Source organism: Ostrinia furnacalis, unplaced genomic scaffold (assembly GCF_004193835.3).
Source record: "Ostrinia furnacalis isolate ACB-3 unplaced genomic scaffold, ASM419383v2 OfSCF7367, whole genome shotgun sequence".
Lineage (NCBI taxonomy): Eukaryota > Metazoa > Arthropoda > Insecta > Lepidoptera > Crambidae > Ostrinia > Ostrinia furnacalis.
The window spans coordinates 996,171-1,140,349 of NW_021137606.1; the positions used below are offsets into that span (position 1 = coordinate 996,171).

General features: G+C 37.1%; 4 protein-coding genes and 1 non-coding gene across 7 annotated transcripts; 2 read left to right on the plus strand and 3 right to left on the minus strand.

Moving 5' to 3' along the window:
* Window positions 1-2,170: 2,170 nt before the first annotated feature.
* LOC114364234 (uncharacterized) lies at window positions 2,171-20,777 on the minus strand. Of its 2 annotated transcripts, none has more exons than XM_028320313.1 (3): window positions 20,624-20,777; window positions 3,996-4,156; window positions 2,171-3,078 (listed from the first exon to the last, which is right to left on the minus strand). In XM_028320313.1, exons 1-3 carry the CDS (start codon window positions 20,660-20,662, stop codon window positions 2,628-2,630), a joined length of 651 nt encoding a protein of 216 aa, XP_028176114.1. In that variant the 5' UTR covers window positions 20,663-20,777; the 3' UTR covers window positions 2,171-2,627. The 2 variants fall into 2 exon arrangements, with proteins under 2 accessions (XP_028176114.1, XP_028176113.1); XM_028320312.1 differs by lacking the exon at window positions 20,624-20,777 and adding an exon at window positions 18,557-18,678.
* A 2,785-nt stretch (window positions 20,778-23,562) lies between these two features.
* Window positions 23,563-24,760, plus strand: LOC114364230 (uncharacterized). The gene has a single exon (XM_028320305.1). The coding sequence runs from the start codon at window positions 23,587-23,589 to the stop codon at window positions 24,745-24,747; it is 1,161 nt and encodes a 386-aa protein (XP_028176106.1). The 5' UTR covers window positions 23,563-23,586; the 3' UTR covers window positions 24,748-24,760.
* A 2,023-nt stretch (window positions 24,761-26,783) lies between these two features.
* On the plus strand, window positions 26,784-59,505 carry LOC114364232 (protein takeout). 2 transcript variants are annotated; one of them, XM_028320310.1, is made up of 6 exons: window positions 26,784-26,867; window positions 55,176-55,268; window positions 55,779-55,926; window positions 57,290-57,432; window positions 58,067-58,232; window positions 59,244-59,505. In XM_028320310.1, the coding sequence occupies exons 1-6, from the start codon at window positions 26,804-26,806 to the stop codon at window positions 59,380-59,382; spliced, it is 753 nt and encodes a 250-aa protein (XP_028176111.1). In that variant the 5' UTR covers window positions 26,784-26,803; the 3' UTR covers window positions 59,383-59,505. The 2 variants fall into 2 exon arrangements, with proteins under 2 accessions (XP_028176111.1, XP_028176112.1); XM_028320311.1 differs by lacking the exon at window positions 26,784-26,867 and adding an exon at window positions 33,093-33,171.
* A 2,706-nt stretch (window positions 59,506-62,211) lies between these two features.
* On the minus strand, window positions 62,212-89,701 carry pigs (GAS2-like protein pickled eggs). The gene is made up of 4 exons (XM_028320336.1): window positions 89,066-89,701; window positions 85,786-86,467; window positions 75,896-76,479; window positions 62,212-64,506 (listed from the first exon to the last, which is right to left on the minus strand). Exons 1-4 carry the CDS (start codon window positions 89,699-89,701, stop codon window positions 64,177-64,179), a joined length of 2,232 nt encoding a protein of 743 aa, XP_028176137.1. The 3' UTR covers window positions 62,212-64,176.
* Window positions 89,702-106,710: 17,009 nt separating this feature from the next.
* TRNAG-UCC (transfer RNA glycine (anticodon UCC)) lies at window positions 106,711-106,782 on the minus strand. Its single transcript has one exon. It is a non-coding gene; the product is annotated as a tRNA-Gly (tRNA).
* Between the last annotated feature and the right edge of the window lie 37,397 nt (window positions 106,783-144,179).

Genomic DNA, 144,179 nt, shown 5'->3' on the forward strand with positions numbered 1-144,179 from the left:
GCATGAGAAAAAGTAATCGCAGGTGACAATTTTCAAAAAATCTTGAAAACGGTGATATTTTTACTGGGGTCAAAATTAGACGTTAGTTCTCGTTAGAGAGACCATGGCGAGGCCTATCGATGGTTACAAGGTTATCCATTGTTATTTATTTATTTATTTATTTATAGGTACAACAACAGAATACAATCTCAAACATTTTTATAGAATATAACATTAGTTTTTTTGCATTCAAATTGAATTCCTATAAATGTTGCACACAACGTTTACATAGAATAGATACAATAAAAAGAAAGGGGTATCGATGCAGAGATATTACAATTTAATCATCATTATGCACCTACCCACATCAATGCTAGGCTACAAAGTTAGGCTGTTTATAACCTTATGATATGAATATAAACTTTGATGAAATATATCCAAGCTTTTTACGTTTTTATTATAAATTCTGCACATCCGAAACAGAGGATCATTGAATGTTACATTATTAGTACAGTTATGTATATGGAACAGTTGTAATGTTCTTCTACTACCACTAATTTTAAAAGACAGATGGCTTAACAGATCCGCCGCATCCCACCGATTATTTAAGATTTTGTATAGTATTGATAGATCCTGAACCGAACGCCGGAACTGCAGTGTGCTTAAGCCAAAATACTCAAGCCTTGTTTCATACGTAGGTAACTTACGCCTCATTCCTAGCCTGGAGCTCAAATATCGCAAGAAGCGCCTTTGGACAGCCTCCAATCTATCAATGTGGTTATTGTATTGGGGACACCAAATAATAGAATTATACTCCAAAACACTTCTCACAAGGGCAAAATACAACAATAACACACTAGCTGACCCTCGAAAATGCTTTGTAGTCCTGAGTATGAAACCAATGGTCTTATTTACTTTTTCAATGATGCTATCATAATGGAATGAGTAACTCAATTTCGTATCCAACCATACGCCGAGATCTTTGACTAACCTTTGACGACTCAGTAAAACATTGTTGATAGTGTATAAATATTGAATGGGAAATTTCTTTTTTGTAAAAGTAATAATACAACACTTTGAGACGTTCAAAGACATACCATTAATTAGACACCAACTGTGTATCCTATTAATATCCTCCTGTAAGAACATAGCGTCTTCTATACGTGCTATTTCATGATATATTTTAATATCGTCAGCATATGCAATACATTTACACGCCATGGACACCAGCAGGTCATTAACGAACATTATGAACAAAAGTGGCCCCAAATTGGAGCCCTGTGGTATTCCCGATGCAGATTCATATGGAACTGAGTCAAAGCCATGTACCGCCACCAGTTGAGTTCTTCGAGAAAGGTAAGAAATTAGCCATCGAAGGAGTACCCCATGAATTCCAAGGTGGAGTGCCTTACAAATCAAAATGGAGTGGTCCACCCTATCGAAGGCCTTGGCAAAGTCAATGTAAACGGAATCCACTTGCAAATGCCCATCAAAAGCCATATTGAGTGTGAATTATGTGATATCAGTAAGTAGTTTTGGGGAGGATTGATTTACATGACATTTTCTTATAAGAACTTATTGAAGTTCTTTATTTTATGTAGTACCTACCTACGTCTTTTCAACCGACTTCAAAAAAGGAGGAGGTTCTCAATTCGACCCGTATGTTTTTTTTTTTTCTATGTTTGTTACGCGATAACTCCGCCAATTATGAACCGATTTGAACAAATCTTTTTTCGGCGTATAGGTAATACCTCAAGGGTGGTCCCATTTAAATTTAATAATAGAAAAACAACCCCCAAGGGTGGAAAATTGGGGATGAACTTTTTTATACGCAATATCTCCGCCGATTATAAATCAATTTGAACGATTATTTTTTTGTTGAATAGGTATTATCAAAAGGGTGGTTTCATGCGAATTTGAAGAAAATATTTCACCCCCAAGGGTGGAAAATTGGGGTTGAACTTTTTATTACGCAATATTTTTAATTTTTAGTTTTTTTTTGTGTTCACGCATTTGAAGTCGGTTTTATTTTTTTTTAAAGTTATTCAGAGCACTAACATCACATACTTAGTTGGTTGATGCTAAGGGGTTTTGAAAAAACACCTTACCTCTATTATTTTTTTCTCTATGTCTGACATTTATACATACCTACCTACGTACTCGTAGTTGAGATAACGTAAAAAAACAAAAAAAGGTTTTACTGCTTGTATTTATTACTAAATTAAAGAGTCTTCTTAACTTCTTACAAATTGTTTGCAAAAATTTATACATTAATCAACTTCGTTCATAATTTAATTATTACAATATAAATTACTAGATTCGATGGCACTTTATAATTTCATCAAACAATAATTTAAATTAATTTGTACAGTTATAGGTACATTTATATTTTAATTTTTGTCATGTTGATTTATCCCATATTTGGGTTTTGAACCAATCTCAAAAGTATATTTTATTTTATTTTTAAACTTTTTCCTTAATATGTAATTAGAAACTTGTGGATATTTGGATATCCACTAGGATTTATTTATTTATTTCCACACATTTACACTTTGTGTTGTTGTATCGGATTGCATATCCTTCGTATCCGAGTGACTATTGTTTAAACACTTAAGTAATACTTGCGAAATCTTAATAATACCTTAAAACTAATCCTCAGAACTAGATTTCGGCTTCAGCCACGAAGTAATGCCGCCCCATATGAGCTGAACTATACTCGCTAATACCTCTAGAATATAAGTAAAATAGTTTTCTCTGGGTTCGTCTTCACCCACGTCATCTAGCGTCAGTCCACCATCATCATCACTGCTCCTGTTGCTATCGACTTCGTTGACAGTATCATTGACGTCTAGGGTCTCTAGTTTTCCTAAAATTGGTAGATAGCTGTTGTAAAGGGTAATTTTTTCTGGTTTCTTATCAGCCTTCTTCAGGGCTTCGACGGACAGTTCTTCTACGTCTCTGTCCTTGGATATGTCGTTGTCAACAGGCAGGTAGTTCGGTTTGGTGACTTCTTCTGGAGTCTCGTCGAGGAGTTCGATCTTCTCCCAAGATTTCCTTGTGGCGTTCTTCTCGGAATTCGTCTTGTTGATGCCGAGGAATCTGGAAAAGTAGTTATAATCATTCATTAGGTAAAGTGTTTATGTAATGCTTTGTAACATAATAAATAAAATAACAGGCTTTATAAGAAAAACTTAAATCAATTAATTAGGTAGGTACTGGATAAATTTTTCTGTCTGAATTCTGTAACTACATATATTTTTAATTTCTAAAGACTAAAATCTTTTGGTTCCTAATTGGTTATCCTAAAAATCACCATCATACTGCTAGTGCATGACAGGATAACTGATATAATTAAAGCGACGATAGCCGAACGGTGAGGGTGTCGGTCTGGCCGATTCGTGATCCTAGGGACTTGGGTTCGATCCCAGCTGCCGCTCGACTATTCTTTACAATTACTATTATTCCAAACTATTCTAACAAATTGCTAAATATTCGTTAAACAAATAGAGTAAAAGTGTAATACCNTTACATAATAATCTTTCATTAGGTACCTTATACGTAAAGTATTTGTACAATTAATTTTTTTGGAATCGTAGCTAACGAATGTGTACGAGAAAAACTTATAGGAAGAATTTGTCTGTAGTGTTTATTATTATTCTGTGGTCTAACCCCTAAGGTGACCAATTTGAATTAGAGTCTTATTCCCGGTTTCACCATCAATCCCTAATTTTTAAGTGACCCCTATGGTAACACATAACAGGAATTTTGTTTTCATAAGGGCCACTTAAAAATTAGGAATTGATGGTGAAAATAGGCATTAGAAGTGCAGATTTCTTTTTTAAATATTGTTACAAAATTTCGACAAACCAATTCCAATGCATTAAAAGATTAAAATTATAGATTCAAGGTTTTCTCTTAAAATCTGTTAAATAACTTTATACCTATGGATTCGGGCTTCTGGCTTGGCCAAATTTATTCTTTATCTATCAAAGCAATAAGTAATTTTAAAGTAATACCTGTATATCGGCGAGGTGATCCTCTCAGCAATGTTGTTGGCTATCTGGTGGTAGACGTCGAGCGACGGGTGGGTTCCCGCGGTGGTGGGTAAGGTGGTATAGACTGACACCACCGAGTCCTCCCCTTCAGGCATGGAGCGACCATTGCAAGGCTGGTACGCCTGAAAAAAAAAACACGAGGGAATTGTTAGGCAATCAAAATAACAGTATGCTGGTACGCCTGGAAATGATAAGGGAGCGGTGTTAGTCTGCTATCATCATCGTGTCAGCCACAGGACGTCCACTGCTGAACATAGGCCTCCCCCAATGATTTCCACACCGTCCGGTTGGTAGCGGCCTGCATCCAGCGCCTTCCTGCTACCATAAAGAAGTCTGCTTTAAACAATACTAATTTTCTTCCGCCTTTTTTGTCGGCACTAGTCCTGAAGTGAGTGTAGGGCGAATGTATTTAGGATGCGTTTAGGTTCTTTGAAAAGGACCCACACATTATAAAGATTTTGTTCCAATAACAGATCGCAAAATGATGCACTAAGTTAACTTTACTTTTTATGTTACTACTTAGGTATATGGAATGAGTGATATTAACATTTTTTATTAAGGTGCAACTAAAATTACGTTTGTTAGGAAAGCATTGCAAAGAGAATGCCCTAAGGCGTTAAGTTCGCTATGTAGGTACCAATTCATAAGGATGGCTTTTGAATAACAAATCAATTATTTCTGAAAAATTGGCCAAGTGCGTGTCGTGCCACGCACAGTGTAGGTTTCTGTAGTTATCCGTCGTTACCAGAATATATTTCAGAAGTAAGCAATTACTTCATCTAAAGTTACTTAATATTTTCTTCTAAGGATTTTTTGTTAGGTATGAAATTTTATAATACCTACTTGAGTAAAACGTCTATTACTCTTGAACTAACTGCTAAAGCTAGATAGCTTAACCGTTGTAGTTTTCCTTGAAAGTTCATAAAAAGCACTATTATCATAAATTTTTCCAGATTTTTAAGCTAGCAGTTTAGTTTTTAAAGGGAGGGGGGGGGGTAAAAATTCTACCATTTTGTCGTCGTGATTAATATACATACCTCTACAAAATTACAGCTCCCTAGTAGCAATAGTTTCCAAGCAAAACCTCGGACAGACAGACATATTGAAACTATTAAGGGTTCCTTGTCAGGACTACGGAACCCTAAAAAGGTGCTTTATGTTTGGCGATTAACATTTTAAAATCATTATTGAATATTAAAACCCTTATAACACTTCAGCCAATAAACTTGTTTACTTTCTTTCACCATATTAGGCTCGTTCTCAGCCGCTGACATGCTGTCATTCAGCAATACTTCCATCTCTTCATCCATATTCCATACACGTAAAGTCTTTTTATTTCGCACATATTCGTCTCAGTGAGTGAACGAAGTGCATAGAAAGAGCCAAAGTTGAATTAGCAATTTCAATCATGAAGCAAAATAATTATTATGTATTTCTTTTCGTTTTTCGCTGCTACTTGTTAGCGCTGGTCCACATTATTAATCCTAAGCAATATTATGTAGGGGTTAATATTTTTGGGCCTTTTAATGACAATTTTTAAATCTACACTTAATATTATAAAGCTGAAGATTATGTTTCTTAGGGCGCGCTGATCTCAGGAACTTCCGGTCCGATTTGAAAAATATATTTTTGTGTTGAATAGCCCGTTTATTGAGACAGGTATAGGCTTTATAACATCACGCTACAACTTTTGAAACAGGGACATCAGCTTTTGAAACAGGGACGCACGCGATAAAGTTTTTCTGTGACAGACAAAATTCCACGGAAAGCTAGTTAAAAATATTGCGAAAACGGGGTAAAGTCGCGGGCACAGATAGTGAATTTATTTTGGCCAAATATTTTGTGTATTCAACGAATCACATCATGAATTTTTATGGCACAAACGCAGCGTTTTAAGCGTGCGTAAGGTGCCTATTGTGACCAGTCCCTAACGTCGAACGTACGTAGGTAAAGCCTGACCGATGTTCCTTTTATGCCTTTTCCGTTCACCCAAGCGACTCACTCTTTGATGGAACGTGTACAAATATACATAATATTATGTTATAATTTCTCCGAAAACACATTTCGTATTCAAGGGAAATACAGGTGAAGTGAGTATAATAATTTTTTATTTCGTGTAACGCGTCGATATTTGAGATACGCTGAAATTTCCCTGGGGTCGGTGGTAATAAAATAAAATATGTTATAAGATAAAAAATATAATAAGATTTATCTCACAGCTACAAGCTATTTTACTATAGTAGGTACTAGGTGTTTCTTAACAATGTATAGGTACGTCTAAGATTCAATTCTTAATCTAATTCTTCGTTTTCGTGTATGTAAAAAACTTCACTTCACTGGTCCTCATAAAAAAGCGAATCAAATAAGTATGTAATTTATTATTTTTCTTATCATTGCACAAGCTTATAATTTATAAATCTAGTTTTATAGTCTCCAATCTACATCATAGATCTGCATGAGATGCTATTATCACTTTAATGAAAACAAAATCTAAACAATGATTCTTGGAATATTGTGACAAAACAAATATTATTACTTATATTCATTATCTTATCAAACATCACGCATAATTTGCACAAACCTTAATACTTTCAACGCAACGACAAATACTTAAACAAAAGATTTCAATTTCTAGTAACTCGTTCTGTTGCAGATAGAGTAATAATTAAATGTAATTTCCACAACAACCTGCCCGGCGCTGCCCGTATCCAAGTACTTCCCGCGACCTTCACCAGATCGTCAGTCCACCTAGTGAGAACGCATTTATAGTAAAAGCTAAAATTTGAACTTGGTGATATTTTTCACAAATCAAATGTTGCTGTGTTTACTTTTTATTTGAGATTAATTTATGTTTTTCTTTTTTTCTAGGTAAGTCATTTGCTGTTAAATTTCATTGGAGTCACCGCGGGAATTCCTGTGAGTGTATTTATTTTTACTTTATTCTATGTATTGGATTTAGGCTATGTGTGTTTCAGGAGAAAGTTAAATGATGTTTTTTCCAGCCAATTGCTAGTAGTTTACCTAAGCCACAAAAACTAGGTTCGCCACATACTTCACAAGTTAACTAAAGAATAGACGTTTCCCAAATATGCTAATTTTCTTATGAAACTACTACATAGGAATAAAATTAAAACGGTAACAAAGGTTTGTTTATGAACACAGATCGTTATAAATAAGACAAGGCGGTATAAATAACAAAAACAGGGATTTTAAAATAAATCTTGCGTTGTTTATCTTTTGAAGTAAGGTAGGTGTAGGGTGAAGGAAATGAAGGAAAATTTTTGAGGAAATTCGGCAATTTTAGTTCGTTTTTGGAAGGCCAAATGTTTTAACGAGACAGATAGTGACCCTAAGATGTTATGTTGGATGTGATTATTGCAATTAAAAGTGTTTTTAATCACAACTTTTTAAACGACCGTTATGCCAGGATAAAAACGGTCCTGTTTTTCCCAGTACCTTATGCTACTTCTATATTAAAAAAAAACAGTTCAGTAGTTTTAAAAACAGACCTATTTTCACATTTATAATATTGGCATGAGTATATTAAAATTTAGCAGTAGTATTATGCCTCCATAACCCGTTTGGCCAGCGTAGGGAGTGTAGGCTAATTTATCCATTTGCCCCTGCTAAATACTGGGGTCATACTTTGGTAAATGACCTGATTATAAAAACATTCTTAACTTTGCAATAGAGAAACACACCTTAATTTCGAACTCCTCCTATGTTCTTCTGATTAATTTCGTTGCGGGTCCAATGACAGTTTAACTTTCCCCCGGGACAAACTTGACCTTCATTGGTTGGGTTTTTGTGGCGGTCAAGCTGTAGATCCTGGCTACACAGGAGTTGCAGTGGTGGGAACGAGAGGTGGGAATAGTCCCGTAATAGAGAAACACAGATTATTAAAGTTACTACGATATTGCTACGAATGTAGGTAACAAAGAACATGTATAAACCTAAGCGCATACTAATCCCCTCTTAACCCATTAACGCCCNACAGAGATAATCACAACTTTTTAAACGACCGTTATGCCGGGATAAAAACCCTATGCTACTTCTATATTTTTCATAAAAAAAGTTCAGTAGTTTTAGTGTGAGAAGGTGTCAAAAAAACAGAGCTATTTTCGCATTTATAGTATTGGCATGAGTAGGTATATTGTAGCAGGCAGTACTAGTATGCCTCCCTAACCCGTTTGGCCAGCGTACGGAGAGTAAGCTAACTCCTCCATTTGGCCCTGCAAAATACTGGGGTCGTACTTTGGTAAATGACCTGATTATAAAAACATTCTTAACTTTGCAATAGAGAAACACACCTTNTGGTAAAGTTCTATAGACTAGCCATCTGATCTACCCCATTGATCTTCTTATTATACTGGAGCTGGACACCCTGTGGTGCCTAACTCAACTTTTTTTTCTCAAGAGACCCCATATAATGACCTTTCCCAATGGTTATAAAGCATCAAAATTTGTTCCAATAGTACCCACATTATTATCTTTCAATCAATACTAATAAAATTATTTTTGCCTTGTCGAATCTGTCTCTAGGCTTTTTGTGAAAATCTTTATAAGTAATCAAAGGATACCGTTTGGTTCTGTTTTCACGTGTGGTTCCAAAAACTATGTAACTAAGTCTCTTTAGGTCGACAAACAGCTCGTAATTGGGAAAACAATATGTTTCTTTTTGTTGTCTGTAACCCCATAAATAAAGAGCCATGTTATCGAAAAAAGAAAACAATGATTACATATAAAAACTATGAAGAAACAAGTAAAAACTCTAATAATAATGCCGTTATTGTACTATTTTACGTAACATGTCAAGCGCCCATTGTACTAAACTTAGTACAGCATCACTTTGGGAGTTATAGCATGAAAAAAAATCTATAAAATGAACTTTTTTAGGTATTTTTTATTAGAATATGTTGTTAGCTAATACAAAAACAACATATTTGGTATTTTGTGTAACTTAAACCTTGCATAAAAAATTATCAAGTACCCACTAGAGGATACGAAAAAATCACTGAAACGAAATCGCAAAATACCCCCTTAAGATCGTATAATTATGGTCTGTTTCATCTCAGGATATAATGCATAGACCTTTGTTTACTGATTGGAATTATTTCCAGAGTAAAAATACCCACTAAATCAGATTTATCGTAACTTAAAGTTGTGTACTATTTATTGTACGGCGGGCGTTAATGGGTTAAACTAAGGCCGAGCCAAATCCGAACTACATCAACACATCAAACGAACCGCTCATACAGTATTCAAGCCCGTGACGTCTTGATCCTTGCGTCCAATGCCACGATGAATACGCCGAGCACGTATCTTGATACTTTGACAGCTCTAAAAGCGATCGTCAATGACACATTTACTTTTTATTGTCTTTATCCTGTAGATGTTTGGGCGCATCGAATTTGAGGCTGATTGTGACGAAAATTACAAACTCGAGGTATCTGGTCAAGTGGTTAATGAATTTGTGTATTCTTGAAGCATTCGGATGGAATTGGTACCTATACGAATTGGTTAAAAAAAACCCAGTCAAGTGCTAGTCTCTCTGAAGAAGGTTTCCATCCAAGGTACATCGTAAGATTGATAGGTTGTCTGGAAGAGATCGCTTTATGGCGATAAGACCGCCTAAATTGTACCTACTGTCCCTGTGTATTTCTTTTTTTGTGTGTGGTATACAACATGGTGTACAATATATTTCTTTATTCATATTTCTTTCTTAGTTTTAAATATTTTTCTTACAATGTAAATTACAAAAAAAATACAATATAAAAAAAAACTTAAAACTAGTTTATTCGCCGGCAGCGGAGCAAGGCCCAAGCTACCGATGGTCAGGGTCACAGGCTGAGGAACCTCCGGACAATGCGTGCCGTGCTGAGGATCACCGCCTTTTGCATCTGACCCTTGAGCCAACCATTATTATTATTATTGATCGTCAGACAGACACAGACAGCGTAGGTTTAATAAGTATCCCGTTGGCACCTTTTTAAACCCTTTTTGGCTGAGTATGGTCTGTAAAACTCGTGCAAACGATGGATGCGGGTTTGTACTGTTTGTTGTTGTTGACAAACGTTGTCACGAGCACGACCTTTGAAACCTACGTACCCCGGAAATTGGGACACGGACTATTTTATTTCTTTTATCAATTCACTTTTACATTAAGGGCTCTTTCCCACACAGTTCCCGTATCCCGTTTTTTGCAGGAACTATTTTTTGCAGGATTCCGTTTAGTCTACGTGTTGAAATAACATTTACTTTAACACCCCGTTAGCAATGTCCCGCAAAAAACTGATCCTTTCGAATTTTTAATTCAGATTTCAAAACACACATGTGTTTACAATCCCGGATTGCGGGATCCCGCAAAACTGGATACCCTTGGACAAGGGCCCCCTAATCCACAAATATTTTTCTTTCCTACTGATTTGACTTCACTTTCCTTTCGAACAAAATCAGTGTGACGAATGTGTTACACGCTCATTGTAACACAAAAATATTGTCTCTTAGGCCCAGAACACACGGTGAAACGCAACTGCAACGAAACTGCAAGTTCTATTTACTTTTGAGTTGCCTCTCAGTTTCTCCCAAAGCGTCCGTTGAAAGACCACACATGACGCGACCAGAACCAGTCCAGAAAAAGTAACTAGAAGTTGCAGTTTCGTTGCAGTTGCGTTTCACCGTGTATTCTGGGCCTTAGCAGACAGCAGAACGAAAACATCACTGAATTCCTAGCTGTTACATTTTGCATTAGTGTTGCAAGATTTAGCTCCAATCGAAATGTCGAATTTCGTAAAAAGGATTCTTGTAGATGAACGATTTCAATTAACATTATTACACAGTTTATGGTAATAGTAAAATGAGTCAATCAGTTCCAATCTTTTTAATTTGCTTAAAAAGATCGTAAAACCATTGCACTTATCTCTACACATCCGGAGAATCAAAATAGATGCCATTTTGGGCATAGATTATGAGGAAGTCATTGGGGAAGGCCTATGTTCAGCAGTGGACGTCCTGTGGCTGAAATGATGAGTGTTGCCTGAAAATCTCCAAATATACCTAAAGCTGCCTTCTACTTTGCAAATATATTGAAGTATCTTAGTTTCAGATAGGTATATTTGAATTCAATTCTCTGTCTGAATTCAATAATCAAGAGTAGATAGATTAAAGCAGTTTTAAAACCAGCCCAAAAGCTTTAAGTAAATCAGTCTTGAAGTTTAGTATGCTTGAACTTGAAGTTTTAACCGCACAAACAACTTAGTTTGCGAAAACGCATGTAGGTCAGTACTTACCATCTATTTATGAGATCTTAATTATTATGCCGTGGATATTGTGAAAGAAGGGAAATTACACTGACAAGGGACGCCTCTTAAATCAAGATGAAGCATCTAGCTCATCATTTAAAAACCGTTTAAGCATAAGGTCTACGTGCACTACACCGAAACACAGAACATTTTTTTTTTTAACTTTTATTTACTTTCTAGTCAGCTTTAAATCTATGTCCTAAATAGGTAATCCGAATTGGTAAATCAATAACACTTAGGCTGAGTTGCATCACCTTAACTTTAACCGTAACTATAACCTTACTGGTTAAGGTTTGACAGACTTTTGACGTTTGTTAAAGTTAAGGTAAGATGGTACAATATAGGATAAGTGATTTAAACTCGGGAATCGAGTCCAGGGCCTTTTGTCACTGGACCACCGATGCGGTAGTTTTTTTTATAAAAACTATGAAGTAATGTGCTACAATACCTAAACTATAAAGATTCGACCAGATATAATATCATGGGTATATTAAACAATACATAAGATGCTCGAACCAAACATGGAAAACAATAAATAATATCGAACCAACAGCAATATTAGGTACATGAATAGATTAAACGCTATTAAATCTATATTAATGACGTCAGTCCATCATTATTGGGCGTCCAGTTATATGTAAGGTTTTATTAGGTTTTGTATGTAAATAAATTACTTTTCGCTAAAGCGCACAGTGGCGCTAAATTTTCCGTAAGTACCTACACACATTGATTCTTTCGATTGGAAGGTTTTAAATGGTTTTTACATTGTTAACCGACTTCAAAATAAGGAGGAGGTTCTAAATTCGAGTGTATGTATTTTTTTTTGTATGTACGAGTATGTTAACGCAGAACTCCGTCAATTATAAACCGATTTCCAATTTTTTTTTTTGATAGGGTATTCTCTCCCGAGTTAGTCCAATTGTCACCAAGTTAGGGCCTGATGATGGGATCCTAGGGAAATCGAGGGCAACCCTCCAATTTTAGAGGCACGTATATCGTTTTTTGGTTAGTACGGGAATTTGTTAGGTACCGTAATTATCACTTTTGATTTACGTTTCATCATCATCATCTCAGCCACAGGATGACCACTGCTGAACATAGGCCTCCCTCCCCCAATGCTTTCCATGTTACCCGATTGGTAGCGGCTTGCGTCCAGCGCTTTCCTGCTACCTTTATGATGTCGTCTTACGAACGATATTAGCGTTTATTAACTGAAAATTAATCTACAAACTGATACAGAAAAAGAGTCGGAAAGAAAGTCGGACATCTCATCAAGTCTAACACCAAAGTTATTAAAGATAGTTAAAAAGTAACAAACAAACAACATTGTATCTTAACATCACGTGAGTGCGGAAAATTTAAAACAACGTGAAAGTTGTGTACTTTACTTTCTTCATAACACTTTATTATTAAACCTGTCGATATTTGTGTCAAAATATTACCTACTTTTATATAAAACAGCCTTTACTACCTTAGTTTAAAAACAGGTTTACCGATTTATGATTTATTATCAAATTTCTTTTTTCTAAACGCATAGATCATTCTATAAATAAAGTTAGTAAGGCACCAAGTTTAATGCTAAAACTTTCCTATTACATACTAAACATAAGAAGCGTTGTGGGAGTGTGATCTTTGGAAACATNTTCATTTTCTTTTTTGAATGTACGTAATGACTGGACTATATGTTCTTCTGATTAATTTCGTTGCGGGTCCAATGACAGTTTACCTTTCCCCCGGGACAAACTTAACCTTCATTGGTTGGGTTTTTGTGGCGGTCAAGCTGTAGATCCTGGCTACACAGGAGTTGCAGTGGTGGGAACGAGAGGTGGGAATAGTCCCGTAATAGAGAAACACAGATTATTAAAGTTACTCCGATATAGCTACGAATGTAGGTAACAAAGAACATCTATAAACCTAAGCGCATACTAATCCCCTCTTAAACTAAGGCCGAGCCAAATCCGAACTACATCAACACATCAAACGAACCGCTCATACAGTATTCAAGCCCGTGACGTCTTGATCCTTGCGTCCAATGCCACGATGAATACGCCGAGCACGTCGCTTGATACTTTGACAGCTCTAAAAGCGATCGTCAATGACACATTTACTTTTTATTGTCTTTATCCTGTAGATGTTTGGGCGCATCGAATTTGAGGCTGATTGTGACGAAAATTACAAACTCGAGGTATCTGGTCAAGTGGTTAATGAATTTGTGTATCTATTCTTAAACATTCGGATGTAATTGGTATACGAATTGGTTAAAAAAATCCAGTCAAGTGCGAGTCTGACTTTCTGACGACGATTTTCATCCAAGATTCCATCGTAAGATTGATAGGTTGTCTGGAATAGATCGCTTTATAGCGATAAGATTGCCTAAATTGTACTGTCCCTGTGTATTTCTTTTTTTGTGTGTGGTTGTACAATATGGTGTACAATATATTTCTTTATTCATATTTCTTTCTTAGTTTTAAATATTTTTCATTACAAAAAAAAATACAATATAAAAAAAAACTTAAAACTAGTTTATCCGCCGGCAGCGGAGCAGGGCCCAAGCTACCGATGGTCAGGGTCACAGGCTGAGGAACCTCCGGACAATGCGTGCCGTGCTGAGGATCACCGCCTTTTGCATCTGACCCTTGAGCCAATTATTATTATTATTATTGATCGTCAGACAGACACAGACAGCGTAGGCACAGGTTTAATAATAGTGTCCCGGTGGCACCTTTTTTAGCCTTTTTTGCTGAGTATATAGTCTCTAAAACTCGTACTAGAGATGGATGCGGTTTTGTACTGTTGTTGTTGACAAACGTTGTCACGACTTTTGAAACCTGAGACGTTCCGCGGAAACTGGGACACGGACTATTTTTTTTTATCAATTCCCTTTTACATTAAGGGCTCTTTCCCACACAGTTCCCATATCCCGTTTTTTGCAGGAACTGTTTTTTGCAGGATTCCGTTTAGTCTACGTGTTGAAATGTCATTTACTTGAACACCCCGTTAGCAATGTCCCGCAAAAAACTGATCCATTCGAATTTTTAATTCAGATTTCAAAACACACATGTGTTTACAATCCCGGATTGCGGGATCCTGCATTACTGGATTGCCGTGGGAAAGCCTCCTAATTCACAAACATTTACTTTCCACCTGATTTGACTTCACTTTCCTTTCGAACAAAATCAGTGTGACCAATGTGTTACACGCTCATTGTAACACAAAAATATTGTCTCTTAGGCCCAGAACACACGGTGAAACGCAATTGCAACGAAACTGCAACTTCTAGTTACTTTTGAGTTGCATCTCAGTTTCTGCCAAAGCGTCCGTTGAGAGACCACACATGACGCGACCAGAACCAGTCCAGAAAAAGTAACAAGAAGTTGCAGTTTCGTTGCAGTTGCGTTTCACCGTGTGTTCTGGGCCTTAGCAGGCAGCAGAACGAAAACATCACTAAATTCCTAGCTGTTACATTTTACATTAGTGTTGCAAGATTTAGCGCCAATCGAAATGTCGAGTTTCGTAAAAAGGATTCTTGTAGATGGAAGACTTCAATTAACATTATTACACAGTTTATGGTAATAGTAAAATGAGTCAATCAGTTTCAATCTTTTTAATTTTGCATAATAAGATAGTTTTTAGTTTGCGCACCAGTCTCCATAGTTGTCGAAATAAAGTGAGCTTTCCGCCCGCGGCTTCGCCCGCGTGGATATTTCTCTGTCACAGAAAACTTTATCGCGGGCGTCCCTGAAACCGGGATAAAAACTATCCTATGTCCTCTCCCGGGACTCAAACTATCTCTATGCCAAATTTCATCAATCAAAATCGGTTCAGTGGTTTAGGCGTGAAAGCAAGACAGACAGAGTTACTTTCGCATTTATAATATTAGTATAGATATATATTATTATGTAGATGTTACTGATATTATTTAAAGCTGCAAACATATTGATTTAATATTACTCTAATATTTTCAATCAACCTTCACTAATTATTCCAGTCATAAGTATCCGTAATTGTAACACAGCACTTCAGTCAAAATTAATAATCAAAAGAAAATAAGGATTAGAGTTTAAGCAGATTTTCAATAACTTTAAAGTAAACCTGAGTCTTGAAGTATGTTTGAACTTGAAGTTTTAACCGCCAAAACAACTTAGTTTGCGAAAACGCATGTAGGTCAGTCAGTACTTACCATCTATTTATGAGATCTTAATTATGCCGTGGATATTGTGATAGAAGGGAAATTACTCTGACAAGAGACGCCTCTTAGATCAAGATGAAGCATCTAGCTCATCATTTAAAAACCGTTTAGTTAACGTGCACAGACTGTAGCACAGAATCGTAATTCTTTTTACAAGCTTTTATTTACTTTTTGTCGGCTTTAAATCTATTTCCTAAATAATCCGAATTGGTAAATAAATAACACTTAGGCTGAGTTGCATCACCTTAACTTTAACCGTAACTATAACCTTAACCAGTGTTTATGTATGGCGTTTGACAGACTTTTGACGTTTGTTAAAGTTAAGGTAAGATGGTACAATCTAGGGTAAGTGATTTACACTCAATGTAACAAAATTCGGGAATCGAGTCCAGGACCTTTTGTCACTGGACCACGGATGCGTATGTATAAGGTATTTTTTTTTTATAAAAACTACGAAGTAATGTGCTACAATACCTAAACTATAAAGATTCGACTAGATATAATATCATGGGTATATTAAACAATACATGAGATGCTCGAACCAAACATGGAAAACAATAAATAATATCGAACCAACAGCAATATTAGGTACATGAATAGATTAAACGCTATTAAATCTATATTAATGACGTCACTCTATCATTATTGGGCGTCCAGTTATATGTAAGGTTTTATTGGGTTTTGTATGTAAATAAATTACTTGTCGCTAAAGCGCACAGTGGCGCCAAATTTTCCGTAAGTACAGGCATTGATTCTTTCGGTTGGAGGGGTTTAAATGGTTTTTTACTTTGTTCGGTTAGTAACTGCAGGTCTAAATTAATCAGATTTATGAAGAACGGGACTTAGTTACCGTAACTGTCATGATTAATTTAGTTGCGGGTCTAATGACAGTTTAACTTTCCCCCGGGACAAACTTGACCATCACTGGTTGGGTTTTTATTGGCGGTCAAGCTGTAGATCCTGGCTATACAGGAGTTGCAGCGGTGGGAACGAGGGGTGGGAATATTCCCATACTGTAATTGAAACTTTTGATTGAGGTTTATTAACTGAAAATTAATGTACAAACTGATACAGAAAAGAGTTTAAAGAATCGGAAAGAAAGTCGGACATCTCATCAAGTAACACTAATGTTACTAAAGATAGTTAAAAGTAACAAACAAGCAACATTGTATCTTAAAATCACGTGAGTGCGGAAAATTTAAAACAACGTGAAAGTTGTGTACTTTACTTTCTTCATAACACTTTATTATTAAACCTGTCGATATTTGTGTCAAAATATTACCTACTTTTATATAAAAAAGCCTTTACTACCAGTTTAAAAACAGGTTACCGATTTATGATTTATTATCAAATTTCTTTTTTCTAAACGCATAGATCTATAAATAACGTTAGTAAGGCACCACCGTTAAAATATGCTAAAAACTTTCCTGTACCTAAAATTAAGAGTCAAAAAAATTTACCAACCTGCTAGCTTAAGAAAACCATGAATGATACTTGACACCCTTTATACGAGTACTAGCTGTGCCCGCGACTTCGTACGCGTGAAAACCCGTTTTCGCAACATTTTTCATTGTTGCTCTGCTCTTATTGAGCGTAGCGTGATGTTGTATAGCCTATAGCCTTCCTCGATAAATGGGCTATCTAACAGATTACAGTATTTCCAGAAATTAGCGCGTTCAAGTAAACAAACAAACAAACAAACTCTTCAGCTTTATAATATTTTTATAGATTATATATTAGTCTCTCAACTCGACCTGTGGTTGACTGGCAGAGAATGCCACCTGGCATTAAGTCCGCCACTGTACAGTTTTTTTTTTGTGCAAAAGTATAAATAAATAAATATACCTACTATTTATATTACACCAGAGTGCCATTTAGGCTATTATAATTTGTGCACTAAGTACACAAATTTTAGTTTATGCCGATATCTTTTCCACATATTTTGTTACTCTATCTGTGGACAACGGGGCTGATTATGCTTTTACCTTAATATGTGTTCTAAGTCTATGTTTTATACTTAATTTATAAGTGTAATTGTTTGTTGTTCCAAAATAAACTATAAAAAAAAAATATATACATGTTACAGTGGCTAAATTGCTAGACAAAAACCTATGCTCGTTTTCACCATCAATCCCTATTTTTTAAGTGACCCCTATGGTGACATATAACAGAAATTTTGTTTTCATAGGGGTTACTTAAAAATTAGGGATTGATGGTGAAAACGGGCATTTGGCTGAGTCGTACCACCTTATTTTTACCATAACTAACTCTAACCTTAACCAATGTTTTTTGTATGGAGTTTGACAGATATAAAGCCTTAAATGTAACTAAACATTCCACTTAATAGATGATCCAACCCTTTGACGGTTATTAATGGATAGATAAAAAGTGCAAGTGATTCCGCCGTGAAGAATATTCGCTGAAGGTCAATGCCACTGACCGCATTACCAAACCAGCGGATCTGAATCGGTTGCCGATTGTTATGTCAATAGTAATTACAGTCAAATCAATTTTATTAAGGAAATCTTGAAAAGTGTAAATTTATAATAAAGTATTTGTTTAGAATTCCAAGTTTTTTGGTTATATTAGTTTGTTGAAACTTCTCTCGTGAGATGATGAACTGGATTTATTGGCTAAAATCTATCATGTCGTATTTTATTCAATGTAGTAATAAACATTATCTACATACCGCACTGACTAGCCAAACAATATTTTAATTCAATTATTTTACAAACATCAATATTTTGAGATTAACGCAAAGACCTCTTATGAACAAAACACTTCATATTTTCTTCATAAGTTTTTGTTTAACATTTTCCCAAACAATTAGTTGAATTTTTTTTTTTAATTCAATAATCCAAAATCTATATGTTCGAATATGTGTAAAAAAAGTATTTAAGTATGTTTATACCCCAGTCTAGTACCCATACTACATACAAGCTTTTCTTAGTTTGGGACTAGAGGCGCAGTGTAAAGTGTCCATGTAGGTATATTAATTTAATTAGGTACAATAAATTATTATAAAAACTCACCAGCACAGCACATAGCACTATCAAAGCCCTCATCGCCATAGCTTCCTCAAGAACTTGAACTTCTTGTTACCACTGCGCTTGAGTCGCCACAGTCTAAAGAGACGCGATGCGCGCGCGCACATCTGAACAACTGAAGAGCTGTGGCGGTGGATAGGGTGTGCGTGCTTCTGGGGGAACGAGGATAATGAGTGTAGGGTGTACATGTTTGGTTTAAACGAGGAGATACTAGGTTTTGTTGGCGACTTTTCACGTTTTCGATGAAACGCAGCCTAACTTGCGGTAGTGACGTTTTTTGTCTGACTCAGACCCAGGGGATTGGGATTGGTTTCCAGTGTGGACAAAATTTACTGCTCGGTTTGGTTGGTGGTAGAGCTTTTTCTAAATCCGCCTAGCTAACTACCAATATCTTATAGCTCGATTGCACCTTCGATTTTCACTAGCCCTTAGGCAAGATGCCGGTTAAGAGCTTCCTCGTTGTGGACAAGTTATATACTCCTGATGAAAAAAGCTATAACTAATTTTTTAAAACATCATGTTAATAGGTATGTCCAGTAGTTTCTGCCTTTCAGCTACAACTACTTGAACCCAATTTTGTAGACATAATATCTACGAATAATTTTAACTTCTTTTATTGTGTGGATAGTAAATCCTCAAGGCTTTTGTAATCTTGGTAGTAGATAATAGATTTTATGAGCTGTTTGGCGCCTGGAATGTTTTATTTCAGTCGGTTTGACTTTTCAGGGAATATAAGTCTAGTTATTTATTATTAATTTTTTTTAAAAAAGATTATTAGCAATTTGTATTGCCCAAATTACTAATAGTCCCATTAGCCCCTCGTGTTAAGCTAAATGAGCTTGTGTTACCAGTGGGCACCACAATAGTCGAGCGGCGGTGGGACTCGAACCCGCATTCCTCGGATCTCGACCTCGATCGGCCACTCCGACCCCTTTACCGTTCGGCTATCGTGGCTATAAAAACATAAATTTGTCGGCGCCGGACACAGATGCTNAACATAAGAAAAGCATGGATGATAGAGATTTATTTTGTTACATTTAAAATTTCCTATACATTTTATTGAAATAAGGTTCTCTTAAAAAAACTGAAATAAACAATCAATTAGTGTTGCGCACATTTCAGGAGCATTTTTAAGTCATAATATTCTTTCGCTATTTTTAAGTAGGCATTTAAAAGAAACATACCTACCTACATAAAATTAAATAACATACTTAATACTCTAAGGTTGAGCTGCACCATCTAACTTTGACCGTGACTATAACGATAACCAGTGCTTTTTGTATGGAGTTTGACAAGTTTTTGACGTTTGTAAAAGTTAAGTAAAATAGTGCAACCCAGTCTAATTGTATCATCATTAATACAACCCTTTGAACGTTGTTAATGGATAGATAAAAAGTGCAAGTGATTCCGCCGTGAAGAATATTCGCTGAAGGTCAATGCCACTGACCGCATTACCAAATCAACGGATCTGAATCGGTTGCCGATTGTTATGTCAATAAAAGTTACAGTCAAATCAATTTTATCAAGGAAATCTTGAAAAGTGTGAATAATAATATTTGTTTAGGATTCTAAGAGATTTTTGGCTATATTATATTTTGTTGAAACTTTGCTCGTGAGATGATGGACTAGATTTATTGGCTAAAATCTATCATGTCGTATTTTATTCAATGTAGTAATAAACATTATCTACATACCGCACTGACTAGCCAAACAATATTTTAATTCAATTATTTTACAAACATCAATATTTTGAGATTACCGTAAAGACCTCTTATGAATAACACTTCATATTTTCTTCATAAGTTTTTGTTTAAAATTTACCCAAACAATTTATTGAAATTCTCAAATAAATACGAATTTTTAAATCATATTACCCAAAATCTATAATATGTTCGAATATGTTTTTAAAAAAGTATTTAAGTATGTTTATATCTCAGTCGTACAGTACCCATACTACATACAAGCTTTGCTTAGTTTGGGACTAGAGGCGCAGTGTAAAGTGTCCATGTAGGTTAATTTAATTAGGTACAATAAATTATTATAAAAACTTACCAGCACAGCACATAGCACTATCAAAGCCCTCATCGCCATAGCTTCCTCAAGAACTTGAACTTCTTGTTGCCACTGCGCTTGAGTCGCCACAGTCTAAACAGACGCGATGCGCGCGCGCACATCTGAACAACTGAAGAGCTGTGGCGGTGGATAGGGTGTGCGTGGTTCTGGGGGAACGAGGATAATGAGTGTAGGGTGTACATGTTTGGTTTATACGAGGAGATACTAGGTTTTGTTGGCGACTTTTCACGTAAATTTCGATGAAACGCAGCCTGACTTACGGGAGTGATGTTTTTTGTCTGACTCAGACCCAGGGGATCGGGATTGGTTTCCAGTGTGGACAAAATTTACTGCTCGGTTTGGTTGGTGGTAGAGCTTATTCTAAATCGGCCTAGCTAACTAACAATAATATCTTACTATCTCAATTTCACCTTCGATTTTCACTAGCCCTAAGGCAAGATGCCGGTTAAGAGCTTCCTCCTTGTGGACAAAAATATATGTATACTCCTGATGAAAAAAGCTGAAACTAATTTTGTAAAACATCATGTTAATAGGTATGTCCAGTGGTTTCTGCCATTCAGCTACAACTACTTGAACCCAATTTTGTAGACATAATATCTACGAATAATTTTAACTTCTTCTATTGTGTGGATAGTAAATAAATAATAAATAAATAAAAGTTTATTTAACAACTAACATATTACATTGCATTGTACATACTTTTCCTAAACCCGTTTAATTAAATCCTCAAGGCTTTTGTAATCTTGGTAGTAGATAGGTAATAGATATGAGCTGCTTGGCGCCTGGAATGTTTTATTTCAGTCGGTTTGTCTTTCAGGGAATATAAGTCTAGTTATTTAATTTAAACGTTTAGTTCATAACAAACAAACTGATGGCCACTCTAGCTGCGCGACCTCTGCGCAGACGCACGCTGCGTGCGCTGCTGCTCAATGAACTATACAGAGTGAACCAACACGTCTCTGGAGGTTTCCTACATTTAAATAAAATAATAAATTAATTTTAACGATCTCTCAATCAAAATAATACTTATTCGAACAAAAAGTTTTGTTGAACTCTTTCATTTTGGTAATCATTACTTTCAAAAGTATACTGAAAATGGGGTTAGTAGTAGTTTCGCACGATTTTTCTTCGCACGAATGTGCGAAACGTCCCTTTTCAATAACATTTTTTTTAGTAAGCATTTCGCCCGGATGTATTAAAAGTATTTAAAATCAAGTGCGAATCGACTCTTTTTTGAACTAGTAGTATGCGATTACTAGTTCTCAAAGGGGTTGATTTGCACCCGTTTTTAATACTTTTGATACATCCGGGCGAAACGCCTACCAAAAAAAAATTATTATTGAAAGGGGACGTTTCGTGATTTCAAAGGAAAATCGTGCAAAACTACTACTAACCCCGAAAATGTTTACCTATTTCTTAAATAGGTACATTTTAAGCATTGTAATTGGATTAAGGAAGGGGAACATTTTTTGGTACTGCATTTTTTTGGTGCTTAAAAACTATGGTTTTCAAGGGGACAAACTCTTGAAATCAACCTGTATAATTATTGCGTAAACTTAACCTACAGAAAATTTACCCAACTTTCTTCGTAATTCAGGAAGGACTCATGACTCACATCGAAATGGTGATGGAAACTCCAAATAACAATAATAATCTGGGGGCACGGCAGTGCCCCCACCAAGTCGAGCAAGAAAGCGGCACGGCCGTACCATCCTTTTCTCGAAGCAATTCAGGCCATTTTCGACCGCCTGTAACTTCGTTGTGGATAAAACTAGAAGGCTGAATTTTCATTAGCTATGCGGGCATTGTAAAGACACGGTATATTTCAAATTTCATTCAATTTGAACCAGTAGTTTAAAAAAAAGAATTATAACGGGTCAAAGTTTCTCAATTTTGTCACTCACTGACTGACTCACCGATCATCAAAATTCTAAGGCACTTCTAGCAGACCTAGAAGCCTCAAATTTGGAATATAAGTAGTGTTTGGTGTATGAATCAAGGAAAATCTAAAATATTTGGGGGCACGGTAGTGCAACCGCCAAGTCGAGTAAAATTTTTCAATTTCGGTCCAGTTTTCTATATACATAACTACTGTCTACAAAATACAAAAAGAAATGAGATCCCATCAAAAACAATACTTGTCAAAAAAACCAAGTCTCGCAACTCAGTTGTTCTACGGTAAAAAGTTGTGAGATCCATGTAATGTAGCTCATACCAAGTCCAGGCCAGGACATCTTTAACATTTTACATAAATTATTGACTTGGCCATCGCACTAAATAATTTAATTTACACGTGTTTTACCGTAGAACAACTGAGTTGCGAGACTTGGTTTTTTTGACAAGTATTGTTTTTGATGGGATTAAATATTTCACCTAAACAAAATAACCTAAAGCATTATCTGTAATACTTTCTGAAGCTAAAAAAGTGAAGTTTATCTAATGGTAGGTTACTCTATTTAATTTATGTACTTAAGATTGCCTGAATAAAATTATTTAAAGACCGAATTTATTCTGAAATTATGCAGTATAACAAATCTTAGACTTTTCTTAGAAAGAGACATCTACATTTTATAAATAACACCACAATACGGGCTCGTACGTGGCTTGTATTTAGCAACGGCGCTATCTCGTAGTTATAAAATTCAGCGCTAGATGGCGTGATCATAAGTAATCCTATGCTAAACGTGGAATAGAAATAAAATATTTTTGTAATTTTAACATGTAGGTATTTTCTAAACGCGAAGCAGTTTTTTTATTATAAATAATTTTATAATTGAGACATAAAAAACGCGTCATATTGACAACAGTTGACAACGATGCTCTATAGATTTATGTCTATGCCTGCCAATTTCATTTCTATGGCAACGGTTTGTTATGGGTTTTGTTGTTTTCTTCATACGTTGTCCTAAAAGCGGAAAATACTTTTTCTATGATCTTTAAAAATGTCTTATAAATATATCAAAGCATGCGATCGCTCTACAAAAACGAACTCTGCAACTACTGCCAAAAACTTCAAGCGGGTGACTCCAAAGAGAGTGGTTTTGTCAAGGAAACTCGGTGATGGTTCAGAGAAGAGCTGTTCTACTGGCATCATAATGACAGGCTGGAATACCAGCTCTAAGCCAAGAAAAACTACCAAGTCTGATGTGAGTATGTCGACAAAATTCACTGGAAGACATTCTTTGGATTATTGTAAGAAGTGCGGAGACGCTGTCTCGACCAACGGCAGTAATGGACATTCCACTCGCCATATGAATTCAGTGAACAGCTTTAAAGAAGCCCAAGAAACCTCTTCGAAATCCCAAGATAACGGCAGCAGGAAGAGCAGGACAAAAACCAGAGAAAATGGTAAAGCTAGCTCAGTAAAACAGTATTACAAGAATGAAAACTTCCAATCGACTGAATCTCTGCACGAGACTGAGAATGATTTTAAGAAAATGTCTTTGGACACGATCAAAGAGGTTCCCGAGACTGATAAGTTTAGATCAATCGATGATAACGTTTTTGAGATATATTCAGATTCAGAAGAAATGGGGTTTTTGGATACAAACGACGCTGAAAATATTGCTACACTGAAGAATTTTAGAGAAGACAATTATTTCGAGTGCCATTCAGCGAAATCGAGAATAAACAGCAAAGGAAGTGCGACCAGCCTTCGAGATCACAAATGCGTGTATCGTTTTTACCTAAACGATCGGCTCTTCCCTGTCCCTCTTAGTTCTGATCACCATAACAACGTGAGGTGTGTAGAATGCCATCTCCCCATGAATTTGAAAGAAGAATTGGATGGTTCTGGTAAAGCCAATGGGACAATACAAGCCAAGGTAAAGATTAACTCAGAAAATGAAGTCCAAGATATGATTTTGTTTCTGCCTGTGAAGGATTCCCTCATCATCAAAGAGAGAAGGAAACAAATAAAGAACGAGGAAGAAGTAATGTACTTCGGCGTTATAAAACTGGATACTTATGGACATTCTGTATTTAAATCGACTTTGCCTACTGATTCTTTAGCTTTGAAGTACCAGAAGGGGTACAAAGAGTATGATGTCAATAAATCTTATAAATATAAAGGAATAGAGCAAGACGACGTCATTGTGATATAATTTTGATTATGAAAATAAATGATACTACTAAGACTTTGGTTTCATGTATCTGAAAGAAACCATGATGGTCCATGACTCCCCTTAAAAAGTACTTCGGTTCATCCACCTTCCGGGAATCAAACCCGTAACCACAGAAGAAGATAGCGTTGTTGTAGTCCTCAAGGCTACAACCATCAGGTCGCTTCTTTACTTATTTTATTACCTAAAAGCTTCATTACTCAACCCTCAATAAGGCTAGCAAGTGTTAATTGTTTATTGCTTTTAGACCTCGAGCAGTGGTTATATTAATAGTCCCATTCCCATAAGGATCAAGAGCCCTATTAATTGAAGACTTGAGTTATTTTTAAGCTATCCGTATATCACCATATGCAACATTCAAGTAATGTTTTTACATTAAGTACCCATTTTAACAAAATAATAGTTTTACTTCCCTTCAGAAAATCACTACAAATTATGTCAATAGATACTACTACTTTGCCTGGCCCATTCCCATTTTATTTGGGGTCGACCCTCCGCGTCATGTCAATAGGTATATATTAAACATAAATTACTACACTTTAAAATAGCCATGAGGTTTTGTAATGTTACAGGTATTTGAAAATAATCATAGTGATGAGCTTTTAGAAAAAACGTAGTGCAACGACAGTCGCCAAACAGTACTACGAAATATTTCCATTTCATATATTGATGTGGTTACTACACATAGTTGGGAAACCGAGTATAAAATATCCACTGAGTCTGACTGGTTTTGTTTTGTTCTTGAATGTTTTAAGAGCCAACAACGAACAGTTTTTTCCAAGTTGGATGAGAATCTCCTGAAGGATGTGATCCCATTGAAAACTATCCTTATAGATGTACAAATTAGTCTTGTTTTAACTCAACTAGGTATCTTCGATCAGTTGCAATCGGCAAAATTACCCCACATCATGTGCGTACAAACATGATGTAAATAATATAGTATTCAGTAAGCTCGCTTTCTTCAACATTAGAGAAGTCACTTTCTCAAGAAGGCAATTTTAAAAAGAGCTCGGTACCTATCAGGAAAATTAAATGGATTTAAAAAATAAATAGTTGCTATTTGATGCTTTGCTTTGTGTTTTCAGGAACAGGCCAAGAGCTTCCTCGTTGTGGATAAAAAAAAAAAAAAAGAACACTTCATTTATGAAGGGATTCGGAATATGGATCTTTGAAAAGTTATTCCTACTGAAAGCAATAAAAAATCTATCGTAACCCTACCAGTGCGGATCAGTAGGATAGTATGGAGTAAGAGGTTCCACATTTCCAATCGGTATCTAAAATTGGAGAAAAAATAACTTTGATTTTTTTATGCAGAACATGGCAAGGAATAGGCTAGTTGCCTAAAAAAATTTTTTTAGTCCGTAATGTTTAATATCAAAAAATATTGGACACGTATATTTTTATTTGTCAATCTAACAAATAATTACATAGTTATGGTGCGTTGAAGTTGCGCACGACGTCACAACGTGCGGCATTTTTAAGCAAGCGTTGACGTCACGGGCCTCTTCTTATGAACTTTGGGGCGCTTTATCTCTTTAAATTTTCATTAGTTTGAAAAAGTGAAAAATACGTGTAGAGTATTTTTTGATAAGTTAACTGACGGACTAATTAAAACTCTTGCTTTTTGACCCAGGCAACATCCCCATTGACCGCAATCGCACTTGATGTGTGAGATGCATTTTAGGATGGTACATTTATCTGCCTTGTAAGTGCTTATTCACTCTCGCCCTGAAATGGCCCATATTATTGTATTTAGAAAAGTCCCTCGCTGTTCGTATTATAAAAGAGGTATCGAATCACTAGTGCGTGCTGGTGGAATATCGACAATGTAGAGATGATACGCTATGCGTTTATAGCGGATAATCCTCCATACAACATGTTTTGGACTCTGAAAAGGCAATATTTATAATGTGCATGATTCAGCATATTTCCACGCCCTCTTTACCTACCTCCATTGCGGTATAGACCCGCAATCGTAGGAGATAAATATGAGGCGCCGGCGCGCGGCTCTCAGTTTGCGCGCGCGCATCGTGTCGACATGATCTCCGCTTGTGTGTGTGTTTTGCTTGTGTGCGGGCTGGCCGCCGCGGATAACAGCTTGCGTAAGTCTATTTTGGTTTTAAAATGAGATTAAGGATGGTAAAAAATTGTAGCTAAAAGCTTTAGGACAATATCAGTATTTTTTAGAATAAGGAATTAGGGCTTGTTCCTGCGGCAATCCAGTTTTGCAGAATCCCGCAAAAAATCCTTTCGAATTTGTAATGAAAATTAAACGGATCAATTTTTTGCGGGACGGTGCAAACGGGCTGATAGCGTGAACGAAAATATTAAAGCACGTATACTAAACGGAATCCTGTAAAAAAACGGGATTTCACAGTTTCACAAGTCCGAGTATACTTGGTTTTTGAAACCTTGGCGGTTTATTCTTAGGGAAATGATATGGAAATATTTCATAAAGTGCTACGAATTTTTGACCTGCCTATTTAGAAATTCATAGCACAAATTGGGAAATTCCAAAAGGATAGGTAATATTAATTAAAATGAGTATTTACATGACAAAAGTGCATGAACTTAAAGCTCATACCTATATTATTTATAATTATATCTTGTGTATTGTATTTCTGTAAAAAAAAATTCAGCACCACTCTTTTCAAATTCAGTTCTCTATTTTCTCCAAGTGGTACCCAAGCTATATTCGGGACATGTGTGCCCTAAAAATCTCCTACATTCTAATAAACAATTTTTTTGATTGTTTATCTATTCTTGTATTATAATTGAAGATCTAGTCTAAGTTTGTAGTCTAGAAAACAAAGCTCAGATGCTAACAAACTTATTAGAACTAGCTAGACAGCTAGATAAACAGTAAGTGGAATTAAAAAAATACAAGTTAGGTAATTAATAATACTACCATCTTACCTCAGTCTGTCGCCATAACAACAATGTTAACAGCATTGTTGTGTTCCGGCAGTTAGAGGTAAGATAGCCAGTTCCTCCGTGGTTGAGGATTCCGGGTGAAGCTCGCTTCCACCTTCGGCCGGATCGTCACTTACCATCAGGTGAGATACAGGCCAAGAGCTTCCTCGTTGTGGATAAAAAAAAATCTGAATTTATAGGGACTATTTTGACTTTAAAATTTCAAAAGGACAAGGACAATTTGATGCGTAGTACCTTATGGTAATGAAGTTTTATGTACTCATGTAATAAGTAGGTATATAAGTTGTATTGGTTGTATATTTTAATAAGCACCTTTGTCTCGAATCACATAAGCACAAAGCAATGTCATTGTCAGCTATTTCTGCAAACTCATAAATAATTTGTAATGGACATCCAAACACAATAATAAATTATGAATATTAGTGCCCGTTTTCATCATCAACCCCTAATTTTTAAGTGACCCCTATGGGTAACACATAACAGGAATAAAATCCTGTTAAGTGTTACCTATAGGGGTCATATAAAAATTAGGGATTAATGGTAAAAACGGTCATAAATCTCTTGTAAAAGAGAGCCAATTGGCTGAAACGAAAAGGGAGCCTCTTTTAACTTTCTGGCTTGGGGAAGTTTTTTAGCAAATTACAGAAGGTCAAGGTCAAATTCAAATGGTTTATTGCATGTCATATAACAAATAATGGTGTTGTAATAAAATACAGGGTCATGCTGCAGATCATGAAAATGACAAGTTGATGATGAAAAGGGTTTTTTAAAATTAGCTTTAACATTTTTATGCAGAACAAGGCAGGTATTAGCCAACAATCGCAACCGATGTTTGGTGAGATGCAGTCTAGGATGGTACATAATTATCTGCCCTCTAAGTGCTTATTCACTCTGAAAAGTCCCGGATTATAGTGTTCGGCAAACAACAGCAGGCAACGAATGGCAGTCCCTAGTTGTTGGAATTATAAAAGAGGTATCTAATCGCTTAGTGCGAGCTGGTGGTTCTGGGTTACTATACAATGGTTACTGACAACTTAAACAATAAGTCCTTCAAACTGGTTTTATGCAGCATGTCCTTTGTCTCTTAAAATTTTCCTCGCAATTAAAGTTATTTATGTTCATTTAGGTGACCCTTAGGAGGAAGATTATTACAGATCAAGCGTAGGTATTTAATATTAGACATCATCTTTACTACCCTGAAATCTGACACCGTGAAGTCGTGATATCAGTATTATTTATTATTTATTACCTAAGAGATGAAATGTATAAGGGTGGTTTTAATATGAAGACTTAACAACTCACTTGGTAAAAGTTTTCATATTACTTTTCTGAAAACCATATCAAGTATTTTCTGAGGAATTTTTCAGGCAGAAGAAAGAGACAGAGTAGAGTAATCTGACAAGGATTCTGTTATTTCAAACGTTTTTGCAACAATAAACAAAAAAAATACGAAAAGTGTGAAAAACTTCAGTGCGACTTAAAGAACTAGATAGATACAAATAATTAATAATTAAGGCAGCCTTTTATTAAGACAACACTTAGTTCTAAGCAATTTTAGTTATAGTAATTCCATGTATGCGTGTTTGTCTTGTTGGTTGTCCTAATAAATAAAGTAAATAAAATGATTCCAGTATTACAAATTAAAATTTTACATATTGTTACTATCATGAGCATTGTTACACTGGGCTCACAATGCTAGTGTCACACTGGATCACCATAAGCAGCATCTGACATGCCATGTTACGTGCCCTCGGATAAACGAATTCCATATTATTGGTTTTTCCCCGTTCGTTCGTTCGTTTCAGCCAAAAGACTGTTTGGCTGCTGGACAAAGCCTTTCTCCAAGGATTTCCACAAAGACCGGTCCTGCGCCGCTCGCATCCAGGCACCTCCCGCGACCTTCACCAGATCGTCGGTCCACCTAGTGGGAGGAACTTTCCTGTCCCAGCGGCCATCAGCTCTGTGAGCTATGTGCCCGTAAACCCGTTTTCCCCGTAAACTGCTATAATGTTCTGATCCACGTAAGACCTGTATAATCAGCTATGTGATAGGACTCACAATAGATAAGAACGCAAACAGCAAACGAAGCGGATCGTTGGATAACCGATAACGGTATGCGGTAACGAACGCTAGGACTTCGTTATGAAGTCGTGACGTAACGTTACCTAAGATCGGTCTTTGTAGGGCTGCCACAAAACTGAGGATCCTTGCAATGGTATAAAGGAGAATCGTTCTTCAATGTCTCGAAGCGCTGGTAGGGCCCAAAAGATAAGAAGACATGTCATGTAAAGTGCCCCTTAAAGGGGGGGCTACCTTTTTTATTTATTTTTTACGTTCATAAGTGCAGTTGGTTTAATTAAATTGAGTAAAATATTTTTGATTTTGATTTTAAATTTGATTTTGAGATACATGTAGTGGTGGTGCCCTTTTCAGAGCATTAGAGCTTTTTAGAGCTTGCTCTACCACTACTTCGGGAAAGCGCTATGCTGAGCCTTGAGAAGAAGTGACGGAAGAAACTTAAGTTTCCTAGATAGACTTAATTAAAGCATTGGTCCTGAAGAAGATTCTACTAAAATATTTTTTACAAACAGTGCAACAGCTAGTTATTATGTCCCACTACTTAGGCTGAGTTGCACCATCTTACTTTAACTTTAACAGACGTCAAAAGTCTGTCAAATTCCATACAAAAAGCACCGGTTAATGTAATAGTTACTGTTAAAGTTAGGTGGAGCAACTCAGCCTCCTAACACCTCAAAAATAATAAACTAGTATAAAAATCATATTTTTAAAATAAAAAATACCAAAATTACTGAAATTATGTAACTCGAACACTGTATTAAATTGTAAAATATTAAACGTTAGCATCAAAACTACAGTGTTGTTAAAATAATAAAAGTCACTGTTGGCAGCCCTGGGCCCAGAATCCGAACTTCGGTAACTTTCCCTAACGCTGCCTTAATATTGTGCACATTATGTGCTTTTGTTACATATCTAGGCAATGTTACTTTGTAACCATTAATTGTAGTCCTAGTCGTTTTACATTTATATTGGTTTATTTAGGGAGACTATGTTTTGCGAAATGTTGAAATTAAAATAGTCGTACATCAGAGATGCATGAAGACCGACAATTCCGAAAGGTACTTATTAATAAACATCCTTCCTTCGTTTGTTTCAGCCAAATAAAGTCCACTGCTGGACCACGCTGGACTAAAGCCTCCCCCAATTAATAGACACGTTAATAATATTTTTTTATTAACATATTATAAACGTCCGTAACTCCAGGCATAAATCTCCGAACTACCATTTGCTCCCAGTGGGATTCGAACCCACTACCTTAGCTAGAATATTGTAGACCAGTATACAAACCACCAAGCAAAGGGTAGCTCATCTGTAGTACTCTTTTTATAGGGATAAAAACACTATTTTGCCGATCTCAAAAAGGTCTTACACGTTTCTTTATTTAAGTCACGCGTGTAACATGTAACAAGAATTCAAAAGACGCTACATAAACGACACGTTTCCGAAAACTATCGGATGTAGGTCCGTGGTTTGGCTGTAAGCGAATATAAAATAGTAGATATTTAAAAGGGTATAATGTAGGTAGGTATAGGTATTCATTGAATATTGTTTTGTAAAAATTATGTTATATTAAGTATTTCTGCTTTTTACACAGTTTCTTGACCCAATGCTGGATTAGCAGTGCTCTCAATCATCTTAGTGCTTTGAGTCCTGGGTTCAGTAAATAGGTAAAAATAATCATGATGTAATGCTTAAATTGGCAATCCTAGACCGTCACCGTTATATTTAAGGGGTGTTTTGTTTCATCAAAATATATAAATAATTTACCGAGATATTTACATTGTCAATCTATATCTATAAAAGCGAAAGGTCACTGACTGACTCACTCACTCATCATAGAATCTCAGAAAATACAAATGCTGAGGGTTCCTTTTAGAACGTAGGAGCTCTTCAATGCCTAAGGGGGTAAAACGGGATCCACGCGTATTTAATCGCGGGTGGCCGCTAGTCTTTCATAATCAATCTTCGTAAATTGTGACTGATCTTCTTTGCGCTTTTTAAAAGCCTATTTTCAGAAATTATGAGACTAATGCCCGTTTTCACCATCAATCCCTAATTTTTAAGTGACCTCTATGGTATTTTATTATTATTGGTTTTTGGGCCTTTATTTGCGCCAACTCGACCAGGTTTGATCTATTGTAGCAGCCCTTGTCTTTAGAGTTCACTGCTTAGTCCCGTTGAGTCTATAAATTTCCAGATTCTTTGGAGCGTGATATCTGCTATCTCATCCGGGTGCATGATGTGTCGCCCGAGATGGATACTTCTTTTGCTCATAAGCGGGAAGCATGAGCAAAGAACATGCATGGCCGTTTCTTCTTCTGTATNTAGATGTACAAATTAAGCTTGTTTTAACTCAACTAAGTATCTTCGATCAGTTGCAATCGGCAAAGTTACCCCACATCATGTGCGTACAAACATGATGTAAATGATATAACATTCAGTAAGCTCGCTTTCTTCAACATTAGAGAAGTCACTTTCTCAAGAAGGCAATTTTAAAAAGAGCTCGGTACCTATCAGGAAAATTAAATGGATTTAAAAAATAAATTGTTGCTATTTGTGCTTTGCTTTGTGTTTTCAGGAACACTTGATTTATGAAGGGATTCGGAATATGAATCTTTGAAAAGTTATTCCTACTGAAAGCAATAAAAAATCTATCGTAACCCTATCAGTGCGGATCAGTAGGAGAGTATGGAGTAAGAGGTTCCACATTTACAATCGGTATCTAAAATTGGAGAAAAAATAGCTTTGATTTTTTTATGCAGAACATGGCAACATTGACCCCAATCGCACCTAATATTAAGTGAGATGCAGTCTAGGATGGTACATTTATCTGCCCTATAAGTGCTTATTCACTCTCGCCCTGAAATGGCTCGGATTATTGTATTTGGGAAAATCCCTCGCTGTTCGAATTATAAAAGAGTTATCGAATCACTAGTCCGAACTGGTGAAATATCGAATATTTTTAATTAGCTTTCCGCCCGCGGCTTCGCCCGCGTGGAATTTTGTCTGTCACAGAAAAACTTTATTGCGCGCGTCCCTGTTTCAAAAACCGGGATAAAAACTATACTATGTCCTTTCCCGGGACTCAAACTATCTCTATGCCAAATTTCATCAAAATCGGTTCAGTGGTTTAGGCGTGAAACAGAGACAGACAGACAGACAGACAGAGTTACTTTCGCATTTATAATATTAAGTATAGATGTGCATGTTTCAGCATACCTCCACGCCCTCTTTACCTACCTCCATTGTGGTATAGACCCGCAATCGTAGGAGATAAATATGAGGCGCCGGCGCGCGGCTCTCAGTTTGCGCGCGCGCATCGTGTCGACATGATCTCCGCTTGTGTGTGTGTGTTGCTTGTGTGCGGGTTGGCTGCCGCGGAGAACAGCTTGCGTAAGTCGATTTTGGTTTTAAACTTAAATTAAGGATGGCAGAATATAAAAAACAACAAAGCTTTAGGACAAAAAGCAGTATTTTTTAGAAAAAGGAATTATGGATTGTTCCTACGGCAATCCAGTTTAGATCCCGCATAAAATCCGTGCGAATTTGTAATCGAAATTGAACGGATCGTTTTTTTGCGGGACACTGCAAACGGGCTGTTTGTGTGAACTATATTAAAGCACGTATAACTAAACAGAATCCTGTAAAAAAAATCAGTTCCTGAAAAAAAACGGGATTTCACAGTTTTACAAGTCCGAGTAAACTTGGTTTTCGAAACCTTGGCGGTTTATTCTTAGGGATATGTTATGGAAATGTTCCATTAAGTGCTAAGAACCATTGACCTGCCTATTTAGAAATTCATAGCACAAATTGGGAAATTCCAAAAGGATAGGTAATATTAATTAAAATGAGTATTTACATGACAAAAGTGCATGAACTTAAAGCTCATACCTAAATTATTTATAATTATATCTTGTGCATTGTATTTCTGTAAAAAAGAAAATTAAGCACCACTCTTTTCAAATTTAATTCTCTATTTTCTCCAAGTGGTACCCAAGCTATATTCGGGACATGTGTGCCCTAAAAATGTCCCAACATTCTAATAAACAATTTTTTGGTTGTTTAACTATTCTTGTATTATGATTGTAGATCTAGTCTAAGTTTGAAGTCTAGAAAACAAAGCTCAGATGCTAACAAACTTATTAGAACTACCTAGACAGCTAGTTAAACAGTAGTGGAATTAAAAAAAGACAAGAATTAATACCACCATCTTACATAAGTCTGTCGCCATAACAACAATGTTAACAGCATTGTTGTGTTCCGGCAGTTAGAGGTAAGATAGCCAGTTCCTCCGTGGTTGAGGATTGCTCGAAGCTCGCTTCCACCTTCGGCCTGATCGTCACTTACCATCGGGTGAGATAAAGGCCAAGAGCTTCCTCGTACTGAATCTATACTAATATTATAAAGAGTTAAAGTTTGTGGGTTTGTATATTTGTTAAATTGAAAGGGGTAATCTCGGGATCTACTAAACCGATTTAAAAAGTCTTTCACCAATAGAAAGCCACATTATTGCTGAGTATCATAGGTTTATAAAAAACCTAAAAATTCCACGCGGGCGAAGCCGCAGGCGGAAAGCTAGTTCTGAATATAAAGGGACTATTTTGACTTTTAAATTCCAAAGGGACAAGGACAATTTGATTCGTAGTACCTTATCTTATGGTAGGTAATGAAGTATTATGTACTCGTGTACATAAGTAGGTATATAAGTTGTGATTGTATATTTTAATAAGCACCTTTGTCTCGAAGCACATAATCACAAAGCAATGTCATTGTCAGCTATTTCTGCAAACTCATAAATAATTTGTAATGGACATCCAAACACAATAATATTTATAAATATGAATGCCCGTTATCACCATCCATCCCTAATTTTTAAGTGACCCCTATGGGCAACACATAACAATTGATTTCATTCCTGTTAAGTGTTACCCATAGGGGTCACATAAAAATTAGGGATTGATGGTGAAAACGGGCAGAAATCTCTTGTAAAAGGGAGCCATTTGGCTGAAACGAAAAGGGAGCCTTAACCTTCTGGCTAGTAGGGTTTTTTGGCAAATTATAGAAGGTCAAGGTCAAATTCAAATGGTTTATTGCATGTCATATTACAAATAGTGGAGTTATAATAAAATACAGGGCCATGCTGCAGGTAATGAAAATGACAAGTTGATGATGAAAAGGGTTTTTTTAAATTACTTAGCTTTAACATTTTTTTATGCAGAACAAGGCAGGTATTAGCCAACAATCGCAACCGATGTTTGGTGAGATGCAGTCTAGGATGGTACATAATTATCTGCCCTGTAAGTGCTTATTCACTCTCGCCTTGAAGAGGCCCGGATTATAGTGTTCGGGAAAGACAGCAGCAGGCAACGAATTCCAGTCCCTAGTTGTTCGCATTATAAAAGAGGTATCTAATCGCTTAGTGCGAGCTGGTGGTTCTGGGTTACTATACAATGGTTACTGACAACTTAAACAATAAGTCCTTAAAACTGGTTTTATGCAGCACGTCCTTTTGACCAATCGTACTAGGTCATCAAAGGTCTTTTAAAATATTCCTCGCAATTAAAGTTATTTATGTTCATTTAGGTGACCCTTAGGAGGAAGATTATTACAGATCAAGCGTAGGTATTTAATATTAGACATCATCTTTACTACCCTGAAATCTGACACCGTGAAGTCGTGATATCAGTATTATTTATTTATTTAGGCAAAACAACGCAGTAGGACCTAAGGGATGAAATGTATAAGGGTGGTTTTAATATGAAGACTTAACAACTCACTTGGTAAAAGTTTTCATATTACTTTTCTGAAAACCATATCAAGTATTTTCTGAGGAATTTTCCAGGCAGAAGAAAGAGTCAGAGTAGAGTGAGCTGACGAGGATTCTGTTATTTCAAACGTTTTCGCAACAATAAACAAAAAAGAATACGAAAAGTGTGAAAAACTTCAGTGCGACTTAAAGAACTAGATAGGTACAAATAATTAATTAATAATTAAGGCAGCCTTTAATTAAGACAACACTTAGTTCTAAGCAATTTTAGTTATAGTAATTCCATGTATGCGTGTTTGTCTTGTTGGTGGTCCTAATAAATAAAGTAAATAAAATGATTCCAGTATTTCAAATTAAAATTTTACATATTTTTACTATCATGAGCATTGTTACTCTGAGCTCACAATGCTGGTGTCACACTGAATCACCATAAGCATCTGACATGCCATGTTACGTGCCCTCGGAAAAACGGACCCATATTATTTACTTTTTCCCTATAAATTGCTATAATGTTTTGTTTCACGTAAGACCTGTATAATCAGCTATGTGATAGGACTCACAATAGATAAGAACGCAAACAGCAAACGAAGCGGATCGTTGGATAACCGATAACGGTATGCGGTAACGAACGCTAGGACTTCGTTATGAAGTCGTGACGTAACGTTACCTAAGATCGGTCTTTGTAGGGCTGCCACAAAACTGAGGATCCTTGCAATGGTATAAAGGAGGATCGTTCTTCAATGTCTCGAAGCGCTGGTAGGGCCCAAAAGAAGGAGTCATGCAAAGTGCCCCTTAAGGGTGGGCTACCTTTTCCTGTTATTTTTGACGTTAAAAAATGCCAAAATACTGGTTTAATTAAATTTAATAAAATATTTTTGATTTTAATTTTAATTTTTATTTTGAGATACATGTAGTGGTAGGTCCTTTTCAGAGCATTAGAGCATGTTAGAGCTTGCTCTACTACTACTTCGGGAAAGCAATGCTAATGCTGAGCCTTGAGAAGAAGTGACGGAAGAAACTTAAGTTTCCTAGATAGACTTAATTAAAGCATAGGTCTTGAATAAGATTCTACTAAAATGTTTTTTACAAACCGTGCAACAGCTAGTTATTATATCCCACTACTTAGGCTGAGTTGCACCATCTTACTTTAACTTTAACAAACGTCAAAAGTCTGTCAAATTCCATACAAAAAGCACCGGTTAATGTAATATGTAGTTACTTGTAAAGTTAGGTGGTGCAACTCAGCCTTCTAACACCTCAAAAATAAGAAACTAGTATAAAAATCATATTTTTAAAATAAAAATACCAAAATTACTGAAAATATGTAGCTCGAACACTGTATTAAATAAAATATTAAACGTTAACATGAAACCTACAGTGTTGTCAAAATAATAAAAGTCACTGTTGGCAGCCCTGGGCCCAGAATCCGAACTTTGGTAACTTTCCCTAACGCTGCCTCAATATTCAGTGCACATTATGTGCTTTTGTTACATATCTAGGCAATGTTACTTTGTAACCATTAATTGTAGTCCTAGTCGTTTTACATTTATATTGGTTTATTTAGGGAGACTATGTTTTGCGAAATGTTGAAATTAAAATAGTCGTACATCAGAGATGCATGAAGACCGACAATTCCTAAAGGTACTTATTAATAAACATCCTTCCTTCGTTTGTTTCAGCCAAATAAAGTCCACTGCTGGACCACGCTGGACTAAAGCCTCCCCCAACTAATAGACACGTTAATAATATTTTTTTATTAACATATTATAAACGTCCGTAACTCCAGGCATAAATCTCCGAACTACCATTTGCTCCCAGTGGGATTCGAACCCACTACCTTAGCTAGAATATTGTAGACCAGTATACAAACAAATCACCAAGCAAAGGGCAGCTCATCTGTAGTACTCTTTTTATAGGGATAAAAAAAAACACTATTTTGCCGATCTCAAAAAGGTCTTACACGTTTCTTTATTTAAGTCACGCGTGTAACATGTAACAAGAATTCAAAAGACGCTACATAAACGACACGTTTCCGAAAACTATCGGATGTAGGTCCGTGGTTTGGCTGTAAGCGAATATAAAATAGTAGATATTTAAAAGGGTATAATGTAGGTAGGTAGGTATAGGTATTCATTGAATATTGTTTTGTAAAAATTATGTTATATTAAGTATTTCTGCTTTTTACACAGTTTCTTGACCCAATGCTGGATTAGCAGTGCTCTCAATCATCTTAGTGCTTTGAGTCCTGTGTTCAGTAAATAGGTAAAAATAATCATGATGTAATGCTTAAATTGGCAATCCTAGACCGTCACCGTTATATTTAAGGGGTGTTTTGTTTCATCAAAATATAAATAATTTACGGGAATATTTACATTGTCAATCTATATCTGTAAAAGCGAAAGGTCACTGACTCACTCACTCATCATGGAATCTCATCTTACAAATGCTGGGGGTTCCTTTTAGAACGTAGGAGCTCACTAAGACGGGATTTTGCAAAATTCAACGTCTAAGGGGGTAGGATATAACGGGATCTACGCGTATGTAGTCGCGGGCGGCCGCTAGTCTTTCATAATCATTCTTTGTAAATGTTTGTGACTAATTTTTTTGCGCTTTTTGTAAGCCTATTTTCAGAAATTATTAGACTAATGCCCGTTTTCACCATCAATCCCTAATTTTTAAGTGACCTCTATGGTAACACATAACAGGAATTTTGATATCATAGGGGTCACTTAAAAATTAGGGATTGATGGTGAAAACGGGCATTAATCCATGTTCGATTTAACCGCTCATGTTCATACAATTTCCCCGCGCTCAGTCAAGCCGCGTCACCCACCAGGTCAAGGGCTGGCGACTTCGTGCGCGCATACCAACGCGCTTGATGCGCCGTTTGCATGCGCGCGCGCCGCCGAGTGGCCCCAGCCTGGTGGTCGCAAGGTGATTGACCATTGTGCAATATGCGAAAAGGCTCATCTTGGCATCTCTTCTGGTTTTTGCGGTGATTTTTAAAGAGTATCAGTTACAAGGGCTAGCACATATCTGAATCAGTGCCTGTGGTATGGGAGCAGCCATAGTCCGGTGGTCGGCAAGGTCATTGACCATTGTGTAATATTGCGAGGAAAAATCTCACTTCTTCTGGTTTTTCTGAGGTGATTTTATGGCGACCTCCCTTGGGTAGTTATCACCCAGATATGTGATAAATAGTGAATAGTGACTGAGTTTCTTGTGCTGCTTCTTCTCAGCACTGGCCCATTTATTGTCCCGAAGCAGTGGTAGGGTTAATACTGGGACGTGTAAAAGTGCTTTTTAAAAGCCTACTTGCAAAAATAAATGAGTTTTATGAACAACCATAAGTATTGTCAACATTGTGGGTATATGGTATAACGCTAAATATAATTCGAATTGAGCAGAAGAGAAAATTTGTGTCAAACAAGAGCAATCATGTCCAAAATCATTGAAGTTAATTGCAGTATTCAAAAAAATCTTTATCTTTATTTTAGGTCCTTTTCAGGGCACATTAACACGTTCCACGTATAGCTTACCGTACTACTACTTTGGGACAACATTATTGACACGTCTGTTGCTGGAAGTGGTGGAATAAACTTATGCCCGTTTTCACCATCAATCCCTAAAAGTGACCCCTATGAAAACAAAATTGCTGTTATGTATTACTAAGGGGTCACTTGAAAATTAGGGATTGATGGTAAAACGGGCGTTAGTCACCTTTGTCAGCCATAAATACAGGACTAAAGGACTACTAAGTATAGTCCAACGAACGCGAGGATCGAACTACCTACCAAACCCTGAATTGGTAGACTTTTCTTCTAGTTACTATGTTTATTTTCTTTTTCCAACTAGTGGTATCGTTTTATTGCGAAATTCTGCCACAGCACACTTCTGGGCGCTCACAGTTTGACAGTTACTTAGACACCGTGAAATTTTTAATTATTATATGCGATTACGCAATCCTTTGTCACGCTCTCTACATCGAAGAGAAAGGAGGACGGTGACGTATTGTACGGCTTTATTAAAATTAGTACACATCAGTAAATTATAAGTATTACCTTTTTAGGTAAAACTCCTTAATAAACTATCTGCGTAAAATTTTATTCACACCGTTATTCATTATTTACATTTTACCAATTTTCCAACTTCTATGTTCTTCTGATTAATTTCGTTGCGGGTCCAATGACAGTTTAACTTCCCCCCGGGACAAACTTGACCTTCATTGGTTGGGTTTTTGTGGCGGTCAAGCTGTAGATCCTGGCTACACAGGAGTTGCAGTGGTGGGAACGAGAGGTGGGAATAGTCCCGTTATTCATTATTTTTATTTATTTAATTTAATTACAAAGTTAGGCTTATAATCTTTGTTTCTTATGTCACTAAACATAAAAATGTTTGTTGTGAAACTCCTCACATCACTTCAGTCTACCAAGTTAATAATTATCTGCAGTCAGCAAACCAGTTCGTTCGTTCGTTTCAGCCAAATGACGTCCACTGCTGGACAAAAACCCAAGGCTTTCAATAATTAACGGTCCTGCGACCAAATACAGAACAGACCTATTTAGTTCCCTAATTTTTAGTGACCCCTATGGTAACACATAACATGAACTGTTTTCAAAGGGATCACTTAAAAATTGGGGATTGATGGTGAAAATGTAGTAGTTTTTCGTAGTATTTTATAGCATGGTATTTTTTTTCCTATAATATTCGTAGTAAATTATTCGTTTGTATGAAAGTTAGTTAGTTTTTCGCATTGAAATAATATTACTACGTATAGAACAGACATCGCGAACAAAATATGTACAGTGCGGGGTGCGGGGCGGGAATTTGACGGACAGCTGTCAGTCAAATCCATGACTATCAAGTTTCATAATTTATGGCGATAAAATCTGCACCAGAAAATGTCGTACTTCATTGATAGGATTGCACGAATAGTGACGTTCCTGCGGTCGCCTCATCATAGACATTGTGAAACGATTGTGAAAATAAACAAATCGGCTAAATTGTGTTAAATTTTCATGGTGCTCAATAGCAAAAAGGTTCAGCTACTTACATTATTCTCTTATTATTTTCTTTCTGTTTCTTTTTATGTGGTGTACAATAAAGAGTATTTATTATTATTATTATTTTCTTTTATTATATTGTGCGTTTCCTGTAATGTAATCTAAGCTCCCCTCCCTTAGACTAAAATTAGCCCTCCTAGACAAGTGACAAAACGTAGCAGTTGAAACATTCGAAATCACTTCGCTCTGCCGTTTTTTGGTGTTAGTTACTTCACTCTGTGATGCGATTTTAAAATTACAACTGGCGATTCCGAATTCACAACTGAGGGGACTGAGGCTAATCGTGTTACTTGTGCTACAAGTGCGTATGGGCTTCATACTGATGCTTAAGCCATTAATTATTTTTCTTCCCGATTAAAATCTAATGTAATCGATAATCGCCTTGAGAATCGTTAACTGGTATTTTCTAATTCGATAAAAAAATTACCCATCTCTAGTTTAAAACTGTCATCCAACAGCGCACGAAATATTATGAGTTATAGATAATGATACCATTACAGAGGCGACACTTCGTTTACGTTTAGTTTCTGCCTATTGAATTGGATACTGTAAGGAAACATCGTCATCATCATTTTAGCTACTGGACGTCCACTGCTGAACAAAGGCCTCCTCTAATGATTTCCACATCGCCCAGTTGATAGTGGCCTGCACCCAGCGTCTTCCTGCTATCTTCAGTCAGTCCATCTTGAGATTTTAGAAAAATTCCCACTCGTCACGGTAGGAACAAAGCTAGGGATGACCCACGCCTTCACTCCAGAACCAATAAAATAACTGAAAGTCAGAAACTTTCAGTTATTTTATTGTCTCTATTGTTAACTATCTCAGTGGTTGAGTACACGTATAATAGCTGTGAGGTAGAAGTTACGGGACTATTCCCACCTCTCCTTTTCACCGCTGCATCTCCTGTGTAGCTAGCACCTAGACTAGTTGATTTAAAGCCAAGGTATATCAGTTTTTAGGTAATGACTTAGTGCATCTAAAAATGTAAAACTTTCTAGTTTTTTGTAACATTGAAAAATCTAAAAAGAAGCATCATTTTTTTACCAAGTGTTTCTAAGAAATTTAAATGGAAGCTTTTGATGACAACGTATTGCTTACTTTTTCAGCTGTCGAACGAATCACTTTTATACTCATAGGTCCTGTACATCGGTAGATTTGGTAAATAAATGAATCCATCCGGACTCAGAAACTAAAAAAATTAAAATAGCTGTAATTTTTTAATACTGGATTTGTCGATTAAATTGATCATATTATTGCGCCCTAACGGGTCGGACACTGGTGACCAGACACACTGTACAATTATTATAATTTTAGCCTATCTCGTGAGCTAGGTGTCAATAATTAGGGTGATTTACTAACTAACCAGTCGCATACGAACAACAGCAGTGAGATTCAAACAAGTTTGATCCATGCTGCCGCACGACTATTGTGTGAGCCCACCCGTAACCTAAGCTTATTTAGCTTAACACAAGGAGCTGGACGGGACTATTAGTAATTTGTGCAATACAAAGTGCTTATAATCTTTAAAAAAATCTTTTTATTGCTGTATTTAACCTTCCTTTCGTATACTAATTTATGCGTCAGTGTCAGTTCTGCGATTTTTATTCTTTGAAATTTTCGTAAAATGGCTGCCGCCTTGTAATTAACAAATTAAAATTAAATTAGTGTTTTAAAGTGCATAAATGTACAACTTAATGGTAAAAAGTCATTCCTTGATTTTTACTTAATATGTATCTGGAGTTATTTGAACAGTATTTTCGTCTATAGGATGGCATATTTCAAAAAACAAAACTGCACTCAAGCGTGTTGTCACAGCAACCGCTGAGCACATACTAATTGAATTTCGGTCCGTGGACCTACATATATACGTGCCAGAAACAGTCTAGTTGACATGTCTTCTCTAGTACGTAGTACATTATAACTCAATGGTTTTTCGTAGTATTTTATAGCATGGTATTTTTTTCCTATAATATTCGTAGTAAATGTTCGTTTGTATGAAAAGACATCAACGCGCTCGAGCTACGAGCTACGTTAATTTTCGATGTATAAAAAATTGGACGAATATTAAGTTTGTAAAGTTCCATACATAGAATAAAACCATTAGCCATTAGCTTTGTCTGTTATATACTTACTTTCGTAAAGACTTTTGATAAACATATAATGTCGACTTTCACTTTTAATATTATTATTTTTGTTATTAGTAATAAAAATCACGTTTTCAATTATTTTATCAATAAATTATCATCCTTACAGTTTCCGAATACAGCCCGCCAACTTATAAATAGACAAATAAAAAGACGGACGAACGACTGAGGCTTAGTAATGGGTACCCAAATGGTGCTAATAATGCCCAAGGGGAAAAATATCCCCTTACAAGACCCAAAAAATATATTTTTCATGACTAGATATATTTTGTTATGTAGGTACCTATGTAACAATAACTTTATCACTCATTCGAAATCATTTTCCACCGGTTCCTCTTCCGCGAAAGTATAACCATCAGGTTCTTGAATTACATTGTAGGCACCGGCTATTATGCGTCCACGCATAATCATAAGACGCGCTTGGCAGCGCTTGACAGTGGTTGGCAGAACACTTTCTTGCCCTTAATTGGTTAATTAGCTATTTAACTTCAGCTACAAAATTAGTGCAAAACATAATGTCATTTTTAAGGCCGGAAGACGTAGTGTTGGTAGGTCTCCCACTAGGTGGACCGACGATCTGGTGAAGATGCCTAGATGCGGGCGGCGCAGGACCGGTCTTTGTTGAAATCCTTGGGGGAGGCCTTTGTCCAGCAGTGGACGTCATTCGGCTGAAACGACGATAGTTATTTGACATAATTAATTACCACTTGATCGAATCCCACCAGTCAGTCAATCGAAAGGCTTTTAAGGAAATATACCTTTTGTCGTCATTTGTTCGTAGATTGCACATTATTTGCAGATGAATGAGGACCGCGATATATACGGTGAACCGATGATCTGGTGAAGTTCGCGGAAAACTCCTGGAAGTGGGCAGTGAGAACCAGTGGTTGTGGGATGTCCTTTGTTCAGCAGTGGACGTCATTTGGGTGAAACGAGGCTAGGATTCGTGTATTACTTGTAATACGAGAATAAACATGTTCTCATTATACGGTCTCACGTCAGGTACATAATAACTGCTAATTAACTTTGATATCTGATATTTAAATAATGCTACAATACTCTTGCGCTAAATATGTCTACTGGCTATAATAACTAAAATTATTTACGGTCTTGACATTGTTATTGCAGGCACAGGCACTATGATTTAAATTACAAACTAGCCTTTGCCCGCGGCTTCACCCGCGTGAAATTTAGTGCCACAGATTCGCATAAAATATAGCCTATATTTTAATCTGGGTTACAAATAATAATACTGTAAAGTTTCAGCCAAATCTGTTCAGTAGTTTCTGCGTGAAAGAGTAACAAACATCCACACAAACTTTCACCTTTATAATATTAGTAGGATGTCCCCAGTTGTACACAAAAAGCTGGAAGAGCTTCTTTGGATATAACCAAACTCTTTGTTATCCGAGGTAACTGCCAAGATCTTGATTACCAACTAGTTGACTTTAGTATACAATAAACAAGTTAGTTTTCTTTCAAATTATCATCATTCGTTGTATCTTCGTTATTATGCCATTGTTACATTTGTTTATAAACTGACCTAAACGAGAACTCAACCGTAGACCGCTCAAGCATAGCCGGTAACACGCACCGCGATTACGCGGCTTTATGCAATGCGCAGGCGCCGGCCGCGGCGTAACCTTCACCGATCGTCCAGTTATTTGTAAATATTTACTTTTATTTCGATATTTATTGGGTAATAACCATGTTATTTTAGACGTTGACGCCAATTCTTGATTTATGCAAAATAAATATAAACTACATTGGCATTCGGTGACCGATATATTGATGAAAACATCGTAAATAATTAAAATATAGCCCAATGGTTTCGGCGTCTGACGGCCGATTCAATAATTTGCTAACTCACTCTACTCGGATTCAAGCATAATAGTAGTGTAATTTGTAATTCATTAGCATTATAAAAATGGATGCACATGCAAAGTCAGCTTTTCCCATACTTACTGAATCTCTATAGGATTTTTCCCAGATGGTGAAAGGTCATACTCGTAGGTTCGATTTGTACCTCAGTCCATCATCGCCTTTTACAAGTGACATACGAGTATTATGAAACCTGTGTTTTAAACACAGTGCTTTAAGGCGATTAGAGTCCTCAATGACCTTGGGCGTTTGACCTTCACGCCGCGAGCAACACCCGCGTACCCCGCACCAAAAACTCCGATTTGACACCGATCAAAAATACACGGGCATAGGTAGATACAGAATAGAAGCTCTTTCTTCATACATTACTGCCTATTATTTTATTTAGTTTTGGTTTTGTAGAACTCTAACTTAATATAATGGCAAGGGTCATTTAGGAAAGCCAATAGAGAAATAAAGATAGTGAGAACCTTCAAAATAAAGCACGTATTCATAGTTATTCCTTATGGGATTTTATGGTCTATTGTTGAGCCTGCAGACGAGTGATCATCCTTGATGTTCAAGATCATGCACATAATGTTCAGTTAACTGCTTGACGACTACTAGGTATAGATTTATTTAGCCAAGCTGTAGATCTTGAGAAGTTGCTCAGGTGGAAACGGGAGTAAGGATAAGTTTCAAATTGGTAGTTTGTGTGACTTCTGTAAATATGTAACTGAATAATTTACTGAATTACTCCTTTTTCATATCTGAGTAAACTAGGATCTGTAGTTTGGTGAAAAAGGCTCAATGCTTTATTTTTTCCGGGCCTTTTTAAGGCGAGAGTGAATAGGCATTTACAGGGCAGATAATAATATGTACCATCCTAAACTGCATCTCACTTAACACCAGGTGCGATTGCGGTCAAATACCTGCCTTGTCTTGCATATAAAAAATATTGTTGCTAGTTGTACCATAGCTATAAAAGTTTTAAAGGTCCCGTTTATTAATTTTATACAGGACACGAACGTTTCTCTGTATCTGAAGTCAAACTTCTGTGACAAGTTAATTTCTCAAAAGTACTTTCACAGATCCCTAGATGATGATGCGCCAACAGTTCTACAGGTACCTTTTAATCCATTTTGAGATCATTATCGTTTTACTAATTAAAGAGTGCAATGTGTTCTCCGATCCCATAGTAACTATACAGTATACAGCCTAACAAATCATCCGTGTCGCAACGAGCGTTACTAAAATAACTGACGCCGATGCGTTACAAGGCTGCGTTGCCAAAGAGGGCCTTAAGAGGGATGTACTCCGACGGCTTTTGTGGTAAACTCAAAAATATGGATTTACCATAAATTTTGTATTTATAGGATTTTCCTTTCTTCTTTTTTTCTATTCTGAAATTAAAAAAAATGAAAATATTTGTTGGCAGGATAACTAATACAATACATAAGGCTGACCTCCACACTAGGCATTACCTGTCCTGTGCATCGGAAGATTTTTGTTGTACGTGGATTTTTGTCAAAAACACTATAATCATTTCGTTAACTGGTTCTCGTTAGTACGACCATTATTAATTACCTATTTTTTTAATGCATGACAAGGTAGGTATTTGACCGCAAGTCCGCAATCGCAATTTATTTTTGTGTTTTTTTTTATGTTTTTATCCGTGATCATATTTATTTTCTTATTATATTTAATTGGTTCACCAGCAGTTAATGTATTAACTTATTACAGGTGTACCATCATAAAATAAACTTATGTGATTTTTTTTACAGAAACATAATACCTAGTTGTACCGAGTTTTATAGATCACAAAACAAGTATGTAGAGAATTTTATTGCTAAGCGAAAATTCTGTGAAATAAATGTGACAGATTTGCAAGTTCTTTTTCTCCTGAAAAAGTCGACTTCCTCAAGCGATCAGAAAATGGCACATCAAGGTAAACTCTTTGGCATCTTATTATAATTGAAATAAGTGCGATTTTTCAACAATAATGTATCTGTAGCCTACTGTGCTGGCTGCATCAACTACCCTTGTAAGCAAAATATGTGGATCACCCCATTTATTTCGATCGATCATAGGAACTAAAACAAAGCAGAAGGGGGTGATTCCATACTTCTGCTCATAGTATAGATCATGGAAAAATCCAAAGCAATCCTCCATCGTCTTTTGCAAGCATTGCGCTGGCAGGTTGCTTCACTTGTTAAGGCTGCAAGGTCGGTTGCCCAACATGCTCCAACTCCTGGATCCAGTCTTGAGTCTGGATCTAAGGCGAGATTCGTATCAGTCATTCAAGTGCAAAAAATGTAGGGGACTCTACTCCGTCATTATGCTATTTTTTTATTTCTATGGTAATAAGATTTTCGAAAAGTACAAAAATTTAGTCTAGCCAGGATTTTTGAAATTGATTACAATTTCATATTTTGTTGTATGAAAATTCGTAGGGCACACATAAACTTAAGGCATGTTAAAATTGGTATTCCAATTTATCTAGTGATTAAAAATCATGTGCTTTTGCATTTAAACTAGGTATAAGCCGCTACAGTTTTAGATCTTTATTATTATGAACGTTGTAATCGACATAATTTACTCAAGAAGCCTTTACATGTCTCATTATTTTTTGCCCTAGCAACGCTTGGCAGGTGCTGAGAAAAAGCGCCGCAATAAACTTAGTCACCTAATAATCAATCAAGGTGCCCTACGAAGTTTGAGTTGATACAAGTTTGCAAATATCTTGAGGCACTTCATCTCCATTGCAGAAGACAATTTTAGTTGCAAAACCCACTCATCTCGGCAATACGCACTAGATGTTTCGAGCTAGGTACACAAACAGTGGTAAAAGTAAAGAAATGCGAGCGCAAGGCCGCCCGGTGCCGGTCCCGCTGTTTCACAAACGGTATGTCTTCACGACGTCTGAGGGAACAGCCTCAAGAGTGTGCAATGAGTATATATTGATCCGTCTTCGGCATTACCAATCTGGTAGCTTAACTGGTATGGTAACTATAATTCTGAATCTCTTTTTTTTCAAAGTAGATTAGGATCCAGAAAAGGTAGATAGATATAGATATGAAATAGTGACTGAGTGGAAGTTGCTTCTTCTCAGCACTGGCCCATTTATGGTCCCGAAGCAGTGACACAGAATACGTAATAGTACCATATAGGGTTATTACTAGGACGTGCAAGTGCTTTCTAAAAGCCCCCTTGCAAAAATTTTTTAGTTTTATGAGATTAGTTTTTTCCAAACTCTTGACCTCTTGATAGTTTATACTTATAATAAATCTGTAGAGAGGTCAATTCTGTACATTAAATATATTTTCAAAATAACTATCAGGNTATTTTGTGCTTTTTCCACCTCAGCTTAAAAGCTGGAAAATTAAAGATCAGCTATATTATTATTATATTATCTGATAAATACTTTCGTAAAGACTTTTGTTATACATAATAATGTCTGCTAGTCCCTTCACTTTTAATCCTACTAATAATATTATAAATGCAAAAGTTTGTGTGGATGTCTGGATGTTTGTTACTCTTTCACGCAAAAACTACGGAACGGATTTTGATGAGACTTTGCAGTATTATTGTTTATAACCCAGAATAACATATAGGCTATAATTTAGGACATAATTAAAATTTATGACGATATGTGACAAACTAAATTTCACGCGGGTGAAGCCGCGGGCAAAAGCTAGTATTATTATTTTTGTAACTAGTAATAAAAATCACGTTTTTCAATTATTATCAATAAATTATCATCCTTACAGTTTCAGAATACAGCCCGCCAACTTATAAATAGAAAGACGGACGAACGACGGACGTGCTGATAATGCCCAAGGGGAAAAATATCCCCTTACAAGACCCAAAAAATATAATTTTCATGACTAGATATATTTTGTTATGTAGGTGCCTATGTAACAATGACCTTATCACTCATTCGAAATCATTTTCCACCGGTTCCTCTTCCGGGAAAGCATAACCATCAGGTTCTGCAATTACATTGTAGGCACCGCGTATTATGCGTCCGCGCATAATCATAAGACGCGCTTGGCAGCGCTTGGCAGTGGTTGGCAAAACACTTTCTTATCCTTAATTAGTAAATTAGCTATTTAACTCAACTGCAAAATTAGTGCAAAACATAATGACATTTTTAAGGCCGGAAGACGTAATATGGGCTGGCCTCCCACTAGGTGGACCGATGATCTGGTGGATCTGACCGAAGATGCGGGCGGCGCAAGACCGGTCTTTCTGGAAATCCTTGGGGGAGGCCTTTGTCCAGCAGTGGACGTCATTCGGCTAAAACGACGATAATTAATTATTTGACATAATTAATTACCACTGGATCGAATCCCAGCAGTCAGTCAATCGAAATGATTTTATGGAAAAGGAACATCCCGTTTACTATAATTGTACGTAGATTGCACATGTTATTTGCAGATGGTTGAGGACCGTGATATATACGGTGAACCGATGATCTGGTGAAGGTCGCAGAAAACTCCTGGAAGTGGGCAGTGAGAACCAGTAGTTGTGGGATGTCATTTGTCCAGCAGTGGACGTCATTTCGCTGAAACGAGGCTAGGATTCGTATCGTTCGTTCGTTTCAGCCAAATGACGTCCACAGCTGGACAAAGGCTTCCCCCAAGGTTTTCCACAATGAACGGTCCTGCGCTGCCCGCATCCAGGCTCTTCCCGCGACCTTTACCAGATCGTCGGTCCACCTAGTAGGAGGCCTGCCCGCGCTACGTCTTCCAGCCCGTGGTCGCCACTCGAGAACTTTCCTGCCCCAACGGCCATCGTCTCTACGAGCTATGTGCCCCGCCCACTGCCACTTGCGAGCTATGTCGGTTACTTTGGTTCTCCTGCGGATCTCCTCATTTCTGATTCGATCACGCAGGGAAACTCCGAGCATAGCTCGCTCCATCGCCCTTTGGGTGACCTTGAGCCTTCGTATCTTGAGGATTCGTATATTACTTGTAATACGAGTATATTTGAGCATGTTCTCATTATACAGTCTCACGTCAGGTACATAATAACTGCTAATTAACTTTGATATCTGATATTTAGATCAAATACTGCTACAATAATTCTTGCGCTAAATATGTCTACTGGCTAAATAACTAAAATTATTTACGGTCTTGACATTGTTATTGCAGGCACAGGCACTATGATTTAAATTACAAACTAGCTTTTGTGTGTTTTAATTTAGTGCCACAGATTCGCATAAATTATAGCATTATGTTAATCTGGGTTACAAATAATAATACTGTAAAGTTTCAGCCAAATCCGTTTAGTAGTTTCTGCGTTAAAGAGTAACAAACATCCACACAAACTTTCACCTTTATAAATTAGTAGGATGTCCCCAGTTGTACACAAAAAGCTGGAAGAGCTTCTTTGGATATAACCAAACTGTTTGTTGTCCGATGTAACTGCCAAGATCTTAGTTACCAATTTGTGGATTTTAGTATACGAGTACATTAAACAAGTTTGTTTTCTTTCAAATTATCATCGTTCGTTCTATCTTCGTTATTATGCCATTGTTACATTTGTTTATAAACTGACCTAAACGAGAACTCAACCGTAGACCGCTCAAGCATAGCCGGTAACACGCACCGCGATTACGCGGCTTTATGCAATGCGCAGGCGCCGGCCGCGGCGTAACCTTCACCGATCGTCCAGTTATTTGTAAATATTTACTTTTATTTCGATATTTATTGGGTAATAACCATGTTATTTTAGACGTTGACGCCAATTCTTGATTTATGCAAAATAAATATAAACTACATTGGTATTCGGTGACCGATATATTGATGAAAACATCGTAAATAATTTAATAAAGCCCAATAGTTTTGGCAATTGACTGCCGATTCAAGAATTTTTTTCTAACTCGCGGATTAAGCATAATAATAGTGAGATTTTTCATTATAAGTATGGAAGCACATGCAAAGCCAGCTTTTCCCATACTTCCTCCATCTTGGTATACATACATATAGGATATTTCCCAAATGTTGAAAGGTCACAGGTTCGATTTCTACCAAAGTCCCTCATCTTTTTCAATTGACATCATTATGAAACCTGCTTTTTTAAACACTGCTGTAAAAACTTTAGTTTTTTATAGATTTGGACTTACTCATTGCATGCATCATTTAGGAAAGCCAATAGAGAAATAAAGATAGTGAGAACCTTCAAAATAAAGCACGTATTCATAGTTATTTCTTATGGAACTTTATGGTCTATTGTTGAGCCTGCAGACGAGTGATCATCCTTGATGTTCAAGATCATGCACATAATAAGTTCAGTTAACTGCTTGACGACCACTAGGTAGAGATTTATTTAGTCAAGCTGTAAATCTTGAGAAGTTGCTCAGGTGGAAACGGGAGTAAGGATAAGTTTTAAATTGGTAGTTTGTGTGACTTTTGTAAATATGTAACTGAATAATTTACTGAATACTCCCATTTCATATATGAGTAAACTGGATCTGTGGTTTGCTGAAAAAGGCTCAATACTTTTTTTTTTCGGGCCTTTTCAAGGCGAGGGTGAATAGGCACTTACACGGCAGATATGTACCATCCTAGACTGCATCTCACTTAACACCAGGTGCGATTGCGGTCAAATACCTGCCTTGTGTTGCATAAAAAAAATGTTGCCAGTTGTACCATAACTATAAAAGTTTTAAAGGTCCCGTTAACTTATTTTTTTATACAGGACACCAAAGTTTCTCTGTATCTGAAGTTAAACTTCTGTGACAAGTTAATTTCTCAAAAGTACTTTCACAGAACCCTAGATGATGATGCGTCAACAGTTCTACAGGTACCTTTTAATCTATTTTGAGATCATCATCTTTCAATTAATTAACCAATTAAAGAGTGCAATATGTTCTCCGACCCCATAGTAACTGTACAGCCTAACAAATCATCCGTGTCGCAACGAGCGTTACTAAAATAACTGACGCCGATGCGTTACAAGGCTGCGTTGCCAAAGAGGGCCTTAAGAGGGATGTACTCCGACGCGACGGCTTTAGTGGTAAACTGAAAAATGTGGATTAACCATAATATTTGTGGGTAAGGTAGGTACGTGGATTTTTTTCAAAAACAGTATGAAATTATTGCTTTCACTACGTTAGGTACCTTGTTTCTTAGCCCTGTTTTTATAGGGTGCAACAGTTATAAATAAAACTCTCTTACGGACAGACTAACTACAAAGTAAGTTATAAGAAAGAGGAGATTGAAAGACAAATGGGAGATAGGGAGAAAGAAAGAGAGAGAGGGACGAAGGGGGAAATAGGAAGAAAGAAAGGGGAGAGAAACTGGTTACAATTTGTACGACAATTTCATTACCTATTTAGTTTTGTGTTTTTTATGTTTTTATCCATGATCATATTTATTTAACTTAAACAAGTATTTATTTTATTTTTATTTTATTTTATTTATTTAAAGGCACAATATGTAGAGAATTTTATTGTTAAGCGATAATTCTATGAAATAAATGTGACAGATTTGCAAGTCCATTTTCTCCTGAAAAAGTCGACTTCCTCAAGCGATCAGAAGATGGCACATCAAGGTTTACTCTTTGGCATCTTTTACTCTTGTATAAGTGCGATTTTTCAACAATAATGTATTTATAGCCTAATGTGCTGGCTGCATGAACTACCCTAGTAAGCAAAAATGTGGATCACCCCATTTATTTCGATCGATTCCATACTTTTGCTCATAAGTATCATAGATCATGGAAAAATCCACAGCAATCCTCCATCGTCTTTTGCAAGCATTGCGCTGGCAGGTTGCTTCACTTGTTAAGGCTGCAAGGTCGTGTTGCCCAACATGCTCCAACTCCTGGATCCAGTCTTGAGTCTGGATCTTAGGTGACATTCGTATCAAAGTCATTCATGTGCAAAAACGACCGACCGAAGGAGCGACCATTTACTCCACCATTATGCAAAAAAAGTAACATTTTCAGGAATTCTCATACTCAACTCAACTATGCATACTTACTGAAATCAACATGTGGAGGAAGACCTAGTTCTATGATATTGTCTGGTTATTGTTTTTTGTCTAAATCGTAGTATCAAACACTTGACACAATTGTTTTTTAATTATTTTACATACATGCAACAAAAAGGCACATTTTTTTTTGCATTTTGACATACATAAACCGCTGCAGTACTGACTTACCCTTATCAAACTTACCTATGACTCAAATGTACCCTCCTTTACTTCCGAAGCTTGATATTTTTCTGATCGTTCAATTACGTGGATACAAGTTTGCAAAATATCATCAGAAGAATTTCATCTGCCAATAGGTGATACTGCAATAGCAGACGACAATTTTACTTGCGAAACCCACTCATCTCAGCAACACGTGACTTTAGATGTTTCGGGCTAGCATGTAAGAACTTATAGAAACAATACATGTGATTTTGCATTTTTTTTTAATCCACAACGAGGAAGCTCTTGGCCTGTATCTCACCTGATGGTAAGTGACGATCAGGCCGAAGGTGGAAGCGAGCTTCACCCGGAATCCTCAACTACGGAGGGATTAACTTGAGTGAACTGATTCGATGATTCATGGTTGCAAATAAGCTTACAAATATGTGATCACTAGCGATCGCCCGCGACTTCGTACACGTGGATCCCGTTTTACCCCATTAGGGGTTGAATTTTTAAAAATTCTGTCTTAGTGCTCACTATATCAATAGGTGAGCACCTATGTTCTAAAAGTAACCATCATGTAAATTTTGAGACTCCTAGCATTTGTAGTTTCTGAGATTTTCTGATGAGTGAGTGAGGCAGTCAGTCAGTGACCTTTCGCTTTTATAGTATGTGATCATTTTGAAGAATTTCATCTAGTAAGAAGTTCTTCCGATTGCAGAAGACAATTTTACAATTTTAGTTGCGAAACCCACCCATCTCAGCAATACGCACTAGATGTTTCGAGCTAGGTATACAAACAGTGGTAAAAGTAAAGAAATGCGAGCGCAAGGCCGCCTGGTGCCGGTCCCGCTGTTTCACAAACGGTATGTCTTCACGACGTCTGAGGGAACTGCTCTCAAGAGTGTGCAATGGTGATCCAATATCCACTTTGAGAAGGTTACTTTAAGAACAGAACTGAGACTAGGTACTACATATAAGTAAAAGATAGATTAGAATTTTCCACTCTTAAGACTTTTCTGCAAATAATTTTAATGGTTTTAAATTCGGTAGCATTGTCTGAAATATTTTTTCAAAGGGGTTCCACTTCACTACTTGTATTAAATAATCTCCAAAACTTTTCAACTTTCACTGGGTGGGTTTCAGTTTCGTTTAAGCTGTAAATCTTGATTATTGCCATCATAAAAATATGGAATGTTGCAAATCTGCACTGCAAATTGCATGAAATTGGTGCAGGCTTCTTTCTCGACCACAGTTCCGGCTTCCGTTGTCGGAAGTCGTCAAAAACACGTTTGTATTTTTAGCCACACTATAATTTGGTGCAGATGGTTTGGCTATTTCTAAAACTAAAGCTGTGTGGTTGGTAGTGTAGAATAGAACCATCCCCTCTCTTTCCATGAATGTTGTAGGATGCGACTTAAAGATAAATAAGCGAACATCAGGCCTTCCCAACCCATCTGTCCAGTTGGTCAGATTCTCCATTTCTTTGGCAAATTAAATAAGGCTCTTGCAGTGGAGAATTTATAGCCTGATGATAAAAATGATGGTGTGTATCGAGTCGGGACAAAGACAAGCGACCGAGAAACGAAACCGTAACGAGAGACCGCGACCGCTACTTGATTTTAGGTTATGTGCGTGTTCGCGAGCGAGACAGAGGCCTAATGCCCGTTTTCACCATCAATCCCTAATTTTTAAGTGACCCCTATGGTAACACCCGGGTCTTAACGCGATCACGTCAAGCTGTAATGTAACTCATTAATAAACGTCGCGTTAAGACCCGTGTCTTACTATTTTAGGAATTTTGTTTTAATAGGGGTCACTCAAAAATTACGGATTGATGGTGAAAACGGGCAAAAGTCAAGTAACGGTCGCGGACTCCCATCTCGGTCTTTGTTTCTGTCGCGACGCGCACCGAAACCTTGAGGTTACTGAAGCTGCTTCCAGTATGTTCTTTCTCTCGCACATTCACCGCGTTATGCAACGTGTGACTCAAGCAGAAAGGTCAAGGATGGTTATAAATCGATTATCGGGGCGATTACGAACACGTTCATATCGAGACAAACACTGAAGCTTCTGGATTTGGCATATTTGGAGACTTCTATGAATAGCTTATTTATAGCCTACTTACTGACAAAAAAGAGTTGGTATTTATATCTGCAAAAATGCAAAGCTTGTCTCATAAACCTTAAATAAACAGAACCTGCTATCATGGTTTGTTTCCAAAACAGGTTTTTGCCTTTTGTAGGGCTGCGTAACTAATACATTTGTATTCTGTAAAATGGCTACATAACCAGCGCTGGCTGAAATTCAGCAATATCAGTGTGCCAGCTTATATTGAGCCAGATTCTATTTTCAATTAATTATTAATTTTGCGCTTAGAAAATAAAATATTTTATTTATTTATTACTGATTTCAGCGAAGGACTTCCACAAATGTCGGACGAAGGACACGAAGCTGAATGAATGTCTGCGGGCGGCGGTTCCTGACGCGCTACGGAAGATGAGAGATGGTAAGTCACCGCCTTTCAACAAACTAAAGCCTCAACTACACCAACGCAGTGTGAACAAGTGCAGATCGCCATCGCCGACGCAATCATAGGCCACATGACAGTCCGCGCGATCTGTCATTGGCCTGTCGATGCGATCCTCGGATCGGCCTCGGATCGCCGGCGATGGCGATTTGCACGCGTTGTTGTGGTTGAACAGATTTTTGAAACTTGAGACACTTGGGAGCATATATGTAAAAAGCTATCTTGATAACACTTTACAAATAGGAACATCACAAAATTTTATTGCATTGGCATCAGATTTGGGGATCTGATCCAAATTAAGTCGCTAGATTTGATCTAAACATACTGCAAGTCAAAACAAAACGCAGATAATGTTATGACGTAGGCCTAGAAAGGGTTCCAAAATGAAACCAGTTTCTAAATTGTCCTAAAGTGGTGACAGGGCAAGTATAATACGAGTGAAGTCGCGGGCAAGAGCTAGTATATTGATGAGCTACCTTAAAATTCCAGGCATCCCTTCGCTATCAGTGCCGCGCATGGAGCCTCTCCACGTGGCCGCCATCAACATCGACTCCGGCGCAGGACCTGTTGTCATCACACAGAACTATAAGAACATCAAGCTGCATGGCCTCACCAACTCCAAGCTCACCACTTACAAGTAAGTTTGCTTCTTACCACTGTTGTTATAGAGGTTATTTTGCTGCCAGCATCAACGTCCACTCGAAAAGCATGAAGCTCTACGGTCTCACTAACTTCAAGCTCACCACCTACAAGTAAGTTTGCTTGGTATCCAGTTGTTATAAAGATAATTTTGCTGCGAGCATCAACATTCATTACGTCGTCATCACACAGAACTATTAAAACATCAAACTCCATGGCCTCACCAACTCCAGGTTTACCACCTACAAGTAAGTTTGCTTCTTACCCAGTTGTTATAGAGGTGATTTTGCTGTGGGCATCAATATCGACTCCGGCGCCGGGCCTGTCGTCATCACTCAGAACTATAAAAACATCAAGCTGCATGGACTCACCAACTCCAAGCTCTACAAGTAAGTTTGCTTCTTACCTATTTGATATAAAGTTTATTTTACAATTGTAAATGATATAAAGTTTATTTTACAATTGTAAAAAAAACTTATTGTTATCGTCAGCGAAGTAAAGCTGCCTACTGCTGGACATAGCTAAGCTTCCTCTAATACACTCCATTTTACCCTGTCAACAGCTTGTTGCATCCAGGATCAGTCGGCTGCTTTTCGCAAGCCACGCTCTACTTAGCTAAGCCCACTTGCCAACACAAAAACTGTTTTAAGTTCTGCCATATTATTATTCTGTGGTTCTGCGATAATTCATCATTCGAAAGAGTCCGTAATGTACTTGATGGCAAACATTTTTTTAAATATTGGAAATGGGGTCGGAATAGCAGTGGTTGTAAAATTTATAAGTGCTGAAGACAAAGGCTAATAAAATCTTATTACGAGTAAATGACCATAAAATACCCTGAGTTAGAATAAATTCCTGTATTATTATTATTGGTTTTTGGGCCTTTACTTGCGCCAACTCGACCAGGTTTGATCTATTGTGGCAGCCCTTGTCTTTAGAGTTCACTGCTTAGTCCCGTTGAGTCTATAAATTTCTGTAACTACCTTTTTTTTATGTGATAGGAGGCAAACGAGCAGACGGATCACCTGATGGTAAGCAATTGCCGTCGCCCATGTACACCCGCAACATCAGTGAAGTCACAAGTGCGCTGCCAACCTTTTAAATCCCATTCCCCCCCAATTGGGCCTCCGGTATCCTCACTCACTCGGCGAAACACAGCGCAAGCGCTGCTTCACGCCGGTTTTTTGTGAGGCCGTGGTATCACTCCGGTCGAGCCGGCCCATTCATGCCGAAGCGTGGCTCTCCCACCTCTTGAAAAAATCAAAATATTTATTTATAACACTACTTGTGTTACTACCTACTCTCGCCTTCACTTTCTCTACTACCAAGAACTCTTCTGATCCTCAACAAACTGTTTCCAGAGCCGACCTGAAGCAGTACCGGCTGCGGACGGACTCCATCACGCCGAAGATGGAGTTCATCGCGGACTACGTCATGAAGGGCAGGATCCTCGTGCTGCCCATTCAGGGGNTACAGGGGAAGGGAATCGCGAATATAACCATGAGTGAGTGTAATTATTTGCAATGACAAGGAGAATGACAAAGAGAACAAGATTGGAGCTTAAATTTCTTGGGAAATCCATCCACTATCAACGGTAAAAAAATATTGTCAAATTTTTTGAACGAAACGACTTCAAGAATAAAACTTTTAGAACAATAGACGGTCAACTTAAAAAAGGTATTTTGATTCTTGTAAAACATGAAGTAAGAAAATTGCTCATCATCAAGCAAATTCAATGAGGGTTTTCGCCATTTAAAAATCCGCCAGATGGCAATACGTAGACGCGAGGTCCAAATGCTGCATGATTGGTTATTTTTGACATGACATTGACAGATAATAATATGTCAAAATCCACCAATCACGCAGCATTTGGACCTCGCGTCTACGTATTGCCATCTGGCGGATTTTTAAATGGCGAAAACCCTCATTGGGGAGCAAGTTTTGGACACATAATAATATTTTAAATTAAATAATACAACTGTTGGCCCGCCATCCTGATGGTTTCAGATATCCTTTTCTTGAATATTTTCTCATCCTCTCCCTGGGTTGTCTGGAATATCTTCCACGGCTGGTCTTAGCAATAAGGCCCGGTTTCCTCTATCACCATAAATTCACCCATCTTACCCTGAATTTTTCAGTAAACCTAGTAGTCAAGCACGACCTGGTCGGCGAGCCGGTGGTGCGCGATGGACAGACGTACATGCACATCCGGGACTACAAGGTCAAGTTCATCCCTCAACGAGTGCTGCTCAATTTCTCCAACCTGTTCAACGGGGACAAGAGGCTGGGCGACCAGATGAACATGTGAGTATTGATAGAAAAGCACAGATTACATCTGTTTCTTTATGAGAGCGAATCAGAAATGAGATCCGTAAATGGACTAAATTCGCTGATATAGCCCGACGGATCGGCAAGCTGAAGTGGTGGTAATGGCACGTAGTACGCATAACAGACGGCCTATGGGGCAGCAAGGTTCTGAAGCGAAGGTCATACCGACGACACCATAAAGGTAGCAGAAAGGCGCTGGATAAGGTAGTGGGTAGTAGGTAGGCCGATACCGGGCAATATGGAGATCATTGGGGGAGGCCTATGTCCACTGTACCATCAAGGAACAGCCAAGGGTACACAGGAAAACAAGGGCTGTGGACGAATGAAGAAGATGATGATGAAAACAGAGGTCAGGCCGCGTGGCCTCTATTATTTGTGGCACCTAGCAGAAGTCGTGGATTTGAATCCCAGCTGCGTCAGTTACCCGATGCTCACAGTAGATTTCTTAATTTTGAGACTAGATGGCGCAGTGAAATATACAGGGTGGAATTTTGTAATGCCACCTGGAGGGTAAGTACTCTTAATACTGTAGATAGAAAATTTTACTCAAAGGAAACATTCGTTTATTTTTGAAAAGAAATAGAACTGCATTCAAAAATTTCTAAAAATTTGTTTGCCACACCCGGGAATCGAACCACTAAAATTTGTTAAAAATTACACCCTGTATTTTTATTGCATCGATCGTAAGGGGTTAAGTAAAAGGATGAATTCTCTCTAACAAACTTGATAAATCAAATGAAAGGAAAACCATGAAATCTTGAGTTATTTTCATTATGTACAGAAAATTGTATGGTATGGTAGGGAATTTTCTAAAATTTTTCAAAAATCTTTGAATGCAGTTCTCTTTCTTTTCAAAAATAAAGGAATGTTTTCTTTCAGTAAAATTTTCTATCTACAGTATTAAGAGTACTTTCCCTCCAGGTGGCATTACAAAATTCCACCCTGTATATTATGGTAGTGTCTACTGAATTCCTTTTATTTTCACAGCTTTTTGAACGAGAACTCGGAGCTTGTCTTCAACGAGCTGAAGGAATCCTACGAAAAAAGCCTTAGTTCAGTTTTCCAGGACGTGACGAATAAAATATTTGACAAAGTGCCCATGAACAAAATTTTCATTGAGGAATAAGTGTAAAACTATTTGTATTTTTAGTGTCCTGACTATTTATAAAATTAATTTAGGAATGATAAGCATAGGTTAATATTGCAACCTGCTTTAATTAGTATACGTAAGAAATAAATTTTGTACAAATCATTTGCATTTCGTTTTGATTTCACACGTGATTTTCTCTGTTTTGAGGTTTCAATCTGTTATAGTGACATCTGGTGGCGGCGATATACATCTTTAGTAGAACGATTAGCGCCATCTCTTATTGTGTTCTCGAACTTCTTGCTACTGAGGTTTACAAGTGGTTTATGCGAGACGGTATGGCGTCGCCTGTGCCATGGTTTCTTCGTGGTGCCCTGGTTATTGTCTTTGAAGGCCTTCTCTCATTCAGCTCGACATCTGGTGCTTCTTCATTTGCTATACGTCTAGCATTCTTCATACATATCGACTTGCAGAAGGCCTCGTTTATTATTATCACTGCAAAATGAATTTTATTTAGAAACGTTCAGTGTCTAATTTTTATTTTATTCTCAGACCAGCATTAGCTCACATATTTATTTTGATGTTTAATAAATTGAGTTATAGTGAAAATTAAGAAAGGTTACTATATTTTAATATGGTATTATTTTATTGTTGGGAACATTAGTAATAAAACAAAGTGAGGGTAGATGGATATTCTTTTTACATCTTGTCAACTGTTCAGTTGTGCTTTATTCTTACAAAAGCTTCATTTATTTCAGAAAAAGAGAGAATTTTCGCAAAATAAACAAGGGTCTTGGTAAAATTCATAATATGAAGGCAGTATGAAGAGTAAATAAGTGTGGAAGAATGTTGTGTGAAGTTGTGTGTTGTCAACACGTATCAAGGAAAAGTTGCACAAGATATAAGAAGGGCCAGGTAAGTGTCCTAACTTGACATAATAACAAGACTTGACATCATAAAGGCAGCAGGAGGTGCTGGACGTAGGCCGCTACCAACCGGTTAACATGGAAATCATTGGGGGAGGCCATGTTCAGCAGTGGACGTTCTATGGCTGAAATGATGATGATGATGATGACGCAGATCAAATCTGATTTATTGTTGAAACCGTGTGTGCCTAATAATACACATTTTCTCCTATTTTGCCCTTTAAAGTACGCAAATTTTTATCTGCCTTTATTACAATCATGATGAATGTAGGCTCTGTCTACTCAATAAGGATCACCACCAAGACCCACCACTTGAGCTAAGATCGAACCAGAACCTCCGCGAAAAGAGTTAAGAGACTACAACTTTTTAACCACAACACTTAACATCTAAAAATCTTAATAAATATGTAAAATAGTTAATATTATACTAACGTATGCCCACTAGAAGTAAATACAGGACTAGCCCCAATAGGATGGCATCCAGCTCCATAACTGGAACACAATAAAACATTATTAGAATACAATAAGATGTCATTCATTATTCATTTTGCATTTAACAAGTGTCATTTTTTATACATAGTTACTTTTGTGAAGCCTCAATGTAACCTTGTTGAATGTTGGTGTTCAAATAAATGCCTAAATGATAAGTATAATTTTTAAACATGTTACATTCAAAATGTATGTACGGGCAACGGAATATCAAGCTAACCCTTTAGCATTTTACCTAATATAGGGTGTTATTTCCAACAAAATTGGAAAGTCGCATTGGGTAGTTATTGACTGCCTGTCCACTAACTTTATAAAAAATTTAATGTGTAGGTATTATGCAGACCGCTAACAACCGGGCAACGTGGAAAGCATTGGGGGAGGCCTATGTTCAGCAGTGGACGGCTATAAGAATAGAGCTGAGATGATGATGATGATGATGATGATGATGACGAAGTATTAATATGCATGCTATTCACAATTTATTTACCAACGTAATTAGTGTAATACAAGTTTACTACCTATAAATAATGTAAAGTTTTCAGACAAATAAAAGAAGCGACAAGTGTACCAAGTGTACAAGAATCTATATTTTAATAATAGATGGCGCGAAAAAAACTGCAAATACACACTACCTTAGCAAGAACCACTTAATCCTACAAAACTGAGCTTGAATTTATCTCTATAATGGTCAAAAACTTACTCCTTCAACACCTCGACCCTCTCGTGGCCCTGATTAGCCCTCTGATGGACAAATAAGCGGCGAAGAGGATCAAGAGGAAAAACGCTGTCTCCCAGAAATGTGCTACGAGGACCCTGGTGCTCATCCTCCGGTGGACCTTCGGGGAAGGTGCATCAGGCACAGGTTACAATCAGGTCACGACTTGGTCATTAGGGTGGTTTTTGTTTGACAGCGTGACATTGACAGAAGGATGAACTTCTTTTTCTTGAAAAATGTCTTCAACGAAATAGGTCTGGCATAAATTGTGAGGTGATTATTGTTTTATTTATTTTTTGGTGTCATGTAAAATAACCAGAATGAACGCATAATAATTAATGATTACACTTTATTTTGATTACGAATTTAAGTAACTTAGTCAAAGTTTTACTTCACAAATATTGCAAGCAATGAATCTTATTTGAGCAAGTTTGCTTATATAAAAACTGAAGGCATTATCTATAACTATGCTATGTTCAACATTTGCAGGAGCCCTCTGTAACCTACTGGGGGGCCCTAGACATTTAAGGATCGAGGGCCGCCCAGTAGGTTACAGAGGGCCCTAGCAAATGTATCCTTTAAAAAAATACTGTAGAACTTTTCGACGATATTTCTACAAAAATATTATTTACAGGTTACTTGCCCAGAGTGTCCAATGGGAAAGAAGGGTCTGTCCTTAGATTTTGTTTAGGTTTTTATATCACATAGTATAAAAAGACAGGAAAAGAAATAACAAGAAATGTTTTATAGGTTTATTCAGTGAAATATAACAATTTCTATGGCATAGTCACTGGTAACATTATGTCGAAGAAACAGTAACTTAAACTAAGATCCACTTAGCCTCTAACTAATATTTTTATTTCATTGTCATTTTAAGAAAACAGATCCAAAATAGCTCCTTGGGGAGCTCCAACTGTTAGTTTTTTTAAATGACAATGTAATAAAGATATTTACCACGACAGCGAACACTGCTTTAGCTACTGACTGTCCTCAAATTACATTACTTATTTTAATTAACACATTTGAGAACATTCAAGCACCATTTAGCAAAATATAGCGGTCATTTGCCTTAGGGTAATAGAAAAACTATTTTATTTGCTTCAATTATGCACTAAAAACTTAAAACAAAGTTATGTGTTACGCCAAAATAAAGGCAAATGACCTAACATTAAAGTAAAAGGTAGAGCATTATAACTAACAGTAGAGATACAATATTTTTGAATAATTTTATACGTTAGACACTTAACATAGATGTTTGAAAGAGCGTCATCGCCTAAGATTTACAATGAGTACGCTTGACTCGAAAACTTCTATCATCAATTTAATTAAATCATTAAATTATCCATAGCAATGATTGAAGAATCGTACGTCCTACAACTATGCTAGCATCGGACGGTTATATGGCATTCATTGAGTCTAAAACTTTAAGCTTGTTAAAACTGCAAGTGAAAAAATATTTCTTCTTAATTTTAGTACTTCTACGTATACTAAAATGAGGTATAACGATGGATGTTTATTGTTCAAATTCATATGCCATATGACCTAGAATTTTGTTTATCCTATTTAGTTAAAATTTCAAAAACACTACGGATATTTTATAAGCTCTAACCTTATCACAACCTACAATCTGAAAATTAAAAATTGAGATTACTGTGCGTGTAACATTGCCAATTTCCCCGGCTCTATATTTATGGAATGGATCGATTTCTCAAATAAATGCATTAGAATGCGTCTCCGGTTTAAATTTTAGTGTTGAACCAGGCCGGGATAACTTAAAACTAAAACTTAAAACAAAACTAACTACAAAAAAATTCGTCAGCTCGGACATTATACATTAAAAACTAAAACTTGTCTTGTTATAAAACTTATCTACAGCGTATCATCTTCAATAAAATCAGCTGTAAATACAATAAATGATCTACAAATGGTTGATGATTTTCTATAGTCAGTCATAGATCATGTATTGTATTACTAGTATTTGCAAAACTTAGCAAATATCTATAAACATCGTAATCATTGTTACAATATAAAATAACTAACATAAACTAACTTTTCATCGCTTAGCACCATCTTTAGCTGAATTTTAGAGCGAAATAATAATCTTAACAACTCTTCATCCTACGTTTTCAAACCATCATAGTAATCAAACTACAGATGATGATGATCATTTATCATCAACTTACGATGGATTAGAAGTTGTAACAGTTAAGGTTAGTACAATTATCTAGTCAATAGATTAATTAGTACTAATACTAAGTTAGTTAAGACATTCGATTAACTACCGTTAAAGGTACTAAAATTCTGTCATTTATATCATTTTAAAAATGCCTAATCACATCTACATCTAATTCCACAAAGATATGATTATACTATTCAATATAGAAAGATAAATAGACCTTAATATAGTTTTAGGCAAACTTGATGTTTGTAGATTATATCATTAAAAATTGCCTCTAAATAATTTTAGACAGTTAAAAATCTCATAAGTATGCCACGAAACTTCGAATCCTGGACCATCACACATCGTCCACATACCCTAATTTTATTGCCAACCAATCGGAACTTCAGTTATCACTTTCAGGATTTCAAGAGTTTAACTTTGTGACACTACACAGTCGGTGAACACCAAATCACTGGACGTCACGCAGCTTAGTCTTTGGGTCACTTATCACTGACTTCCTCGCTATCCTCCGAGGTTCCTTGTCATTGGAACTGCGAGGTGGACGTAGACCTTCGGCAACCGATCGACACGGGCGCCGGTATCCGCGAAGTGCCGCCATTCCTTTGGTCTTTCCTAGGTGTAGCTAATTGTCTAGTGCTCATTGACCTTTCTAATTTCCCATCTGACATAACCCAGGCTGAGGTGAAGTCAGCATAATCAGAGTCTTTCGAGCTGGTCCTTGACAAGGAATCATTGTCTCCTTTAGAATAAGTCCTAATGATTTCCTTCATCTTCTCCAAGACCGCTGCGTCGTCTTTCGCATTTTCTGTGGATCTTAAGATCGTTTCTAGCAAAGGACTAAGCTGTTTCTGGTTTGGTGGTGATCTGAGAGTGGCGCTGCTAGCTCGGAGCGGAGAATTTCTCTTGAAGGCCTCTGATTGGATAACAGCTTTGACTCTGGCTTTAGGAGATTTGTTGGGATTCTCGAAGGTATCAGCTCCAATGGTAGGTCTGGCTTTAGCCTTAGCTTGGTTAGGAGCAGTGCGACCGCTCCAAGTGTTCCTAGCTGCAGGAGGGAGTTTAGGAGTCAGCTTGGGCGATGTCTGAGCAGGATTAGCTACGTGTTTGGGACTTGGTGTATTCCCACGGCTTGGGGTTCTGTTCCTGACTGGTGAATGGGGAATACGACTGGCTTGCCGACTTCTTATTGTCTTCGTGGGGGATTCTATCGCGTCCCTTGATGGTCTGAGGCTTTTGCTGGGGGAATCGTTATTCTCTGTGATTACGATTCTTTCAGGGCTACCTCTGTTGCTCTTGTCTTCGATAGAGCCGGGTTTCTTGCCCCCGTAGAATGTGTCGGAGAAGTCAGTCTTTCGGAGGCCGGTGGAGAGGCTCACGTAGACATCTACTCGTTCGTTTCTGTCCATGTGACAGCCATCATCTTGGTCGAGACGCTCTGAAATTAGAAAAGGGAAAATATTAATATGTTTACTTCATTTATTGATAAAACTAGTGGTCATGTTGTTGTCACACAAGAGCTATTGAATTTAAATCTGGGTATTATTTATTCTTCATAGAATTTTCTAATAATGGTTTATGATAAATAAACATAGTTTTGTCACTTCATCAAAGTATAATTCATTCACACCATAAAAGTATACAGCTATAAACTGCGATCTTAGCTTGATATTAAATTATACACGCCTAATAAATAAATGTCTTTGTAATTCCAATCCATACAAATTAAAATACCTGATACCCGCCACTTCCATTTTAGAAGTGTGGATAATAGCTCAGCTAGATTATTTGAGTTATTTAATTGCTGAAGTTGTCTTTCCGGGTGAGCCATAATGCACAAGCTAGTCTATCATTTATTGCCATAAAAGTACAGTGACTATTAAATCGAGACCTTCCCATAGTTATGAGGTTATGTCTAATAGGTTTGAAGTCTATTTTTGTAACAAACGACTACAATAACTTAGAAAAGTTTTACAGATGTATCGCGTCCAGAAATTTTGGGATCAAAGTAAAAGTAAGGGTGTTGCCTATTATTACAGCTTCGAAAATAAACAATTTGTTGTTCAGAATCGTCTATACTTAGAACAGATTTCTAGTTGTGGAGTGGAAACGTGGAACGCGGTCGATAAAAAGATTGGTGGTCTAGTCACACTTGATTACCTAGTTATTTTACCTATTTTTCGAGCTATCACAATAAAATTAGCCAGGGCCTGTACGTACCTATTTACTTTTAGCCTAAAGGAGCTGTCAGCTCTAAAATTATGTAGGTACTGAAAAAATGCAATTTTACATTGTTGACTTGACTTGCAAGCTTGCTCAATCCTTTCCAGGTCTACGATACATTTTGATAGTATACAGATCACATTCAGGGCCGCGATATAATGCATTCCGATATGTCATTGTACGTTTCACCATACATAGCCTCGTGGATCAAATTCGTCAGCGCGCGCGCAGCTATCGTTCGTTTTAATATCACACCATATTCGGCGTAGGTGTCGAACTAATTCAGGGCTGAGGCTGACCGATCTCTTAAGGTATTGGTTCAATTTTTTTCCATTAGTTTAATCATAAGGGCCTATACTATGACTAAGAGCTGTAGTTGGTCACGCTTCATGTAGAGTATTCTGAATTATAATGTGCCCCAGGAGGCACATACTTACTTACAGTAATCCAATTCAGAGCCATTGTTTTAAAAACTTTTGGTGCTTTTATCCAAAGAGTCATTGAAATGTAGACGATAGCCTATAGGTTTAAGTCTTGTTCAATCTCCGTCCACCGCAGGACTGGGCTATTGTAGTGAGTGAACGCATGTTATAACACAAACTTAGAGAAATTAATGGGAATGTCTTATTAGTAAGTACGAGAAGTATGTTTAAAAATGCTTCTTTTAGACACTTTGATCATGGTAAGTACCCTTGAGGTCTGGCGAAGCATGTTTACTCTAAGACATCAACGTTGAATTTTGGATGATAAACGAACTACACGGGACTATTCCCACGTCTCGTTCCCACCGTTGCAATTGCTGTGTAGCCAGGATCTACAGCTTGATCACCAATAAAAAACCAACCAGTAAAGGTCAAGTTTGTCCCAGGGAAAAGTTAAATTTTCATAATCACTCATGGTAAACAAATCTTTCCGTTGATACGCAAAGGGACGTCAATTATTATGATTTGCTTTTTCTCCTCAATTTTATAATTGCTCCATTATAATTTTACCAGCCCTACTTAGAGATGACTCGGTCACATTGTCAGCTATCGGCCGCACCATTTACGTCAGGAATGTGGTTGCTACTAAAAAGGAGAGCGAAGCCAGGCTGACCTGGCTAGCGAGGCGATCCCTTGCGACCTTCGGGCTTTGTCCTTCAAATTCTAATTCTTTATTAGTTACGTTCTAAGCGCACTAAAACACATCCTTATTTAGTTAGTCCTACCACTTTCGTGGCTACATGCATACCTAAAGGCTGGCGCTAAGAAGTGCCCAAAGAAATTAAGTTACCATCGTATTCGAGTGTTTTCTGCCTAAATCTAAACTATTTTTTTTTTAATGATTGCGCATAACTGCTGACGTTTCCATGTCTAAGCCAGTGAATCAATTTTGAGACCTACAGGAAGAATTAAAGTGATCTAAGAAGAAAGACATAAATATAGGTACTCGTATTTTTCTGCAAAAAATATCTGAAATGAATGTAATATGGCGATTCCCCATCAATTTCCCCATTGGGGTGAAATTGAATTGCGAACAAATGACATCGCATATTTTTATCCATGGGATGATTTCAAAATGCTGGATACATTTCGTGGACAACTATGCTTTCCAACTCAATTTATTTATTTACTTTACTTGTATTGCAAAACATAAATAACAACAAAACGTGAAGTGTTTTATCAACCTTCGCAACATTTATCTGAGCATCGAGTATGACAGAGCAATCAGGTTTTCACAATGCCTCACATCTTTAAAGTATTGCTGAAGACCACTCGAGAGTCATAACACTTGACATGCTCTTTGCCTTCGGTGCAAATAAAGAAAGGATTGATGCAGAGCCGGACTGCGCTCCCGTGGTGGTCCTAAATTACATTTTTATTACAAAATACTACGAGTAGGTATATGATGTTATACTATAACAGCTTACTTCTTTACTACATACAGTGTTTGATAAGCTAACAATACATCCACCTTCGTCCATAGATCTGTTAATTGGAGCTCTTTTCACCAACCATTCTATACTCCGATTTGATCTGAATCATATTTAACGTTTCATTCTGTTTCTATTGAATTCAAACACTTAATCTAGTAGTTACAAAATTAGATTATTTTAATCAGAGTTTGGATTCCAGTTCAATATTGAGTATCATCATTAGCGATTTGAATCAACCTTCCTTCTCTTTTCATAAGAGAGAACTAGTAGTTTTGCAGATAATTATAATATCTTGTTTAGAATACGTATACAACTAAATCCATTAGTGGCGCCAGTCAACGCACACCAGGCTCTAAATACGTCCCTGTGTACATTACTCCTAACAATGTGATCCTTGCACCATTTTAAGTGCACTTACTGTTCCACCACCGATCTTTCTCCAAACAACACATCTTATTCCCAACCACACATGGTTTAAAATTGTTCAGCAAATGAACATTGTGGTAATGGACGCAAATATGCAAAAGGACTATATGAACGACTGAGTCAGCGAATTTGATGAAATGCATATCACGTGTGGTACTATAGGACCATCTGCATTGAATTTATGCCATCGAAAGTGTATTGCATTCTTCCTGGACAGATATGGGTGGTTAATGAGTAATATGACGTTTTATAGAAGCTATTTGATGGTATCAATGAAAGTTTAGTGGTTATTGTATGGTTGAATGGAGCTTGGTACTTGACTATGAATTGTAAGTTAGATTCTAGCTAAAGGAACAGGGATGCTGGGTTCGGTCTCTAAAAGCTAAAGGTCACTGATTGACTGACTCACTCATCACGAAATCTCAGAAACTACAAGTGCTAGAAGTCTCAAATTTTGCATGGGTGTTCCTTTTAGCACGTAGGTGCTCACTGGAATTTTGCAAAATTCAATCCCTGAGGGGGTAAAACGGGATCCACGCGTACGAAGTCGCGGGCGGCCGCTAGTTTGTTATATTTGGCAGGTGGGGAATGACAGCACATCCATGTAAAGCAGCACCTTTATGTATTTGTTATAGGTGCCCTTTTCCAAAAAATATGTAGCCTGATGCCCTGTCGCCTGCAAATTGCTCACGCACGTATTCAGAAACACTGAAAGCGTTATTATGTTAGTTCTACACTTCTTCAGTCCAAAAACAATACTTGCTCTACATTCCAGAGCGGAATGTTTTCGCAAAATTCATCTACATAACACTATGCCCGCATTTTAGAAGATTTCGCGACATTTTTGTACCGGATAGTAATGTTGAAATGTCGATATCGATGTGTCGATAATGTCGATATTTTACTTGATTGTTCAAAAACATGGCCCTAATTCAAGCAATCATGTTCATGCATCAGTCAGCAAAAGTAATGAAGCTATTTTAACGATAATAAACCAAAGATTTAGAAATAATTTGCCAAACTGGCACAATTTATGGAAAAACCGTACATCAAAGTCAAAGTAATATTTAGTGACTGTGACATCTTTTGCAGTTTTACTAGAATCTATGTTTCATTAAATATGTAGGTATTATCCGATGTGTTGTCACCGTTGGTAGCTACATCACAAACATCGAGCATGACGTCTTTTACAGTATCTACCATGAAATGGGTCGACCATTACTCAGATTTTTATCGATATTTGCACAGCACTATCAGCTATTGTGCGGTCATGAGCCATATGTGCAAATATTGGCGCCGTTGGCCTGGTTCTATAGTAATCTCAGTGGGTGTGCATTAAGGTCAACAGTGACTTTGAGGTTCGATTGTTACCAATTTGTGATTGGCAAATCGTAATTGGCAAATGAGAGCTTGTAAAAGATAGTATTGATTGACAAACGCACCAGCCCTTAAGTTTCTTAGGAACTGTTTTATAGGATTTAATAACTGACTACTAATCTGGTCGAGTTAACTGCGCACCTGAAAGCCGTGACGTCACAACGACGAATGCGGTGAGGTGTAGAATAGGGATAGTCGCATTCCAGAAAGGTGCCATTCAGCTCGATCGGATTGTAGGTATATTGCTATCCAATAAAATAAAAGTTGCTCGCTACCGGTCACAATACCCATCTGCCTAATATCATATTCGATATCTGAGCAAAGTGTCTCAATTCTGGTACGTCACACGTATCTTTGGGCAAAACTAGCAACGGTTGGTGTGTCACTTTTCATGACGTTTTGAAAGAGACTACCATAATAGTGTCTGTCTGCGGGTGGTCTGTCCATTCCATGATGTGTTGAAGTAGACCACCATATTAAGAGTAGTAAAATTCTCACGCATCTTCATACAGAATGTTGAAATTATTTGCGAGTGTTTGTGTCGTCTTCAGACAATGGCGGCGAGTGTCAAAACAGACGTGGGAACTGGACACTCACAATAGGTGACAAATTGTGTTTGGCAATGAGGTTTTGTAATTGAGAACTAGCCCGATGGACGGACGACCTGATGATGAAGGCACTTGGATAAGCAAGCAGACCGAAATGGTTAACTAGGCAAGTGATATTTGGTGTAGCACCTGACTGAGGTAGTTAAGTTCACTGGTGGAGAATACTCATGCCAAACACAGATAAGGAAGTTAAGTGAGGACATAGAAAGTAATTGAAATATAGCAGCACCAGGACTATGTCTAGAAGACAAAAGATTGGTCTAAGATAATGATGATGATGATAATGAAGAAGGTAATCAACAGGCAAAAGCTTGAATTTGAAGTCTTCGACGAGAAGTATTTAGGTAGTTATTTCAGTTATTTATTCTAACGCCCGTATTCACAAACGATGCTTGCTTAAGTGAAGCAGCAAATCGAACGCACAGCGTTGAATAGAGCTCTGTGATTGGTTCGTCTGTGACTCTGTGCGTCCACGCGCACTATGAGAGCTCATGGTAATGTTTGTGAATACGGGCGTAAGTATCGTTCCTATCGAGATGTTACGCAGTACACAGTAGGGCTTTTATCAAATTTTGCCAATCATCAGCTACAATTTTAACAGCAACTCACTCCCATATCCAGCCTATTGCGAGTTCCGCTGAAAGCATGTCGGAACGATGCGCAGACGCACGCCTATTCATCCGCTTACAGGACAATTTAACGGTCCGCGCACAAACGACAACGTTGCAAAACTATCTTTGGGTTGGTCTGATGACGAGGTATAAGCGGATTTGCCAAAAAATAACATACCGTAAGTAAAAATGACGCTGATCTTTTTAAGTGATGTCCTTGTTAATTTCTATTTCAAAATACAGGTTACTATGGTAGTTTATGATTCCATCCCAAAAACTCCCAATTTAATTTTCAATTTGCATAGATCCCTAGAAGAACCCAAACCACTTGGGGTATCACTAATGTAGAGTCTGGGCACGGTGTCTGGGATACGCTGGCTAGAAATATTTTTTGTCGATTTCTCGCTCTTTTGCTTTATGTTTTTATGCAGCACAAAGTAGGTCTGCAATCACACCGGATGTTAAATGAGTACAATCTAGGATGGAACATACCTGCCCTCTAGTGCTTATTTACTCTCGCCTTGAAGAGGCGGATTTTAAAGCTCAGGAAAGACAGAAGCAGTTTTGGAGTTTGAATGGCTGTATATCTTTCTGGTGAAAACCTGTCGCTTAGACAGCACACTAACAATTTGCACACGACCGCTTAGCGGGGGCATTTCAATGTATTTCCTCGCTGAAACGCTAACTGCGACGACCTGCCTATTATCTAGCCCGGTTTAACGGATACTGCACGCAAATTGTTTACGCAACACCCAATATTTTGTGTTGTAAATTATTTGCATCACAGTCCATACATTGTTTGAGGACGTATTCTGTTGCAGCTACCTTAAAACGGAGGTGCTAATGCTAATTACTAAACTACGCGTCCAAACAGTCAGACGGTGACCTTAGTAAAACTTTGGAGTCAAAAAGTCATCGTTATTCATGATATCCTATGGGAGTTCTCAATTCAATAAAAGCGTATCTTAGTCTTCGTCGTTTAAGCCAAATGATGTCCACTGCCGGGCAAAGGCCTCCCCCAAGGATTTCTACAATAATTGATCCTGCGCTGCCCGCATTTAGGCAAACGCAAAGCGTATAAAAATAACCAAAAAATATTGAAAATCTACTTACCACTAAATTCAGCGTCCTCCATCGAATTCTGGCTGTGCATCGAGTATCTGTTCGTAGTTTTCGTCGAGGGCGATCCTTGCGTGGACCCGGCCACCACTCCCAAGCTCCTGTATCCCTCATCTGACACCTCCGACCCGTTGTCTGATGCAGACTCGGCTGCTGGTGCCGGTGACACCGGCCTTGGACTCTTATTCCTTCCCAGTGGAGTTGGAACCAGGTGATTCGAAGATACGACCACTTTGGATCTTCTATCGGGTGAGGAAGACTTTCTACCAGTGGAAGGACTGTGAGCTCTTGGAGTGATCTTTCTGTAAGGCGACACAGCTCTGTCCGTTTCTCCCATATAAGGAAGACTAGTTGGGGCATCGCTGAGCCTGTGATTCGACTGGTAATGCCCAGCTCTAGGGTCGTCATTATACAGTTTGTTGTACTGATACGTCTGGAGCGACATGGGCTCGTATTTCTCGTATTTTTCTGGTTTGTAGGTCAGAGAGGTGGGGCCGGGATCGGGGCGTTCGTAGGTGACCGTGGCTCCGGCCAGGTCGTGCTTGGGGCGTGCCAGGCGGGCAGACAGCGAGGTGCGGTGCTGTGCGCGACAGCGGCAGGGGTCGTGCTTGTCTAAGTAGTGGGCGAGGGTGTCCCAGCCACCTCCAACGCGGACCATCACGTGGGAGCGGAGGATCTGGAATAAAGAAGGAGTTATGAGTAATTTTGTCACGTTACATGATAAAGATGAAGGCAGTGAACTTTCTGGTAGATATTTCAAAATTTGGTTTTTGCTATTTGATTTAGTTTAAAATTTTCCTTTATAATGAACATTTTGTAATTAAAATATATTATTAAATCCTTCCAATTTCTAACATCAAAATTTCAAGTATATTCATCAACGAATTTCTGTGAAAATCGCATACACATTTATAGATCTCGTTTGGATTTACCTATCTGTTTTAAAAACTATCCTACTGCCTACTTGTGATCTTTTTCTTAAATAAGCAACTTCAGTCGTTATATTTTAGTAGCTTGCTCTATGATCAAAATGGTCCCGTTTCTCGATTTCTACAAATAAATTACAATGATCCGTTTCTCCAAATATCAAGATACCCGTTTAGGTTCGTATCCCTCCATCAAATCTGAGGCCATCAAACAAAGATCTGAATCCATTAAAGTCTGCGATGATTCATGCCCAGCGTTCGATTCCATGTTTGGGCAAATCGAACTAGTCTCATATCGCAAGAAAACATTAGGAATTCGACCTTATAAACAGCTATTATATCCTGGCACGTATTTTCGAACTCGTCATATACGGAGGCAGGTCAAATTATAATGGTCATTTCAACACGGCCAAATGAAGCTGGCTTCCAATTTCGAGTATTTGTTGGTGTTCGCGGGTCAGTTTAGATTGGTCGTGCGATTTGGTCAGCATCCTTTTAAGGGTGCCAGCAAGGTTTGAAGTACGGTGAATAGAGGTCAGCGTGTGTTTCTCTGTTTCTATCAATTGAATTGCCAAGGTCCGAGGCTTTCCCACGGGCCCCTAGCTGTATTGTGTTCTCAATATATTGGCAGGTTGCATTAACTTATCTGCCATCTTAAGCTGGTTGTAGCATGGCGGACAAAACAAACAAGGCTGCCAACTTGGCGCAATAAATACGTTTAATGATTTAAATCGTGTGTATTTACACTAAGTAACTAGTAATACCTACAATTTAGTAATGTACTTAAGTACTGTAACCAAGCTAGGACCTATAGCTACGCTAAAGGCTTGAAATTAAATTATTATGAAGTTAGTTTTTTAAGTTCATATTATAGCGTTTTGGACAAGTCAAATAGTTTTCTAACTTTATTATAGGTACGTCTAAATAACTATCCCAGACATACCTGCACCATAAAAAAAACTTCAAATTCAATGAAAAAACTTATCGTACATCCTTCGTATTTATTTCTGTACAAGTTGACCTTGAAGAAAAAGCAGATAAAATTTCACATTGCAGCATTATCAACAAATATAATACGACCTTTCAAGTTCGTTTACAAAATTTAAAGAAACACATTTTATAGTGCATAACGCGTAGTATAAAAAAACTATAATAAATTGTTCACGCGAAACTAAACTCTAAACTAGGGCACTATAGAGTCTAGCTAGGATTGTGAATAAATAAATAATTAAGTGATGATGTCACATAATTTTATAATGTCCATGATCTTCTCATCTTTGGATTTATCGCAATACAATAAGCGAACAACGACTAAATATCGTACAGAGAAGCAATTTCATTCATTTAGGTAATGGATTTGTACCTACCTACTCTATGAAAAGATCGATACTTTGAGCACTTTGGCTGTGATAATGATACCTTTGATGGTAACTGCGCATAGCCGTTTAACAAAGTGGGAAAAAATATGATTTGTGATTGTATGAACGGTGAAGCTAAGCTAAATAGAATGAATCAGTACCGTTTTTCAATAAGTCCATCCATTCATTCATTTTTTAGTTTTTGTGTCCTACTTCCTACCTATTGATTGGACCTAGGATCTCGATAGATTCTATCCCCACGAAATTAGGCAAGCTTTTCTTTAAACGAATAGGCATAGTATTCAAGGGCTATTTCTTAAGACATTCCTACGAGTTGCACCTCTGCACATTGCCTACTCTTTGCCACAGCTATGGCGTTAATTACCAGTAACACGGTAAGGTGATCAGGAAGCGGAGCCGTTTGCATGCATTACGGAGCCGCCTCAGAGCCGCCGGATACCTCACGCCCTCATTAATTGCTCGCAATTAAATAATTGTCATCGCTTCTGACTCAAACAGAAGCTGTTCTGAGAACGTATGATGTATTGTTTACGCTATTTTTATCTTTCCCATCGAAGACTCGATCAAGTAGGGTCAGTTCTATTTATAGATTCGTACAGTTGATGTCAATATCTTTACAAGTGCTCAAAATATCACAGTTGAAACAAAGAATTTTGAATTAATAAGATTATGTAAATATCTTTGAATATGCTAGCTACTCTTACGTATTTGGTAGACTTGTCTCGTTTCTAAAACTCTGGTGAGCTGGTCTTTATACTTTATGATTACTTTAAATTCATAAAAGAGGCTCTATTTTCTGACACAATCGCTTTTAAGTATCCTCATAAGTAATTATGAAAAATTCTGAATACTAAGGCTGAGTTTTACCACCTAACTTTAACGGTAACTATAACCATAACCGGTTTTTTTGTATGGAACTTGACAGAGTTTTGACGTTTGTCAATGTTAAAGTAAGATGATGCAACCCAGCTGCAAATGTTGATATACAGCACAGATATGGATAGATGCAGCATGTGTCAAAAATTGTATGAAGCCGAGCGTGCCACTTTTTAAACGTCATTAGTGTCATTTTAGTGATTGCCGCAACGTAAAAGTAATCGTATCATCGTACTGCATTTGCAAAGTCATCGAATGACATCGTGTGACTCGATTCGAAAATTAATTAATTCTGATAAAACTGATAATTTGTTAGATACAAAACCAAAAACATCTTTATTTACCTTTTTAAAATAAATTAATTCTTACAAATCGTCAAATCTCGTTATTTTATTTACCCATACCAGCGTTCCAAGACATAAATTTGTCAAGTGCATGAATACAATGCATCAGTGTGTGTCTTATTGTTATGAGTAAGTACGGTTCCTTGGGATCGGTATGAGTGCACCACATACAGGGACCATGGTTTTAACTCTTAAGAGTACATCGCAGGATATGTATTAAAAACAATGCTACTTTATACTTCTTCTACTGCTACTTTATTCTAATTAATTATTTGTTACTTGTGCTGTTAATTACAATCTCAATCCGTAAATAATTTCTTCTTTCTACCGTGTTCGTACTAATGTCCTCGTAAAATCATCGTAACCGATTGTTGTAATCGGATTACATGAACATCACTCGACCATGTATGTCCATTTGGACATATCGGAATGGCNTCTGGTTTGGTGGTGATCTGAGAGTGGCGCTGCTAGCTCGGAGCGGAGAATTTCTCTTGAAGGCCTCTGATTGGATAACAGCTTTGACTCTGGCTTTAGGAGATTTGTTGGGATTCTCGAAGGTATCAGCTCCAATGGTGGGTCTGGCTTTAGCCTTAGCTTGGTTGGGAGCAGTGCGACCGCTCCAAGTGTTCCTAGCTGCAGGAGGGAGTTTAGGAGTCAGCTTGGGCGATGTCTGAGCAGGATTAGCTACGTGTTTGGGACTTGGTGTATTCCCGCGACTCGGAGTTCTGTTCCTGACTGGTGAATGGGGAATACGACTGGCTTGCCGACTTCTTATAGTCTTCGTGGGGGATTCTATCGCGTCCCTTGATGGTCTGAGGCTTTTGCTGGGGGAATCGTTATTCTCTGTGATTACGATTCGTTCGGGGCTACCTCTGTTGCTCTTGTCTTCGATAGAGCCGGGTTTCTTGCCCCCGTAGAATGTGTCGGAGAAGTCAGTCTTTCGGAGGCCGGTGGAGAGGCTCACGTAGACATCTACTCGTTCGTTTCTGTCCATGTGACAGCCATCATCTTGGTCGAGACGCTCTGAAATTAGAAAAGGGAAAATATTAATATGTTTACTTCATTTATTGATAAAACTGGTAGTCATCCATGGTAGTCATGTTGTTGTCACACAAGACCTATTCAGTAATTGAATTTGAATCTTCATATAATTTTCTAATAATGGTTTATGATAAATAAACATAGTTTTGTCACTTCATCAAAGTATAATTCATTCACACCATAAAAGTATAAAGCTATAAACTGCGATCTTAGCTTGTTATTAAATTATACGACACACCTAATAAATAAATGTCTTTGTAATTCCAATCCATACAAATTAAAATACATGATACCCGCCACTACCATTTTAGAAGTGCGGATAATAGCTCAGCTAGATTATTTGAGTTATTTAATTGCTGAAGTGGTCTTTCCGGGTGAGCCATAATGCACAAGCTAGTCTAACATTTATTGCCTTAAAAGTACAGTGACTATTAAATCGAGACCTTCCCATAGTTATGAGGTTATGTCTAATAGCTTTGAAGTCTATTTTTGTAACAATACGACTACAATAACTTAGAAAAGTTTTACAGATGTGTCGCGTCCAGAATATTTGGGATCAAAGTAAAAGTAAGGGTGCCTAATTATAGCAGCTTCTAAAATAAACAATTTGTTGTTAGAATCGTCTATACTTAGAACAGATTTCTAACTGTGGAGTGGAAACGTGGAACGTGGTCGATAAAAAGATTGGTGGTCTAGTCACACATAATCTTTTGATTAGTAATTATTTTATCTATTCTTCGAGCTATCACAATAAAATTAGCCAGGGCGTGTACGTACTACGTACCTACTTACTTTTACCCTAAAGGAGCTATATTTCAGCTCTAAAATTATGTACTGAAAAAATGCAATTTTACATTGTTGACTTGACTTGCAAACTTGCTCAATCCTTTCCAGATCTATGATACATTTTGATAGGATACAGATCAAATTCAGGGCCGCGATATAATGCATTCCGATATGTCATTGTACGTTTCACCATACATAGCCTCGTGGATCAAATTCGTCAGCGCGCGCGCAGCTATCGTTCGTTTTAATATCACACCATATTCGGCGTAGGTGTCGAACGGATTCAGGGCTGAGTCTGACCGATCTCTTAAGGTATTGGTTCAAAATTTTTCCATTAGTTTAATTAAAAAGGAATATGCCATAGAGCTATGATCGTGAGCTTTGGTTTGCAATACGTAGCATAAATGAGTATAGTGAACAAGGAGGTATATTTACAGTACCTAATCCAATTCAGAGTCTTTGTTTTTCTAAATTAGTTACGAGTTTTTGGTGTCTTTATGACATTAAAATGCTGAAGATAGTCTATACATTAAAGTCTTGTTCAATTTCGGTCGACCGCTGGACTGTGTTATTGTAGTAATTTATAATGCTTAGCAATGGCAATTAGTATCCTTGAGGTCCGATGAAACATGCTTACTATACAATATAAGTAGGTACCTTTTTACTTTAAGACACCCGTATGCCCGCAAGCTTTATGATACATTTGATTGGTATGTCAGACGCCAAGAAATCCACTGTTATTTCGCATGGTAAATGAACTAGCAAATCCTTCCGTGTGTATCAAAGGGACGTCAATTGTGAATTGGTTTTACTCAATTTTATAATTGCTCCATTATAATTTTACCAGCCCTACTTAGAGATGACTCGGTCACATTGTCAGCTATCGGCCGCACCATTTACGTCAGGAATGTGGTTGCTACTAAAAAGGAGAGCGAAGCCGGGCGGACCTGGCTAGCGAGGCGGTCTCTTGCGACCTTCGGGCTTTGTCCTTCAAATTCTAATAATTCTCCGTCTTCTCATATCTTATTTATTTATTTATTTTATTGGGCTATCAACATGAGATACAGTACCTTCATACAACCTTATTTAGATATTTCTTCCTTACCTAACGTACTTATGTACTTCTAGAAGACATAGGTAAATTATTGGCTTTTTGACAAAAGACAACTAAGAGGAAGAAAAGGGAATGATGCCCGTATTCACAAACGACGCTCGCTTAAGTGAAGCAGCAAATCTACCGCACAGCGTTGAATAGAGCTCTGTGATTGACTGTGTCACCCTGTGCGTCCACGCGCACTGTGAGACTTCATAGTAATGTTTGTGAATACGGGCGTAAAAGTCTGTTTTATGTATTGGGATGCAATTTTTTTTATTATTGCAGAACATGACCGGTATTTGACCGCAATCGCATCTCATGTAAAGTGAGATGCAGTCTAGGATGGTACATATCTGCCCTGTAAGTGCCTATTTACTCTCGCCTTGAAAAGGCCCGGATTATAGTGTTCGGGAAAGATAGCTGGCAGTCAGCGAATTTTTTGCAGTGACATCATCACAAATTATAAATCTAGATATCCTGCATACTTGTCGAGGACAACTATCGATATTTTTATACACTTATTACTTATTAAACCTCAATTTGTATTGCTCAACATAAATAACAACAAAACGTGAAGTGTTTTATCAACCTTCGCAACATTTATCTGAGCATCGAGTATGACAGAGCAATCAGGTTTTCACAATGCCTCACATCTTTAAAGTATTGCTGAAGACCACTCGAGAGTCATAACACTTGACATGCTCTTTGCCTTCGGTGCAAATAAAGAAAGGATTGATGCAGGGCCGGACTACGCACCCGTGGTGGTCCTGAAATAGAGACGTTACCTACATTTTTGTTACAAAATACTACGAGTATGTTATACTAGCGGCCGCCCGCGACTTCTTACCACCTTAGGGGTGGAGTTTTGTAAAATCCAGTCAATCAATCCAAAACATCTACCTGCATGCCAAATTTCAGCCCGATCCGTCCAGTGGTTTGGGCTGTACGTTGATAAATCACTATCAGTCAGTCAGTCAGTCACCTTTGAGTTATAGATATTTAGACTATAACATCACTTCTTTACTACATAGTTACAGTGTTTGATTAGCTAACATGCACCTACGTCTATAGATAGTTATAGCCTGACCAGGAACATAAAAACCCTGGCATAGAGGCGCGTCAATTGCATTTGATAGTGCAACACTGAGTACAGTCGTACCTGTGTTAAATTAATAGGCTAACTTTATGTATCAGGATTCAGGATTACGGGCTAATTTGATATTTTCATAAATTAACGAAAAAATATTATTATAGGTAACCTGGTTTAAATAAATTAAAAACCATCAATCGAGCTAGTAGGATTTATTTTATTATTCATCAATAATCAAATTCAGAACTTGAATATTCAACTGCAATGTCTGCTCATGAACGCTTCAAACTCGGTACTTCTTTCCCAATTCCATAAAATTCAACACTTAGAAAGTGACAAAAAACTTTAAAATAGGGAGTTGAAACAAACCACAGCTAATTTACGATACGACTGTACTATACGATAAACATGTCAGTCAATTTGACACCCTTGTCGGAAAAATTATTCAATGTAAATATTGTCCGAACCCTTAGTATTTCTCTTCGACAAATACTTTAACACATTGTGAACCACTTTTCTTTCACGACTATAAAAAGATTTCAGCAATTTAATTCACAAAATCAATTGCGCACATTTAAAATAAAGTTTGTTTACACTTTGACAGCAATAGACTGACATGCAAGGTGACATGTCAATGAAGTTTTCAGTTACTGTTGCCATTAAAAGAAATTAGTACCATTAGTTTTCCGCAACATGGCGAGGGTTTTTATGTTCCTGGTCAGGCTATAACTGTTATTTGGAGCTCATTCACCAAAATTTTGAACTCCGATTTGATCTTAATAATATTTAACGTTTCATTCTGTTTCTATTGAATTCAAACACTTAATCTAGTAGTTACAAAATTAGATTATTTTAATCAGAGTTTGGATTCCAGTTCCCCATTGAGTATCATCATTATCGATTTGAATCAACTTTCCTTCTGTCTTTTCATAAGAGAGTACTAGTAGTTTTTCAGATATATCTTGTTCAGAATATGTATAAAACTAAATGCATTGGTGGCGCCAGTCAACTCACCAGGCTCTAAATACGTCCCTGTGTACATTACTCCTAACAATGTGATCCTTGCACCATTTTAAGTGCACTTACTGTTCTACCACCGATCTTTCTCCAAACAATATATCTTATTCCCAACCACACAGGGTTTAAAATTGTTCAGTAAAATTAACATTGTGATAATGGACGCAAATATGCAAAAGGACGATATGAACCACTGAGTCAGCGAATTTGATGAAATGCATATCACGTGTGGTACTATAGGACCATCTGCATTGAATTTATGCCATCGAAAGTGTATTGCATTCTTCCTGGACAGATATGGGTGGTTAATGAGTAATATGACGTTTTAAAGAAGCTATTGATGGTATCAATGAAAGTTTAGCGTTCACTGGATGGAAGGATCGAAGCATGGTACATGACCATGATTTGTTTGAGCTAGAGGAACAGGCTGCCGGATTCGGTCTCTAAACCGGAGACACATATTAGTCCAGTCATTACGTACATTCAAAAAAGAAAATGAATTTGCGCTTCTAATTTTTTAATATGTTGTAGGGGATGCCTAGAAAAGCTTAACTTGAGATTGTCGACCAAACTTTCCTAGGAGCTTTCGCCGCCATGTTGAAAAAAGGGGTAAAATTTGTTTTTCGGCAATAACTCGGCTATCCGATGAGACTCGAAAATTTTTGTAGGACACTTTTTGTAGCTTTCTTTGTGCTCTACAATAACGCCCGAACCATTTTTAGCGTATCATGCATCGTTATCGAGATATCGATCGATAAAGTCAAAAATTTTGGACACAAATTATTTCGGAATAATTAAATAATTAACGTCAGATACGTACAACATAACTTCGAAGGAAAGGTTGCAATCATATTCGACGGTTATCCGACTGATATGACACTCGCTGGAACGAAAACTTCGGAAAGAGTACGACGTTCGAGAAAAAACCAATCGCCGGAGTTCACATTCGATGAGACAACTACTCCAAAAGTTAGCCAGGAGAAGTTTCTCACAAGGGATCAAAACAAGAACCAACTAATACAAATGCTTTGCCGTTACTTAAAAAAAAGTAATTAAAAAGTAATTAAAAGTAATTAAATTTTACTTTTTACTTTTTTAATTAATAAACGGTCAAAATAATTATTTTCGTCTTTAAATTCAAGAAATCCACATTGAAAAACGATTGGGAAAAGGTTTTTACATTGCATAAGATAAATAATTTTTACCTGTAGGTGTTAAACGTGCTATTCACACATAAAGGAGCTATAAACACAAATTTCGCAAATCAGTCAGAGTAGAGTCAATGCACTAATTTAAGGAATTTGTGAAGTTGTTGTTATTATTTAAACAAGATTAGTATACCGTTTGAATGAGGATAGACTAGAGAAGTTTTGATAAAATCCGAAGATCGCTATCTCTTTTAAAAAAAAATTATACCCATGTAAACTTAAATGTTCAGTCCATTTTTAACTTTTCGGAAAACTTCAAAGCTGAATTTTAAAAAAACTAGATGATATTTGCCAATAAATTTAGATTTGATGCAACCCTACATTAATGCACGTCAAAACAAAATATTTACTTTAGGGCTGCGCCTAGTAGTTTTTTTTTAAATCGAAATTAAATGATGCGATTTGGGTATTTTGGTGAAATTACTAAAAAAAATAATTTAAAAGTAGCCGCCTGGTATGGAACGTGTTATGGGGGCTGAAAATATAGGAAATGACCCATTCTATCCACCAAATCATTTTGGCACACGATGCGCCAAACACCCTGTATATCACTCACTTTATCTATCTATCTGTCACTGATTGACAGACTCACTCATCACGAAATCTCAAAAACTACAAGTGCTAGGAGTCTCAAATTTTGCATGGGGGTTCCTTTTAGAACGTAAGTGCTCACTAAGATGGGATTTTGCAAAATTCAACTCCTAAGGCGATAAAACGGGATCCATGCGCACGAAGTCGCGGGCGGCCGCTAGTTTGTTATATTTGGCAGGTGGGGAATGACAGGCACATCCATGTAAAGCAGCACCTTTATGTATTTGTTATAGGTGCCCTTTTCCAAAAAAATATGTAGCCTGATGCGCTGTCGCCTGCAAATTGCTCACGCACGTATTCAGAAACACTGAAAGCGTCATAATGTTAGTTCTATGCTTCCTCAGTCAAAAAACAATACTTGCTCTACATTCCACAGCCGAATGTTTTTGCAAAACTTATCTACATAAATTTCGCGACATTTTTGTATCGGATAGAGATGTTGAAGTGTCGATATCTATATGTCGATATTTTACGGAATTGTTTAAAAGACATGGCCATAATTCAGGTATAAATCAATATTACTTCATTACATCATTACTGAAGCTATTTTCAACAATATTAATCGGTCGACTCTACAGGAAATAAATCAAAAATTTAGAAAATACTAAAGTTTGCCAAAATGGCTTAATTTACGGAAAATACAACATGTCAAACTAATACTGTAACATCTTTTGTAGTTGTACTAGGATCTATTTTGCAAAAAAAATAAGTACAATCTAATGTACTAAAATAGAAAGACACGGGTCTTAACGCGAAGTTTATTTGAAATGGAACGCTAAAGTTTAAAATCTTATAACCTAAAGTACTGTCAACCGTAGGGAGCTACAGTTGATAGTACGAAATATGAAGCATGACATCTTTTGCAGTACCATGAAATGGGTCGACCATTACTCAGATTTTTATCGATATTTGCACAGCACTATCAGCTATTGTGCGGTCATGAGCCATATGTGCAAATATTGGCGCCGTTGGCCTGGTTCTATAGTAATCTCAGTGGGTGTGCATTAAGGTCAACAGTGACTTTGAGGTTCAATTGTTACCAATTTGTTATTGGCAAATCGTAATTGGCAAATGAGAGCTTGTAAAAGATAGTATTGATTGACCAACGCACCAGCCCTTAAGTTTCTTAGGAACTGTTTTATTAGGACAGCTGATATACAACTTGGTCGAGTTAACTGCGCACCTGACAGCCGTGACGTCACATCGACGCTCTGGTACGGACGGGGCGAACGCGGGGAGGAATGCGGGTAAGTGGGAGGGAGAGTCGCATTCCAGCGTGGTGCGCAGTTAGCTCGATCAGATTGTAGGTATCGTTCGTTTCAGACAAATGACGTCCATTGCTGGATAAAGGCCTCCCCCAAGGCTTTCCATAATAACCGATCCTGCGCTGCCCGCATCCAGGTTCTTCCCGCGACCTTCACCAGATTGTAGGTATATTGCTATCCAACAAAGTAAAGGTCACTCGCTACTGGTCACAATACCCATCTGCCTAATATCATATTCGATACCTGTGCAATAAAATTGTCTCAATTCTGGTAACACGCAACTTTGGGCAAAACTAGCAGCGCGGCGGTTTGAGTGTCACTTTTCATGACGTTTTGAAAGACACTACCATAATAGTGTCTGTCCCCGGGTGGTCTGTCCATTTCCATGATGTGTTGAAGTAGACCACCATATAAAGTGTAGTAAAATTCTCACGAGTCTTCATACAGAATGTTGAAATTATTTGTAAGTGTTTGTGTCGTCTTCAGACAAAGGCGGCGAGTGTCAAAACAGACGTGGGAACTGGACACTCACAATAGGTGACAAATATTATGTTTGGCAATGGGATTTTGTAATTGAGAACTAGCCCGATGGACGGACGACCTGATGATGAGGGCCCATTTCATTTCATTTATTTATTCCAAAAACAAAATACATTGGATAAGCATGAAATGGTACTTTAACTGGGCTAGTGATATTTTCTAGAGAACCTGATTGTCGTAATAGTATAATGTTTAGTGCTATAAAATAAATACATACATGCCAAACACAGTGAACGAAGTGGCAACATAGAAAGTCATTGAAAAATAGTTGCACTAGAAACAATAATCTAGAAGTCAAAAGATGAAACGAAGATACAGATGATGAATGACAATCAACTTATAGGAAATTTGATTTTCTTGCTCTTGTAGGCTTAAAAATATAGCCGACGTGTTACCAGACAAATTAATGAATTTGAAGTACTCTTTCATTTAAATTCCTCATCATTCTTGCAGGTCTGTATTCAAAGTACAAGACATAATCAATTTGTGTTACTTTTCATCCAGCCCTTTACGCGAGGATTTAATTTTGTCAAATTTTCCCAATCAGCTACTTCAATTTTAGCAGCCACTCGAACCCATATCCAGCCTATTGCGAGTTCCGCTGAAAGCATGTCGGAACGATGCGCAGACGCACGCCTATTCATCCGCTAACAGGACAATTTAACGGTCCGTGCGCAAACGACAACGTTGCAAAACTGTCTTTGGGGTGGTCTGATGAAGAGGTATAAGCGGATTTGCCAAAAAATAACATACCGTAAGTAAAAATGACGCTGATCTTTTTAAGTGATGTCCTTGTTAATTTCTATTTCAAAATACAGGTTACTATGGTAGTTTATGATTCCATCCCAAAAACTCCCAATTTAATTTTCAATTTGCATAGATCCCTAGAAGAACCCAAACCACTTGGGGTATCACTAATGTAGAGTCTGGGCACGGTGTCTGGGATACGCTGGCTAGAAATATTTTTTGTCGATTTCTCGCTCTTTTGCTTTATGTTTTTATGCAGCACAAAGTAGGTCTGCAATCGCACCTAATCGATGTTAAATGAGTGCAATCTAAGATGGAACATACCTGCCCTATAGTGTTTATTCACTCTCGCCTTGAAGAGGCGGATTTTAAAGCTCAGGAAAGACAGAAGCAGTTTAGGAGTTTGAATGGTTTTCGATCTTTCTGGTGAAAACCTGTCGCTTAGACAGCACACTAACAATTTGCACACGAGCGCTTAGCGGGAGCATTTCAATGTATTTCCTCGCTGAAACGCTAACTGCGACGACCTGCCTATTATCTAGCCCGGTTTAACGGATACTGCACGCAAATTGTTTACGCAACACCCAATATTTTGTGTTGTAAATTATTTGCATCACAGTCCATACATTGTTTGAGGACATATTTTGTTGCAGCTACCTTAAAACGGAGGTGCTAATGCTAATTACTAAACTACGCGTCTAAACAGTCAGACGGTGACATTAGTAAAACTGGAGTCAAAAAGTCATCGTGATTCATGATATCATGGGAATTCTCGATTTAATAAAAGCGTATCTTCGTCTTCGTTATTCAGCTAAATGACGTCTACAGCTGCTGGACAAAGGCCTCCCCCAAATATTTCCACAACGACCGGTCCAGCGCTGGCCGCATTTAGGCAAACGCAAAGTGTATTTAAATAAAAATATCTAAAACATATTGAAAACTACTTACCACTAAATTCAGCATCTTCCATCGAATTCTGGCTGTGCATCGAGTATCTGTTCGTAGTTTTCGTCGAGGGCGATCCTTGCGTGGACCCGGCCACCACTCCCAAGCTCCTGTATCCCTCATCTGACACCTCCGACCCGTTGTCTGATGCAGACTCAGCTGCTGGTGCTGGTGACACCGGCCTTGGACTCTTATTCCTTCCCAGTGGAGTTGGAACCAGGTGATTCGAAGATACGACCACTTTAGATCTTCTGTCAGGTGAGGAAGACTTTCTGCCAGTGGAAGGACTGTGAGCTCTTGGAGTAATCTTTCTATAAGGCGACACAGCTCTATCCGTTTCTCCCATATAAGGAAGACTAGTTGGAGCATCGCTGAGCCTGTGATTCGACTGGTAATGCCCAGCTCTCGGATCGTCATTATACAGTTTGTTGTACTGATACGTCTGGAGCGACATGGGCTCGTATTTCTCGTATTTATCTGGTTTGTAGGTCAAGGAGGTGGAGCCGGGATCGGGGCGTTCGTAGGTGACCGTGGCTCCGGCCAGGTCGTGCTTGGGGCGTGCCAGGCGGGCAGACAGCGAGGTGCGGTGCTGTGCGCGGCAGCGGCAGGGGTCGTGCTTGTCTAAGTAGTGGGCGAGGGTGTCCCAGCCGCCTCCGACGCGGACCATCACGTGGGAGCGGAGAATCTGGAATAAATAAAGGGTTTTGAGTAATTTTGTAATGTTTCATGATAGACATGAAGGCAGAGAGGAAAGAGCGTCGAACTTTCTGGTAGATATTTCAAAATTAGTTTTTGCTATTTGATTCAGTTTAAAAATTAAACGTATCTTTCTTTCTTTCTAAAATTGCCCTTTATAATGAATTACAAAAATTACATAATCCTTCCAATTTCTAACATCAAAATTCCAAGTCTGTTCATCAAAGAATTTCTGTGAAAGTCGCATACACATTACAGATCTCATTTGGATTTATCTGTTTTAAAAGCTATATGTACTACCTACTTGTGATCTTAATTTCTTAAATAAGCAACTTTAGTCGTTATATTTTAGTAGCTTGCTCTATGATCAAAATGGTCCCGTTTCTCGATTTCTACAAATAAATTACAATGATCCGTTTCTCCAAATATCAAGATACCGGTTTAGGTTCGTATCCCTCCATCAAATCTGAGGCCATCAAACAAAGATCTGAATCCATTAAAGTCTGCGATGATTCATGCCCAGCGTTCGATTCCTTGTTTGGGCAAATCGAACTAGTCTCATATCGCAAGAAAACATTAGGAATTCGACCTTATAAACATCCATTATATCCTGGCACGTATTTTCGAACTCATCATATACGGAGGCAGGTCAAATTATAATGGTCAATTTCAACACGGCCAAATGAAGCTGGCTTCCAATTTCGAGTATTTGTTGATGTTCGCGGGTCAGTTTAGATTGGTCGTGCGATTTGGTCAGCATCCTTTTAAGGGTGCCAGCAAGGTTTGAAGTACGGTGAATAGAGGTCAGCGTGTGTTTCTCTGTTTCTATCAATTGAATTGCCAAGGTCCGAGGCTTTCCCACGGGCCCCTAGCTGTATTGTGTTCTCAATATATTGGCAGGTTGCATTAACTTATCTGCCATCTTAAGCTGGTAGTAGCTTGTGGCGGACAAAACAAACAAGGCTGCCAACTTGGCGCAATAAATACGTTTATGATTTAAATCGTATGTAGGTACACGTAAGTTGTAGCAAGTACCTATTACAACTTAACCAATGTAAATACTGTAACCAAACTAGGACCCATCGCTACGCTAGAGGCTTGAAATAAAATTATTATGAAGTTAGTTTTATTAAGTCATTATGAGCGTTTTGGGCAAGCATAATGTTTGACGATTTCATTACAATTACCAAACTCTAGTAAATAAAAACTATCCCAGACATACTACACATATAAAAAAAACTTCAATAAATTGAATGAAAAAACTTATCGTACATCCTTCGTATTTATTTCTGTACAAGTTGACCTTGAAAAAAAAGCAGATAAAATTTCACATTGCAGCATTATCAACAAATTAAACGACCTCTCAAGTTCTTTTACTAATAGTAAAGAAACATTTTATACTGCGTGACACATAGTATAAAAAAAACTTTATTAAATTGTTCACGCAAATCTAAATAAGTGATGATGTCACATAATTTTATAATGTCCATGATCTTCTCATCTTTGGATTTATCACAATACAATACGCGAACAACGACTAAATATCGTACAGAGAAGTACTTTCGTACTAACTTAGGTAATGGATTTGTACCTACCAACTCTATAAAAAGGTTGATACTTTGAGCTTTTGCTGTGATAATGATAGCTTTAATGGCAACTGCATTAGCCGTTTAACAAAGTTGGAAAAAATATTGCCGATGTAACAAAGTGGAAAAAATATGATGCGAATATTGACGGCGAAGCTAAGCTAAAAAGAATGAATCGGTTCCGCTTTTCAATAAGTCCTTACTTAGATCGTATGTACTGAAATTTGTAGTTGACGCTACAAGATTGGTGTGCCTGATTTTCGAATTTGTGTGTGTCCTGACTCCTGCTACCTACCTATGGATAGAACCCAGGATCTAATGGATTCTGTCCCCACAAAATTAGACAAACTTTTCTAGCGTATAGGCACAGTAGACCTGTACAAGGGCTGCTTCTTAAGACATTCCTGCATGCACCTCTGTACATTACCTACCCTATGCCACAGCTATGGCGTTAATTACCAGTAACACGGTAAGGTGATCAGGAAGCGGGGCCGTTTGCATGCATTACGGAGCCGCCTCGCAGCCGCCGGATACCTCACGCCCTCATTAATTGCTCGCAATTAAATAATTGTCATCGCTTCTGACTCAAACAGAAGCTGTTCTGAGAACGTATGTTGTATTGATTACGCTATTTTTATCTTTCCCATCGAAGACTCGATCGAGTAGGGTCAATTCTATTTATAGATTCGTACAGTTGATGTCAATATCTTTACAGTTAAAGTGCTCAAAATATCACAGTTGAAACAAATGATTTTCAATTAATAAGATTGTGTAAATATCTTTGAGCGAATGTTTAAATATGCTAGTTAACTCTTACGTATTTGGTAGACTTGTCTCGTTTCTAAAACTGGGGAGCTGGTCTTTATATTTTATGATTACTTTAAATTCATAATAGAGGCTATATTTTCTTAAACACTCGCCTTTAAGTATATTCGTAAGTATTTCGAAAAATTCTGAATACTAGTGTTGATAGATAGATACTAAATAAATATAATACTCACCCTAACGAAAATCAGGAGCTTCGTGTCACCAATCCTGTACTTTCCTTCCGAGACCCTCACCATGGGGAACTGAGTAGGGCATGAGCACCTTTCCACCAGATCCCTGACCCGCTCGTCCAGACTCCTCAAGTCATTTGTCACCAACTGAGGCTGAGGACCCAACGGCACCAGACCTAAGGCAGACTCGTCGGGCCTGATCTCCTCCCCTGCCAACTCCCTCTCTATTTGCTTCTCCATCTGTACTAATAACGGAGCAGGCATTCCTAGCACTGCTCCCTTTCTAGCCACTTCCAAAAGGCATAAGACCACGTGCTTTTCGTTCTTCCTCAAGCATAAATCATCAGTTTCGAAGAGCAGGCATTCTAAGATGCCCAGAGCTCGTCTGCACCATTCGATGAAGTTGGACAGGTTGTCTCTAGCGAAGAAGGTGCCGGCCTTGGCTGCTGGGAGCATATTGACGGGCGGTCTGGTGCGGAGCGCACGGGCCAGGGTCATGGCGTCTTCGGACTCTGGCGCTGGAGACTCGAGGATCAACCGGGCGGAGTCACGGACTGCGTTTGCGTGCTGGAACAAAGAGAAAGTGAGGTAAGTTTTGATGTTAACTCCACTTGATAAACCCAAAGAAATCAAGGGCATCTTATACTGTTCTCAAGTTGAGTTCAGAAAAAAAATTATGTTTCAAAGTAAGGCTGAATTGCACCACCTTACTTTAACCGTAACTATAACTTAACCGGTGTTTTTTGTAAGTTGGAGAGGGGAAAATGACGATGACAAATTCAGTTTGCGTGATAAAGGTAAGCAAATTTCTTCTCTCATTTACGTTACATTAATTTTCCTTGACTCTTTTAAGTTGTTTCTTATCTATGTAAATGTTTTCCAAAATGTTTTCAGTGTGTGTAGTTATACCTAACGTTGCATAAGTATTAGTTTCGCAATTTAATATCACCAGTTCCCTTCTAAGAAGTCTTGCAGCCTCCCCACGTGTTTCACAAAATTTGCGCCATGATAATCTCCATTATATGGACTTACAACATTTCAATAGCTACTTTGGCATAATGTCCTGCCATTTGACTGCGACGGCGATATGTTCAACATAATCTAAACGCCTTTTTCAATCTGCATAGTGATGTTGTGCTAGTGATGTCATCGTACTGGAAGCTCGATATCGATATCCAAAAGATTAATTTACGATGAAGGCGTACCGATATAACGGTAATAACAATATTTTAACAAATTAGTAACGCTATAATGCAATAAATTACAATACATAACAATATTTTAGTAAGAGATCTCGTTCAATGTTTTTCAAGATTCCTGAAAACTCCTGACTCCTAAAAACTTCTTTCAAGTTTAGAAAGAAAGAAAAAAAAAATGTTTATTTGGTTCAAACAAACGTTTTACACAATTTAAATTAAATACATAATTTATTGAACCAAAATGGCTCCTACTCAGTGTTTACCAATTTTTCTATAAATTTTAGGCCGCTAAACTATAACTTTGTACCTAATCTTGAGTCCATTCATTTCTCAAAGAATTGCTTTCAAAAGAAACACAGTCGTGTATATTTCCTTTTTAAAACCCTAAGCATGAAAATATTTTTAACTACTACTTGATATCGATATCGATGCTTACAGACATCACTACGAAACGCCTTTTTCCACTACCTGTGTTGCAATCTATTTATTAGCAAGTCTTTAAGTGTTAGGTTTCTATGCCGATTCTAATGCATTGGCAATATTGGCATACATTAGGTATAGCTTCGTTGCTAGGGTACGAAATGTTTTTAAGGGTTCCGTAGCCAAATGGCAAAAAACGGAACCCTTATAGATTCTTTGTTTGATGAATTGAAGAAGAAGGTAACTCCGATTTTTTTAAGGGAAATGGCACTGGATCGGCAAAAGATTCTCGTGCTCGTGAAGTTATAAAAATATCTGTAACATTCAACTTGATGATGACAGCTTTTTATTTCCTAGGACTTAGAAGATTCTTGCAATCTTTATATGAATCGGTCTAGCACTCGAATTAATCCTGTACCTCCGATTACTAAGAAACTCCTATAGCCTCCAAGATAGTTTAGGTACTTCTTCTTGTCATGTCGACAACAAACCTACACAGCGTCAGCCCAAAACTCCGCCACAAGAATGGCGTTGTCAGTAGCCTTCATTAAATCTTCCTGCGTGCAGTTGTTTGGGCACGCAGGGCACGACATCATTGCTTCATCAGAGTTAAGGTTTAAAGAATATTTGTTACAAGCTTTTTTTTTCTCATTAAACACTGTTCATTTTGTTTATGTATTTTGATACGTAAATGACTGTAACCTGTATGTGTACTTATTGAATAAAATAAAATAAATTAAAACCTGTACAAAACTGTCCAGTGAGTATTTATAAGGTATGTTAGAATAGTTCTGTAGTTGGTCAGATAGTTACATATTGGGCCAAACACTGTTCATACTATAGAATTTATGTGAGATACGTACGATAAGTTTAGTTACAATATCCTCTAATTTGACTTACTCGTATTGCTCAGTCAAATTAAAATCAACGCCAATCCACTGGTGTGATATCCGGCTCAATTATCCTTCTTAGTTTATGCTAAATAGTAATTACAGACGGCAGCACATCTATCTAAACATAGTACTTTATGTAGTTGTAATAGGTACGATTTTTCAACAACAATTAACTGTAAATGAGCTGTTGTCTACTTAGATACTTCTCATTCATAAAAGGCAATGTGAACACAACATAGAAAATAATAGTAACTTTACTTCAAAACAAAAAAGTGTCATCAAGTTCTGGTTGGTGAATGGCAGATCCGAATACAATGCTACGATTGCAAGTTCGACTCCTGCTGGAAACAAAATTTGAGATCAACTTGAGAATCTATAACTAGATAGACATTAATAGTGATAGATTTGCCTATTTTAGGAATGTTTATCAATATCTTAGTAGACCATAGTACAGTTCGACAGTTTTATCGGAAGCTCAGTGGTTAGACTAGCTACTCTAATAAATGAAGGGAAGTCTTAAATTAACTTCGAACTCCTCCTATGTTCTTCTGATTAATTTCGGGTCCAATGACAGTTTAACTTTCCCCCGGGGCAAACTTGACCTTCACTGGTTTTTATTGGCGGTCAAGCTGTAGATCCTGGCTACACAGGAATTGCAGGGTTGGGAACGAGAGGTAGGAATAGTCCCGTAATAGCTAGATCTTCTGTCCTCTTTTTATCTTATTATCAGAAGGGGGAGAATTGACTATGAGAAGGGACATGGAACAGATAAATTTGTAGGGAGTCAAGCAAAGCGCCCGGGGAAAGAGCCCAGAGCAAGTACCCGCGCGCTCTCCCGAGATTCGGTTCGTACGTCGTGAGGCAGGAAGAACCATGGGTGGTGGTGGGATTTGTCCTCTTTTTATTGTGTCCCAATTAAAACTAATGGTGTTGTAAAAATTATACCTTACAAAGTAGTTGTGAAATTATGATAATTTTCCCAGGCGCCACCGGCCATTACCTGGTAGTAATAGCGCATAGTAAACACCGTGTAATCGATCTATCGGCTTAATCACTGTGATTATCGATTTCATAGCGATTGTTTAGGTATGGAATAAATTGACGGTGAATACCTTGGGTTGCTTGAGTGAATAAGTTGGAGTGATATGAATCTTGTATTTAAATTTTGATATTGAACTATTGAAGCTGCAATACTGTTGACTCAGTTGACAGTTTCAGACATTTCAGTAGCACTTAAAACTAGTACATGACTGTACTTAATGATATGTTTACGAATAAAAACACAAAATAAATATACACAAAGAATTAATGATATGTAAACAAAAGATCATGTAAGTTAAAAATACAAAGACATTAAAATAGTGCTGTATGTCAAGGGTACTTTTATCGATATATCGATAATACCTGAATCATAATACTAGGTTCGGTAATAACTAGGACGATGCCGACCCACCACAGCGTGTAATTACATTAATACCACGTTATTTAATTTTCATGAACTTTAAGTAACCTTTATTAATTAATAACTTATTATCAAGTAGCAAATGATGACATATTTTGGCTAAACCAGCAGAGCATCAACATGCACCTTATCATTATTGATAACCTTTCATGGTACGAGAAATAAGTTTTTATAAAAATATTTAAATGTGTTTAACTACCTACTTAACTCTCCTGATTAATATTTATTACATCGAGCGATCTCAAAAACATTTTGCATCTCACTTAAATTTTATTAATAATGGCAGGGATATGACAATGATTTATTAATGTAAGGAACTACGAGTAATAATAAGGGTGTTTCAGTATTATTTGAATTCAGATGAACTTTAAATATTGACCGAAGGATAAAAACATTCTGTGAGAAATTGAAATCTACAGGCTTTCTTCCTATGATTGGTGTTAGTTAAGTAGTAAATCTCTCTATTAAATTATACAAGTTTTCCGTTTTTGTAACTAGGACCTAAACCTACCTTACTGATAGCCGACATTTTTCGATAAACTGTGTTTCCTTGTCTAGCAATGGACATATCGATAAATATGGTCTTCCTTTTCCCATCCCTACACAATAGTACCAATTCAAATTCAGCACCAGCTTATTACAAGTCGTATAGCTCCCAATAATGATCAGTTCATTGGAGTCATTCAAGCTCCACCAGTTTATGTCCTTAAATGTATGGTTCGGGGTTGGCTGATGAGATATTGCAATAATTGTCTTGAAAGCAATATTTTTGTTTGAACTTCAATTCAATTGAATGTCAGAGGAAAGAAGGAAAAAGAAATTTAAGATTAATAATCAAATATTTCTTCCAAAAGCCAGACCAGCTACAAACTTAAACTTAGTAGAGCTGTTTCTCTTTTGTAATAATAATGAAAATACTGAAAATAGTTTGATTTATTCTTTTACCCTTACCACAGAATAATTATAAGTATTCCTTTACTGATAAAAGCTACATACGCGTTGAGACATAGTATGGAAATGTCAATTTAAGCCACTGTTTAATGAGCGTGTAACTTTTTATTAGTAAGGGGGTTATGCCCGTTTTCACCATCAATCCCTAATTTTTAAGTGACCCCTATGGCAACACATAACAGGAATTTTGTTTTTAAAGGGGTCACTTAAAAATGGGATTGATGGTGAAAACGAGCATTAGTCTCGTAGTCATAGTTCGTAGAAGCTTTGCTTAGTTTGAAACTTAATGGCCTTTTGAAAATATTTACTTAATATGTATGACCAAAACCTTTTGCAACAACAACATAATTTTACTTAGATTAATAATCGTATTAAAAGGTCTAATAATTAGGCAATAATACCACAATCTATACTATATCTATTATCTATACTAATATTATAAAGCTGAAGAGTTTGTTTGTTTACTTGAACGCCCTAATCTCCGGAACAACTGGTCCGATTTGAAAATTCTTTCAGTGTTAGATAGCACATTTACCGAGGAAGGCTATAGGCTATACAACATCACGCTACGATCAATAGGAGCAGAGCAATAATGAAAAATGTTGCGAAAACGGATTTTCACGCGTACGAAGTCGCGGGCACAGCTAGTAGTCAATATTTAAGAAACTGATCGAGAGAAATTCGCAAGGCTTCTCCCACGTCGCTGCCCACAGGTGGTGCATCATTAATACAGCTAACGCGGGTGAATCATTGGATGCGCACGCGCCGGTCTACTACTGGTACTCGAACGGTAGACGATTTGTACTCGATTGTTGAACGACTCGATACAGCAAAGCGCTGGAGGTCTTAACATCGAGTGAAATATGGAATCAACATAGCGTCATTAGAAACACTAATAATAGTCAGCTTTGTATCTGACAAATAACGCTATCCAGCAAATAAATCCTGGCTGGGCACAGGCCACTCAGTTAGTTTCTGAAAAACCAAGAGTTGGTTTTATCTGTCAGGTACCTAAGTTCCATATAGTTTATCTACGAATTTATAAGCAAGTGGTGACTTTATAAAAGCACAAATCATTACACATCCGCATTATTATAATTACCTACATGAGTATTGTTTTTATAAAAAATAGTAATGAATTAATTTCCTCCGAAAACTTCAGGAACTAAAAGGAAAGGATGAATCTATTCCATCAGTCGCATAAACCTTCCCCTTTAAATAACATCCATTACAAAATGCACACTCTACTGTCTTTCCCGAACACTATAATCCGGGATTTTTCAAGGCAAGAGTGAATAGGCACTTACAGGGCAGATATGTACCATCCTAGACTGCATTTCACTTAACATCAGGTGCGATTGTGGTCAAATACCTGCCTTGTTCTGCATTAAGAAAACTCTTTTAACGTAATAAACCTACATTCATCCCGAAATATCCTTCAAGCCAGGATTGCAAGGCCGTTACGCGACCTACAATCGCCTAGGTCAACCTTCCAAACTTCGGGGTATCCTTGGCAGGCTCAAATTGGAGGTCAGCCTTGTACTCGGCCTCGTTGAGGACGAGGCCTCCAAAGCCAGGGTATAGCCTTGGGCAGGGATTGTAGAGGTCAGAGGAGGTTATTGGGTGAAGGACGAGGGTGAATCGCAGATTCGTAAGGGATAAGTTTAATGTTATTTCGTCTTGGATATTTGGGAAAGGATCGATAAATTGAGGCACAGACTACGAAACATCTTGTTGTTTGCTGAATAAAACATACCTACTTTAAATTAGGGAAGATGAAGAGCAGAAGGTTTTTAGACGACTTTCTACTTCCATTTTACGTAAATTAGAAACAAAAACTATTGATTCAATAACATCCTATTTTAAATATAGCAAGGGACTCCCCAAGGACCAATGTTGGTACCCATTCTTAAAATCAATGACATTTTATCGTCTAACATTTCTAAACACCTTAGTAGTGGTCCTCGCGTCAATTTAGTAACACTATTACGCCATGCGCCGGCGCCGTCTGAATCGACTAATCGATTGTGATTCGATTGTTCATACTGATTCGATTGTACTCGATACTTAGTTCCGAATCCATTAATTGGACCAAGGCCAAGCATTAGTTGCGGTTAGTTAAAAGATGTTTGTTTTTATTTACGGAATGTCAAAGCAATTTGTTTGTCATCAATATTCCTACTAGGAAGGTATTTCCTAGTACCATAATAATTAGCAAAACACAAAATGTTAAAAGACACGTCACAATAATTACAAAAATACTAAAAACCTAATATTAGTTTACTCCACTCACACGTTGACACAGAATTTTGAAGTGAAAAGATGTTGAATATAATAAATAGTCCAGTCAATGAATGCCTTAACGACGGTGTAGAGAGAAATCCATGGAACACAATTTCTGACCTCGGGACTTTATTTAGACTAGTTAGGACGTGAACATAGCAAAAGTCCCCGCCCTTAGCCCTTAAGCCGGCGGGGAGAGGGGGGTTCAAAGGTACCACTTTTAGGTTTTTCTCTTAATCCTCGGAAACTATGCGTCCTAGTGACATGACTACTATGAACCAAAAAAAGCTTATTCAATTTGCTACAGGTGAGATAGTCAAGTTTTTCTATATCTTGTATAGACATGCGGGAGCATGTTAAGCCTAGTTCCAGGGAGGGGACTGCACCGTGCGTATATTTAGACGAACCACTTGGAGCCACTTTTGACTCCTCATCACTAAAAAAGTACTGTGCATTAACACTTCAAATTTGGCTCATGTGTTGAGACTTGCAAGATAAACATCAGCTTCAAATTTCATAAATATACCTCAAACGGTTATTTAGGTATTGACGTTCAAAAATCGACATTTAGGGCACTAAAATCTATCTATCACCTGTGAAATATTAAAATTTACTGATTTTTTATTTTTTCCTTTGTATTTACACAACTACCTATCTGGATGCCAAATTTGAACCTTCAAGGTCATCTGGAAGTGGTTAGAATTTGGTCTTATAGGTCAGCCATGTAGATTTTTGGACGTCAATACCTAAAGAACCGTTTGAGGTATGTTTATGAAATTTGAAGCTGATGTTTATCTTGCAAGTCTGAACAGATGAGCCAAATTTGAAGTGTTAATGCACAGTACTTTTTGAGTGATGAGGAGTCAAAAGTGGCTCCAAGTGGTTCGTCTAAATATACGCACGGTGCAGTCCCCTCCCTGGAACTAGGCTTAGCATGCTCCCGCATGTCTAGAATATTAGCTCAATGTTGATTTAGTCGATTTTCTAATGATGGGAACATGTAAGACAAAAATAAAATTTCCAATATTACAGACCTTCTAGAGCAGATGCCGCGAAAACTATACAAGATATAGAAAAACTTGACTATCTCACCTGTAGAAAATTGAATAAGCTTTTTTTGGTTCATAGTAGTCATGTCACTAGGACGCATAGTTTCCGAGGATTAAGCGAAAAACCGAAAAGTGGTACCTTTAAACTCCCCTCTCTCCGGCGGCTCAAGGGCTAAGGGCGGGGACTTTTGCTATGTTCACCTCCTAACTAGTCTAAATAAAGTCCCGAAGTCAAAAATTGTGTTCCACGGATTTCCATCTATAATGCTTTATTGACTGGACTAAAAGAATATATTAGAAGTTGGGTAAAGTAACCTACGCAAAAAAAATTAAAATTTAACAGAATCTTCACAACTTTAAATACATAGAGGTAACTATACAATCTTGAGATACAAAGATAATAAACTTGTTAACCCTATCTTACTTAGGGTCAGTTTCAAACTATGTGTAAATAAACGCCGTCTATAAAATCAAAATCAAAATCAAAATCAAAAAATATTTATTCAGTTTAGACCACAAGTGGCACTTATGAACGTCAATAGAAAATAATAAAAAAAGAAAAAGGTAGCCCTTATGGGGCACTTTACATGTCTCCTTATCTTTTGGGCCCTATCACACTCTTTTTTTGTACATTGATACCGTTCAGACATTGTGTTCAAAGATTTCTTAAGATTACATAATTTATATTCTAGGTTTTCGACATCATGTTCATATTTCAGTACACTATTCTCTAACATTGTGGAACATATGTCAAGCTCATTCTTTAGACGCTGTCTCTCATTTATATAGTTTACTTTGTTGTATAAGCATTTTTGTTTTTTAATCAACTTATTTGTTTTTTTAATATAATTACTAATTTTTACATACTTTTTAAATTTATTTTTACTGCATCTGACAATCTTACCACATACAGGAGTATTGTTTAAAGTATTATCACAAGTTAGGTCTATGGTAATTAATTGTTTGTCAGATGCAGTTTGGGTCAGGCTGGGCGCACTACCGACTAACTCGTCAAACATGATTTGGGTTTTGGTGGCTGTGCAGGCTTCTCTTTCAGCTTCCATTAATTCGATATGGCTGTGAGCATCATAAAGGTCTTGTTTCATGATGGTCATACGTCTGAGGTTGTGTACGTACTCTTCATTGCACTCACCAAACCCGTCAATGATTAATTGTAGCCTATTCCGTTCCTCTACAATTGTCTCATAGTTGGTGTGCAGCTCAGCCATCTCTTTCTTTAAATGCTTGTTTTTATCCCACACATCCATCAGCTCCCTCTCATTGTCCTCTCTTTCCCTATTTAATTGCTCAATCAAGTCTTTGGCTGCCTTCAAATCTCTCAAAGCCAGTTGGAGTTGGGACTCCTCCCGGCGAGCAAAGGCTTTACGTGTAAGCATTGTTATTTTGGTAAATAATAAAGTATTAAAATGTAAATGCCAAAGGATCAATTGATCAATAATTGGAGGTTGACAAAAATGTAGGTAAATATAAAGCTGTCTACAGAATAAAGTTGCTGTTATTAAATCTTCCTCGCTTTACATTGTATCGGTGTTTAGTCGGCAGGTTAAGCTACACACTGTAACGTCTTATGCAATTGAAATAGAGACGAATTTGCAACAAAAATGTGAAACCTGATGTGCAAAGATAAACCAAATATTGGTATAATTGACCGCTACTAACATTAACAAGGTACTAAATTAATCTTAATTAAGGTTCTAGGAACGTCCAGCGATAATGCCACCGCATTCTCACGCGACGGTGAAATTAACCGATATTACTAATTAAACTCTCAATGCGAAGAGTATGAGGGGAAAATAAAAGAGCTTGTTGATGGGAAAAGGGCTCATTACACTGCGGGAAGAACTTGAAGCTAATATAAAGCGTCCTATGAAAGTTATTCAAAATCATGATTTTTAAGAGTCACATCAATGTAGGTATTATCTAACTAAACCAATGTAGAAAGCACTAGCACTATGTCGCTAAGATAACGGACAATGTATACGAAAAGTTACACGATATAGGTACCTTTACTAGACTTAAACACATTATTGTATAGTATAATATTTCCTAGAACTTCGTTCGTACTCAAAATTGTCTACCGTCGTCACTAATTTCTAGCAGAATTTACAATTGAAATAGATGAAAATATGGCAAAAGTTAACAATCAACAATCTGGCCATGGTTTTATATTAGATTCCTGATCAACATTCCAATGTAGAGCCAAAATGAGTCATCCGAAATCAATTAATTTAACCAAATAAACTCTTGATCCGAAGGGTTCCTGATGTTCCTCCAATAAAGTTGTGAATTTACGTCGCAAACTTATATTACCACAGTTCATTGTCACGAGAGGACGACCTCAAAATGGCGCCTACTGTTTGTTTTCGTAATTAAGCACGTGCATTAATTTGTATGATAATTTTGAATATTAATTGAGCGAAAAATTTGTAGTAGTAGTAGAACAAAATTAAAAAAACAATTGAATAATATCGATTAAAACCCAAACCGAGTACTTAGATGGAGTCAGAACCAAAGCAAAAAACTATTATTTGATAAGAATATCCAATGAGCACCTAAAAATCAAGAAAATTCTAATAAAATAAAAGTTTAATTACAATCCCAATAAAAATACTTCTGCTTTGCCAGCATTTCGAGAAAGCATTATAGCAAGTTCAAAAGAAGTTAAGAAGTACCTTAGTAGTCAAAGAATGATCCCTATAATGCAGCAATGGTGTGATTTAGATAGGATACCTATAGTTATTCAAAATAATAAAATTATGGCAAAATTAAACTCAGTAGAAATACTAAAAGTAGCTATAGCATCGCTTTTGTCTTCACCAACCCTAGCATACCCCGTATTTACAAAGCGCTACTATCTCTATCAGAAGTCGGCACAAAACGAATAGGTCGATCGTATCGAAATGCTGAGGATAGAGCAGCTGCATTATTATTGGAGGATGTTAATACAGCTTTATTTTTGCAACTACATTCCGATGGTGCCTCCCGATTTGAGTTCGAACGTTGTTTTATGTAAGCGGCCCGGTATTTTAAGCTAGGAAGATTCTTAGTTCATTTATTGCCTTGGTATGCTTGCTTGTGGAAGATTTATTACGATATTCAATAATTTTACCTTTGTTTTTTCAAGAGAACTTTTCAAAAGTCTGGGATGTATTAATAATCCTTTAAAGGTTCGGCCAAACCAACGCGATCAGCCGGCGTGCAGCGATGGCGATCAATGTATTTAGGTCTGGTCGCCATCGCTGCACGCCGGCTGATCGCGTTGTGATCGCGTTAGTTTGGCCGAACCCTTTAAGTCTGGGATGATAAGCACTATAAGCACTGTATGTACTATACTAAATGCAACATTCAATGATCATAATTTGATTGCATTCGATTATTAGTTCCGTTTTTCCGAAACATCTACTCTGAAATCTCAAACCTACCCCATTGCTTCAAGAATCGCCATCGCCACTACGTCATCAAGACAACAAAACGCCAAATACCACTTTCATCTCGATCGCATCTCGTCAACGAAAGTGAAAACTCGAATGCAAATGCGACCTTGAACTGCGCGGGCGCCGGCGTCGGACGGAGTTTATCGAACTCGAATCGAGTCAAGTGCGCGTGACTGATCGTGATGAGGTTTTGATAGTGCCGTATTCGATTTTTCTCAACGCCAAATTAGGGTAAATTCCGGTAACTGATGATCCTGCGTTAATGAACGGAGTAATTGATGGTGACGGGATTTTAAATGCTCTGCTGGATGATATAGTAAGTTTTAATGTCCTTTTTAAAGATCAGTTAATGTTGGACATTTCGGCTTCTGATACAATCTTTGAAATGTTTCATGAGTTGCTTTTTTCCAAGGTTTTGCCTGAACTGTAACATTATTTATTAAGGGTATGTGTGTGTGATAGATTTCCTGTATTTCTTATAGTTACTCTATTTCTCCTTTTTCAGATTTTTAGGCATGGTTTTGTTTTTCTTCAAGTCCAAACCTTATGAAAATTCTTCAAAATTGGAAAATCCATTTTAGTGAAACAAACAAAATTAATATAGCATTATTGCAAACTCAAATAATAAACCAGTAAACTGATTACCAACAGTTGTCGTAATAAATTAAATTAATGCACGCAGAAAATTATTCGTTGCGGATTTATTATTAAACATAAAATCACAATCCAATTTGTATTAACATTTAATAACAGTCACTATCGTTGCAAGTCGCAACTCAGATAAGTCGATATTAATTTAATAGAGCGCCTAATGCAAATCTTGAATTAAATCCATACTAATATTATAAATGCGAAAATAGCTCCGTCTGTCTATTAACTCTTCACAGTCAAACCACACCAAACCAGTTTTTAACTCAGTACTTGAAAGAGAAAGACTTGTAGTAAGGGCTCTCCCACAGAGACATGCCGTTTTTTGTAGGAACTGTTTTTTGCAGTATCCCGTTTAGTGTTTTAACGTTAACATTCATACGAATATCCCGTTTGCAGTGTCCCGCGAAAACCAATCAGTTCAAATCGGAAGTTCAAAGAAACAGACACTTAGTATGTGTTTACAAAACAATCCAATTTTACTGGATTCTGCATTACTGGATCCATAGATCCATAGAGACACGCACATGACAAAGTATTTCTCTGACAAAACGAAATTCACGCAAAGCCACACGCAAAAGCTAATGCTAAAGTAATTCAACCTAACAATGTGGGCACTTTCACAGTACCAATTCATGCCCATCTCATGATAAACCGAATGCCATTCCAGAAACATTACATCTGTCTGAAATGCCAACTATTAGCAACAAAGCAAATGGGCCATTCAATGAAGAACAATATATCATTATAATTCTAGATCACCGATAACACGAGTGCGGGCTTTGGCTATTGTTCGCAATAACTATTATTGATGAACGAGACAATGGGAGATGGCATTTTTCCCAATTATTGGGGAGGTTCGGAATGAAAACAAATATTGGTAATTTAACATAGTAATCATTGTCATTTTTGGACTGGAGTATCAATATACTTTAAGTGACTGGTTCCTACCTATTGAGTTCATTTAATAACATTAACACGTTTTGGAGAACAAACGGGTAACGGGTAGGAATCAATGACAACTCTGGAACAATTTTGACTGCTTAAGTGCAGTAAATTACTTTTAAAATTAACGAATTCTTTATTTTAGATTTAGCGAGTAATCAAAGAAAGAAAGTGAAATAAATGACCAAAAAATCATTCAAGTTTCACGTGCCAGAGATAGCTTATTGAATTCAACCACTCGTTTAAAAAGTAGTCCCAATTGGATAATGATAAAAAATGAACAACCAAGGTTCTTTAAATAGACTTCCTACAAACTTAATCAGTATTATCCAAACAAGATAAGTAAAAGTATTGATAAATTGAATCTGATAAAAATTAATAACACACTTACTGTTATAATAAAAACAACAGATGCAAAACATAAAGACTATCTCGAAGTTAAGTGTTAAATATATTCCTTGGCAGAAATACAGTGTGAGTCACGTTAAAGTGTACATATGAAAAAAGATGAAACTAGACCTATTTTTATCGACAAAAAAGAGGTCAAAAAATTTTTGAGATATTTTTTTAATTTTTTATAGATTTTTTTTTCTTCCAATTACTTGTTGTAAAGAAAACGTAATAACTTTTAAACTAAGCGGTATATCCTGATAAAATAATAGGGATAGAGACATGCGATTTTTGGTTTTACGAAGGTAATACGATAGAAAACAATAAAAAGTAATAAAAACCACCGGTTATAGGGGCATTTTTGGGAGAAATTTTTCAAATAANGAATTAACTAACTTTTTACTCCTGGTTTACTGTGTGTTTTCATTGTTTTGTAAAGTTTTTTGGGGTGCAATTAATTTATTTATTAAAAATATTGTTACAAGGGAGTCAAAGTGCTTTTTATGCTTTAATTTTGTAATAATGTATTATAAATTATTTGTTATCTGGAATATTTGGTCGGTTGTTAAGCGCTATTTAATCTCCATATTATTTGTTTGCCTTATTAATTAGATGGATAGTACACTGATGGTTTATTACCAAAATGTAAGAGGATTACGAACTAAGACAGATATCTTTTACCGTAACCTGATTCAATCGGATTATGATTTTGTATGTTTGAGTGAGACGTGGCTTTTGGAAGGTATACACGATGCTGAATTTTTTGATAGTAGGTATGGTGTTTACAGATGCGATCGTGACTACAAGTTGCGTGGAAACAAACTTGGTGGCGGAGTCTTGATAGCTGTGAATCGCAGATATTCAGTTAGCTCTTCGTCGCTGTTGCCCGTTAAAGCAGCTGCAGCTGAAGTTGTCAGGGTCTCTGTGCATTTGAACGCCGCTCACTTACTGCATGTTTACTGTTGTTACTTCCCGCATTGCCCACTACACTATGAAGTTCTCTGTGATATTTTCGAAAGTATATCAAACGACATTTGTTCTAGTCCTGACGACAAGTTTATGATTTTGGGTGACTTTAATGTGTCCAATGGTAATTGGACTGCGACAGATCTCGGTATGGATTTGATTGGTTTGAGTAATGGTGATGACCTCGTGGACTCGTTATATTCCTTTATGTGTTTTAATGACCTCTTACAATTTAACGCTATTCCTAACTTTAATGGAAGATATTTGGACCTTGTCATGTGCAATTTTGAATGTCTTGTCAATCGTTGTCCGACACCTCTTGTTGCGGAGGACCGGCACCACCCTGCTCTGTCGATTCGCACGTCTCATATTAAACCGCGAATTCTTCGACCAGCGCTGCGAGTTGTTCCGAATTTTCGTGCAGCTAATTATGATANAATTAAAAAAAAATCTCAAAAATTTTTTGACCTCTTTTTTGTCGATAAAAACAGGTCTAGTTTCATCTATTTTCATATGTACACTTTAACGTGACTCACACTGTATAAAATTCATTTAACAGTAATGTTGGCACATTAATTGAAACACGACGTGTAACATATAAATAATGTAAATATAAACGCTATAAATAGTGAAAAATGAGCTGTGAACATGATAAAAAGAACTAAGAAAATCTAGATTAACTTGACACGTAGACAAATAGAAACGAGAACAGTGATTATTTATAGAAATAGATTATAAAAACGGTTGCCCATAAAAGGAGCGCTATGGTTTCTCGGTCACCTAACGATCGGCTTCAAGGAGCTGCAGGATTCATAAATGGGCATAATATATACCTATCTGTTCCTCGTCCGCAAGGTTTGATCATAGATATTGTTATTGCAATATCACGTTTGATCCGGCTTTGGAAGTGGCCTCCGTCATATTTTCATAGTTAACTGTTTTCGAGATCTGTTCTGTCAGTTTTATTAGTGAGCCGTGAGCAATCACTTGGTTTGTTGATGCTAGGTTATCTTGGTGACCTTTTTTGATCGGAACAAGATATGTTTTCTAGAAAGTGTTTTATGAATGAATTTCTAGATGTTCGAGGAATAAAATTGATTTGTAAAATTAGCAACCGAATTTATTGAGAGTTAATAATGATCGGCTAAGTAGCTGTAGACTGTTATAAGTTTCAGCATTATACTCGTATTTTGGAGAATGATGTTGATGATTCCAAGCAGATTCATGTCTCGTTTTGACATTGATGCACTCTTCTTTTTCGAAGGCGTCAGATATTGCATAAATATATTTATATTCATGAATATTGTTTACATAATTTTCGGTTATAAATAGTCCAGCTGCACTGGCAATCCTCGGATGTATCTACACTTCCAGCAATGACATTCTACGGCATTCATTCATCAAAACTCAACGATCATCAGCATTAAATTTCTTCCGTATTTATACCTTTTTGGGTTATCAAAATCGTAAATCTCACTCCATAGTGTGAATTTTTATATGAGTCAGTCACCCCCGGCCGTATATGGAAGGCTCTTTTGACCTTCGCGGGCGCCTGGCCTCGACTGAGCGGGCCGGCGCGCGCTGGCCCTTATATGGGAGATTTCGCGCCTGCGCGGTGCGTTCTGCTTCCAGGTCACGTGGTCTCATCTAAATTTCGCGTTTATCGAATGTAGGAAATTGTTTACGCACTTTCAACGGCCTCGGCATTACATTGCAATGTTAGCTGATATGCAGGACGTGTTGAAATGCGTTCCGATGCTGCAATTGAGTTGCTTGATGTGTTTTTAATTATGGAGTATGTCCTTAGTCCTCGGTATGTAGAAGGAAACGTTTTAATGAACCGTGAATTCCGATAGCATGATGAATTCAGTGCTACAGAGTATGAACTGTGCGATTCGATGCCGAGCACTATAATATTATGGTGACAGCAGAGCAAATTGGCATTTGAGACAGTTTCTATTTCGTGATCGTTTTGATGTGTCTTTTATTACGAACTCTATCTCAAAAAGTTACTAAAGGCGGACAGTTCTAAGTACAATGTTACGTCCGATTAGTTCTTCTTAGGCTGGTCAATTTATATTCAATCTACACAACTGGCAAATAATATAGAATTTAAATTCTTTCTTTCTTAGCAACATTTCCTAAACTGGCTCTCACAGAGTAGGGAGAGCCTCCCACAAAAATCCATTGTGTAAGGGAAGAAGTTCATTACGTAGTCTCAAGTCTGTCGAATATTATATTTATTAATATTTATACGTAATTAATTCCAAAAGCACCTTGAATTCGCGGGAGCTGCCGAAACTTCTGCAAAAAGATGAAGTGATAAATAAGCTCCTTGCTGCATTATTATACAGCTAATGCCTCTTATAAAGTCGTAATAAGGTGTCGGAAGCGGCCGCTAAGCTTCTTACGGTCAATTATGCATGATTGATCTGTCGTAGTGAAAATAATTCCACTGTAATTATGTGGTTAGAGCCGAGGCTACACAGTCGTGAGAATCGGCTAAGTGTAGGTATACTTACCTAAGTATGTTATAGACAAACTGTATACATAAGTATGTTTTTAGACGCTGCACCAGTGTAGGAGTCGTGCCAAATGCCAATATACTGCTTTGATTTATTTATTTATTCTTTAAAGCCGCATAATTGGTATAATTATATGGAACTTAATACCATTGGGCATTCTCTGCCAGTATTCTCTTTGATTGATAATAGCTCTACCATCAAATAGTGAACACTCCCATAAAATTTGTATGGCTATTGATAGGGTATAAGTACTAAAATATTTTTATTCATTACATAAAATGTAAAGTAAGATTTTTACTCATAAGTAAACAAAAAATATTTTTAGAAAGGTTTATGTGGCTGAGCTACCAGAATTGGTCGAAAAAAGTCGAAACTTTTTAAAAGTACTATATTTTTACATAATATTGGGCATTAGATAAATATATAAAAGAACACAAAACTAAATAAAAATGCAAAAAGATCTGCGATGGCCGGGAATCGAACCCGGATCAACTGCTTGGAAGGCAACTATGCTGACCATTACACCACCATCGCAGCTGAGAGACGCGCCGAAATAGCGTGTCGCTTGACTTTAAAACAGTGACCTTTCATCTTTGAGTAGGCGTGATTTTATTGTTTTTTACCTGTTATTATTCAGTATTATTATTATTTTTGAAGCTGTAAAGAAAAATGTTACAAAAACGGGAAATATAATTCAAACTATTTTCACACGTACAAAGTCGCGGGCACAGCTAGTATGATTATTATCGTAAAGGTATTGAAACTACGATCTAAACTACTAATTAGATATTCAAGTAACTAACTTATATGACGGCATCTTTATTAATAAATAATGAATAATTATTATGTTTATATTTTCCAATAATATTGTGTAACGCAAATAGCGTGTGTTGGACGACCCCGGGCAAAGTCATTATGCTAATAAATCTATATAATTACACACTTACAACGTTATTATTTTGTTAGTGTCTTGCTGACTGTGTAATTATTGATAAATTAATTTCAACTCCTCCGCATAAATAATTCGATTGACGTTTAGCTATTATTTTTATTTAGCGACATTTACTACTACAGTGTTTTTACAATTATTAAAGTAAAAAAATACTTAAATTACTATGTACTGTAAGTATTTCTTTTTGTCACCAAAAATATCAGCAGGTATTGCTCAAATGACAAATTAAAAAATACTAATGTTTTTTTTTTACTTTAAATGTATCAATGGAAATAGGTATCTCAGTGGGTGAGTAGGTACAGTTTTAATATGTTTACGGGTGGATTCGACCAAACAAGAGTAAATATTAATCTCAGAATAAATAGTCAATTTTGACATATTTCCCATACTGAAACTATCAATGAGCCAGTTATACCAGGAGTTAGTCTCCGATAAAAGTTTGGTCGAATCGGGCCTACTTAAGTAGTAAAATACAGTCTGAATATTTATTACAGTTAAAATATTGTCGTAAAAATTAAACAAAAATTTTGTATTTCATCTCATTTCTAAAGGAAAAAAGGTTTTGCTTTAATAAAACACATCAGTACCAGAGGTGCGCACGCGCCTCTCACGCGCCTCAAAGATCGCCGCCGCTCGTGATCCGTCCAGATTACACGTTTATCAGTAATTGACTATTTGACCTTTATCTTGTGCACTAAGTTCCCTATGATATTAATATAGTTAGTTTGACAAAATATGGTAATAACAGAATAGTGGGATTTTGCAGTTGGTTAAATTCACAAGGTATTTTTATCTAAATGTAGGAGTGTAGATAAATACCAACTTACTGCAACTACTTAATACATAAATAATATTATTTAGTGCACACCAAAGACCACAAAAAACTGACAAATAAAACATTATCACAAGAAAGCGATATATTCCTGAAAACCCAGGAAAATTTCAATCAAAATTACCTTTATTTTACACGTAGATAAATTTCAACAATATTTTCAGAAAATTTGCATTTCAAAAGCTAAAAACCCTACAGCATTGTTCAGTCAAGATTCGGTTTCCATTCTCCAGTAAACGTATCCTATCAAGGTGCGGGCACATCGTTAGGGCTACAATGGCTGACCTTAGGGCTGCGCCCAAATTGGCGCGGGTCGCCAGTCGTGGGAGCGCCCGCCAATTACTGGCGGACACGACTTGTGACTGGCTAATCGCTTGTGGCCAACAGTTTTAGCATATTATTTTAACCCTTTAACAGACAATTTTATCAAATTTTTCATTGATTTTGGACGTTAATACAAGTGGATAAGGTTGATAATATAGTGGGAATAATATTCCTATTGCCTTATAACTTATTACTATACTGTATTGCTTGTATTAATATTTGGATAAAAATCTCTTGCAACTAAGCTTTTAAAAGAGTTTTATATTACACGTTTTATATTACTACTTCAAACTCTACCACTGCTTCAGGCCAATAATCTTAGCTAGTTTTGAGGGTAGTTTGATGGGGCGTATCTCCAACAGGGGACTGATGATCATTATAATGATAAATAACTTTAGTACCTAATGATGATTCAAAGTTTTCAAACCACGGCTTTCAAAATATGCCTTATAATGACTAAATTAATATAAGTTCGAATTCCAATGCGCAAAATTCTTGCTAAAACCATAAAACGCATTCCACCAATCACGATTATGCTGGAAATCCAAATTCCAACCAGAATTCCAGAGAACGGAATAAATAATCAGGACATTAAGGCTGGGTTGCACCATCTTACTTTAACTTTGACAGACGTCAAAAATCTGTCAAAATCCATACAAAAAACAACGGTTATCGTCAAAGTTACGGTCAAAGTTAGGTGGTGCAACTCAAGTCCCAGTTACAAAACATCGGCCAGCTCAGGTAGGTGTTAGTTTATTCAAATATCTTGATTCTAGACGTAAATACGGCTTTGGACACTTCCAGAGCATTTCTGCAACGGACTGACAAATATTCTAAAACCGACTGATTTATCGTTTGAGGTAATTCGAAGCTTTTATTTGTAAATGGCTGAGCGTGTCGCAATTACAGGTTGCAGTTTGAGTTATTATAAAGTTATTCACACGTTAAATGCTAAACGATAACCTATTTATCAGATAGAGACAAAAATGTTTTTATTTGTTTGGAATAAGTAAACAATTATTACTTTACTCTATTTAACTCACTGTTTAAATTGTAAATTCTTGTGTAACTAGTCAGTTTGTAAGTGTGCAAATAATTTAAATCGACAGGAATATCCGCGCAACTATTTTTTCTATGCCATATGCGGATCAGGCAAGATATCCAAAAGTTAGGTCGAAATCACAATACCTACAGATATCAAATTGGTGAATCATATTCGTAAAGGGTGTATAATGTATAAATTCTCATACTCTACTCGTCTTAAATCTCAGATGTCGTTATTTCATTCATTAACAGTTGCCCTAAACTCCAAGACATATCATATCATACATATCGTATTAAGACATAAACACAACATATCATTGGTGACAGTAGACAGTTTTGCGATCGCGTCACGAAGCAAGGTAAGTATGTAGGTATTTACTAAAGACATAACAAATTGAAACTTTATCAAGGGGGACTGATAGATACTAAATCTAGCCCTATAATTTTGATCCATTTAAGTCAAATCAGTGGTATAAACGAGCTTCAAACCAAAACCAGAAACTCTGCTCCGCTGTCAAGCGTCATATCAAGCTTTATACTTGCGCTAAATCTAAGGGCCATTATATTTGTTAACGTCGCCCGCTTGTGATGTCTCATAATTCAATATTGTTGGGAACATTAATAATAATATGGGGTTTACACATAACGACTTTGATATTGTGAATTTGTGACCAAAAGTAAATACCATTCTAATAGTATATTGAAAAGAGTTCTACTAATCGCGATTTTTTCGGGCATTTTACGGTGAGGCGATTCAATAAATTATTCACGACGATATTGGTACTTTCTCGCTGCGTATATGCCGAAACTCTCATAGCAGAATAATCTTGTGGAAAATCTCTTAGATTCAACACTTTATCTGCAGATAAGCAGATAGGTAAAATAAGAAATTCCGTTAACACCAAAATAGAAAATAATGTTAATCCGACGCCAGATAAGTTAAATTCGTGATACTAACAGAAAAATGCATTTTCTTCCAAAGTTTTTCCAGCCCTTCGGGCTGGTCTTAATACAATCAAAGTGTCATGTTAGAGTCGACAGCACATCAGACTCTACATTTTTGCTGCAAAATAGACCCTGTTACAACTAATATATAATTTATAGCCACGATAGCCGAACGGTGAAGGGGTCGGAGTGGCCGACTCGAGATAAGAGGAACGCGGGTTCGAATCCCACCGCCGCTCGACTATTGTGGTGAGCCCACTCGTAACATAAGCTTATTTAGCTTAACACGAGGGGCTAATGGGACTATTAGTAATTTGGGCAATACAAATTGGTAATAATCTTTAAAAAAAAAAATATCGGTGTTTACTTTGATGCGCTGTCGTCAGACTATGTTATCCAAGGCTAAAAGGAAGCATCAAACACCACGCAACACGAATCCCCAGGGACTTTTACACAATCGTCGGGTGTAAATCCCGAGGGCGATTGCCCAACGTCGGTATGCGCAGGATTGGCTGCCCGCGGCGTCGTACCGTTGTTTCGCTGCAAATTGGGTCCCAGTGTTTGTTGTTGTTGAATTAAAAGGACAATAGTGGAACATCGGACTGGGTCACTAGATAGACTATAGCACAGCGTACTAAACTGCTCTGTTGATTTTAAACCACAGCAATAAGAATCAGGATTACGTTTACGTGCATTGGTTTAAGTTTTCAGAGATGCGGAACATAAATAGTGGCTACAACTTGGCTTACAACGGCTTCGTTCGTTCGTTTCAGCCGTCTTCCAGCCCGTGGTCGTCACACTCGACAACTTAGGGGCGCTATACAATCCGTCATACCAATCAATCGAGCAATTCCAAGTGCGCCACTAAGCGCCATACAAATAATTATCTCCTAACGAAGCCATTGATTGATTCTGACAAGTGTAACGACCCTAAATCCGTATAATTATGGATTTATCAGATCGGATCCAGTTCGCGCCCACGCCGCTTGCAGCCTTGCGCAAACGCAGCAAGTCTGGGGCATGCACGAAAACATTGAAAAGGGTATATGATTATGACAAAGACGGTAAGTGAGACATGCCAGAAATGGGCAAGACTTTAAGTGAGACATGCAAGAAATGGGAAAGACATGCACGAAAAGGGCATTTGGGACAAAGAAATAAACGATTTTTTATTCCAAAAAACTCTATGGATTTGGTGAATTAGATACTGGACTGAGGTGTTGCTACTTCAGTTGTAGCTATTTTATTATGACAGAAAAATTGATGAAATTGCATACCCACAACTCACTAGTACTGGGTATGAGGGGCTCTCCCTACCAGAAGGGTAGGGCCTACCCACTATAAACCTGACTGTTTCCGCCATGAGCCATATGAGTGGAGAACGCGGGACATCGCCATTGGCTGTTGCCTGTAGCATTCGTCCGCATTCCATTATTGTAACTAACTTGATACTTCAACAATTGATTTAGTCAATTGCCAATGCTATGCGAATGCGATTAGCTGCTAGAGGAGGATGTGCTGTGAGAGCCTTGTTCAAAGTCATGTTCAATGAAAACAAAAATTTTCGAGAAAATACTAAAGGTATGAATGCAACTGAGTATAATGAAGAATTTAATTAATTGATACTTTGTCGCATTTAGGTTTTTATCTAATATTATCTTGCGCTCACTATTAAATTATTTTATTCAGTAGGTACCTACTTAGGTCCCTTCCAGGGCCCAAATAGCTTGCCCTGCCACTACTTCGGGACAACATTATGAGCTGGTGCTGAGCACAGAATAATGAATTAATGTGGAAGTACAAGACAAGTCTTATTGATAAATACCTAACAATATCTCGCAACCTGTACTTAATAATATTAAATCGCGAGTATAATAGCAAACAGGTTGCAATCACAGTGCGGTATGCGCATCTAATGAACAAAGTGTTCTAGCATTAATAATGGCGGAACTAATCGCAGATTAAAATGCGACTTGTAGTTTGAGTGTGGTCCAAGTAAGAGCGGGGAGCGTAGCGGTAGCGAGAGCGGAATGCTGGAGCATAGGTGATATTAAAAAGATTGTACCTAACTTAGCTTCGGTTACTAAACCTTTGTCACCTGTCATCCGCTTTGCAATGCAGGGAAGTCGAATCTTAACTTCGAACTCATATTCTTCTGATTAATATCGTTGCGGGCCCAATGACAGTTCAACTTTCTCACAGTAAAGACTTGACCTTCATTGGTTGGGTTTTTATTGGCGGTCAAGCTGTAGATCCTGGCTACACAGGAGTTGCAGCGGTGAGAACGAGAGGTGGGAATACTCCCGTGCTAAAGTACATTTATTGTGACTGTGTGATCTCTAGCTTCATTCTCAACTCCTGATCTTTCTGGCTACTCTGGGTCAAATGGTTTTGTTGTTGAGTTTTTAGGGGCGGTCAATCCTGGATTTGTTGGAGTTGCAGCTGTGAGAAAAAGATATAGGAATAGTCAATTGATACCTCTTAGTATTGTTCTGTGTAGTAGTCTTTTATACACATTTTGATACAGTAATTAGTAAGGGAAGAACACACCTTGAATGAGGATGAATTTGACGCCCAGTCTTCTGATGGCAAGTCCTTGATAACATCAGCGTTCTATTGGTTAAACATGATGACACTTCGATTACCTAATTAAGCCCAAATGTCTGTGTCAGACTAGCTGAATCCAGATCCGAGCAACGCGGGTTCGAACATCGTCGCTGCCAGAGTATTGTCCCACATATAAAAGCATATTTAGCTGCCACAAGGGGTTAACTGACTAACAGCACTTAAAGTAATTTTTATGTAGAAATTCTCTAAGGGCTGATGCAATTTCTATTCCTAAAAAGAAACTCCCCGCTCTCACACAAACCTCGCTCGTCCCTTGACCGCGCCCTACTTACTACCACGCTGTGACAGACGCACAAACGCAGGAAATGCATTGTGTGACAAGACGATGTCAACGATTGCATCTGTCATTGTTTTATTCATAGAACAAAGTGGGACGGACGGACTCGGGGGCTATTGTAGTCACAAAATGTTTTGGGCGCGGCTGAAATTGGACACGGTATAGGATTGTAGGTACGGCAGCAATCCAGCTCAACAATGTGATGTCTTGTAGTTTTAATAGGTGAGATTTTGAAGTAACAGTAGGTACTGGTTACTAAGAAGATAGGATCAAGAAAGTATTTTATAATAAAACTAGTCCCGCACCTTCGTCAATTTCAGTAGCTATGTCATAGAAAAACTGTAAAGTACACAAGTGTCCCTCTTTCTTAACCGGGATAAAAACTATTCTATGTTTTTATTTGGGTCTTAAACTATATCCATGCAAAATCTCATCTAAATCAGTCCAGTGGTTTAACATTGAAAAGATTTCAGAGTTAGGGCCCTTTCCTACGGAAATCCTGCAAAACTGACTGACGAGTGAACACACCTGTGTGTAGGTATTATGAACACACTATTCAAATTCCAAATTCGAAGGGATCAGTTTTTTGCGGGACACTGCAAACAGGATGTTCGTGTGAATGTTGGTGTAATATTGAAACGCGTATGACCAAACGGAATCCTGCAAAAAACAGGATCTTGCCGTGGGAAAGAGCTCTTACATGACTGTTTTGACAGTCTATTAGTAAATAGATTTAGTAAATATCCATCGATAAAGAATTATTCTCAAATGTATGTACTAAGTAACCACTCGAAGCATGCATGTTAAACTACCGCTAGGCTGTAGGTGTGAGGTCAAACGACCTCCAACAAGGCTGTAAAGGTCTGCGAACACTTAGGCCAGTAGGCGGGTACTGTTAGGCACCTGTCAAAGTGTTACTTTTAAGTGCCACCACAAATGGCCACATGCATTGTCGTGAAGCTCTCACCAAAGAAATTCAAGTTTATTGACTTCACTTTTGTAAGTGCATCTTATTATTTTGCTAATCTTATCCAACTATACATAAACAACGGATAAGTAACTAAATAATAAAACTAAATGATCCCTTCTTAGCGACAAGCCGCCTTAACTGTGCCGTTTTAATTTTGAACGTAATCCTTTATTTTTTCATTTATGCGGTGTGCTATAAAGAGTACATCTACCTATCTATCTATCTATGACATGGCTCTAGATTCTTGAGCACACTAATATTTGCCCCTAGAGGGAATCAATCAAACCCATACTCGCAACTGACCTTCTTTACTACGGAAACCACCAAGCCATGCGTCCCCCAATAACATTAAATCTAACGCATTCACAAACGATGCTTGCTTAAGTGAAGCAGCAAATCGAACTTTGTTGAATGGAGCTCTGTGATTGATTCGTGTGTCACCCTGTGCGTCCACGCGCACTGTGAGACCTCATAGCAATGTTTGTGAATACGGGTGTAAGTACAATTACTAAACCAGCAAGCCCAAGAGCATCTTTATCAAGACAAGTGTTTTACAACTGCAATGTCATCCGATGTTCAATTAAAAAGACAATTTATTACTATGTAAACAGATGGACCGAAGGCCGGAAGCGTTCTGACCTTTGGAGAGATACTGTTGAAGTGTAGACCAAATTCAAGGCTTATATCTTAGTGGCGGAACCGGTTTGGGAGCTGAGGACCCTTATCGGTTCGATTCCGAGGCTAAGCAATTGGTATTAGGACAGTTATAACGTCTATATGGCCCAGAGAACAACATACTATTCTAAACTGTAAATTGTACCGCCTTAGTTTCTCTGCTTGACTGGTAGAGAGTGCCACCCGGCATTAAGTCCGCCACTGTACATCACTTTTATGTGCAAAAACTTAAATAAATACTCTAGACTCGAAGGATCAGAGTTCGTGTCTCAGGTGAGACAACAAAAGTACCTACTGTGTATTAACGAGATTTCCCTTAAAAATAAAAGAAATTCCGTGCCTCAGATCATCAGATGGCATGTTAATCCGTGGAAATGGTTAAGAATTTTATCTTAGTTTGACAAATATTCTCTATTTTAATGTTATTTTAAGTTTTTGCAACGCCTTCACTGGGCGTCACATGTACAATATTATGTTCTTGTCAACCCTTACCCATGTGACATGCAATAAATAATTTGAATTTGAATTGAATTTGAATTAAATGAAAAAATAGACGCCTAGGGCAGTTTATGAAGTGTAATACGAGATTACAAGAAGAAACTGATCTTTGATGAGTCTACATGTCAAAGTCAAAATTTCTTTATTTGTTTAGACTAATAAACAGTACTTACAAATCGTCAAATATTTTGCTCTTAAGGAGCCTCTACATGTCTCATAATCTTTTTACCCTACCAGCGCTTCGAGACCAACATTTGGCAAGTGCTGAGAAGAAGCGCCGCAACAAACTCAGTCACACATGTAGAGTACCATCTATGCTTCCTTAGGGATCAGAGTGACTCAAGTCTGTACCGCTAGAGCCTTCAACTAGTCTTCTTAGAATCACGAAAACTTGGAATGTTTTTTTCGTATAAGTTTCGTTTATCCATCAGTAAATCGATGTCTAAAAACTTCTTAAAACAAATCCAAGAGCCAAAGACCAAAGTTTTTATTTAATCGCGCATGTAAATTAAATTCAAATGAGTCACACACACTGAGCGCAATTAGTCTTGCCATTGTGCATGCGCCTTAGGTGGCCTTTGTGGACGCCGCCTAAAGCGCTGTTTAGACGTCATTAGGGATTCAGTTAATTATGCCCGTATTCACAAAATATTACTAAGGCTGGGTTGCACCATCTTACTTTAACTTTGACAAACGTCAAAAATCTGTTAAACTCCATACAAAAAGCACCGGTTATCGTCAACTCAGCCTAAGTATGAGGTCTCACAGTGCGCGTGGACGCACACGGTGACACATAAACCAATTACAGAGCTCTATTCAGCGCTGTGCGTTTGATTTACTGCTTCACTTAAGCAAGTATCGTTTGTGAATACGGGCGTTAATTATTAACATTGTATAATCTTAGGCCTCTGACACACAGCCGGCGGAAGAGCGGGAATGAGTAGCTAGATAAAAACTATTGTAGATCACACAGGTAGAACAAGAAAAGAAACAAATACATAAAAAGACGGCACAATTTAGGCGGTCTTATCGCTATGAAGCGATCTCTTCCAGACAACCAAATTTAACTGTGGATAATATTGATTAAATTACGAACCAGTCTTTACATTCTAGTCTATAGTAAAGTTAGTCGTTTATAATCAGTGATTATAATTAGTGTTAGTATCGACTCGCACGTGTTCCCTATACGCCCACATAGGTAGATAGTATGAATTCAATGAGAGACCCTTCTGGTGCCGTCCGAGAGCCCGACGCTCCGACATATCGTTGAGGCTACGAACTTATATTTAGATACTAGCTTTTGCCTGCGGATTCGCTAAACTTTTTAGCGGGTCTGAACCCTCTTTTCATCCCTTTAGGGGGTGAATTTTAGAAAATCCTTTCTTAACGGACTATCTACGACATACCTATAATAATAACTACCTACGTGCTTTTCAGCATAATCTGTGTTCAGTAGTTTGAACTGTGTTGATAGATCATTCAGTAACGGTATCATAAATACAAAAAAAATATCACACAAATGTAGTAAATCATAATTTCAAGCTGCAAGTGTGGCCGTAGATTAAATAACATAATTTAACTTTATTGTTAAATTTGTTCCCCATAAGACAGTTAATAATAATTCTCGTTATCCCTCTTGGTTTTCTAAATCGTTGGTGAAAATTATCTCTGAAAAGTCGAAATATCATAAAAAATGGAAGAAGTATGGCAGGTTAAGCGATTATCACACCTTTGGCTTATTACGTGAGAGGCAAAAGCGTGTACAACTTGAATGTTACAATGCATACATTCGCTACTGTGAAGGTAGGATAAGACTCAACAGTAAATTCTTTTGGAGTTTTGTGAAATCCAAAAAATCGTCAAATGATATTCCTGATACAATGTTCTNTACTAATTGAATTATCGTGTCATTCATTATCGTTATTGGCCATAAAAGCTTATTTATCTGTGATACCTACTTAGTTTTTCTTTTCGTTTTAGTTAATTACTTTTATCGTTTTAATTAACTGAAGAAGAAATCAACGTTGTCTATCTACATTACGGAGAAAAGTGTTCCAAATAGCTGAAATTGGTGAAAAAAGCATTTCTTTGAATATTACCAAAACAGAACTTTTAATTTAGATTAGACCATTACTTCTAATTATCGCGTAACAAACATAGAAAAAAAACATACGGGTCGAATTGAGAACCTCCTCCTTTTTTTGAAGTCGGTTGAAAATGGAATGTACCATTACAAATACAGTTACCTCCACTCTTAAAAGTCGATAAGGTTCTTTATTAATTTCTCAATTATAAATCTATTTATAGACGTCCTTATGAACCAGGCCCCGAGCCTACGGGAGAGGTCTGGCGCGAGCGTGGGCGGCCGACGTCGCGCTTCACCGGCCGCCAAAAGATTACGCGCAGGGATGTTATGGATATCCGTAACCGTAACCGAAACTATCGGATATCCGAAATAAAAAAATATCCGAAACCGATTCAAGTTTCTGATAGTTTCGGATATAGGCAGTCTAAATCTTATTTTTTTAAAATATTTGTTACTTGTCTGGTATTCCCTGGCACCATCTGTAATCCCGCCTGTTTTACCTTCATCATATATGCCGTCATAGTACTTACATAAAGTAGCTATGTGTCGCGCGCGACTCGCACAGCATCTTGCTATATTTGAATTTTACATTTAAAAAATTTCTAATATCCTTAACCGAAATTATCCGAAACTTTCGTATAATCCGAAATGATTTCATATCCGTAGCCGTAACCGAAACCGGTATAATATTATTCTAATATCCGTAACCGTATCCATAACATCCCTGATTACGCGCTACCAGCGAGCCTGCTTTGTGGATCCGCGTAAATGGATTTCGATGGTTTATTCCCGTGAGCCGCGCAATCTCGCTTCCTAAGCAATAAACAAACGAAAACAGCGCGCCACCACAATACTCGGGAACACTGTGCGCACTGCTTTTGTTTATGCGCGCGCTTATTGTTCGAACGGCTTTGTTAAAGTTAAGTAGCTTGTGAAACTCACAATAGATAGACTTCTATTTTTCCTAGCGATTATTAATGCCAATATCAGATAATGTGCTATGCTGTAACAACTTAATCTTTCGTATACTTTCAGATTTTATTCATAATGTAGGTAATTAGATTTATAAAGAACATAAATTTTACTTCATAATGTTTCATTAAATCGTTATTTAAGCTCAGAGAATTCTTAAATATGGTAATGACTACGAAACCGCGTGACCGCCGTTCTGGCGAAGAAAAGACATCAACGAATCAGACGCTAACATAAAATTAAATTATAGTCACTATTTTTTTAATTAATTACTCACACTTTTTGATTACATGTAGTTTAATGTGACTGAGCAAATTAATGTGAATATATTTAGTTTAGTTATTTTGTTTAAATACGAAGATTTAGGAAAATATAACCAAATTGTTGCAAAATTATAACGTTAATGTCCCAACAACACATATTACCTATTTAATCTTGAGTGTGTTGTTATTTTCCAATTGTACCTTACTTATTGAACTACAAATGAGATCTTAATCATAGTTATTTGCCAATATAAAGCGGGCTCACGTGCCGTTGCTCAATGTGCCGCGACCAATAAGACACGTGTCCGCCTTCTATTACTACTAATTAAATTGTGCTAAGCCTTGGATTGTTTTACTGGCACCATTGCGGCGACCTTATAGACGCTCCGTAACGAGTTCATTATATTGTACTAAGAAAGTGCAGACAGTGCAGAGTAGGACGCTAGGGTTATCGGAGGATGTGAAGAGAAGAAACTTTGGAAATAATGTTGAAGTATTTAAATTTCAAAAAAATTTAAGCCCTGTGGTGACGGCAGAGTAGAATACATTTGTCACCAACCCCTACTCTTCCCGCGGGTGTCGTAAGAGGCGACTTAGGGACTACACATCAAACAGAGAATGGGCAGCAGCGCTCTCTGAAAAACATCAATCTTTTAAACTGCGAACTCTAACCCGCCTGCCAAGCGTGGAGATTATGGCAAAACCCTCCACTATAGTGGAGGAGGCTCATAGTCCAGCAGTGGACTGTAAAGGGCTGTTGATGATGATTTAAATTTCAAAGCCTTTCCATTTTGCGGCAAGGCGGAAGAGAAGAAAAAGTTAGTCTCCGACAAACTTATCCAAAATTTGATTTCCTGTTTAGTTCTAGAAATGGCGGAGACTTCTCTGAAAATGGGAGATGTTCTGTACAGTCATACAAGTGCAAAATGTTTGTTTTCTATTGCGTCACGCTATTTCCAGAAAGTTCAAAATAAAGCTCATTTATCAAAAACCTAATGAAAATTGAATAACCTTTGTGGTTAAATACAAATGATCACTTATTTCTGAATTTAATGTAAGTACCTAATGTGCTATGAAAAAATTGTTTCGATACAATTTTAAAATATAGCCATTAGCAGATGCTGAGTCATCTGATTTAATCAACTATTGTTGTTCGACAAAGTAAAGTGTTTGTTTCAGATATTGGCACAACCCTGGCCAGCTGCGAAAGGATAGGTTCGCCGTAAACACATAAAAGAGATACACTCTGCTTGTTATAGAGTACACTCCGTAAGTACATACAGATTTTCCGCTAATTATTATATATGTGAGGCCTAACATACAATCTCCGACCAACACTGTTTAGACTGGTATGTTTCGTAATATTTTACTTGGCCAATAATAGTAACTCATTGGACAAAATGTTCGTTTAATGCGTTTATTTTCTTACATTAAAGTAACTGCATTTTTCTTGACTTTTCGTGGCCGAAAAATAAATCCACACTATGCTATGGACACAAGCTATGATCTTGTTATGAAAACAATAACACTTTTTAAATTAATTTAATATGGGTATTATTGTCAATATCCAGTAAACTTACGTTCAGAAGAGTAATTGTATATGTAATGCTATTACCAGTATTTATTTAGATAATATGCTGGTTGGCACAGCATTAAAGATATTCTTTAGTAGCTAAATAATTTGTAGGATATGCGCTCGCTTTCGACAAACTTTAAAGGCGCTTTATTACAAGCCGAGCTGAATGTTACGTGCAACATATCCTTATCTTTTAAGTGAAATATATCTCCGTTGCCCCCGGCTTAGTGCCCGTAATAGGTGTCTTTTTGATGTGCCCCTTTGTAGGACTAATTATGCTTTCAACACCTTTCTGCCTCGCGCTTGCCGTTGCTACAACAAACAATTCCATGAATTAGACATACTTGGGTCTAATTTAAGTAAGTTTAAAAAACAAATCCGGGATTTGTCTTGTGGCAACTAAATTGCGAGCGTCGGGTGATGTTTGCAGTTCGCTCCTTTATTAATTAGGTAGTTGATAATTTTTGTCACTTTTGTCACTTTGTTTACTTTTTTTTTATATAAGTTTATATTTTTCGCAACAAAAATTTAGTCTTAATGGTTTGCCCAACTTTATGTGTATATTTAACNTCGTTGCTACAACAAACAATTCCAAGAATTAGACATACTTGGGTCTAATTTAAGTAATTTTAAAAAACAAATCCGTGATTTGTCTTGTGGCAACTAAATTGCGAGCGTCGGGTGATGTTTGCAGTTCGCTCCTTTATTAATTAGGTAGTTGATAATTTTTCTTTTGTCACTTTGTTTACTTTTTTTATATAAGTTTATATTTTTCGCAACAAAATTTTATTCATAATGGTTTGCCCAACTTTATGTGTATATTTAACTGTGGAAACTTAATTGGTTTATGTGTTTTCTTACTGCACCTAAGTTAAATTATATTGTAACTGTATGTTTCCCAAAAAATAAATAAATAAAATAAATTATTTATAAAAACGTTATGATACTGATCCTATCTATTTACATTTCAGAGTTCCTCAAGAAGGATTTAGACGACTACGTGACCAAGTACATGCCCAAAGTGAGGGTAGTGCGACTGGCCAAGCGGGGCGGGCTCATCACCGCGCGGCTGGCCGGCGCCAAGCTGGCCACCTCGGACGTGCTGATATTCCTGGACTCGCACACCGAGCCCAACGTCAACTGGCTGCCACCGCTGCTGGGTATGTAGCCAAGTGCCAAGTGAAGCAGTGCGACTGGCCAAGCGCCAAGCTGGCCACCTCGGACGTGCTGATATTCCTGGACTCGCACACCGAGCCNGGCAACTAAATTGCGGGCGTCGGGTGATGTTTGCAGTTCGCTCCTTTATTAATTAGGTAGTTGATAATTTTTCTTTTGTCACTTTGTTTACTTTTTTTTATATAAGTTTATATTTTTCACAACAAAAATTTAGTCTTAATGGTTTGCCCAACTTTATGTGTATATTTAACTGTGGAAACTTAATTGGTTTATGTGTTTTCTCACTGCACCTAAGTTAAATTATATTGTAACTGTATGTTTCCCAAAAATAAATAAATAAATAAATAAATAAATCGAGGACTTCTCCATTGGCACGGCAAATACAGCCAAGGTTTGTGTGGTTTGTCTGCAGTACCAGACATTATAATAAACCTTGCTGTCTATAGACAGCAATAAAATTCAGATTATGCAAATTATGAAACTCAAATTATTAATTTTAGCGATATTACCTAAGTTTCTAACTGTTAATGACTTTACTATTATTTTTAACAAAACAGTGGTAAAAGGCTAACAAAAATCATGTTTATTGAAACCTAGCTTTTCCTTCCTTTGAAATTGATAAATAGCTGTCAAATTCACTCGAAAAGCAGTGACATCATCACCTAGTATCACCATACAAAATCTACGGGAGAATCACGTTTTGACAGCCCATAAAAATGACAATTGGTGTCAAATACCTTCTCACAGATACATTTCCTATGATATTTTAACAAGCACATGTCTTACCGACCTGTCATTGTATTGTGACGCTTCCTGACACCAAATTGCGATCCCATTGTTTTGTTATGTCACATAAAAACAATGTATGAGTCATGTATGTGGATGTTACATAGAGTGAATGCTCGCGTGAAGGTTTTTTTGTTCATTTTTTAACGATTGGAAATCATTTACCTTAAAAGAATCTAAGGCTGGGTTGCACCATCTTATTTTAACTTTGACAAACGTCAAAAATCTGTCGAACTCTATACAAAAAGCACCGGTCAGTGTTAATGTTACGTTTAAAATAAGGTGGTGAAACTCAGCCTAAATATTTCTACTAAAATCTATGCAAAACTAGCTGCAAATATTTGTACGTGGAAGTGATTTTATTTAAAACCTTTCCTCTATTGCAAAACCTTTAATACTTCAATCGTCTAAATATAGATATTACTAAAATTAGACTTCGTTATCAGTGAGTTGATTAAGATAAATTCCAGTAATTCACGCGGTTAAGGGAAAACCAGTTTAGGAAAAACTGGGGGCCTATTCCGTAAGACATTTTTTAACGCGTTTTACAAATATTATCACACAAGATTCAGCATCGCTTACATGAACTGCACATTGCATTATTTTTTATTTAAGCTATAAAGTATTTATTTGAGAATCTAAGGTACTTGATACAAATAAGGCCTACGTTCGAATAAGGCCTATACATCAGAAAACACAGATAAACAAATCCAACCGGGATAATACTTTAAGGACACGTACTCATATGNTTTTGTCACTTTGTTTACTTTTTTTTTATATAAGTTTATATTTTTCGCAACAAAAATTTAGTCTTAATGGTTTGCCCAACTTTATGTGTATATTTAACTGTGGAAACTTAATTGGTTTATGTGTTTTCTCACTGCACCTAAGTTAAATTATATTGTAACTGTATGTTTCCCAAAAATAAATAAATAAATAAATAAATACAAAATGAGCTGATAATATGCTCACTAACTATTTATGACTCTGTTGTGATAGACTAATGTTTTAAATGACACATAAATTCATGTTTAGTTGACAGTTAGCGCCTATTAGGCTTCTTAGCATTATCTTATTGAATTCAATTTATGCTTATACTTAAAACATCATTATGATATTATGGGGTATGCATTGAGGTGATATCGTGACTCATTTTGCACAAATCTATTTCTTGGTCTTTAATCAAACTGATTTCATAAACCTTCGTTAATCTTGGAATGTCAAATCACGATTGACATAATAGATATCAATAAAAATGGATATCTACTTTAAAGTTATTTAATAATCTCGATGACCATTTAACTATATTAATAAGGTGCAGTCCAATAAACGGTCAAGTGATCCGTTTATGAAAATAAACAAAGCAAACGTTAAGGTGACTTTACGCGTAGAAAAAAACAAATGAGTCACCACCTCAGCTTCGAACATGCGAGTGGCATGCGCGACAATAAAGCAGCATTAAGCCACAGCGGCGCAGCGCCGGCGAGCTGTGCCCGCATAGGGTTGCCAGGTCCAAAAACACAAGCCGGAATCTTTGCTTCATTTGGCCGGACATTTTTACCCTAAAAGCCGGACATGTTACGGGGACAATTAGGCCCTTTTCACACGTCCCGGTTGCCGGCTAACCGGCGCCAGGTACCCGGTCGTGAAGTGTATGGACATGCCGGATTAATTACGCCGGAACATGTGAAAGCTACGTACCATGCCCATACACTTCACCACCGGATACCCGGCGCCCGGTCATAGCTCACGAGTGAGTACTATCATCATCGGTTGCCCAAACATCCGCTGCATCTACATGCATCATCATCTGAAACATGCGCTTGATATTATTCTGTGGCTCGACTTTCGCCTGGCGAGCAGCCACATAAAAAGCCTAACAAAAGTTGGACAGGCCGGACGAGACAATATTTAGCCGGACAACACACCTGGCAACCCTATGCCCGCATTAGCATCCAATGTTAATTAGACTCTGTATGTTACGAGAACGTGTACCTACACAAAATATTACGCTATTCTTTATTCAATAAAATACTGACTCCGTTGAAGTGGTAAGTACTGTAATTTTCTTAAAATAGCCATTAATTTCTCAAGTGCCAACGTCGCGATATATTTTTTATTAAATTACAAGTTGTAAAACACTGTGTTTGCGACTGTTCTCGCTTGAACTTTGAAAAATAAAATAAGTAACGTTTGCTATTAAAATTACGTACTTTAGAGCTTAAGGGTCATTAGGTGATATGTCTTTATACGACTTGTTTATTTCAATGTAAGGTAGGTAAGAAATTTCATGCGATATTCAAACATAAATCACAAGGAAATATTTTACATAACAAAGTTTTTTGCAAGAAAGCTTTTTAAAAGCTCATTTGTGGGGCTAAGTTAAGTAATATGGGTATGTTTCACTCTTGAGGAGATGAAAATAAAGATTGTACTAACAGTAAGGTAACAAACACACCTTGCATTAATATTCATTAGCCGCGCTGAGATATGTGAGCGTATAAGTAATCCATATCTTGCATCAAAAGTGAATAACTCATTTTGTTTCTTGCTCCGTCTGTGGAGAGGGCGCGGGCGTTAATACAATAATCCGGTGTCAGTATAAAAATTAACCGGTGTGTAACGGGACAGCGCGTGGGCTGCGCACGCGCCCCTCACCTCCGACCTGCGAGGTGCCCGCGGTAAATCACCACATCACAATATGCTGTCAATTATATCGGGCTTATTAAACCAACGACGTGATGCTTAATCGATACTATACGTAGGCATTCTCTTTTATTGATGCACAAGCTCCCGTATCTTGGGTATCAGAGTTCAAATATCAACCCAAAGATCTCTGCGTAACATAAAAGCTTAAAAACAAAGTCATTTAAAACATATCTCAAAAGAAAATGAAAGTAAAGTCACGAAAGAATCACAGACTCGTTCAAAAGCCAAAATTGGATTGAATTTTATTGATGCGTCCTTTCTTAACTCAGGGTCGTAATAAAGTAATATCCGGCGCTCGATGACTCTGTTTAAGGAATATAACATATCTGTAATATCAACATAACATGAGCATTTATTTTAAGAAAGTTAAGTAGTAATGTTGAATTCTCATATACTTTCTTTTTTACATTGTGTATCACAAGAAACATTAAAAACTTAATCATATCAATTAAATCAGCACCGTTCAATAAAGATGAGATCGTTATTCGAGCACGTTTATAAGGAGAAATCAGCACAAAGATATACTCTCATCATTAAAACCCATTCGTTAAAACCTACAGACAGTAAAATCTGTAACAAGCGACGTAATAAACGCAATAACAATGAATAAAATGGCAATAATAGCAGGTGAAATCGCGACAGGTCCGGGTCTCGGGTCGTCGTCCGTAATTATAAATAAAATACGGCAACCGCGGCCGCCCCCGCGTGGCCGCCCGCCCGCGACCCTGCTCGGGCGCACTTATATTGCTCTCCGGTCACTTTTACACCACAATGACCCATTATTGTACCTGCTTGTATGGATTTTTTACATAAACTTGTTACGAATTCCAATTCTATATCGGACTTTTTTAAAATTTAAGTATTTTGAGCAAAAAAGAGTGACAAAGCGCGAACATCACGACTCGCGACTTACTTGAGCATTTTTGCAATGGCATGAGGTCGGAAGGTTTTGGAACTTTTTTTCTGAATCGTGGCCTGGTGTAGGCGAATATTTGAGATCAATGACATTTACAAATCGACGCGTGGATCATTCGAGTGTTGCATGTGCCACAATCGGTAAGAAAATAAACTTTTCCTTATAAGGAAATGGTCACAAATTATAACATCGTAATGATAAATCATTGCCTCCAAATATTTTGGGTTTAATAATCATGGAATTTTCAGCTAATTTAAAAATGAAAAACAAGTAATCGTACTTAATTAACAATCTCCATTACCCATCCCCCATCATAATTACTCAAACGTGTTAATTCCCAATTCAATTGTCTTATCTTTTCCAACTGTTGTGCACATGACGGTTAGAATAATGTTAGGTGTAGTAAAAAGTGGTAATGTCATGTCCAACGATAGGGGTAGAGGGTGTAACGCGGCGAAGCGTGGCTGCGCACGCGCCTGTATGTTGTTCCTCTACGTCCGGCACGTGACCGATGCACAATTTATTATCATGTCCTTTTCCTTCGTTCAAAAGCTGTTATCATCACATCTCATACAATTCACAAAATAATACAACTTACTGCAAATGCCACATTTCATGAAAAGCGGCATTCAAAACTAGGATGTGGCTCCCCACTTGCTAAGTTTGCAGCCTGCGTCATATTTTTATCAAAGCGATTGTCCAAGATTAACAATAAGTAAGGGAGAGTCCGCTAATTTGGACCAGTTTTTTTCAATCCCATTTTACACATAGTTTTCTTTTGTTTTTGCTAATGTCCATGGTATATAATAAAAGATACATTATTCAACTTACTATTTCATGAGTATTAATTAACATGATTGTTGTATATTTAGCACAAATCAACAAAGTACGAGTTCAGAGCTTCGGTCCAATTTAGCCAACCGGTTCGATAATTTGTACCACAGGGTTACTAAATTGGATTTCAATAAATTTCAAGCCTTTAAAAAAACTATGGCAAAATATTATACGATACGTTCTTAACAAATTAGGAAACTAAGAGGAACAGTAGTTAATAACATAGACAATCGATATTGTTTTACACGTTATCACGATTTTGAGTACAAGTTTTGTAATTCCAATTATCGTAACGCACACTTCTACCTAATCTACTTTGCCAGTATTTTGCTTTCATTTACTGTTAGTCAAACACATCTACGCTATTATAACTTCAAAATATGATTTACTAAAAAAAATTTCAAAATCCTTTGGTAAAGTTCCATACAACTTGATGTGGTACAATTTAGCCGACTAGGTGATAGTGCTTTTAAAAAATCGGTAAAAAATATAGCTTATAAATACCGAAAAATGTTTCAAATAATTGTAATCCACACTAATTTACGCTTCTAAATAATATATTAGAAACATCCTGTGATTAAATTTAACAAAATTACAATCTAAACATGTATTGTCAAAAGTTACTTGAAAACAATGAAAAAATACTTTTCAAAATAAAACACACGTGTTTGTTGTCACGGCAAAAACCACATGGCCGATATTAATTGGTTTTAGTTGTGTATCGCTGAGTGTTGCAATTACAGACATTCAATAAATAGTTTACGAAATATAAGGGTGGTACAATTTACCCGGCGGTACAATATACCGAACTCTCCCCTATACAAATAATACGAGTTGTGTAATCTCTTTTGCATGGTCTCTGATAACCTTTGGCTCGAAGACGGCGTAGGCGATCTAGTTGTTTGTTCACCTCGGCCACCCAGCGTGTCGATATTATCCTTAATATTTTCGTATCTCCCACTGGGTTCTTATGTTTTATTGGTATTCTTTGTAGACTTTACGACAAAGCAGCAATTTGTGATCCCATGCTGGTAAGCAGTTCAACAAACCGCATACAAAAACGTTTGAACTTCTGGTCTATGATACTTACTGTGTATTCTACATTTCCTAACTACTACTCAGTACAATGTCTGCCCACGTAGGCCATAAAAATCATTCAAACACTAGTAGACGTACAGGTAATAAACTGTTTGAATATGCAAATACAACTGTACCAGTTGACAGTTTTATACAGTAATGTGATAAAATTGAATTTTATTCACTGTTCAGCTTGAACTCTGTTCAAGTGTCTTGAGGAGAAATTGTAAGGAGCATGGAGAGCTTTTTGAAACATAGTTAATTATATTAATTGGCGTTTAGTTTCAGTTTAATGGTTAAGTATATAATTTGTTACAGCTAGAATATGGCTTGCCAATCGGAAACAATCATATGTTCTTCTAACAACGCATTGTAGGTATATTATGACATCACAAGAGGATTATGATTGTGTGCCGACTGCCAATTGATCGATCTTGCGACTAGCTACGACGGCACAATATGTCTGCTGCAAGGAGCAAAATTATGAGCATCGTTAACTTGATGATCTTGTGAGAAATATTATCCTATCAAGATTTTATTTGGAATGCATCTCCTTGAATAACAGAAATACTAGATTCCGTTGTTAACTTAACCTGTTGTATTATAATTTCTTGTGTCATCTTTATATGATAAAAATATCATTTAATAAAAGTGGGTTATAAATGAAAACATCAATTCAAGTAAGTATTATTAATAGCAATAGTTTTAAGATTCTTGGCTGTAAGTAGTAATATCATCTCATACCTTGTATAAGTTTTGTAATGAAATTTAATTGATTGAGTTTGGCTAATTTGAAAATTACTTATGTCTTTGTAACTATGTTAACATAATCGTTACAACAACATATTAAACACAGCAGCGGCTCGCGCGTGGCGTCAGGTGGCACGTCTCGGTCGGTGCGCCCGGCTGGCGGCGCGGGCGCTGCAAGTGCGAGCAAGCTGACCCTTGGTGCTGGCCGTTGGTGCTACCATTTGGTTATACAGGATGTTAGGTAAATGGGTATATGAGCCGACACTAGCCCATGTTAACATACGCATATAAATGGTATGGTGAAGTCAGAAATTTGATATGATCATTTTAATTTTTTAAATGTCCATACAAAATAAAATTTATAAAATCAGATTTGTATGAAAATTAAAATAATCAAAATGATGATATGAATTTTCTGACTTCACCATACCATTTATATGCATATGTTAACATGGGCTAGTGTCGGCTCATATACCCATTTACCTAACACCCTGTATTATTACTTAAGTAAGGTAAGGTACCTCAAGATGTAAACCAATTCGCTAATCGTCAGGATAATTTAAGGAGTTATTATCAATGTGAGTATTTTGGATTACTCTCTAATCTGAAAGCTCAAAAGCTAAAGGATCCTCTGTAAGATAAGGGTTTATGAAGATTTTGAAAAAACACCTATTGATAAAAAATACACTAATTTTTAAACAGGCAGACGTAATAATAAATCTATCTAACTACAAAAGCTCCAATAAAGCTCATGACAGAAAATACTTATTCCTTGCCTTGTAGTTATGGCATATAGGTGTGGTTTTTTTCATAGCTATCATTAACATACCCTCACTTTCGTCAACAGTGATCGTCATAGCAACGCAGTGTCAGGTGCCACGTCTCGGTCGGTGCGCCAGCGAGCGCGGCAAGTGCGAAGCGGTCGAGCGCGCTGGCGGTTGGTGCTAGCGCCTGCGCTACGGACACCATATTGGAGGACGTTTCTGGACAGTACTGGCTGGTGCCGTTTGTAAAGAGGACGACCAAGGTAAGCACCATGGTTTTTGTGTACTTATTGCAACAAAAATGTATAAACTAATGTGTGGTGTACTGTTTCTATTTCTTTCCAAGTCGAATAGAATTAATTAATTTTCACCTTATTTTTGTTTGAGATGTGCCACGTCAGAACAAAAATAAGTCACACAAAAGAAAATTTATTTTTAGCTTTAAATACTGAAGTGAATCTACGTAATTTAAAATACGAAAGCATGCCGAATTTGGGCGTCTTTACATAACGGGGGCGAAGATCCGCATGCTTGAGTCTGAGCTTTTATAAAGTTCATCCAACGTTTTGCGACACATTGCAGGTAAAAATATTTCTTTATTGACTATAACATTGTCAATGCTGAATACGTTAATTTATAAGTTTTAGAAACTGAATTTCGGGACTTTCCTAGATTTCCCAGCTATTTGGCAACTCTAGCCAGCGCACGCGCCGGGCACGCGACAGGTGGACGTCACGCGCCGTTACGCCGCGCCCATGCATTACGTTACTACAATTGCTAATACGGACCAGTATACCTAAAAAGGTTAATGTGGTAACTAGCAACGGTATAACTGTCGTCAATCTTCGCGCGAACGTAGATTAATTCTATGTTGATATACCCTTTCAACCACAAAATCCGCATTCCATGCAAATATCAGTAAACTGTAATAATTTAACACTTACTCAGTGAGCGTAAGCAAATGACCACATCATAGTAAGATATAGGTGTTCCAACTTAAAGCTCGAAGTGATCTGAACAATCTTAATTTAGTCAATATTAGGTACTTTTAGTTTTTTAATACTGTTTTTAACACAGATATAGATATACATAACTATATAGATATATATAGATATACATATATAGATAAATCTATATCTGTGGTTTTTAAGATATTGACCGGGTCACACAGTGTGATTGATTCTTTTAACATGGACCAGAATTAATTAAATCAGACGTTAAATGTGTAAAGTTTAAAAGCATTAAAAAAATTGCAAATTCTTATTAAAGCTCCTGATAAGCACAAGTTCGGTTGTTTAGTTGAAATGTCACTGAAAGTCTCAAATAACTTCAGTCCAGAATATGGACCAAGAGTCTGTAGACAGAAATTAATAAATAATAAAAAACCATTAAAAATGAATTATATTTATTTATAGATATAAATAAAGGCTACTTACATACAACATAAGAGTACAGAAATTGTAAAAATAAATCTTGTAAGTTTTCATTTTTGTTTGTGTCATTCATAATATAAGTAGAATCTTTTCAAGCTTTATAAAATAAAGGATTTACTCATAAAATTATTTCTGCAGTTTAATTAACCGATTGAGTCCCAGACGGCATTAATTAATGTCATAACAATTGATTATCTATTGTGTCTAGATTCGCGGAGCTTGAAGGATTAAGCATAATCATATCGGTTCATTCCCCGGATTTTAAAATAGCCTAAGTACCAACCCAGATATTGAATATAAAAATGATATCTGCAAAAGAAAATGTATCAACCGGACCAGTTTCTTTAATCTATCATCGGTATGCAACTCCTTAAGCCGATGGCATGATACAGTAGTCGTTTAACTGGGCGATCATGTTACACTTCGAAATTGAATTTTAAATGTAAAAAGTGGATCAGATCAATCCTGAAGTCACTCGACAAGTTCATTCGAGATAAGTATTTCGACGATTTGATGGCAGGTAATATCCATCAATTGCCGGGACAGCACGACCGGGAGCGCGCGACGCCGCGGTCGCTCGCCAGTGCTTCGACCTCACGCGTACGCAATTTACAGCTTTATCATCCGTTATTATTCTTAATAACATGCTGCACCACGACAACGCATTAACCTCATCAAAATTCGTAACTTTTTTCAATTAATTACCTTGCCATTTTACACGAGAAAAATCGAACACGCGATAAATGATTCAAAAATGTCTCTTTTCAATATACGAATCACGATCACTCACTCGGTGGGTTACGGCGTTTCTCGACTTAATCGTTTTCGGAATACGAACATAAATCATATAATGCCTACGTCAAGAGCGTTTCCGAGAAACGACACCACGAAGCGCTCTGCCGATAAGCATGTCCAGTAATATTGTATCCGCACATCTCCAATCTTCAGATTAAGATCCTGTCTGTTTACAGAGTTTTTGAACTCGACGGAGCCGAAAAGCTATTTAAAACTCATTACATCACCGTTATGGGCCGATAAGAGCGTGAAATTTCGGTAATTGGTAATTTTCTGTTACATACAATTTTGAACAATATTTTTTACATTGAAAGATAAGCGATCTTAAAGATTTTTAATAATCCTGACGTAGCCTTTGCAATTAGATCACAAAAAATAAATCGCTTTATTATAAACATGTTTTTATTGAGAAGCTTGAAGCTTTTTACGAAAGTGTCCAAGACTCTTGGGTTTATATTTTATTTGTTGTGATGACCCATAACAAGAAATCGTAATGAAGAACAGATAAACGGGCACCTCATAAATACTGCATTGTCGCGTCGGTATTTTGAGTCGCTGCCATGTGTCGGTGTCCATTACGTTGTAATCAATCATCGTGCACGTTCAGGTTTCAATCTGCGTTTGCGCCGCTTTTGGCCAAGCGAGGCTTTCGACACGGGCGCAATCAATATAGCAGATAGCCGCGATAAGATCCGACGCACCGCAGCGCTCCGCCGCGCGCCCGCGGCTAGCCATCCGACATCTTCATCTTCGCACACTACGTTCTGTCATCATCACTAACCCAAAAATTATATAAATGTAATACGCCTAATGGATTCGAGCCGAATTTCACACTCATTTTCTGCAACGCATTCTCTATAAAGATGGTAAAAACCTTAATTTGCAAAGTAAGGCTGTGTTCTCAAGAAGAGCTGCTTTTCAGCACTAAATGAACAAACGTTCAAAATTATTTAAAGTCTAAGTACGTGGCCCGGATATAGCTCACAGAACCAAATTTCACCAAGTGAAATTGCAGGGAAGTAAGCTCGTATAAGGTCTTTGTGGAAATCTTTGGGGGAGGCCTTTGTCCAGCAGTGGACGTCTTTCGGCTGAAACGAACGAACGAACGAAGCTCGTATAATGCCCATTGCCCATTGAATAAGAAAATAATATTTATACAGTATCTAAGAATGTTTTCGATATGTACCGTGATAAAGGCGTGTAAAATGTCTTTAGATATGTATATTCATTTATATCCCCTCATATTACTAAAACAGTTTCATATTCTTTTCGAGCAGTCATGAAAATTTTTCATCAGCTAGCAACCAGCAGCTGCCTGAAATGCTCAACAAGTAATCAATTAAACAAGATACAACCTACCAATGAAATAAATTCCACGTTCCAGTAACCGTCCACCTAAATGGACCAATTATCGTGACTTGACGTAAAAAGTCCACTACAATAAGTAAGTGCATGTCGGTAGCGCGTGCGCACTGCGCAGTGTGATGTGAAGTGCCCTTAACGGCTTAAGTGTTGACGTGGCGGAGTGGGATCATTTATTATTTTATCTCATGATTGGATCTTGTTCATGATTCAATTCATATTCGTGTACAAGTAACAACCAGTCGGATTCAATATTCATTGATTGTCTTAGCATTGGTTAATTACAATACGTCAAAATCAGTAGATGTAAACACTCGATAAATAAATAATCATTTCCCATATTGTAAAAGTCATGACCGAAGTAAACTCTAATTTGTTACTTTGGTAACAGTTTCATTTTGATTTCTGATTCTTCTGAAAACTTACCAGCGCAAAAATTATAAATTAAGTATTCTTGTCATAAATTTTCTTGCTCTGTATTCTAGAAGGCGCAATTTTATTATAAGCCAGCATATTATACAAGACCTTACTGCATATTTTCTTTTCCAATCCCATGCAATACTTTATTAATTTGACGCTTTTCTTTTTTTCAGATCAGAACATATAATTTGGTACAAGCACCACATATTTAAAACTTTCTTGAAACATAATCCAAAAGAATATAAAAATATTTTATTTTAATCGCACGAGACATGTTAATTGTTTAATCTGATGCAAATAAAGAACATGTACCATTTAAGTACTTAAACGATCTTTGAAGCGATTACTAGGTACGATAGCAGCTATTTATAGCTGAATTAAAATCGTTTCGTAAAACTTTCTTGAGCCCTATAAGGAAATGAATAGGCTCATTAGCCCACGCGTCAACAGAATTTGGTCGCAGTTCAATAAATTGTAACCTGAGCACATGTGACAAGTAAAGGATGAGCATCACGCAGCGCGAGCACCATTTACGTTCACGCGGGCATGCGGGCACAGGTGCGCACGCGCGCAGCACAGGTAGCCCCTATCCTCGTGCAAACGCCTCCACCTGTGTTTCTTGCACTGACCAATATCTCGGCAACTAAGGATCTAATAAAAAATAATTGCCGAAACATCTGTTCCTGATTAACACTTTTAATTCTACGGTGTCAGACCAGATCGTAATCGCGCATTCCATCAGCGATTCGATAAAAACATCGGATCATTTACTATGTGACGCTGGACCTTTGTTACTTTGGGGTAAGCTGAATGATATAATTAACTATTAAATTACAATGTGAAAAGTTGTTTGAAACTTTGAAGTCGTTTAGTAATGGAAACTATCCATTAATGAAAGACATGAGACGGCCACTATCGTCGGCAATAAGTTACCTAAGCATTAGTGAGCTGGGAACTAATTGCGGAGGCGGGTTGATTCCCAGCCAGTGCCGAAGCAATTAATACTCACAACGTGATCAACTACTTGACGGTTTCCTCTCAAAGATACCTTACAGGTCGATGTCACAATTCACCTATAAATAGATAGGGAAGACAAATATTGTTTGCAATCGTGACCACATAGAACGCTATCGGCATCATTATTTGAGTTATTTCGATGCTAAAGTTGTAAATTTCATTAAAATTACATTTTGTCGTAAGCAACCGCACCACCATTATCGCTCATCGCGAAGCCCGAGGGCCCGACCTTAGAATAACTGTACAAAATGTAAAAAGCAACAGGAACTAAGGTGATGAGATGACTTGACACATTATTTAAATTTAAAACAGGTTGGCACGTCCGATTTTTTTAAATTGTTATTTGATTGTTTTGTCGGTATACCATATCCAGCACGTTTTTGCACGCATAAAAAATATTGCACCATATGGGGTCTTGTCTTTTGAAAGAGACTGTTAACTGAGTAACGTTAAGAAAACATATGGCCAATTAATTTCTGCTAGCGCTGCTAAATGAGAACAGTTGGATCGAATCCAAAAGTATAATAAAATGTTAGATCATGGCAAATAGCGGCATGGTTGCCACTCTTAATCGATTTTTAAATGAGACGTTATAGTACAATGCGTGTGTATAAATAAGGTTAATGTTTATTTAAAATTGCTAGAATTCGTAGCTCGTGTTGTTAGCTGTGGTAGATACGATCAAATCAGTTCTCTATTATTGAGCCCCCCATTGTGAAACTAGTCATAAAAAGTAATGTTTTTAATGTCCTCCTTAATAAAAAAGACAACAATGTCACATACTTCTCAAGATATTGTGACAGAATAGCAAAATACTTAGTATTTTTTAGAGTATGCAGTGAGCAAAAAGTTCAGTAACTTTGTTCCACTGAAAGTGTTAAAATAATTTCCTTATCAAGCAACAGGTTTACCTTCTTCCAAAACTCTTGTGAGCCTGTTACAGGTGGCATTTTAACTTATACGATTAACAAGTAGCCCCCTTTTGAAGCGTTTCAAAAGGTTCTTGATTAGTTATTGCCTAAAAGGAAGCACTATGTCACACGAGTGAAATAGTTGACAATGAGCTTTAATAAGATGTGATATTCAATTTTCGCCACATTCAAAAGCGCAAATGAATATGCGTGGTAAGTCACAACCTGCTCAAAATCGGGTTTCTCGTCGCGCCGAGGCGACCATCTGGTGGGCGAGTGCTTTTTTTATTTTCCAAACGTGTCGTCTTGGATTCTTGTTTTTTGCACTGGCTGGCGCTCGCTCCTTTTCTTTTTTGTATCGCCGAGTTGCAGTTAACAGGTGGCTGGCTGAGTGCAGGTGAGACCTGAGATTTTAACTCGAATCAGGTTCAACTCAAGTGTGAAAAGTCACGGGTTACCTACTTACTAATTGAATTCTTATTAAAAAAGCATATCATGTGTTAAGTTTTAACCTATTGACGCGTGACATTAGCACTTAACTTATATTATAATGCATAATCATGAACCTGAATCAAGCACATAAGCATCACATTATTAAAGTAAGCTTACAAATTACGTACGTAAATATCAAAGTACCTACGTTTGCAATTAAAGTTTTGCTGAGTGAAAATTTTCATTTATTTGTAGTTTTGTATTCGAATGTGTTTTATGAATTTCCATATCAGTAACTGAGTTGAAAGTAACGGATACAGCTTTATCAGGAAATGGCCAATAAAGGACAAGTGAACTTTCTGGAAAATTCTTTTCTGAGGTGCCCTTCGGCTTCATTATCCGAATCGCTCTAGCTAACCTAAATAAAAGTTTCTCTGACGGATATTGTAAGCTTGTAGTTAGATATTTTTCAGTGTCAAAGACGGGAAGGTTTTTGAGAACAATAAATAAATACTATACTAACTACGAAGGATTTCACTTTTTTTACACTTAATACGTCTAATTAATAAATATACGAGTAGGTAGGTAAAATATTTATTTCAAACCTATTCAGCCGTTTAAAGTAAGTTACTTAGTGACCCAACTTTCACATTAGTTTGTAGAATTTATAGAAGCAATTCAAAAGTTACTTTAGCGTGCATTTAGTTTTCATATGCTTTACTTAGGCTACTGTTTTCTACGTGTAATAGACCGCAGTGCAGCGTAATGGATCTGAGACTTTATTAACCAACGCATACTTACGCATTTCATAAGATTTTCATTAAATTATTTTTAGAAATTACCGAGAAAAATTACTTCGAAAATAATCGATCTACTTATAAGTATGTTAACAACCCTACAACAATATTATAATAACATAACGTATTCATAATAAATAAAACCACTTAAAATTCAGTTGATCACATTTATTTTCATTGAGCGGTAGAGCAGCTACCTCACAGAAACTCATACTCTATAAAATATTTTTACAGTGGATAGTACGTTGTTTTGTCCACCAATTTCTCACCGTTACAACGTTCAGCGGAACTACTGAACCTACAAAGTGTCTTCACAAATTAATTGTAAATGTTCCGTTAATAAACTATTCTGTTAACTCTATTAAGCGATTTCGCCTGGAAATAAACAATTTAGCACAATTTTATCAAACTACAATTATAATTAAGGTGAGTGAGTTGCTATTTCAGTTGTAATGAGTGTTTTCAATATTATCTTCACTGCTTGTTACTCTAACAGAGTAGGTATTTATGAGTATATAGGAACTGATTCTGAATGGATAGGTTGTGTAAACTAAGCTAGCCCTTACCACCTAGATAGTCAACCTAAACTTACGGCTTTTCGCAACTAGGAAAACATTTTAACAAATAATAATTACACGTATTCACTCCTTATTACATATTTTTATTTTTACTTATTTATTTTCGTAGCAACATCAGAAGTAGTACTAGTAGTCATTCGGAAAGAGTGACATCATTGTAACTAATATCTACCTACAACCACTCCAAGAGAACATGCCATAAATTATAAGAATGTCGTAATTAGTGAAATGATTTCACTATAGACACTAACCGAAGACGTAACATATATCAACTCATAGATTTTTGGCTTAACAGGTATTAGCGGGGACTTATGTGAAAGCTTGAAAAATTGTGCCTATTACAGAGAGCGCACTCAATAGGCTGGCAAACCTGCACCGTTAGACTCCAGATCACGACGCGGCGGATTATTTGAGAACACAAAGAGAACGAGTGCGGTGCGACGGACGGACACAATCACTCATAGCCATAGCGCGCCGAGCGTTGTCATAGCGGCCGCGCGACAACCGCGCGTCGATCACACACCGACACGCTTTGTCACCGGCCCGATTTGTTGAGAGGCCGCGTGACAACCGTGCGTAAACACATCACACAAATAAACTGTAACACCACGGACCCACTAATACCTGTCAGCGAGAAGCGCTATGATATAACATCCTCGAATTTAGTTCCGCGACGTGTGTACAAACCTCGCCTCTTCTTGCAGGCCGCATTGTTCCACCAATGATATAACTCGCGAAATATCCATGTAGGCAGTCCAGCTATAAACTGGGACGAGCAAAAGTGGCTTCACTATACTGACTGATCATTTCGAAACAATTTCAGAAACTTTCTACAGAGTCGTATAGTCATTCGAATTGTCCGCGAGGAGGCTGTAAAAATCGTTCACCCATAAAATGAAATATAGGTTAAGACGGTCTCTCTCAAAAATTCATTCAAAGTACCGTAATCTCGTCCTTTTATTTTGTAATTTCTTCTTACCACCAATTTTGAGCAGTCGTTTAACATTTTAGGGCTCGTTTTATGGTCTCGTGTCTGATGAACATCCTTCTTTATTTCTTATTTTGATTGTTTCAATACAATAAGAACGCTGACCGCTTGCAATTTCATCTCTTTACTATGCTTATTTGCGCCAGCAGTCGTGTCTTTATTTTCGCCATCGTAAAACTGTAAAACTATATTATTTTACTGCAGTGAAAACGTTTCCTGTTTTCCAACTTACACGTCTGCAGTTATTTAGTACCCAAAGGACTCAATTTTGAATAATTTTACACCACGTTTGACATTTTGATCAAATAAATAATGTAATTTTAATTTTATTAGCTTTACCAAATTATAATTGAAGAGATCTAATGACAGAACATCGAAATAGCAAGATCATAATCCTCATGTAAAAAACTTCTGAATTGTACCATTGTATGTACCTACCACTAATGACAAAAACTTAGCTGTAGCTAAAAAAATATGATGTAGCGTCGGCGAAGGAAGCACGTATTCAAATGAGTTCGGGCTTAATTTGTATGTCAAAGTGAGTATTTAAACGGAACAATAGGTTTGTTGGAGTTTTCGCGGGCGCGGGCGGCGGAGCCGTATCGCTGGGGCGGCGCACGGGAGCCGCGCGCCCACGCCCGCCCGGCCCGTATGTCCATGTCAACGGTACAACGCTCAGCCGCTTAAATATCTTACTTTCACAATTGTAATAAGCCAACGTCAAGAACTCATCATATCGAACAACAATAAGGCACGTGTCTCGCCTCTCGGTTAACCGCATGCCTCGCGATTTACATTGTAAAGATTGACGGTGCGTTTATACCGTAATCACGTTATTACTTTTGGTCTTAATGTTTTATTTATAAAATCTGCGTTTATTTTTGTTTGATGACAATATAATCGATGTGGCATGAATATTTTACGTCTCTACATGCCCTTTTATCCCTTTGCCATTACCATAAACGATAAAGGTGCAATTCATGCAACTTATCTCTTCTTAAAGTTACGACATGTACCAATTTAGTGCAGTTATTAACAATTTCGAGTATTTGTCTCACTGTATTCAAATGATTTGTTAAATGAGTATAGTAGTCCGAATGATTGAACTGTAACAAATACATTTGTTAACCAATAATGACAGTTTAATCATTAGTTTATGATCTCATAATTTTAACTGCGTGCATAGTTGCTCTTTCAAAAGGTGATACGCAGTTAATGTGCAACACAATCGTTAGAATAGGTGTGCCTGTTATTCATATTTCATACACAATAACCTAACGCATCGAGATTACTGTCTCTATCACGAATAAATGTTTATTACATTATTGTACTGTAGACGACCGGCATGATAACAGTCGCGTTTAAGATATGCAAAATAAAGAACTTTCATTTCACCGTCGGGACAATGGTGATGATTTCGCGGGGGTTTGACTGTAGAAATAATGAATATTTAATAGTGTGAAAGTTCACGAGAGCATACTTTACGACCTCTTTCACTCACAAAGGACCTATTTAAGAATAAGGTACGATATAATATGATTTCAGTGCTTTGTTTTAGCGAAGCTTTCCACCTCTCCTCTAGTAAGAAACTAAGAAATAAGATCGTATCTCTATCTGTAGTATCTAGTCATTTACACATTATATGACTCACCTATATTCACTAACGGGTTTTAGATACAAGTTATCACTATCAAATTATCGTAGGATTCGTCTCTTTAATCTCATAAAACATTTCTGCAAATACATACTTAGTTTAATAGTTAATGTAAGCTAAGGGGTATTTAAAAAAATATCACCTACTTACCTACATGGAGTGAATTCTAATAAAACATGACTTCGAAGACTAAATATTTTGTATTGTTTGAGTACGGGAATGTTAATTGTTGATGGAGATTAAACATGGTACATAATTATGAATTAGTTACCGATCGTTAAATCACTGGATGTAAAATATTGTAACGATCACTCTGCATACGAACAACGTGGCGTACCGGCCCAAGACGCCACGCCTGCTTCCTCTGAGGAACAAGTGAGTGCACTAATGAAGCGCTGCTCATCTAAATATTCATGAGCCAGTCATCGCGTGCGTGCTCGCTCCCAAAACTGGAAGCTAAACATCGGCCGAGCCCCAGAGGATATGCGTTCTATCGAAGATCTACGCATGACTTGACAGAAACAAAGCCAGCTTAATTATTCCTCTTCACATCAACCATAAATAAGTGGGATTTAGATCTTCGATTCGTTACGGATTTTATAATGTGTGTAGGTGCGCAGTTGATGAGCTAGTAAAGGTTCTTTGCTTGTTGGTATGATAAATTGTTTTTTGGTTCTAAAAGTTAGATTTTACATATTTTACAAAGTTAAATTTTCAAATTTAGTGTTAAGTTAAGATGTTTATGGTGATAAATTTTGTAAAAATATTATTAGAAAATTATAAAAACGAATAAAAACAGATATTACTTCAAACTGCTACGAAATCGTAGTCGCTCTACATATACTCGTACTTTTACGTTTTTGATCTATTGTTTCAAGTCCATTCGTTATCTTTCGTAGATACGCAAATTACAATGAAAGTAAGTAATTGAGTGCAAACGCTTTCCACAGTACGGGGCGGTAATATCTTCCGGTCAGCGACAGCGGAATTAATACTCAACAAATCACGAGTGCGCCCGGTAAATCAAGGTGTTTATGAGTCATTCAAGTCAGTGCGCGGCTCCGCGCGACCTCCGCGCTGATTTGCAATCTCGAATGCTTACACTACACCTCGTTTCTCTTCGATCTATAAAACGTAAACATTCATAAGCTAAACGTATTACAAAACCATAAATATAAATTATCCCTGTTATGAGCGGGGTATTTATTTATCTGACAGAAACTTGTTCGTCATGAAAGCTTTTTTATTCGCGAATTAAGGAGTAAAGCTCGTTTATGTTTCTTACTCTATCCTTCGTAGTCGGTAGGTAGTAGAAGTTAAGGACCATATTGTCGAAGTTTTTATGGTAGGTAGGTATTTAAAATTAGAATTCAATTTGAAAGGAGGAAGTCGCTAAATGACCAAGATTGGATGTCGATTAAACCTTTCAATATAAGACTAACCTGAAAGTAAGTTATTTTCAGACTGCAAGGGTGACATTAACTGTAATTTTGTATGCCTATCAGATACATTTCAATTACAGTTACCAAGACATTGAATAAAACATGAATTTTGTGTTCTGTACTAAATTAATGTAGGTAATTTAGAGACTCTACTTAAGTAGGTATTATCGTTTTTTCATGCACTTTAGTTATCGGCCAAGCATCTTACATTTTTATTACGATTGAACTTGACCAGGTTTAGAAACACTAATAAAACAATCACAATAATTTCATGTATAACATATTGTGTCGTTTATTTCCTGTAAATCATGGGTGGCACGAGCCGCTCAACATAAAAACCTTATCTTTATTATCTCATTGAAAAACGAACGCGAGTAGGTAATACATCTATAAAGAACACAAAATTTATGGCCATGATTTATGAATGACACATTTTTCGTGTCTCACTTTTGTGATTTGTATGTAATTCATCGTAAAGGGTATTTGGGTTCACATTATTAATTCACAAAGCAATATTTTTCAAGTTTCATTTGTTATGACATTTGCATATTTTTCTTAAGACGACTGCAAATTCAATCCTCAATTAAAGTTTCCTTAACTATTTATTAAAATTTCACTTGTTACTATTTAATTGCAGTGATGCATAATATTCATTGCAATCTTCAGTCACAGTTAGTGTCTCAGACTATGCAAACACAATTAAGCGTAAAAAGAAAATTGACCTCGTAGGAATCATGCCCTGTACCTTCCGCGCCTTAGGCGACAGTTATTATTATTGAATCCACTTCTAAACATTGTAGAGTCAGCCCGAGGCCAATGGCATTAGGTCCAGGGCATACTTGGCGGCTCCGAGCATGTACACTTTGCAACATTTTTTTATGACTCCATCAATCTCAAATAACGCCAGCTTTCCTTTAACCGTTCGCTACGTAATTAATAGAGTAGAAGCTCTCCTAAATATTATTTGGATAGATTTACCACATTAAGAGTGCCATGTTGTTAAATGTAATTTAAGGGTTTAGGTTTAATTAATTACGTATTTAGAGCTTAACTCAAAGTAGAGTAGATAAATTCAGGTCGGTTTTAAGATGTAACGTAAGCTCTAAAAAGCTACTATCTATGATTAATGTTAGTTTAACTATGAAACAGAGCTAGCTATGTCTGATTTTTGTCCCTTTCAGTCCACTCTCTTACTGACGCTTAAACTGAGATGAATATAAACTCCACGCTATTTTAGATAGATGTTGTTAAAGCTCTCCCGTTTGTAAAAATTGTTGTTATTGAAATCAACTACACGTGTTTATAACCCATTTTGGTACTTAATATAAAGAAATTAAGCATATTTTCTCAAATTAGGCAAGAACCTTGTAATCAATTTCTCTTTTATGTCGCATTCGGCGTTACGAGTTACGCAAGATTCTCTTTCTGTACATGCCTTGCATCAAAAATCTAGGTACCTACTCTTCGTTACGTCACAGAGACCTTACATTACGTTAAATATCAATGGATGCGTAGTTTCATATTTTCCGCGAATAAAAAAATTACATGCGCATAATTTAATATACATATTTTCCCCGTAATAACGACATGATATATTGTGATCGATTGGTGTATTTACAAGCTGTAAAGCTCTCACACTTTCGTGAAATTATGACGTGATATGTATCTTGTCTTCATTTTTAAGTAAAAGTAAATACTAGTGTCCCTAATCTTAAACGAACTTTCAAAATCCATTTCGCAGGCTTTACAAAAAAATTTAAATCTGTTATATTTTTATTAATATGGTGTCTAGAGTTAAAAGTGCAAAAAATAATGACTATTCCTAACTTGTTCTGTTTTAGTCGCGCCTCAGTCTATACAGCCATAAGTAAGGTAATAACTATTGAATAACATTACTGTCTGCATCAATAATAGTTTACGAGTGGTACGGGCTAGGTATTCGTTAGTTTCTGTCGATGGCTTCATTCGATATTACAATATTTGTTAGTTATTCAAAAATATTCACTCGGGCGGTCTTGCGGCGTGAGCTATTATTGCCAGTTGCTTAAGGAACTCAACCAGAGTGCTTTTGATCGACATCTATTTGGGTCCCTAACTTAGAGTAAAGTAAATAACCCATTATTATACAAACGTGTTCCAAAAACTGAATCGTGAACTTTAAACCGTCGCAGTTTAGCTCAGACCGTTAAGCGATCACGGCCGATCACGGTCAATTGTCTCAGCCGCGGAGCGGGGCCTATTTGATTTTATATTAATCGTTGAACCTGTTTGATCTTTATTGTTCTTAATTGTCTTTCTCAAACACACGTACGTACGCCGGTATAAATACCTCGAGATTTCTATAGGGCACAATGTTCCATAGATTAATACAATGCTGATACGATTTATTAACACACCTACAATATTGTATCGGTAGTGAATCAAGAGTGTACAAATAGAATCCGACTGCAGCTCGAACGCGAATAGATGGCATTGTCGCTATTAAAATGATAAAGGGATGATTTTTATGTCGGTTAGCGAGCATTAACGGTGGGACCGCCAAGTTTATCGAGCCGTAGATTCAGATCAGCCACCATTAGTGCGGCCGCATGCGTATAATGCACGGATTCATTTCGGTACTTACTCCTTATTTAGTGGTGATAGAGATTACATTAGAAAGAAAGGCTCTATATTCACGATGAGAAATCGCTTAAAGCAAATCTTTACCGGCCGTAACACAAACACGTTTATCTTAAAATACAAATTACTTTTACCTTTGACTTTGTGGTCATGCTATCTTAACGATTTAGGAAAAAGAGAATACGTTATTTTGTACAAACAGTTGCATAACCTTCGCCACTGAAGGCGATATGGCGACACTTTAGTGCGCAATCGAGCAAAGGATCGCAAGTCGACATTTCTCTACTCATATATCAGGAGAAAGCAGTGCGCAGGCCGCGAACTCGACACGTGTCGCCTAGTGGTAGTGGTTCAATTAGTGTAGGGTGTCTGGGAGCGGCGCTAGCGGGCCCGACCGCAGCGCGCGGCCGCGGAGCCGGAACGTAACGC

Excerpts from the sequence above, each read along its gene's own strand:
- LOC114364234 (XM_028320313.1), bottom strand. The coding sequence starts at position 20,662 with ATGGCGATGAGGGCTTTGATAGTGCTATGTGCTGTGCTG. Across the intron at positions 4,157-20,623 it reads TAGTGCTATGTGCTGTGCTG|GCGTACCAGCCTTGCAATGG; the intron begins GTAAGTTTTTAT and ends TTTTTTTTTCAG. Across the intron at positions 3,079-3,995 it reads ATCACCTCGCCGATATACAG|ATTCCTCGGCATCAACAAGA; the intron begins GTATTACTTTAA and ends CTACTTTTCCAG.
- LOC114364230 (XM_028320305.1), top strand. The coding sequence starts at position 23,587 with ATGTCTTATAAATATATCAAAGCATGCGATCGCTCTACAAAAACGAAC.
- pigs (XM_028320336.1), bottom strand. The coding sequence starts at position 89,701 with ATGCCCTTGATTTCTTTGGGTTTATCAAGTGGAGTTAACATCAAAACT. Across the intron at positions 86,468-89,065 it reads AGCTCCTGATTTTCGTTAGG|ATTCTCCGCTCCCACGTGAT; the intron begins GTGAGTATTATA and ends TATTTATTCCAG. Across the intron at positions 76,480-85,785 it reads GGAAGATGCTGAATTTAGTG|AGCGTCTCGACCAAGATGAT; the intron begins GTAAGTAGTTTT and ends TTCTAATTTCAG.